This window comes from Muscardinus avellanarius, assembly GCF_963383645.1.
Source record: "Muscardinus avellanarius genome assembly, chromosome: 3".
Classification (NCBI taxonomy): Eukaryota; Metazoa; Chordata; class Mammalia; order Rodentia; family Gliridae; genus Muscardinus; species Muscardinus avellanarius.
In genome coordinates, this window is record NC_137788.1 from 118,776,610 (window position 1) to 118,914,834 (window position 138,225).

The 138,225-nt window shown below is 48.7% G+C and overlaps 14 protein-coding genes across 14 annotated transcripts; 9 read left to right on the forward strand and 5 right to left on the reverse strand.

The window, feature by feature from the left end:
- Positions 1 to 1,548: 1,548 nt before the first annotated feature.
- Positions 1,549 to 28,677, forward strand: OTUD7B (OTU deubiquitinase 7B; the record flags this gene model as incomplete). Its single annotated transcript, XM_080692906.1, has 11 exons — positions 1,549 to 1,697; positions 6,067 to 6,255; positions 9,586 to 9,813; positions 11,562 to 11,663; positions 12,618 to 12,745; positions 19,258 to 19,370; positions 23,725 to 23,852; positions 24,303 to 24,452; positions 24,979 to 25,093; positions 26,493 to 26,577; positions 27,469 to 28,677. Exons 1-11 carry the CDS (start codon positions 1,613 to 1,615, stop codon positions 28,675 to 28,677), a joined length of 2,532 nt encoding a protein of 843 aa, XP_080549032.1. The 5' UTR covers positions 1,549 to 1,612.
- Positions 28,678 to 36,095: 7,418 nt separating this feature from the next.
- MTMR11 (myotubularin related protein 11) lies at positions 36,096 to 45,608 on the forward strand (the record flags this gene model as incomplete). The annotated part of the gene is made up of 17 exons (XM_080691012.1): positions 36,096 to 36,161; positions 36,507 to 36,582; positions 36,868 to 36,989; positions 37,200 to 37,260; positions 37,411 to 37,553; positions 38,414 to 38,492; positions 38,613 to 38,748; positions 38,933 to 39,020; positions 39,153 to 39,241; positions 39,321 to 39,445; positions 40,602 to 40,668; positions 40,850 to 40,920; positions 41,415 to 41,581; positions 42,876 to 43,049; positions 43,464 to 43,646; positions 44,043 to 44,336; positions 45,462 to 45,608. 17 exons carry the CDS (start codon positions 36,096 to 36,098, stop codon positions 45,606 to 45,608), a joined length of 2,088 nt encoding a protein of 695 aa, XP_080547138.1.
- Positions 45,609 to 47,520: 1,912 nt separating this feature from the next.
- On the forward strand, positions 47,521 to 51,828 carry SF3B4 (splicing factor 3b subunit 4; the record flags this gene model as incomplete). Its single annotated transcript, XM_080690722.1, has 6 exons — positions 47,521 to 47,554; positions 47,981 to 48,109; positions 48,867 to 49,409; positions 49,584 to 49,790; positions 51,322 to 51,495; positions 51,641 to 51,828. The coding sequence occupies 6 exons, from the start codon at positions 47,521 to 47,523 to the stop codon at positions 51,826 to 51,828; spliced, it is 1,275 nt and encodes a 424-aa protein (XP_080546848.1).
- Positions 51,829 to 66,841: 15,013 nt separating this feature from the next.
- SV2A (synaptic vesicle glycoprotein 2A) lies at positions 66,842 to 77,239 on the forward strand (the record flags this gene model as incomplete). The annotated part of the gene is made up of 12 exons (XM_080690562.1): positions 66,842 to 67,409; positions 69,028 to 69,208; positions 70,783 to 70,934; positions 71,017 to 71,150; positions 72,307 to 72,396; positions 72,589 to 72,699; positions 72,868 to 72,956; positions 73,776 to 73,940; positions 74,073 to 74,206; positions 75,314 to 75,520; positions 76,438 to 76,597; positions 77,056 to 77,239. 12 exons carry the CDS (start codon positions 66,842 to 66,844, stop codon positions 77,237 to 77,239), a joined length of 2,175 nt encoding a protein of 724 aa, XP_080546688.1.
- Positions 77,240 to 84,856: 7,617 nt separating this feature from the next.
- On the reverse strand, positions 84,857 to 86,487 carry BOLA1 (bolA family member 1; the record flags this gene model as incomplete). Its single annotated transcript, XM_080691613.1, has 3 exons — positions 84,857 to 85,301; positions 85,735 to 85,852; positions 86,469 to 86,487. 3 exons carry the CDS (start codon positions 86,485 to 86,487, stop codon positions 84,857 to 84,859), a joined length of 582 nt encoding a protein of 193 aa, XP_080547739.1.
- Positions 86,488 to 92,034: 5,547 nt separating this feature from the next.
- Positions 92,035 to 92,427, forward strand: LOC308259421 (histone H2A type 2-B; the record flags this gene model as incomplete). The annotated part of the gene is made up of 1 exon (XM_080690420.1): positions 92,035 to 92,427. The coding sequence occupies one exon, from the start codon at positions 92,035 to 92,037 to the stop codon at positions 92,425 to 92,427; it is 393 nt and encodes a 130-aa protein (XP_080546546.1).
- A 153-nt stretch (positions 92,428 to 92,580) lies between these two features.
- Positions 92,581 to 92,970, reverse strand: LOC308261082 (histone H2A type 2-C; the record flags this gene model as incomplete). The annotated part of the gene is made up of 1 exon (XM_080692783.1): positions 92,581 to 92,970. The coding sequence occupies one exon, from the start codon at positions 92,968 to 92,970 to the stop codon at positions 92,581 to 92,583; it is 390 nt and encodes a 129-aa protein (XP_080548909.1).
- A 335-nt stretch (positions 92,971 to 93,305) lies between these two features.
- Positions 93,306 to 93,686, forward strand: LOC308260858 (histone H2B type 2-E; the record flags this gene model as incomplete). The annotated part of the gene is made up of 1 exon (XM_080692444.1): positions 93,306 to 93,686. One exon carries the CDS (start codon positions 93,306 to 93,308, stop codon positions 93,684 to 93,686), a length of 381 nt encoding a protein of 126 aa, XP_080548570.1.
- Positions 93,687 to 106,577: 12,891 nt separating this feature from the next.
- On the reverse strand, positions 106,578 to 106,988 carry LOC308259746 (histone H3.2; the record flags this gene model as incomplete). The annotated part of the gene is made up of 1 exon (XM_080690988.1): positions 106,578 to 106,988. The coding sequence occupies one exon, from the start codon at positions 106,986 to 106,988 to the stop codon at positions 106,578 to 106,580; it is 411 nt and encodes a 136-aa protein (XP_080547114.1).
- A 1,081-nt stretch (positions 106,989 to 108,069) lies between these two features.
- Positions 108,070 to 108,462, reverse strand: LOC308260454 (histone H2A type 2-A; the record flags this gene model as incomplete). The annotated part of the gene is made up of 1 exon (XM_080691788.1): positions 108,070 to 108,462. The coding sequence occupies one exon, from the start codon at positions 108,460 to 108,462 to the stop codon at positions 108,070 to 108,072; it is 393 nt and encodes a 130-aa protein (XP_080547914.1).
- Positions 108,463 to 108,835: 373 nt separating this feature from the next.
- LOC308260934 (histone H2B type 2-E) lies at positions 108,836 to 109,216 on the forward strand (the record flags this gene model as incomplete). The annotated part of the gene is made up of 1 exon (XM_080692594.1): positions 108,836 to 109,216. The coding sequence occupies one exon, from the start codon at positions 108,836 to 108,838 to the stop codon at positions 109,214 to 109,216; it is 381 nt and encodes a 126-aa protein (XP_080548720.1).
- Positions 109,217 to 118,921: 9,705 nt separating this feature from the next.
- Positions 118,922 to 119,302, reverse strand: LOC308261078 (histone H2B type 2-E; the record flags this gene model as incomplete). The annotated part of the gene is made up of 1 exon (XM_080692775.1): positions 118,922 to 119,302. The coding sequence occupies one exon, from the start codon at positions 119,300 to 119,302 to the stop codon at positions 118,922 to 118,924; it is 381 nt and encodes a 126-aa protein (XP_080548901.1).
- Positions 119,303 to 119,675: 373 nt separating this feature from the next.
- LOC308260763 (histone H2A type 2-A) lies at positions 119,676 to 120,068 on the forward strand (the record flags this gene model as incomplete). The annotated part of the gene is made up of 1 exon (XM_080692278.1): positions 119,676 to 120,068. One exon carries the CDS (start codon positions 119,676 to 119,678, stop codon positions 120,066 to 120,068), a length of 393 nt encoding a protein of 130 aa, XP_080548404.1.
- Positions 120,069 to 121,149: 1,081 nt separating this feature from the next.
- On the forward strand, positions 121,150 to 121,560 carry LOC308259655 (histone H3.2; the record flags this gene model as incomplete). The annotated part of the gene is made up of 1 exon (XM_080690821.1): positions 121,150 to 121,560. One exon carries the CDS (start codon positions 121,150 to 121,152, stop codon positions 121,558 to 121,560), a length of 411 nt encoding a protein of 136 aa, XP_080546947.1.
- Positions 121,561 to 138,225: the final 16,665 nt, after the last annotated feature.

Here is a 138,225-nt window from a genome sequence, read left to right on the forward strand (position 1 = left end):
CATTCTACGCCTGAGCTACACCCCCAGCCCTTTCTTTTTTTCTTTTCTTTTTTTTTTTTTTTGTGGGTCTGGGGATGGAACCCAGGGGCATCAGCCTCCAAGCTACATCCCCTGCCCTATTTTTTATTCTTTATTTTGAAACAGGGTCTCACTGAGTTGCAGAGGGCCTCACTAAGTAGCTAAGGCTGTCCGCGAACCATGATCCTCTGGTCTCAGCCTCCTGAATGCTGGGATTACAAGTGTGTGCCACCATACCCTGCCCCAGCCCTATTATTATTATTATTATTATTTCTCCCCCCCTTCCTCCTCCTCCTCCTCTTCTTCCTCTTCTTCTCCTCCTCCTTCTCCTCTTCCTCCTCCTCCTCCTCTCTCTCCTCTTCCCCCTCCCCCTACCTTTTTATGTTTTGGAAACAGGGTCTCTTAAGCCAGCACAGCTGGCTTCAAACCTGCGCCATCCTCCTGTCTCCGCCTCCCAAGCACAGGGATTACAAGCATGCGCTACCACGCCCAGCCTTCTTCTTTGTCTTCTTCTTCTTCTTCTTTTTTTTTTTTTTACGATACTGGGGATGGAATTCAGGGGCATTCTACCTCCAAGCTATACCCCCAGCCCAGCCCTGTTTTTTATTCTTTATTTTGAAACAGGATCTCACTGAGTTGCAAAGGGCCTCACTAAGTAGCTGAGGCTGTCTTCGACCCTGGATCCTCCTGTCTCAGCCTCCCAAGTACTGGGATTACAAGCATGTGCCACCACTCCCGGCCAAGAAACTTCTGTTTTTAAAGAGAGGGCTAGGTGACAAGCACTTAAAATGAGTTCCAAGTATATCAAGTGCCAGGAAAGCAATGAAGAATTTTCCATGTTAGAGAACATTGCAGGGAGGGTTCTTTAGCATGGTAGCCTGCATCTTCCTTCCTTCTCTGAACTTGGATATGCAAACTCATGGAAGAAATGTAATACTCTAGAAAAGTAGAGGAAAAGTATTATTCAGATTGATTTGTGGTTAATGTAGGAGTTAAGGCATTAATGTTGTTGGGGGTGATGACTTTGCATCTCAGTGAGACACTTATTTCAAATTAAAGAATAAAAATAGGGCTAGGGGTATAGCTGAAAGGTAGAATGCCTCTGGTTCCATTCCCAGTGCTGCAAAAAAAAAAAAAAAAAAGACGTTAATGTTATCTTCTTTTTTTTTTTTTTTTTTTTGTGGCACTGGGGGTGGAACCAGGGGCTTTTCTGCCTCCAGGCTATATATACTCCCAGACCTATTTTTTATACTTTATTTGGAAACAGGGTCTCACTAAGTTGTTGAGAGCTCACTAAATAGCTGAGGCTGGCTTTGAACCTGTGTGATCCTCCTGTCTCCGCCTCCCAAATGCTGGGATTACAAGTGTGCGCCACCACGCCCAGCCTTCCTAATAATTTTAAACTGCATCTGGAATGAACGAGCTACGATAGTTATTTTCCCCATTTGGTTTAAGCAATTGCTGACATTGGACTGTGGTCATCCTGTTCCAGCATAATTTGAGCCTTATGTATTTATTTCCTTCTCAGGTGGAGACCTGAATTTTGATCTATGTCCTACCCACATCCAGCTGCCTGAAAGTACTTGATGATCACATGACCCTGGACATGGATGCTGTCCTGTCGGATTTTGTCCGTTCCACAGGAGCAGAGCCAGGGCTGGCCCGTGATCTCCTGGAAGGTAAGGATTCATGGTGTGGTAGTGTGAGTTAGGACAGGGGACAAAAAGTGAGGGAAAAAAATTAAAATGTGATGTTATTGTTAGGATAATTTGCAGTATTAAGGTGATCAGCTTTCATATTTTGTATATGGCAGGCTTCCCACTTAAGTTACTTCTAATGATCTACTTTGCATTTGACCCACCAAAATTTTAAAATTCAAAATTCCCTATTCACCTTGTACTTATTGGGACAACTTTGTCCACAGTCAGCTTATTATTTATTTATTTATTTATTTATTTTGTGATACTGGGGGTGGAACCCAGAGGCTTTCTACCTCTGGGCTATACTCTCAGATCTGTATTCTATTTTATTTGGAAACAGGGTCTCACTAAGTTGCTGAGAGCCTCACTAAGTAGCTGAGGCTGGCTTCGAACCCGTGCGATCCTCCTGTCTCAGCCTCCCAAGCGCGGGGATTACAAGCATGCACCACCATGCCCGGCTGTCCACAGTCAGTTTATATTCAGGTAATGCAAGTGAAATTTTATATTAGTCCTTTAGCCAGGTATGGTGGTGCATACTTGTAATCCTAAGGCTTGGGAGGCTGAGACAGGAAAATCGCAGATTCACAGCTAGCCTCAGTTACTTAGTGAGGCCCTCTGCAATTTAGTGAGACCTGTTTCAAAATAAAGAATAAGCCGGGCGTGGTGGCACACACTTGTAATCCCAGCATTTGGGAGGCTGAGACAGGAGGATCTTGGTTTGAGGACAGCCTCGGCTACTGAGTGAGATCCTTTGCAACTCAGTGAGACCCTGTTTTAAATAAAGAATAAAAAATAGGGCTAGAGGTGTAGCTCAGAGGTAGAATGGGTTCATCTCCAGTACCGCAAAAAATAAAGAAAATTTATATTCACTAAAAACATAATTCTAGATCTGTACGACTTCTTTATATATAAAGGACTGTTTGAATTTTTATATTTGTGTCATTCAGGGTTTTCTGTGTGTGTGTGTGTGTGGTTTTTTGGTTTTTTTTTTTTTTTAGTGTGTGTGTGTGTGGTACTGGGGAATGGCATTCAGGGACATGGAATTCAGGGGCATTCTACCTCTGAGCTATTATCCCAGCCCTATTTTTTATTCTTTATTTTGAAACAGGGTCTGAAACCTTAGTGAGTTGCAAAGGGCCTAAGTAGCTGAGGTTGGCTGCGAACCTGCAATTCTCCTATCTCAGCCTCCCAAATGCTAGGATTATAAGCATGTGCCACCATGCCTGGCTCAGGGTTTTCTTATTTGTTGTTGTTGTTGTTGTTGTTGTTGTTGTTGTTTGGTACTAGGGATTAAACCCAGGGCCATTCTATCTCTGAGCCATACCTCCAGCCCTATATTATTTTTTATTTTGAAGCAGGGTCTCACTAAGTTGCTGAGACTGGCTTTGAACCTGTGATCCTCCTGTCTCAGCCTCCCAAGTCTTATATGGGTAATTCTCTGTTGAGTGAATTACTGTTTTAATTTTGCTACTTTTGCTTATTTATATCTGTGTATGCTATAGGTTTGAATATTCTTGTTTTTGAGGCCCTGAAGGATTAGAATCCCATCCATAGGATTCTTGGTTTGGAGTCATAATTAATAGATGCTTTAGATGATGAGAGCATATAATGGCACCAGGAGGCGGGCCAGTGGACATGGGCGAGTTGTTAGCATGCACAGGTCATTTTTTAGATTGCCAGTCACTAGCAGGGTGTTACAGCCTGGAAGTATAGATCAGGGTTTACGTCCCAGCTTACTAAGTCAGTGCAGCTTTGCCTTTGCTTGCATTTTCAGTTCCTGCAACTTTCCCCACACTGCCTGCGCTCGGCCAGGCTTGACTTCCCACCTCTGCCCGAGCACAGTAGCCGTTTACTTTTTTTGTGTTGTGTGGTACTGGGGGTGGAACCTAGAGCCTTTCTACCTCCGGGCTGTACTCCCAGCCCTAATTTTTTTTATCCTTTATTTAGAAACAGGGTCTCACTAAGTTGCAGAGAGCCTCACTCAGTAGCTGAGGCTGGCTTGGAACCTGTGCGATCCCCCTGTCTCCGCCTCCCGAGCGCGGGGATTACAAGTGTGCGCCACCACGCCCGGCCAGCAGGCCGTTTCCTACATGTGTAGTATCCTTTCCTCCATTATTCTCGTCCTTTAAGATTCAGCTCAAAAGACTCAAAGTCATCCTTGACCATTCCCCACTCCTCCTGTAACACGTATCAGATACCTGTGAGTATTCAAGATGTGCAGAGTACTTGAGATATATTTTTTATCTTGTTAAACATCTTGTTATAACTTAACACTGAGGTTCAGCAAGGTTAAGTAGGATTTGAACCTGGGCAGTTTGGTGTCAGAGCTGACTCTTGAGAGTTAGGTTACAAATGATTGCTTGCACGTGACTGTGCGCACATAAGCACGCCTGAAGGAAACGTTGAGGGTGCTGTGAGCGTGGAGAGAGAAACCTGATTTAGCTTTAGCTCCAGACTGCAGGGGAGCCTTTGAGGAAGTGACATTTGTGCTGAGCCCTGAAGGACAAGTAGGTGTAGTAGACAGAAGGAGGTAGAGGAGGGTGCTTGTGCAGGATAAGTAGCTTACACAGGGGCCTAAGGTGAGAGAGAGTGTGCCATGGTGCAGACACTAGTGGTGAGCAGGGTGGGGAGAGTGGTGGGGAGAGCAGAGTAGGAAGCCGGCAAGGCGGGCTGGAAGCTGAGTGGGGCACCATGGCAGGGAACTTAAACCGTATTCATAAAGTTTTAATCAGAGGAGTGACACAGTTATTTGGGGGTACTTTTTGGAACTGGGATTGAACCCAGAGGCATTCTGCCTCAGAGCCATACCGCAGCCCTTTTTATTTTGAAACAGGGTTTCGCTAAGTTACTGCATGCTGGTTTCAAACTTGTGGTCTTCCTGTTTGAGAATTTGAGATTTTAATAGTGTATTGGTGGTAAGTATGGAATGGATTGGAAGTTGCCACTGATAAAACCAGTTAAGAATGTTGCTTCTCACCATTCAGGTGAGTAATGGTCCCATGCTGGTAGCAAGGGGTGGGAGGGGGAGGTAGATGTATTTGATATATAATTTAGAAGGAAAATCAAAGGATCTGATCTTCATTTTCTTTTTGTCTCTTTCCATCTGTTGCTTTTTCCTGTAAAAGTTTACTCTGAGCTGGGTGCAGTGGCGCATGCCTGTAATCCTAGTACTTGGGAGGCTGAGGCAGGAGTGTTGCAGGTTCAAGGACAATGTGTGTGACCCTGTTTTAAAATAAAAGATAAAATAGGCCTGGAGGTTTAGTTCCGAGTTAGAATACCCTTGAGTTCAGTCTCCAGTATCACCAAAACCAAACAAACAAAAAGTTGACTCTGAATTTAGTATAAAAAATCAAATCAGAAAGGGGAAAGATTAGGTGCAGAGGAACCCATTAGAGTTTCCATCTGGAAAGGGGAAAGATGTGGTGAAGATTATGAGGACCTCCATTGCATTGAGGACCTAAATTGCATCCGTGGCAGTAAACATGGACACATAGGAATGGATTTGAGAGTTCTTTGGGGGATACAAATACTCTGAGGACTGACTGGCCGGTGAAGGAAGAGAAAGTGGAATCTGTGGAATAGGTAGAGCTGAAAAAGCCCGAGGTTTGTGGGTCTGGAGGGATTGTGATGCTGTTACTGATTGGAGGAGGGGGTAGGGGTGCACGTCTGGGAAGGGGCGACGACAGACATTCTTGTGGACATGTTTAGTGTTGGAAGGTCCTGATTTGAAGACATTTTGTGGAGAGTTGGCCTACACATCTAGTGCTCAAGGCATGCCGTTCATTCACTAACTGATTCAGAGAAAGTTCTCCATTTTTTTCAACAAGTATTTATTGAGTGCCTACTACATGCCAGATACTGTTCTAGATGCATAAACTAAACTAAAGCCCTACCCTCATGTTATAATGGGAGAGACAGTCAATAAACCTGGCTCACTATGGGAAATGGTAACGGAGAGATGAGGCACATTTCTTAATTGGGCAGTCAGGCTAGGCCTTTTAAGAATGTGACCTTTGAAGTTGGCCATGGTGTTGCATGCTGGTACTTTTGGGAGGCTGAGGCAGGAGAATAGCAGGTTTGAGGCCAGCCTCAGCAATGTAGTTAGACTCTCAGCAACTTGGCAAGACCCTGTTTCAAAACAAAAAATAAAAAGGACTGGGGTGTAGTTTGGAAATAGAGTGGCTGGGTTCAACCCCCAGTACGCATATACACGCGCAGGGTAAGGAAAGAAAAATGATTTAAGTATGCAACTAGATTTACTAGTTTTGGTAGGATGTTTAGAGCAGTTTCTCTGGATCTTTCCCCAGTTTCTACTCTGAGAGTATAGTTCTGTTTTGTCTCCTGACAGGAAAGAATTGGGACGTGAGTGCTGCCCTCAGTGATTTTGAGCAGCTGCGTCAGGTCCATGCTGGGAACCTGCCCCCAGCCTTCAGCGAAGGGAGCAGTGGCTCCAAGACCCCCGAGAAGGGGTGTCCTGAGAGAGAGTCCACTGGCCCCCCGCGGCCCATCCTCCAGCGGCAGGATGACGTCGTTCAAGGTACTGGGCCGACCCGGGTGTGTGTCAGGAGCAGGTCAGAGTCTCGCGATCCTTCAGAGACCTTTCATTCCTTCCGCTTGCCCCAGCCAAACCCACATGGTGGTGGCAGCTGTCTGCCTAGGGCCAGCGCCCTGTACTGTCTAAAGGCCTTCTTCAGAGTCTGTGGAAAAGAGAGGAAGGAGGATAACAGTCACATGGCTCTGACAACACATTAAAAGGGAGAATTAAAAGAGTCTACCAGCCGGGCGTGGTGGTGCACGCTTGTAATCCCCTCGCTTGGGAGGCTGAGACAAGAGGATCGCACCGGTTCAAAGCCAGACTCAGTTACTTACTGAGGCTCTCAGTAACTTAGTGAGACCCTGTTTCCAAATAAAGTATAAAAAAATAGGTCTGGGCGTATAGCCTGGAGGTAGAAAAGCCCCGGGGTTCCACCCCCAGAACCACCAAAAAAAAAAAAAAAAAGGGTCCACTACCATCTACTTCTTTGTAGAGTAATTTGTTAATATATACTAATATCAGTCAAAACCTAAAAATGCACTTATACTTCTTAACTCAATTTCATTTCTAGAAATTGATCACATATGTATATATGTGTGTGAGAGTGTATGTATGTTTGTATATATCTCTGCATACCTCTAAATAAATAAATACATAAACACACATTAGCAGTGTGATTATTTTATTTAAAGCTTGGAAACTATATGTAATTGCCAGGTATGGTGGCACATGCCTGTAATCCCAGTACACGGGAGACTGAGACAGGAGGTTCACAGATTCGAGGCCCTCAGCAGCTCAGTGAGATCTAGTTAAAATAGAAAATAAATTGGGTATAGTGGCGTATGGTGGTAATCCCAGTACTTGGGAGGCTAAGACAGGAGAATCACAGATTTAAAGACAGCCTCAACAAATAGTGAGACTTTCATCAACCTAGTGAGACTTTATTTGAAAATAAAAATAAAATAAGGCTGAGGAGTAGCTTGTAGGTAGAATGTCCCTGGGTTCAGTCCCTATAGTGCCACCAAAAAAAAAAAAAAAGTAATTCGCCCCTGGGTTCAATTCTCAGCACAAAAACAAATAACAACAAAATTATATATATATATATATATATATATATATATATATATATATATGGAGAGAGAGAGAGAGAGAGAGAGAGAGAGAGAGAGAGTGTGTGTGTGTGTGTGTGTGTGTGTGTGTGTGTGTGTGTTAGTTACTAAAGATTGAACATAGGAGATTGAACATAGGGGCATTCTACCTCTGAGCTATACTCCCAGCTCTATTGTTTTTATTTTGAAACAGGGTTTTGCTAAGTTGATGAACGTCTCACTACTTGCTGAGGCTGCCCTCCAACATGCGATCCTCCTGTCTCAGCCTCCCAAGTACTGGGATTATAAGCATGTACCACCACGCCCAGTTAAAAACAGTGGTTAATGCCTGTTAGTAAAGAAAGCTTAAGTATACTGCAATCATTCATAGTGCAGAATATTCTGCAGTCATTAGAGAGAATTAAGTAGAACTTGCTGTGTTTTAGAGAAATCTCTAAAATCTATTTAGGAAGGTAACGTGGTATAATGTATGTAGCATGCTCCTATTTGTATTTTTAAAAGATGATTTTAAAAGCTACACAGCTTTTAAATGAGAATTTCTAGAGAGATAAGGTTGCCTTTTGGTGAAGGAACCAGGAATTTTGATTGTGAGGAAAACATCTTTGTAAAATAATTTTATACCCTTTAATAATATTTCAATTTCTTAACATAGGGAGGCACGTGGTGCTTTTAAAATATCTATAAAATGTTTTAAAATAACATCACTAGCTAGCCAGGTGTGGTGCATTCCTATAATAGTAGCACTTGGGAGTCAGACAGGAGGATCGCAGATAACGTCACTGTAAAGTACCTCAGAGCTGGTGTCTGTTTATTCCAGCTATTCGGGAGGCTGTTAGGAGGATCCCAAGTTCAAGGCCAGCCTTGGCAACTTAGGGAGACCCTGTGTCAGAATAAAAAAATAAAAAGGGTTAGGGATAAGGCTTAGTGGTAAAATGCCCCTGGGTGCCAGAAAAAGAGAACAAAGCAAACTTCAGATAACTCTTGATTTATTTTGTGCATCATCTCTGGCAAATATCGGATTGGGAATGTCTGCTCAACATAGAGCTCTTGTCCCCTTGAGATGATCATTACCTAACTCAAGCCGTGCAAATGAACCGTGATACCACACTGAGCAAGTTATGCTCACCGTGGCATCTGGGCCAGGGAACTGCAAATGTCTTGTGTTCAAAACAAGTGAAATGATTTAGGCCACTGTCTGCATTACTATTTCCTCTGTAGCATATTAGGACTTGACCATTGCTATAAGTTTCTGACAGATATGAACATTAAGAAAAGCTGTGGCTAGGTGTGGTGGCACATGCCTGTAATCCTAGTACTAGGGAGGCCGAGACAAGAGTTGCAGGTTCAAGGATAGCCTCAGCAAGTCGTGAGACTCAGCAACCTAGTGAGACCCTGTTTCAAAACAAAATATTAAAAAAATTGGTCAGCTGGGCGTGGTGGCGCACGCTTGTAATCCCCGCACTTGGGAGGCGGAGACAGAATCGCTCAGGTTCGAAGCCAGCAAGAGACCTTGTTTCCAAATTTAAAATAAATAAATAAATAAATAAGTAAATTATATATATGTAATAGGTCTGGTAGTACAGCCCGGAGGTAGAAGGGTTTCCAGGAACCCCAGTACCACCAAAAAAAAAAAAAAAAAAAAATTGGTCTGGAATGTGTAGCTTGAAGGTAGAATGCCCTGGGTTCAATCCCAAGTACCACACAAAAAAAGTTATAGTTAATAATATAAATAGATGTTATTGAGGGAAGGAAGAAACTTTCTGTATATTGTAAGATTTCCTGTTAACTTTCTTATCTAGAATGGAAATTCTTTCTACAGTTTTCAAGATCCTGAGAATCATCAGAAAGATTATTGGACTAAATCTAGCCTAATGAAGCCCATTTTTCTACTCCCTCTTACTCCCACCAAGCAGTGATCAGTTGCTCAGTGAATGGGCCCCTCACATGTTGGGAAATGGAAGTGGAAGCCCGAGTAATAAGAAGAGGAAGGTCAGGCAAAGTCCAAATAAGGGTAGAAAGAGGAGTGTATATTTGGCTGTAGTGCAAGTGCCCACAAAACACCTCTCTGTGTTTCTCCAGTTGCATTTGGCTTGAGATAAAGGGCCAGGAAGGTCAGTAGCTGGGTAGACTGGAAACCTGTTAAGAGGTAGCCCATCATCGCATCGGTGGCGAGTTCTATGAGCGGGTCCGGTATGTTCTAAGGTGATTCCCTTTCTCATTGCAGAAAAACGCCTGTCTAGGGGCATCTCCCACGCCAGCTCCAGCATTGTTTCCCTGGCCCGATCCCATGTCTCCTCCAATGGTGGGGGTGGGGGGAGCAGTGAGCACCCCCTGGAAATGCCCATCTGTGCCTTCCAGCTTCCAGATCTCACTGTGTACAGCGAAGACTTCCGCAGCTTCATAGAGAGAGACCTCATTGAACAGTCCATGCTGGTTGCTTTGGAACAGGCAGGTCAGTGAGCATGTCCTCTCCAGCGTTCTTCCCCGCCTGCACCTCTGCGCAGCCACGCGGAAGGGCGGCCTTGGTCAGGGCTGCCAGCCCAAGTGTGTGCTCTGATTGCAATCAGATGAGCATAAATAAACGTGTTGAGCTCGGTGCCTTTTGAAGTTAGAGAAAGGATACAGACTAGACACTTGCTCTGAAAATGTTCCATTTGATAGAAAGAAAACCAGATAGTCATATAAAAGCCCTAGGAATCAGTACCTGCAAATCAGCATGTGAAAGAGCGCAACAGATTACAGTTGGCTCTGGAGAATAGAGGGCCAGTGTGTAGATGGTACACCGAAAGTCACATCTATTCATGACCCCCCAGCTTATTTACCTTCACAGCTGTATTTGTCTTAAGTTAATAAAATTGTTAATATTAGAGATTGAGGCAGCTGGGAGTTCTGGGAAAAGGTTAGGTGTTAAGAAATTTCCATGGGAAAAAGACTGGAGGTGGTTAGGTGGGGGCACTAAAAGGAAACATTTATTTTTTATTTTGTAGCCATCTATATTAACCATATGCATCTTTTTTTTTTTTTTTTTTTTTTTTTTTTTTTTAGGTACTGGGGATTGAACTCCGGGGCATTCTACCTCAGAGCTGCATCCCCAGCCCTATTTTTTATTCTTTATTTTGAAACAGGATCTCACTAAGTTTCAGAGGGCCTCACAGTTGCTGAGGCTGGCTGTGAATCTGCAATCCTTCTGTCTCAGCCTCCCAAGTACTGGGATTACAAGTGTATACCACCACGCTTGGCTGCATCTATTATTTTTTTAATTAGTAAATTGTCTGGACTAGTGAAATTAGGGTCACTTTTTCTTTAGACTTTTTAGTAGTTGAAGAAAACTTCCAAATAAAGCTTATTAGTAAATGTTTATTTTTATTTATTTTTTTATTTTTTGGTGGTACTGGGGTTCCTGGAAGCCCTTCTTCCTCCGGGCTACGCTCCCAGACCTATTTTATATTTTTGAAACAGGGTCTCTTACGCCAGCGCGGCTGGCTTCGAACCTGCGCGATCCTCCTGTCTACGCCTCCCAAGCGCGGGGATTACAAGCGTGCGCCACCACGCCCGGCAATGTTTATTTTTAAATATAAAATATTTTCCTCGTGTAAATACTGGGTAGGCAGTTGTTGGATGATTGACTATACAGAATTGGGACGCATTCTCTCGAGTGTTTTATATACTTTGGCTCGCTGCTTCTGTATTTAAAGTCACACCATGTACATGTCAGACAGTGACTTCTATACACAGACGACACAGCATCCGTGCCTTGGGTTGTTTTTGTTTTGCTGATGATGGGTTCATGCTAGGCCCCGTTGCTAGAGTATTAACCGGTCTCCTAACTGGAGTAAAGGCCAGATAGCCAGCATTGTCATCCTTGGCACTATTGACATTCTGGGCCAGGTAATTCTTCAATCCCAAGCTGCCTTGTGCATTGTATTTAGAAGCAACTCTGGCCTCTGCCCACTAGATGCTAGAGTGGCCCCACCAGCTGTGGCAAGCAGACACATCTCCAGACACTGCCTGTTGTCTCCTTGGGACAAAATTGCCCTGCTTCGGACTCACTGATCTCACCGGTGGTGCTCTCCACATTCCAGCTGATGAAATCTGCGTGTAGACAATGTGGAGTGAGAGCGTGAAGGTTTTGCTCTGGGCAGTCTTCCTAGGGGAGGCTCATCTGCTCTTCTCCTTTTCTTTCACGCCGTATTTCTGCAGGGCGTTTGAATTGGTGGGTCAGTGTGGACCCCACCTGCCAGAGGCTGCTTCCTTTGGCAACTACTGGAGATGGGAACTGCCTCCTGCACGCGGCCTCGCTTGGTGAGTCTTAGAAACAGCCCTCCATTCCCCTCTGCAGGGAAGAAACTGAATCACATCTCATGTATAGGACTCTATCCAGCCAACTTGGTCCTAGCCAGAAGTGATAATTCACCGAGAGAGAGAGGGTGTGTGTGTGTGTGTGTGTGTGTGTGTGTGTGTATACCCAAAGTCCTACTTAATAGTTATTTTGGTGTGTTAAAATATGTATTTTCAGGCCAGGCGTGGTGGTACACGCTTGTAATCCCCACGCTTGGGAGGCTGAGACAGGAGGATCGCACAGGTTCGAAGCCAGCCTCAGCTGGCTTCAGAGACCCTTGTTTCCAAATAAAATATAAAATAGATCTGGGAGTGTAGCCTGGAGGTAGAAGGCCCCTGGGTTCCATCTGCAGTACCACCAAAAAAAAAAAAAAAAAAGAAAGAAAGAAAGAAAATATTTTCAGCATTTTTTTTGTGACATTTAACTTTAAATTATTAAGTGTATTTACTCAGTATATTATTAGCCCTTAGCTTTAAAAAAGGCCCCCATTTTCGAACCATACCTCAGGCTTTAATGTCAGATGCTGTGTGCCAGACAAGTGTTATCTGCTGCTACTCTGTGTTTAGTTTGTAAGATTTGCTTAGGAGTGAGGGCTTCCATGAGGAGTTTGGGGGATGTATTACTTCCTTCAGTTTCAAGTTCTCAAAATCTCTGAACTTCCAGAATAAGTATTTACATATTTTCCTGGTTGAGTACTTCTTTCCTAAATCCCAGCCAGAGTTTTGTTAAGCCTCAGCTTCAGCCTGACTTTCTTCATGCAGGATTTATTGTGGTAAGCGAGGAGTTGAGGGTGTGTGGCTCCTGGTGGAGCACGTACCCAGCTTGTGTAACTCCCCGCCAACCAAACGAAACAGCCACAACCGATAGATGGAGTTGAATCGAGGCAGGGTTTCTGACACCGTGCTTTTTTGCCACAGGGATGTGGGGTTTCCATGATCGGGACTTGATGCTGAGGAAATCCTTGTATGCGCTAATGGAGAAGGGAGTTGAGAAGGAAGCGTTGAAAAGGCGCTGGAGGTGGCAGCAGACACAGCAGAACAAAGAGGTAGGAGAGCTCGGATGGCAATGCGTGTTCCCCAAAGTTACTCAGTGCTGACCAGCAGAGAGTCTCTCCAGGTGCTTAAAGATCAGGGCGATTTCCCTTAAGATCCTGCAACTTAGAGGAAACGCAGATGGTGTCATAGTGACAGTAAGTGCCTTCTGACACACTCAGAGAACTGCCGTGGGGAAGCTGAGCCCTAAAGAGAGGGTTTTGTTTGTTTGTTTGTTTTTGTTTTTGCGGGTCTGGATGGAAGCATTTGCCCTCCGAGCTACACCCCCTGCCCAATTTTTTTTATTATTTATTTTGAAACAGGGTCTCACTGAGTTGCAGAGGCCTCACTAAGTAGCTGAGGCTGTCTACGAACCGCGATCCTCTGGTCTCAGCCTCCCAAATGCTGGGATTACAAGCGTGCGCCACCACGCCCGGCTAAGAGAGATTTCTAACATTGCACTTTTCACCTGATAGGCCCCCAGCAGCCTTTCCTGGCAGCATTTTGCAAAATGAGAAATGGTAATTTCTTTTTTCTTTTTTTTTTTTTTTTTTTTTTGGTGGTGGTACTGGGGTTCCTGGAAGCCCTTCTACCTCCGGGCTACACTCCCAGACCTATTTTTACATTTTTATTTGGAAACAGGGTCTCCTAAGCCAGCACGCGTGGCTGGCTTCGAACCTGCGCGATCCTCCTGTCTCTGCCTCCCAAGCGCGGGGATTACAAGCGTGCGCCACCACGTCCGGCGAGAAATGGTAATTTCATAGGAGTTTTTTTTCTTTTTCCTTTTTCTCTTTTTTGGCAGTACTAGAAATGGAACCCAGGGGCACTGTACCTCTGAGTTACACCCCCAGCCCTATTTTTTTAGTCTTTTTACATTTATTTATTTATTTATTTATTTATTTATTTATTTATTGCGGGTCTGGGGATGGAACCTCCGAACTATACTCCCTGCCGTATTTTTTATTCTTTATTTTGAAACAGGGTCTCACTAAGTTGTAGAGGGTCTCACTAAGTAGCTGAGGCTGTCTGCGAACCGCGATCCTCAGGTCTCAGTCTCCCGAATGCTGGGATTACAAGTGTGCACCACCGTGCCCGGCTTTTTTCTTGTAATAAGGTTATGTTAATTTTAAGGACTGATGTTTTCAGTACTAATAGAAATAAAATGGTTAAATTTTTCTGGATGTATATAACAGCTGATTTTCGCATACCCAGTTTTGGATTGGTGAGGTATTTTAGAAGCACAGTTGTTCAATCGAGTTCATTATTACTGCCCAGTGATTTGGAACATGTGGGGGCTACTCTTATATGGGAGAGTAGTCAGGGATGATTTGTACATTTCATCCTCACGACAAGGGCTTGGAGAGCTGTTTTTGTAAAAAAAAAAAAAAAAAAAAAAAAAAGTTATTGAAACACAGCCCTGCCATTTGCCTGTTTACCAATGTAAATGCTTTCTTCTTCCAACAGCAGAGTAGGGACATGGCCTGCAGAGTCTAAAATATTTATTATCTGGCTCTTTACAAAAATATTGGCTAATTCCTTTCCTTTAATAATAAAATACATTCACATAAAATAATAGGCCTCCCCCTTGCCCCTGGTTCTCTTTAAAAAAATTTTTTTTTTCTATAGTACTGGGGATGGAACCCAGGGGCATTCTACCTCTGAGCTACACCCCCTACCCTGTTTTTATTCTTTACTTTGAAACAGTGTCTCACTAAGTTGTGGAGGGCCTCACTAAGTAGCTGAGGCTGGCCTCAGACCTGAGATCCTCCTGTTTCAGCCTCCTAAATCCTGGGATTACAAGCGTGCGCCACCATACCTGGCCCCCTGCTTCTCTTTGTCTTTTATGTTTATATCCCCTGCTCTTCATGTACATCTATTTTTGGCCTTTTTTGTTGTTGTTGTTTGTTTGTTTTCGTGGTACCTGGATTGAACTCAGGGGTGCTTTACGCTGCCATGTTTTAACTGGGTTGAATATGGGAATATTAACAATATTTCTGGGGTTGAATATGGGAATATCATGTCAGAAGCTTTCCTTTTTCTTCATCTGTCTTCTTTTCTCCTGTTATTGTTCTATTGTAATGCAACAGTATAGAACTAAGAGTTTTCTTAGTTATTTAGAATGTTACATCCTAATGATTTAACATACATAAGAATGTATTATGCATCTTTCTCAAAAACAGAGCATCCAGTTGTTAAAAGTAGGGCGATGCTGAGATCAGAATCCTGTTCTTGATCAGCCAATTTGCCCTAGAGACAAATCCATAGGAGCGAGGCCACATGAGTGACATACTTTATTACTGCCAAAACCCGGGCTGGATCTTGCGGAAAGCTGTCTTTCCCTGAACTCGAGCCAGCCCAGAATTTAGAATTCAAAACTTTAGATTTGACTGCACCTGGGACAAGAAGAAGGTTAAACCAGAGCGTGCCAGGTAGAAAGTGGGAATGAGAGCCAGAGTCAGGTAGATGTGCTTGCTCACAGTTACTGTTTTAAAGGATTCTGTTACGTTGGTATTTAACCAGGAGGCCCAGAAATACCCAAGTTCTACCCTAGGTCTGCCACCTCCCCTCAGCAGAAATATATATATAGAGAGAGGTGGCTAGTAAGGGAGCGGTTCTTTTACTTTTTGTCTCAGCACAGGGCAAGATGTGTGGCCTCTACTACTGCCTTAGCTTAGACTCGCATGGCTGGGAGGTGGGGATGGGAAAGGGGCGTGGGTGATAAACCGAGGAGCTTCTTTTAGCTTCCTAGCACCAAAAAACAAATTAAATTAGTTTTGATTTGCCAGGCCACCTTGTTTTGTGTTAAAATTGGTGGTATAAAAGCTGGGCGTGGTGGCGCATGCTTGTAATCCCAGTACTTAGGAGGCAGAGACAAGAGGATAGCAGGTTCAAAGCCAGTCAGACCCTGTTTCCAAATAAGAAATAAAAGTTATGCTGGGAGTATATCTTGGAGGTAGAATGCCTCTGGGTATTCAATCTCTAGTACCCCCAAAAATTGATGGTAAAGCTTAATGTTTTCTTAAGTGATTAGGCTAGATATGTGTGCCACCTAGTGGTTGTGTATTTAAACAAGAATCAGAAATAGATTCAAATCATTCCTCCTAAGTATGTGTATCAGTTAGGCCCTCCTGCTCCTATGTGTTACTTGTGCGCTTTTTTTTTTTTTTTTTTTTTTTTTGTGGTACTGGGGTTCCTGGAAGCCCTTCTACCTCCAGGCTACACTCCCAGACCTATTTTTACATTTTTATTTGGAAACAGGGTCTCCTAAGCCAGTGCACGTGGCTGCCTTCGAACCTGCGCGATCCTCCTGTCTCTGCCTCCCAAGTGCGGGGATTATAAGCATGCGCCACCATGCCCGGCTTACTTGTGTGCTTTTTAAAGTTATTACTACTATTATTTTTTGGTACTGGGTATTGAAAATTTATTTTTTATTTTTTATTTTTTATTTATTATTATTAATTTTTTTGCGGGTCTGAGGATTGAACCCAGGAGCATTCGACCTCTGAGCTACACCCCTGCCCTATTTTTTATTCTTTATTTTAAAATGGGTCTCATTAAGTTGCAGAGGGCCTCACTCAGTAGCTGAGACTGTCCGCAAACCACGATCCTCCTGTCTCAGCCTCCTGGATACTGGGATTACAAGCGTGCATCACCACGCCCGGCTTATTTTTTATGTCTTATTTTATTTTTTATTTTGAAACAGGGTCTTGCTAAGTTTCTGAGGGCCTCACTAAGTTGCTGAGTCAGACATCAAACTTTTAATCTTCCTGTCTCAGCCTCCCAATAAACCATGCCCGGCTCTATTTTTTAATTCAAATGAAATTAGTGGCAGCATTTTAAAAATTGAAAATAGTGTTGTCTCAGCCAGGCGTGGTGGCGCACGCTTGTAATCCCCGTGCTTAGGAGGTGGAGACAGGAGGATCATGTAGGTTCAAAGCCAGCCTCGCTGGCTTAAGAGACCCTGTTTCCAAATAAAATATAAAATAGGTCTGGGAGTGTAACCTGGAGATAGAAGGGTTTCCAGGAACCCCAGTACCACCAAAAAAAAAAAAAAAAAAAATAGTGTTGTCTCTTTTTAATTATTAAAATATGTTAGTCATAGTTCTTTAATTTCCATTAAATTTGTCCCTGGTGCTCCTCATATTTCCAGTGTGATTCTCTCTACACTGTCAGTGTAGAGTGCCACCATGCCTGACTATAAATTCATTTCAATACTAATGTAAGCCAAATAAAATTAATAAGGTAAGCCGGGCGTGGTGGCGCATGCTTGTAATCCCTGCACTTGGGAGGCAGAGACAGGAGGATCGCGCAGGTTCGAAGCCAGCCGCGCGCGCTGGCTTAGGAGACCCTGTTTCCAAATAAAAATGTAAAAATAGGTCTGGGAGTGTAGCCCGGAGGTAGAAGGGCTTCCAGGAACCCCAGTACCAAAAAAATTAATAAGGTAGATTTGTCTCTTAAATCATCATATGCCGGGCGTGGTGGCACAGCCTTGTAATCCCAGCATTTGGGAGCCTGAGATAGGAGGATAGCACAGGTTCAAAGCCAGCCTCAGCTACTTAGGCTCTCAGCAACTTAGTGAGACCCTGTTTCCAAAGTATAAAATAGGTCTGGGAGTATAGCCCGGGGGTAGAAAAGCCCCTGGGTTCCACCCCCAGTACCACCAAAATAAAATAAATCATATACATCCTAAAGCCAATATGATATCTTAAAATTTTTTGTACCACTCAACACTCTACTTTAGTAAAAATTGTAATTTCAGCTGGGCATATGGCACACACCTGTAAATCAATACCTGATAGGTTAAGATAGGAGTACCACAGATTTGAGACCAGCTCCAGCAACCTCTTGAGACATTTTTTTTTTTTTTTTGTGGTATTGGGGACAGAACCCAGGGACATTGTACCTCCAAGCTACACCCCCAGCCCTATTTTTGACTCTTTCATTTCTGAAACAGGGTCTTACTGAGTTGCGAAGGGCCTGCTGAGGTTGTTCACGAACAGCAACCCTCCTGTCTCCGCCTCCTGAATGCTGGGATTACAAGTGTGCAACACTATACCCTACTTGAGACATTCTTTCAAAGCAAATAATAAAAGGGTTGGAGATGTAGCTCATAGGTAGAATGCCCCTGGGTCCAATTCCTAGAACATACATTTATATATATATATTTTTTTTTGAAATGATATGTATATAATTTCACTTAGCATGTTTTATTGATTACTTATCACATAATAGGCATTGGTCATAAGCATGGTCCTGGCTTCAAGAACAATAGTAGGAGATGTACCTGTAAATACATGTCTTTTGTGTGTGTGCGTGTGAGATACAGGGATTGAACCCAGAAGAATTCTACCTTTGAGCTACACCCCCAGTCTTGTTTTTTTATTCCTTATTTTGAAACGCCTCACTAAGTTGTGGAGGGCCTCACAAGTTGCTGAGCTGGCCATGAACCTGCGATCCTCCTGTCTCAGCCTTCCATGTACTGGGATTACAAGTGTGCGCTACCACACTCAGCTTGAAAATACACAATTGTAATAAAATCTGACACAAGTATGACTTCTGTGGTGGAATTTTTTATAGCAGTTGGTGAAGGAGAGCACGAAGGAAGGAGTGTTTAATCTACAGGGGATCTAGGAGAGACTTCACTGAGGAATGATACTTGAGTTTGGTCCTGAAAGGAGATGTCACAAGGTGGATCGGGAGTGGGTTGCTCCAGATAGAAGGTACAATGAAGACGAGTTCAGAGGTGTAGAACAATATGGTGCACGTCAGGAACCACTGCGCACTCAGGGACCGATGAGACCAGAGAAGTGGGCAGGGGCCAGGAGGCGGGCTTTCTGTGGAGTCTGAGTTATGTCTAAAAGGCAGTGTAACCTTTTTGTTGGTTGGTTGTTTTGGTACTGGGGATTGAACCCAAGGACGTTCTTCCTCCAAGCTACACCCCTGGCCCAATTTTATTATTTTTTTTGAAAAAGGGTCTTACTAGGTTGCTAAGGATCTTGCTAAATTGCTGAGGCTGTCCTCTAACCTGCAGTTCTCTTGTGTTGAACATTGAGATGCAGAAGGCTGGGCCAGGGAGGGGGAGTTTAGAGTCAGAGCATGGATGGTAGTGGTGAGATCATGACCGTCACAGAGATCGTCCAGAGGGAAGCGAGCCTCGATCTTGGGGGAAGTAGAGAGAGTTCAGAGAATGAGGAGAAAGTAGTGGTGTGACAGCCAGAGGAGAATGTTCAAAGGGAAAGATAACCACATGACAGCTAGAAGACCAGAACCTGAGGCCACTGGATTGGCACTTGAAGGTCATTGCTGTCCTTTGCAGAATCAAGTGAAGTGGGATGCAGAACAGAAGCAGCCAGATTGCGTGGAGTTAACAAAAAGATAAAATGTGAGAAAGACATGTATGGGTCTTGACTATGAAAGGGAGCAGAGATTTGATTTGCAGTATATTATCAGAACAGCGTGAGGCAGGGGTGAGTGAGTTGCATGAGTGTCGCCTCTGATCGCTCTGTCCCCTGCATGTCTTTCGCAGTCAGGGCTGGTGTACACCGAGGACGAGTGGCAGAAGGAGTGGAACGAGCTGATCAAGCTCGCCTCCAGCGAACCCCGAATGCACCTGGGAGCCAACGGAGCCAACGGTGGTGGGTGAGTGCGGCTTCGAGGGAGCAGGAATAATCTTTCTGGAGTCCACACTGTGGCATCTCCCTCAGCCCATTGTCTAGAGAGCTCTGGGCCAAGAGGATGTTAGAAGGAAAGAGGGGCCATGGCAAGGCGTAGGAGTTTGTAACGGCACAGTGCTTCCTAGGAACACTGGTCACGACAGGACGTGTGGGTAAGATGCTAGGTGAGGCTGGGCGATCCACCCTTTTGTACCATCTTATGGAAGTAGAGCTGTAGCCCATCTAGACTTTGGAAACTGCAGGACAGATGACTCGTTATGTTCACTAAACCACAAGGAGAATATAAAGGGACAGGGAACCTATAGGTTAAAAGACACTTAAGAAACATCAACCAGTCTGAATGTGTGGACATCTGTAAGATGTGGGAAATGGGAACAGTGTCTACATGTTTGGTTACTGTTGAGTGTGTGTGTGAGAGAGAGAGGAGAGACAGAGAGAGACAGACAGAGAGGGAGAGAGAGATTGGGATTGAACCCAGGGATATTCTATCTCCGAACTATATCCCAGCCCTTTTTATTTTTTAAACAGGGTCTCATTTAGGTTGCTGAGAATCTTGCTTGTTGCTGTAGTGGACCTCAAACCTGTGATCCTCCTATCTCAGCCTCCCAGGTACTGGGATTACAGGCTTGTACCCCCATGCCTAGCTTCTCAGCCCTATTTTTTTTTTTTTTTTTTTTTTTTTTTTTGGTGGTACTGGGGTTCCAGGAAGCCCTTCTACCTCCGGGCTACACTCCCAGACCTATTTTTACATTTTTATTTGGAAACAGGGTCTCATAAGCCAGCGTGATCCTCCTGTCTCTGCCTCCCAAGCGTGGGGATTACAAGCGTGCGCCACCACGCCCGGCCTCAGCCCTATTTTTTATTCTTTATTTTGAAACAAGGTCTCACTGAGTTGAAAAGGGCCTCACTAAGTAGCTGAGGCTGTCAACGAACTGCGATCCTCTTGTCTCAGCCTCCCGAATGCTGAGATTACAAGCATGTGCCACCGTGCCCACATGCTCAGCCCTATTTTTTTTTTTTTTTTTTTTTTTTTGTGTGTGTGTGTGTGTGTGTGTGTGTGTGTGTGTGTATTTGGGGATGGAACCCAGGGGCATTCGACCTCTGAGCTATACCCCCTGCCCCCCCCCCTTTTTTTTATTCTTTATTTTGAAACCGGGTCTCACTGAGTTGCAGAGGGCCTCACTAAGTAGCTGAGGCTGTCCACGAACTGCGATCCTCCAGTCTCAGCCTCCCAAATGCTGGGATTACAAGCGTGCGCCACCATGTCCGGCTCCTATTTTTCATTCTTTATTTTGAAACAGGGTCTCACTGAGTTGCAAAAGGCCTCACTAAGTAGCTGAGGCTAGCCACAAACTGCAATCCTCCTGTCTCAGCCTCCCAAATGCGGGGATTACAAGTGTGCACCACCACACGTGGCTACTGATAAACTTTTTAAGTGTGTTATTAATGTTATTGAGCTGGCCATGGTGGTGTATGGCTGTAGTCCCAGTGCTTGGGAGGCCTAAGACCAGAGGATCTCAGGTTCAAGTACTTGGGAGGCTAAGACAGGAGGATCTCAAGTTCAAGGCCAGCTTCAGCAATTTAAAAATGAAAAATTTTAGCCCAGTGTGCTGGTGCATGCTTGTAATCCCAGTACTTGGGAGGCTGAGACAGGAAGATCACAGGTTCATGGCCAGCCTTAGCTACTTAATGAGCCTCTCCATAACTTATTGAGATTCTGTTTCAAATTAAAGAATAAGCCATGCGTGGTGGCACACACTTGTAATCCCAGCACTTGGGAGGCTGAGACAGGAGGATTGCACAGGTTTGAAGCCAGGCTCAGCTACTGAGTGAAGCTCTCAGCAATTTAGTGAGATCTTGTTTCTAAATAAAGTATAAAATAGGTCTGGGAGTGTAGCCCAGAGGTAGAAGGCCCCTGTATTCTATCCTCAGTACCACAAACAAACAAAGAAACCAAAGAATAAAAAATAGGGCTGGAGGTATAGCTTGGAGGTGGAATGCCCCTGGGTTCAATCCCCAGTACCACAAAAATTAATTAATTAATTAATAATTAATTACTTATAAAAGGGCTGGAAATATAGTTTAAAGGTAGAATGCCACTGGATTCAATTTAAAAAAATGTTAATATTTAGAAATACAAACTGAAAGCCAGATATAGTGGTACACGTTTGTAATCCCAGTACTTGGGAGGCTGAGACAGGAGGATCACAGGTTTGTGGCCAGCCTAAGCTACTTAGTAAGGCCCTCCACAGCTTAATGATACCCTGTTTCAAAATAAAAAATAAAAAATTGGTAGCTGGGTGTGGTGGCACACGCTTGTAATCCCAGCATTCAGGAGGCAGAGACTGGAGAATCGTGGATTGTGGTCAGCCTCAGCTACTTAGTGAGGCCCTTTGCAACTCAGTGAGACCCTGTTTCGAAAAATAAAGAATAAAAAATAGGGCTGGGGGTGTAGCTTGGAAGTAGAATCCCCCTGGGTTCCATCATTCCAGTACCGCAAAAAAAAAAAAAAAAAAAAAAGTGGGGATGTATCTCGAAGGTAGAATGTCCCTCTGTTTAATCCCCAGTATCCCCCCGAAATAGAAACACACACACATGCTATATATATATATATATATATATATATATATATATTTGAAATAATGTCCATATATGTATATCTAGATATATGGTTGAGATAATGCCCAGTTTTGCTTTAAAATAATTTAGTAGAGTGGGAAGGGATAAGGAAATAGATTGATCTGTAGATAGATTGATCTGTGGATGGATTGGAATTAGCCATATGTTTATGATTTTTGAAGCTGCGTGATGGATACATGAGAGTTTAGTGTAATCCCCCACCCTTTGGTGTTGGGATTGATCCCAGGCCTCAAGCATGCTAAGTATGTGCTCTACCACTGAGCTGCACTAACCCCTGATATTCTCTCTGGTATTGAGTACGTTTAAATTTTTGAAAATTTTTATAATAGAAACTTAAAAATTATAATCTTTCCAAACCTTATTATCTATAAGAGTAATCTGGGAAAATTATTTAAAATGTAAATTTCTGTACCTCTACCCCAAGAAAGTTTACTTGGGTTGACATGATATGGTAAGGCCCCAAACTCAAGTTTGTAACAAGCACCCAGTTAAGAATAACATTGTTTTGGGTGGTGGGGTGATGGCTGGGGTAAATTTAAGTATGAGAATAACAAGATCAAATTTGTATGTTTGAACATGCTGATACCTGAGTGGATGGTGGAGGAGGAGTGAGACTGAGGAAAGTTGTACTAGCAATCCAGGCACGGGCCGCAGGTGTGAACGGGCGGACCAGAGGTGGGCCAGAGGCACAGGCACAGGAGACACGTAGGAGATGGAACTGATCAAGCCAGGCAATTAGGCGAAGCCGAGAGATAAAGAGCAGTAAAGATCTCACAGATTTGTGACTAAGCTGCTGGGTAGATGGTGAGACAGTTCTTTATGTACGAGGAACTTGGGGGTTTTCTTTTGTGAGACATGATGCATTAACATGTGGTGGGTAAGCCCACGGGGAAGCGATGCTGCTGGGAACTGGGCTACTGGATAAAGAGAATTGGGAGTCCAGGCTGGTGGCCACATGCCCATATAGCTCAGAGGCAGAATGCCCTGGGCTTCACTCCAAGGAAAGGACAGGACAGGAAAGGAAAGGGGGAGGAAGGAAGGAAGGGGAAGAAAGGGAGGGAGGGAGGAGGGAAAGGAGGGAGTGAGGAAGGAAGGAAGGAAGGGGAAGAAAGGAAGGAAGGAAGGGGAAGAAAGAAAGGAAAGAAGGGAAGGAGGGAGGGACAGAGAGAATTGGGGAGGTTGTTGAGCAGGGTGACTATTAAGAGGCAGAGATTAGCTCCAGATTCTTAACAACCTTAGAGACTTCATGTCCCTTTTCTCGGATTTCTCTATGATATGGAAGTAGAACTAGCCATGGTCACCGAGTATGGTGGTGCACACACCTCTAATCCCAGTACTTGGGAGGCTGAGACAGGAGGATCACAGGTTCGAGGACAGCTTCAGCAAGTAGTGAGACTCATCAACCTGGTGAGACCCAGTTTCAGAATAAAAGTAAAATAGGACTGAGGGTATAGCTCTGAGGTAGAATGCCTCTGGGTTCAATCCCCAGTATCCAAAAAATAATGTAAATAAATAGTATATGGCTAAAGGACCCATAGTAGCATAAACTAATCAGCCATATCATGGCAACTTTTAGGCTCAGCAAACAGGAAAGGCCACCCTTGTTTTTGCTCTCTTCAGACCTGGTCTTTTCAGGACTCTTCCGTTTGTCTCCCCCTCTCCCTGGCCCTCCCCTCCAGGGTGGAGAGCTCTGAGGAACCTGTGTATGAGAGTCTGGAGGAGCTCCATGTCTTTGTCCTTGCTCACGTGCTCAGGAGGCCCATAGTGGTCGTGGCAGACACCATGCTGCGGGACTCTGGAGGGGAAGGTGAGTCAGCCGCCAGCCCTCACTCTGCCCCGAGCACCCCGCTTTTGCAGAGCTTTGGGTGAGGGCCTGGGAGGAGGGCAGCAACGGGGCCATGGAGACTCTCAGAAGTCTCCAGAGCATTGCCAGGCGTGGTGGCCACGCTTGTAATCCCAGCATTCGGGAGGCGGAGAGCAGAGGATCGTGGTTTGAGGACAGCCTCAGCTACTTAGCAAGGCACTTCATGACTTAGTGAGACCCTGTTTCACAATTTAAAAGACTAAAAAATTAGGGCTGGGGGTGTAGCTCAGAGGTAGAATGCCTCTGGGTTCCATCCCAATACCTCAAAAAAAAAAAAAAAAAGTCTCCAGATAGTTTAGAATGAAGGACAGGGGTTTGGTTGGCAGAGTGGGCTGGAGACTGTTCACCAGGGGAGAACACGGCTTTAGTACTAATCTTCATGGTTTCTTGTAGCCTTTGCCCCTATTCCCTTCGGGGGCATCTATTTGCCCTTGGAGGTCCCCGTCAGCCAGTGTCACCGATCCCCTTTGGTGCTCGCCTACGACCAGGCCCACTTCTCTGCGCTTGTGTCCATGGAGCAGAAGGAGAATTCCAAGGATCAAGGTGCCGGCTGCAGTCTGTGTCTCTGGGGTCTTCTGGTCTGCGTTATCTGCACTTGAGAACGGGAAGTGGGAGCTAATGTAGGAGGGAAGAATGAAGAGACACGCGAGCCCAGACAGTGCACTTACACGATTACTGAGCCGCGTTATATACTAGAACTTTCAAATAAAGAAAGAAAGGGTGTGAGGTGGGGGTGTTATCTCTGGGGTGAGCGGCTTCTGTATCGAGGCCCTGGGGTGTTCTAAGTCACAGTACTGCCGTTGTTGTGTCTCAGTGACTTTGCATTCCCTTAATACCTGTTACTGGCAGAGCATCCTGACAGGTGCCTGGTGGGAGGTGGAGCTGGGCGGCCGAGTCGAATGCTGCATGGCAGGGGCCTGACCTATTTGTTTTTCATGCCTGTGGCCATTCCCGTGTCAGAGTTGAGAAGTGAGCACAGGGAGTCCTTGTGTGGTTTCAGTGCAGTCAGCTCGTGTTCGTGGCCTTCCTCTCCCCCGGCTCTGCTTGACAGCATGTGTTTCCTCCCCAGCCGTGATCCCGCTCACGGACTCAGAGCACAAGCTGCTGCCCTTGCACTTTGCTGTGGACCCGGGAAAGGGCTGGGAGTGGGGCAAGGATGACAGTGACGATGTCCGACTGGCCAGGTGAGGCGGGCCCAGCCTTTCCCTCTGCTTTGCAGCTGGGTCTCCCATTGCAGTGGCCATATCCTGGGGATTTCTTCTTAGCTGAAGGCCAGACAGTCACATCCCAGCTCCAGCTTCTCTGGGAAGATGGAAGGGTGGAAGGCGGTTGGGCACTGGGACTCTCGCATCATCTTGCAGCTGCTTTGTCTTTCTGTAAAGAGATGGAAGTCCTGGGATCTCAGCTTGTTCTTTTCCTACAGTAGGAGTTCCTGCACTGATACACCTCAGAACTCCCCAAATCAAGAGATTCCCAGCCAAAGTGAGAAGAGTCTTAATTGACCAAAATAGTTTGTTCCAGGTTTTTATCTTTCTGGAAGTTAGTCAGCAAGAAAAATTTCCTCTCACTGCCGAAACCCCAGCCTGTCTCCCCAGGCCTGTGTAGCTTCCCGGCCTCTCTGCAGTTCCCCTCTGAGAGGCGTGTGGCCGTGAGAGCACTTACCCAACGCGTCCTTCTTTGGGCCTCTGCAGCTTTGGGAACTGGTTGAGAGGGCTTGATTTTAAAATCCAATGTTTGTGGCGTGTGTGTGTGTGTGTGTATGTGTGTGTGTGTGTGTGTGTGTGTGTGGTTCTGGGGATGGAACCCCGGGGCATTCAACCTCCGAGCTACACCCCTTGCCCTATTTTTTTATTCTTTATTTTGAAACAGGGTCTCACTAGTTGCAGAGGGCCTCACTAAGTAGTTGAAGCTGTCTGCAAACCATGATCCTCCTGTCTCAGCCTCCCAAATGCTGGAATTACAAGCATGTGCCACCACGCCTGGCTTGTTTGTGACTTTTTAAAAATGAGTCTTCACCTAATTATTGAAATCCTCTAAATGATATTTACAACAATAATAATGACTTTTTAGTATTTCTTATTTTCTAGATACTCTGCTAAACCCTTTCCAAACACTATTTTAATGTCCACAATGAGAACATAGGACTCATTACAAGCTGGGCATGGTGGCACATACCTGTAATCCCAGTACTTAAGAGGCTGAGACAGGAGGATTGCAGGTCCGAGGCCAGCCTCAGCAATGTAGCAAGACTCTTAGCAACCTAGTGAGATCCTGTTTCATAACAAAAATTATAATAGGGCTGGGAGTGGAGCTCGGAGGTAGATGCCCCTGGGTTCAATTCCCAGTACCACACACATAAAACAGACAGACAAACACCGCAACCCCTGCTGAGCTTCGAGAAGGCAGGTGTGCTGAGGGTGATGCGAAGTGCCGAGGCGATTCCACTTAGTAGCTGGGGAGCTGTAGTTCAGCCCACACTGGAGTCCTGAGCCCTGCTTAGCCCTCGCCATCCCGCTTCACAACAGTACGACATCGCTTGGCTTTTAAGAGATGACAGTGAGCTTCTGACCCTTCTTTTCCCAGTGTGATTCTGTCCCTGGAGGTCAAGCTGCACCTGCTGCACAGCTACATGAATGTGAAGTGGATCCCGCTGCCCCCCGACACGCAGGTGAGGGTGCTCACCTGTGAATTTGCTCCGAGCCGTAGGTAGCTTGTGAGGGCGGGGCAGCAGCAACTGGAAGGCGGCAGATAAGTGCCAAAGAGCACTTCTTCCTGCCTTGAGATATTAGGTCCCCACCTCGGCCCCGTGCTGCTCTAGCCTGGCTCTCCAGGAAGCCTCTGCTTTCTCACACTAAAGCCCAGTCCTTTTTTTGGTACTGGAGGTTAAACTCAGAGGCATTCTACCCCTGAGCTTACACCCTCAGCCCTATTTATTTATTTTTTTGTTTTGAAATGGTCTCACTAGGTTGCTGAGAGTCTCACTAAGTTGCTGAAGCTGTCCTTGAACCTGCAGTCCTCCTGTCTCAGCCTCCCAAGTACTGGGAGAAGGCCATGCCTGGCTAAATTTGACAGAATTTGATAGAGAAATTTATAATGAAGGGCATTCTGGCATCTTTAAAATACTTTCCCTCCTTGCCCGGAGGCCTTGTGTTACGTGGTCACTCACTGCTCCAAAGAGCAGCCAGGCTTTGTTTTGCTGTTTCTCTATTATAGAAGGGAGTTGGCTCGGGCGGAGCTCTGTGGTAGAGTGCTTGCCTAACATGTGCAAGGCCTGGGTTCAATCCCCCAGTATCGTAAAAATAAAAATAAAAAATGTATGTTGTAGAAGGAAGTCAAATTGCAGTGGGGGAGATAGAAGCTAGCTATTCCATAATCTTGACTTGGCCCATGAGAGAGCTGACTGGAGCCAGAGGACAGTGTCCTGGCTGCCTTTCCCCACCATGACAGCAGCCCTCCGAGCAGTCACTGAGGATGGAGTTCAGGGGCACGTACCACCTTTGTCACTTGCTAAGGCCGTGGCCGGCGGGCTAACTGTCAGTGCCGTTCCTGTCTCTCCCAGGCTCCTCTGGCCCAGCCCGAGTCCCCCACAGCCTCCGCTGGAGATGAGCCCCGGTCCACTCCTGAGTCCGGGGAGTCAGACAAGGAGTCAGTTGGCAGCAGTTCTGCCAGCATGGAGGGCGGCAGGCGGAAGGAGAAGTCCAAGCGAGACCGGGAGAAGGACAAGAAGAGAGCGGACTCTGTGGCCAACAAACTGGGCAGCTTTGGCAAAACCTTGGGCAGCAAGCTCAAGAAGAACATGGGAGGCCTGATGCATAGCAAGGGCTCCAAGCCTGCGGGGGGCGTGCTGGGCTCGGGGGGAGGCGGTGGCACCGAGACACTGGAGAAGAAGAAGAAGAACTCGCTGAAGAGCTGGAAGGGCGGCAAGGACGAGGCAGCGGGGGACGGGCCCGTGTGTGAGAAGGCCGCGGCCGAGCCTGCTGGTAACGGAGGCAGCAAGTACAGCCAGGAGGTGATGCACAGTCTGAGCATCATGAGGACTGCCATGCAAGGGGAGGGCAGGTTCATTTTTGTTGGGACCCTCAAGATGGGGCACCGGCACCAGTATCAGGAGGAGATGATCCAGCGCTACCTTTCGGAAGCAGAGGAGAGATTCCTGGCAGAGCAGAAGCAGAAGGAGGCAGAGAGGAAGATCATGAATGGAGGGGTAGGGAGTGGTCCTCCTCCAGCCAAAAAGCCAGAGCCAGATGGTGGGGAGGAACAGCTGCCCGCCCCCCGAGCAGAGGCCAAGGTAATGGCCTTCTCCACTGGCTACCCTGGGGGCTTTACCATCCCTCGGCCTTCTGGGGGTGGAGTTCACTGCCAGGAGCCCCGGAGGCAGTTGGCAGGGGGCCCATGTGGGGGGAGCCTGCCACCGTATGCCACCTTCCCCAGACAGTGCCCTCCTGGGCGGCCCTACCCACACCAGGACAGCATCCCTTCTCTGGAGCCAGGCACTCACTCCAAGGACGGAGTTCACAGGGGCACATTGTTACCATCCCACTTCCGCGTGGCTGATTCCTATAGCAACGGCTACAGAGAGCCCCCCGAGCCAGATGGATGGGCTGGAGGCCCCCGGGGGCTCCCCACCACCCAGACCAAATGCAAACAACCGAACTGCAGCTTCTATGGACACCCTGAGACAAACAACTTCTGCTCTTGCTGTTACCGGGAAGAACTGAGGAGGAGGGAGCGGGAGCCGGGTGGGGAGCTGCTGGTGCACAGGTTCTGATGGTGGGACCCACGAGGGCGGGCAGGTGGGGGCTTGAACAAAGAAAGGCAAGCGCAGCTCATCGGCTCATCAGGACCCAGCCCCCGTGCTGATGGGGCAAGTGCAGAAATGTGTGTGGGCCTGGCTGGAACCTTGTAGTGTGCCACTGAAGTGCTGCCAGCTGGCAAGAGCAGGTCAGGGCTGGACAGAGCCTCGAGCTGTTCTGTCCCTTCGCAGAGCTTGGCTTGATGGGACTGAAGAGGTACGAGGAGGGGAAGATGGCAACTCTGCCCCCTCCCAGGACCCAAGGGAAAGTAGGAGGGGTAGGTGTGTGCGTGGGGGTGGGAGGTGGGCAGACACATCTCTGGGAAGAACAGGTACAGGAGATTTTCAGTCAGATAAAGAAAAAGTAGACCAAAGTTCTTTTAGGTTGGAAAAAAGCACATGGTGTTAGAGTTAAGAGTGTGGAGGGAAACAGGCGATGGGCAGGTTTACTCTTGATGTGGACTAAGGGGGAAATCACGATTGGATGAATTCCTTCTCCCAAGGGCTCTGGAAAGACGAGGCAGAAATATGTGCTCTCGGGTGCCTGTTAGGAAGAGAGGGCAGGTGGAATCCCTGTTTATGCAGATAGGAAAGGGAGGAACTTAAGGGGGGATTCTTGTTCCTCTTCTGTTTTATTTCCTTCCCAGCAGTCATCTGTCGTCTGTTCTGGTTTGAGAGGAGATTGCCAGTTGCCCACCATCTTTTTCTCATCCTTCTTTAGGGCTGAGCTTAGCTAGGTTGAGATTGAGAAGGTTGTGATCTTTTTCTTTTTGGTGGTACTGGGGATGGAACCCCCCAAGGGTATTCTACTTCTAAGCTACACCCCCAGCCCAATTTTATTATTTTATTTGGAAACAGGGTCTTATTAAGTTTTAGAGGGCCTCATTCACCACACTTGGCTTGTTTGTTTGTTTGTTTGTTTTTTTAAGAAATTTTAAGACATGGTGGTACACACTCGTAATCCTAGTACTTGGGAGGTTGAGACAGGAGGATCGCAGGTTCACAGCCAGCCTCAGCTACTTAGTGAAGCCTTGCAGAACTTAGTAAGACTCTGTTTCAAAAATAAAAAATAGGGCTGGGGGTGTAACTCGGAGGTAGAATGCCCCTTGTTCAATCCCCAGTACCATTAAAAAAAAAAAGAGATTTTAAGACTTTAATTTTATTTTTTTTAAAAAAAAGTTCCTTCTGGGAAAGAGAAGAGAGTGATGGAAAGAGCTGTGTGTTGGATTTTCTCCAGATGAATGGGTGCAGAGTGAGTTTGAAGTTCTTAGCAATAACCGGATGTGGGTTTGCTGCTCCCGAGGCGGGCGGGAGGACAGACATTTGGCCAGACTGTTGGAAACAAAACCAAAAACCTATGTAGAGCACTAACATCCTCTGCTGCTGTGTTTCTGTAGAAAGCAACTTATTTTATTGACTAATTTTTTTAGGGAAAAGAAACAAAAAGACCCCTACAAGTGAAAACACTTTAAAAAGTGATTATTTTTTTCCTATTTAAGTGATTCTTTCTCCTTCCTTTCTACTTCTGGAGAATGAACATAACATCCCGGCTTCTTTTGTCAAGCCATAGTTGACCTTAATCTGTGGTTAGTTTATTAAAGTAATAAAAAATTAATTTGTAAGAAGAGATATTTTTGATATCAGGACTGGTGTTGAGACATGGGTGGGGTTAGGGGCAATTTATAAAAAGGTAGCTAGAGAACTATATTTTAGTGAACTCTTACCACAGATCACAGATTACTCCCAGTGAGCTGACCTGTCTGGGATTTCTCCCTCCCCTGATCCGCCCCTGTTATCCATGGTGGGAGCGGGGTGCGGGTGCAGTGGGGGGTCCTTCCCACTTTGCACAAAGCACAAGTCTGCACAGCCTAGCCTCTGACCAGAGCCATTTCTAGGAGCTTTAAATCAGGACACCTATCCTGGGCCAATTTTTCTTTTTCTTTATATTTTTTTCCTCCAGAAAACTATGCAATTGAATATACTCCTGGGTGCATATGGAGAAGGGGAGTAAGTGTACTTAAGTGTCCAGAGCATTACCTGGGGCTATTTTTCTGTACTTGGATTTCTCCTTCGGGGTGTATACTCCTCACTCATCTCCTGTGGGGACGTAATAATCCCCACATCTCATCGAAAGCACACCTGGCTGCGTGCGTGCGTGCGTGTGTGTGTGTATCTGTGGGGGGACTCATAATTCACATATGTTGCTTTTGGTCAGTCATAAAAGTTTTTGTCCCGTTTCCCTTCCTCCCCCATCAAGCAACAAAGCCAACCAAGACTTACTCCTCATTGGAACTGCTCAGTTTGAAAAGGTTTCTTTATCCTCAACAAACTTGAAAGACACTTACTTTCCAAATCTACTAGTCTGTTGATTTAACAGTTTCCTGCTGCTATGAGTTCTTAGGCTTTATTTGACAGTAGATTGGTTTTAAAGGAGCCTCAAGGCTCTGGGGAAGGGGATGTGTCCTTATCTCGGCAGAGTGGAACCCAGACACACACCCCTCTGGTGCACTCAGGAACCAAGATAAATGTTTTGTTTTGTTTACAAATTCAGTGTTTAAAGAAATGAATGCCAACAGTCTGTTGAACAAATGATCAAACAGGACCAGGACTAGGGCGAGGGAAGTGAGGGTGAATTGAGCAGGTATGGGGATGCATCCTGCCTTTATTTGAATTTTCAATACATTGTTCATCATGAATTTTTAACATTAAATTTTGACTTTTAAAAATATTGCATCAGAAGCCAGGCGTGGTGGCGCACGCGTGTAATCCCAGCATTCGGGAGGCTGAGACAGGAGGATCGTGGTTCAAGGACAGCCTCAGCTACTTAGTGAGGCCTTCTGCAACTCAGTGAGACCCTGTTTCAAAATAATAATTTTTAAAAGTAGGGCTGGGGGTGTAGCTCGGAGATAGAAAGTCTCTGGGTTTCATCCCCAGTACTGTGGGGAAAAAAAAAATTGCATCCGAATAGTATTTGTCTTGGGTTCCGGGTTCTTAAGCACCCCTGTCCATTCTGTGCCCACCATGAGCGATTGTGAACCTCATCCTAGTCTTGTCCCTGTTTCTCGGGTCTGAGCAGCACTGGGGGGACCACTACTATGTGAGCTCCCTTGCCTGGAAAACATGGCCTGGACTTGCCCCGTGTGCCTCACCGTCTCTTAGGCCTCTGCATCCTAAGATGCTGGCCTGGACCGATGGGAATGGAAACAGACTGGGGTTTTATCCAGAGAATGAAGCCAAGGACACTGATTCTCCGCTAGACTGCTGTATTTTGATTTGATTTGTTATTAGATTCTAGTTAGCACTTTTGTTTTTTCAAAACTGAGGACAAATGAACAAAAGCAGAAACCTTGTATCATGTTTGTTTTTATTTATAAATCAACCAATCCCAATTCCTTTTCCCCTGTTTTCAGGGAAAAAAGGTTGGAAATTTGGGGGAGGGAAGAAAGTTCTAGGGCTGAAAATGGTAAAATAGGGATTTAGGTCCTGTAGCTTTTTATTAAAAAATAAATTATTTTCTGCTTGGAAAGAAATATTTACTAAGGCATTGAGAAACCTCTCCATTCTAAAGATGAGGGACCCTGAGACAATGGATTTTTTTTTTCAAGAGAGGATAGTGAAGTTTGTTTTGCTTCATTCTTTTGGGTAAGGGTTGGGTGGATGGGGTTGAGGAATAATGCCAAGGAAATGAACCAGACAAGGACTGGTTTGTGGTGGTTGAGGGACAGCACAGGCAGGCCCACGCACGCGCTGTGTTTGGGTGAATGAAGCAGGGCTGCGCGGTGTGCGCCAGGTGAGCAGGACCTCCTTGGCTGAGGCACGCGTGCGTGAAAGGGAGGTAGGCCCTGTGTCCCTGGATAAGGGGGCATCATCTCAGGCGTCAATTTAAGTGCACTTAGTTTCTTGGGTCCAGGGCATTTTAGATACCAACTGAAGTTTTTAACAGAGAGGAGAGATTTCCAGGTTCTTCTTTTTCCCCGTCTGGTTTAAGATAGTGCCATCCCTCCACCCGACATCCTCTGTCCTGTCCACAGTGGAACGAGTAGATAGGGCGGGCCTCTGGACCCTTCCCTTAACTGTGCTGGTTTAGGTGGGAGTTCTTGAGTTTCGCCCTTGTTAAGTACTGGGACTGGAGCCCATGGGCATTCTACCTCTGATCACCCTTCACCCTGTTTCATTTTTTATTTTGAAGCAAGGAGGGTCTCAGTAGTTTTCTGAGGCTGGCTTCAAACCTTTGCTGCTCCTGTTTTAGCCTTCCAAGTACTGGGATATAGGCATGTGCTACCGTGCCTAACTCTTATACTGGTTTTTATCAACAAATAAGTAGGTTATATCCTTAAAAAAAAAAAAAAAAAAGGCCAGGCGTGGTGGCACACGCTTGTAATCCCCGCGCTTGGGAGGCAGAGACAGGAGGATCGTACAGGTTCGAAGCCAGCCGTGCTAGCTTAAGAGACCCTGATTTCCAAATAAAAAAATATAAAATAGGTCTGGGAGTGTAACCCGAAGGTAGAAGGGTTTCCAGGAACCCAAGTACCACCAAAACAAAACAAAACAAAAAGGTCTTGTCATACTAGATGTTGGCTATTGTCTATGATAAGACACATCTTTTTAAAGATTCCTTTAAAGAAAATCTTTTTAAATCAGTAGGGTATGGTGTCATACTCAGCACTGTGCAGAGCCTTGGGATGGAAGTGCCTTCCCTCCTGTAGGCTCAGATCTTCCCAAAGCAAAACTAAAGCCCACAGACCAATAAAACAAAAGTTAGTCAGTACGAATGACTTCATAGTGTATATTTGGGAGCAGATACTGAGCCCTCAAGAATGGAGTTGGCCTCAGTAACTTAGAATCTAGCACTTACTTTGTGTGTGTGTGTTACTGGGGATTGCACACAGGGCAGCTCTATTTTGGGGCAGGGTCTCCCTTAATTGCCGAGGCTGGGCTCCAGCTTGTGATCCTGTCTCAGCCTCCCAAATGCTGGAATTACACGGGTGCACATCATCGCGCCCGGCCTGGCTGTTGCTGTTGTCACGTTTCTTTCCAGAATGAAGGAGCATTTTCAGAGATGATTGTCCCTGAGTCACTCAGGCATCTCTGGGCTCTGTGTCCTCTTCGTTCTGCAAGGAGGCGGTACCCCCCCTTCCCCCCCAACATACAGCCACTGGAGAGAAGACAGAATTAGAAGCCCCTTCCCTGCCTGGAGCCACCTGCACCCAGATTTTTCAAATTCCCTTCTTTCCCTCTGGGCTCTTCCACTGCAGGTCTTCCAGTGAGTCACACAGGCGTTTTTGTGTTTTGTACTTTGCAGATACCCAGTCTGCAAATCACAGGGTGCATTGCTCCCGGCACTTAAGTTGATTAACAAAATATTTATTATGACGTCCCCCTGTCGACGCTCCGCACCACCTCCCTTCCCTGGCCAGGGCGGGAGGGGCAGTAGGAAAGAACAAGAAGCTGCTGGGAGGAGTGGGGGTGGGAGGACCTTGGCCTCTTTCTGTGTATTACTGGCTCAGTGACTCATCTTGTGAGTCACTCCTCCACCGCCCTCCTCCTGCTGCCCCTCCCGGCAGCCTTCACTCCTGGCACAAACCTGAACCAGAGCAGGATCCTGAAAATGGAAAATTCTGATCCAGCCCCTTGCCTCTCTGCCCTTCCTTTGGTCCAGTAAACTGGTGCTGGGTTTGTGTTGGGGGGTGAGAGGTGGTCTTCCTGTCCTTCGCCCTCAGCTCTGCCCCCTTTGCACTCCATTTAGGTGCTGATCCAGATAACCCCGTTGACTTCTCCCTCGGCCCCCCTGCCCCCTGATGTTTGTTCTTTTTCTGAATTCCTCTACTGCTCCCTTACCTTGACGTATTAAAGAACAGAATGGGGCTCTTGAGAGTGGTGGGGAGAAGGAAAGTACTAATGGTGTTTGTATTCATGGTGCACGCCCCTTCCTCTGCTGTTTCCTTATTAAGACCGATGGGAGGGGCATTTCCTCCATGGGATGCAGAGCTGTGAGGCGGGGTGGTGCTCAGTGGCTTTTAGAATTAGGCCTCTGGGCCCCCTTCCTAGCAGGTGTATACCTCTTTGTTCCAAACTGACTCCCGTATCTTCACTATTTCCACAGTTGCAGCCAAGACAGGGAACTTTGGAAGGGTGTGTGTGCTGGGGGGAGGGCAGAGTTGAATGTCACTTTGGAAAACTGCCCCCCCCCCCGCAGAATTGCTGCCTCTGTACAGAGTAAAAGAAAAAAACCACCAAAACCAAAAACAATAAAACAGCAGCTCATTAACTCATATTTTGTGTTTTATTTCCTGTCTATTTTATATCTGAAGATGGGAGTTTTGCAGCTCAGCACTGCCCCAGCTCACCCTCAGAGCTGTATCTTACTTGCTTTCTAGACACCCCCCCCCCTTTCCCTTCTTGGGTTGCAACATGGAGGGGGGTGTGGGTTGTGATCTTGGAGCTGAAGAGTTTCCAGCCCTCAGCTTTGAAAGTCTTGAACATAAATCATTCATGTGGGGATCTGGTGTCTGGGCTGGAGAAGTGGAGTCATTACCTGGGGGCGGGGAGGGGGGTACCTGGCAGGCTTTGACGGGAAGATGAAGTGTGAGGTCTTTTCTGGCCTCCCAGCTCCACCCCCAAGACACAGAAGGATGCCAGGGCTGGGCCTGTGCCCTGACCCTCAACTACTTTTGTTCCTATTTGACTGCACTCTTCACGGTAAGTGTTTCAAGCTGTCTGGAGAAGGATGTCCCAAAACGCCCTGGCCAGCCTCCTCCCCAGCTCTCAAGCTCCCCTGACAGAATCTTCTGAGGCCCACTGCGCCATCACTTCTCAACACTAGTGTGGAGTTTGGCAGTAAGGAGACCCGGGCTGCTTTGCATTCTTATACCCATCCTCCCCTTTAAGGAAACACAAACTCCTGAATTTCCCAGGGAAGTCATCACTGAAGAGTCCAGAGAGGGGGCCCAAGAGATCCCAACTTCAAAATCAGTATTCCTCCCCCCTCGAAGAGTCTCTAATACTCATGAGCAGAAGGCAACAGGGATATGGGGTAGGGGCAAAGAAGGGGGTTGGGTATCTCCAAATTCCACATCTCCCCCATTTTTCACAGGCCCTTCCACTTCCTCTCTCCTTTCCCAAAATTGTGCGTCTTCTCCTTTAAGGGGCTGGGCATCTCTCCGCCCCACTGAAGTTTCCGAGGAGCTCACTGCGCTGGCTGGGCGGGACACACCTTTCAGAAGACCCCACACTGCTCTCTGCACCTCAGTCCCTCCTCTCCCTCTCATGCGCCCTGTCCTGCCCCACTTGCTGACCTCCCTTTTCTCAACTAAAAGATTCTACCTCTCCCCAGAGGAGCTGAGCATCCTTGAGTTTTCCCACCCTTAACTGCTGCTCCGGATGGAGCCAGAGAAATGTGGGGGGGGGGTCGGGGCCAGAGTTTCAACATTGCCCCCCAGAAGGAGGAGCCGGACATGGGGGTAAGCAGGAGGAATTTGGGGGGCTGCGGAGGGTGTGAGTGGGGATGTGGAAGGAGACACGGGAAGGGAAGCACTGGAGGAGGAGGATGAGTCTGTCCTATCAACTTTGGCTGCCGGAGCCCCGGGCTGCCTGTTCACCGTCTCGGGTTTGTGGTCTCATTATCCATTAACCAGCTCCTCCCTTTACTGTCTGCCAGCCTGACTTGAGCGCCCCAGACACTAGCTCAGTTTCCCCTGAAAGTCCAAGCACAGGCCTCCCAACACAGCTGCTGGGATAACCCCAGCCCCTAGAGCTGGGGCAGTGGAGGATTAAACCTACACCCTTCTCAGCTCACAGGACCAAAGTCTGTCGGGGGAAGCAGGATGCCTGAGCCCAGGAGCCGTCAGCTTGGCAGCAGCCTGGCCTCTAGATGCCTCCCAGGTAATAACCTGATCTCCCAAGGTCCTCCAAATTCCCCCTCAGCCTGGCTTCACACTTCACACTCACCAGACACACCTGGATTCCTCTCCAGGCTGTCTGGCTCTCCTCTACCCAGGGCGGCTGAGGGCTTGGACTTTGCTATTTTGTTTTCTTGATTCGTTTCTCCTTTTCTCCTTTGCTAATTCCCTCTTTAGGTTCTCTCTGGCTCACAAGAAAAGGTGTAGGTATAGAAGGGGGATCAGCTCTGGGGGGAGTCCCGACCTGGCCCCCTTTCTTCCCCGTCAGGCGAGCAGGTTCTAGCGTGGGCCCCAGGCCTGAGGAAAGGGCTGGAGCCCGAACTGCCCGGAACCCTGGTCTGCACCAACTTTCGGGTCACCTTCCAGCCCTGTGGATGGCAGCGGAGTCAGGTGCGATGGGTTGGGCAGGAAAAAGCTAGCTGGAGCTAAACGGGAGGTAAAGGATTTAGACAGCTATCCTGGGCGAAGGGCTAACTTTTGAACATATTAGTCAATGGGATTATTTCTAGGGGAGTTCTCCCCAGGGGAGGTGGGGCCACCAAGGAAGGAAAGTGAGGATTTTTTCAGACGCCTGCAGCCACCATCCTGTGCTTCCCCTAGGACACTCCCCTAAGCAGTGACTATGACTTTGCCCTGGCCAACATTGGCAGGGTGGAGGCAGGTGAGTCTGCGGGTTTGGTGGAAGGGGTGTTGGGATCCTCCTCATCCTCCCCCTATTCTCAAAAGACGGCCAGGGCTGGGTGGGGTGGCCGGAAGAGTTCCTCCCAGAGGGACCTCCCGGTCATGTTGCCCTCTAACCCTTGACCCCCAGTCAGTGGATTGTCCCGAGTTCAGCTCCTCCGCCCGGGGTCCCAGCTTAAATTTATCCCGGAGGAGATTCTGCTTCATGGCCGAGATTTCCGACTGCTCAGAGTTGCTTTTGAGGCTGGAGGACTAGAGCCTCAGGCCTTTCAGGTAAGAAGCCCCTGGCCCGAATATCTTCCTCCCCTTACAACTCTGAGGTCCTCTCCCTGGCAGCTGGTAGTCCTCCCCCAGCCTGCAGGGGCTCCTCATTCCTCCTGCTCCTGAGCCAGGCGAAAGAGCTGGGGTAAGCGATAGTCTCCGGGGAGTGAGGGGCCTGGCTCTGCCAGGTAGCAGCAGTGTGACTGGGCCAGTTCCTTCCTTGGGGGAGAGTTGCAGGATGGTATTCCTCCCAGATTTTTTTTTTTCAATATTAGGAATAGAACCCACAGACATTCTACCTCCGAGCTATACCCCCTGCCCTATTTTTTATTCTTTATTTTGAAACAGGGTCTCACTGAGTTGCAGAGGGCCTCACTAAGTAGCTGAGGCTGTCTGTGAACCGCGATCCTCCTGTCTCAGCCTCCCAAATGCTGGGATTACAAGTGTGCGCCACCACGCCCAGTTTATTCCTCCCAGATTTAGTGTGGCTCCGTGGTTCTAGACATGTTCTTTTTTTTTTTTTTTTTTTGGTGGTTCCTGGAAGCCCTTCTACCTCTGGGCTACACTCCCAGACCTATTTTTACATTTTTATTTGGAAACAGGGTCTCCTAAGCCAGCGCGCGCGGCTGGCTGCGAACCTGTGCGATCCTCCTGTCTCTGCCTCCCAAGAGAGGGGATTACAAGCGTGCGCCACCACGCCCGGCTCTAGACATGTTCTGAAGTGGAAGCCCGTCTCTGTGGCCTGTGCCTCGCTGTTGGTGATAAAGACATCGTAGCGACCACACCTGGGCTTCATTTCCTTCTGGGCTTCATTTCCTTCTTTCCGCTTCTTCAGTCTAAGACAAAAGGACAGGATGTACTTTCCCCCACAGGTGACCATGGCCATTGTCCAAGCCAGAGCTCAGAGCAGTCCAAGCCAGCAATATGTGGGGATAACCCTGAGCCGGGCTGGTGAGTGAAGGTGCTTCTGGGTAAGGAGTCTGGAAGAGCGGGGGCTGGCCAAAGGCGAAGGAGCTGTAAAGCTGTCACTGGACCCACTTCTTTCTCTTCTGTGCCTCGTTCCTGCCCCAGGCCAGGGTTCTGGCTCCAGAAAACCACCGGTTCCTCTCTTGGAGACACTGGAGGACTGGGAGGCTGAGCGGAAGCAGCAGGGGGCTAGAGGCTGGAGGGTCAGCACGGTCAATGAGAGGTTCGACGTCGCCACCAGGTGACCTCCCGCCCTCCCACAGCGCCCTGTTCCCCCGGAGCCAGGACTTCCCAAACGTCAGGCTCCCAGGGCACCCACAGCTATCCCTTGGCAGGGTCTCAGGAAATCAGCTACCTTGTAGTTTTAGCGTTCCCTTGTGATGAGGCCACCGGGCTGAGCTGTGACCTCGCTCTCCATTTTGCAGCCTCCCCCGTTATTTCTGGGTCCCTAACCGGGTTCTGGACAGCGAGGTCAGGAGAGCATTTGGCCACTTCCACCAGGGCCGTGGACCGGTCAGTGAGAGGCTGGGGTAATGCTCGGGAGGCAGGGGACATGTGGAGGGCGGGGTCCCTGCCAGGTCACCTTGAGGGCGAGGGTAGCTGGGGCTGGTTCCTCCCACACGGACCCTCCTTCCCCTTCCAAAGCGCCTGTCCTGGCATCACCCTGCGGGTAGCGACCTCCTCCGCTGTGGAGGCTTCTACACAGCCAGCGACCCTAGCAAGGAGGATATCAGGTGAGGGCGTGATGAGAAGACTCGAGGGCGAGGCCAGCGGGGTCGAGCCATCCTTGAATTCTGACTCCTGCCCCTCCAGAGCAGTGGAGTCCATGCTCCAGGCTGGGCATTCTGACGTCGTCCTGGTGGACACTGCGGATGAGCTGCCTAACCTTGCTGATGTCCAGGGTGCCCACCTGAAGCTGAGGGCCCTCTGCCTGCCTGGTGAGAATAACCTTTGACCATAGCCCCTATGTCTGCTGGCCCTAACCTGGTCCACCCTTTTGTCTGCTGCAGATGAGTAATAAACCCTTCATCCCATTGAGCCTTGGTTTTAGTTTTCTACTCCACTCCCATCTTCTACAGACTTACAGAATGCCCCTCTTCTTGGCCCCAACATAGTTATTTTTAAAATAGTTGTATAAAGCCAGGTGTGGTGGTGCAGGCCTATAATCCCAGAATTTGGGAGACAGGAGGATCACGGGTTCAAGAACAGCCTCAGCAAGTAGTGAGATTCTCAATTAACCTAGTGAGACCGTTTCAGAATAAAAATAAAATATGGCTCGAGGGTGTAGGTCAGAGGTAGAAAGCCCCTGGATTCAATTTCTAGCACCACAAATAAAATAGAGTAAAATAAGATAAAATGAATAGCTGTGTAGCCAGGCATGGTGTTGTACTCCTGTAATCCTAGTACTTAGGAGGCTGAGACAGGATCTCAAGTTCAAGGACAGCTTTTTTTGTGTGTGTGTGTGGTACTGGGGATAGAACCCAGGGGCCTTCTACCTCCAGGCTACACTCTCAGACCTATTTTTTATATTTGGAAAAAGGGTCTCTTAAACCAGCTGAGGCTGGCTTCGAACCTTCATGATCCTCCTGTCTCCGCCTCCCAAGCGCGGGGATTACAAGCGTGCGGCACCACGCCCGGCTCAAGCACAGCTTTAACAATTGAGAAGGACCCTCAGCAACCTAGCGAGACCCTGTTTCATAGCTTGGCATTAGAATGCCCCTGGGTGGTTCAATCCCCAATTAACCCTTCCTCCCAAAATAGCTGTATAAAATTCACCCTTCACCCATCTTAAGGGGAGAATTTGATGAATTTTCTTACATTTACATTGTACAACCATCAACACTCTGTGTGTGTGTGTGTGTGTGTTTGAAGACTGAACCAAGGCCTTGTGCAAGCCAGGCAACTGCTCTACCACTCACCCTAGTCCCATCAGCACAGTTTAATTTAGACCTTATGGCCATGCACAGCTCCTTCCCATTTCTACCCGATGGCATGCCCAGGCAGCCACCACCAGCGTATTCTTAACCCATCAGGGGGACCTGAATCCCGAGTCCTCCTGATCTTTCTGCCTTCATACCCTCTTCTCTCTACCAGACTCCTCGGTAGCTGAGGACAAGTGGCTCTCAGCCTTGGAAGGAACGCGATGGCTGGACTACGTCAGGTACTCCCCCAGCCGTGGCTTAGACCTCCAACTTCCCCATCCTACTGCTACCCTGACTCCTTGGTGGGTTTCCATGAATTCTCGGTTCCCAGGGGCCAGAAGGATTCTGGAGCTGCCCCCATTCCATCCCATCACCGTCCTCTCTTCCCTGGCTCATAGTTCTCCCCTCGCCCCCCTTCAGGTCTTGTCTTCGAAAGGCCAGTGATGTCTCGGTTTTGGTGACCTCTCGGGTGCGCTCGGTAGTACTTCAAGGTGAGTGCCGTGGGGCAGCCACTCCGCGGCCTTTTTCCTGGACCCACTAGCCTGGGTCTGTGCTGGGAGAGGATGCACGGCTTTTCTGCCCCTCCTCGTCTAGCGTCCTCCTCGCCTGGTACTAGGGACTACCCTGCATGCTCATCCTGCAGAGCTCCCAGTGGGGCGCGGCTCCCTAAGCCAGGATGCTCTCAGCCCCGATTCCCCTTTCCTTCCCCTGGCGGGTGGCACCTGGGGCTGGGAAGAGCACAGGGATGCCCCCAGGCTGGCCATTCCGCTGCCTCCTGGACACTGGGCACCTCCATCTGGGCGGAGCCCACGGCGTGAGTCATTCAAGCTCTGTGTCTTCTCTTTGCTCCTGTGTCCTCTCAACCCTGCCCACCGCCTCCCCTCTGCCCTACGTCCCTCCTCTCGCTACCTTTCCTCTTCTCCTTCTCTCCTGCCCTAGTTTCCTGGACCCCTTTCCTTGTCCCTTCCTCCTCCTCCTCACCCAGAGCGCGGTGACCGTGACCTCAGTGGCCTCCTCTCCTCACTCGTCCAGCTGCTGTCAGCCCCCGATGCCCGCACCCTGCTTGGCTTCCAGTCACTGGTGCAGCGAGAGTGGGTGGCAGCCGGACACCCCTTCCTGACCCGGCTGGGGGCGACTGGGACAGGCGAAGAGGTACGAACAACTTGGTTGGGGGGCTGGGGGATATTTCTAAAGAAATAGGGTTGAAGTTGGGCGTGGTGGCACACACTTGTAATCCCAGCACTTGGGAGGCTGAGACAGGAGGATCGCACAGGTTCGAAGCCAGCCTCAGCTACTTAGAGGCTCTCAGCAACTTAGTAAGAACCTGTTTCCCAATAAAGTATAAAATAGGTCTGGGAGTATAGCTGGAGGTAAAAAGCCCCTGGGTTCCACCCTCAGTACCACCAAAAAAAAAAAAAAGAAAAAAAAAAGAAAAAGAAAAAAAAAGGAATAAAGAAAAAAGAAAGAAAGAAAGAAAGAGGGTTGAGAAAGGCACAGAGGAACTCCACTGGGGGCGAGCCAGGCCCTGCAGCCCCACTGCTCCCGCTCAGTCTCCAGCCCCGACCTCAGCACCCTACAGTCTGCTGACTCCACCCTTGTCATTTTGTCATCCTCCTTTTCTTTTTGTGGTACTGCGATGGCACCCAGGGGCATTCTACCATTTTTTTTTCTTTTTTGGTGGTACTGGGGTCCCTGGAAGCCCTTCTACCTCTGGGCTACACTCCCAGACCTATTTTTACATTTTTATTTGGAAACAGGGTCTCCTAAGCCAGCGCGCGCGGCTGGCTTCGAACCTGCGCCATCCTCCTGTCTCTGCCCCCCCAAAGCGCATGGATTACAAGCGTGCGCCACCACGCCCGGCGGCATTCTACCTTTGAGCTACACCCCAGCCTTGTTTGAAACAGGGTCTCACTAGGTTGATGAGAATCTCACTACACTACTTGTTGAGGCTGGTCATGAACCCACGATCCTCTTGTCTCTGCCTCCCAAGTACTGGGATTACAAGTGTGGGCCACCATGCCCAGCTTTTATTCTTTATTTTCTTTCTTTCTTTCTTTATTTATTCATTCATTTATTTATTTTGTGGTATTGGGGGTGGAACTCAGGAGCTTTTCTACCTCCGGGCTTTACTCCCAGACCTATTTTATATTTTATTTAGAAATAGGGTCTCACTAAGTTGCTGAGAGCCTCACTCAGTAGCTGAGGCTGGCTTCAAACCTGTGCGATCCTCCTGTCTCAGCCTCCCAAGCGCGGGGATTACAAGTGTGCACCACCACGCCTGGTTTATCCTTTATTTTAAAACAGGGTCTCTTTAAGTTGTGGAGGGCCTCACTAAGTAGCTGAGGCTGGCCACGAACCTCTGATCCTCCTGTCTCAGCCTCCCAAGTACTGGGATTACAAGCGTGCGCCAGCATGCCCGACTCCCTCCAACCTCTTCTTTTCTCAGGCCCCGGTGTTTCTCCTCTTCCTTGATTGTGTCTGGCAGCTCCTGCAGCAGTTTCCAGCTGAGTTTGAATTCTCTGAGTTCTTCCTTCTTGCTCTTCATGACAGTGTCAGGGTTCCTGACACCCTGACCTTCCTGAGAGATTCTGCCTGGGAGCGTGGGAAGCAGAGTGGGCAGGTCAGCGCCTGTTCTATTTTATGGTGTGGCATTAGGGGCTGAACCAGGAGCATTCCAACCTCTGAGCTTCACCCCACCCCGATTTTATTTAGAAACCAGTCTCACTAGAGACCCTGTTTAACGAGGGTCTCACTACTTGCTGAGGCTGCCTTGGACTTGTGATCCTCCTGTCTCGGCCTCCCAGTACTGGGATTACAAGCATGCGCCACCATGCCTGGCTTGACTTATTCCCCTCCCCCAATTGAGTACTCTCTGACGTTTAGTCTGGATTTGTTTTATGAGAGAGAGGTTTGTGGGTGAGGAAGGGAAGCTGATGCCTGAAGCAGGAGGTGGGAGTTTCATAACTTGTCTCTGGACTTGGGGGGTTATATATTTTTGTTTAACCTTATCTTTTTTCTTGCTTCTTTTGTCCAGTCCAACTCCTACACACAAGTTTACACCGTAGGGTATGCCCAGCCTCCAGCTGGGGACCCCGTTCACCTGCAGCTGTCTGTCTGGGACTGGGACCTGCGCTACAGCAACGAGCAGATGCTACAGTTCCATAATCCCGGCTACAACCCGGAGCACTGCCCAGATTCCTGGTTCCCTCGGCAGCAGGTGAGACGCTTTCTAACCCCCCTTGGCTTTCTCACAGGCTCATGCTATGGGATTAGAAGTAGGAGGACAGTGTCTGAGGACGAGGAAGCTCCCACCTCCTCTGCAGCCATCACTTACAGTCCTTGATCCCCTCCAGGAAGATGGGGCTTGGGATGGCAGAGGGCAGCCCTTCTGTCCTCTTTCCACTTACAAGCCCTGCTACCCCTGCCCACCTTTACAAGTCTCTCTAAAGTCAGCTTTCATCAGGCCTGAGGCCTAGGTGGAGCCTGAGGAGGGTGTGGTTCTGGGGGCTGATGCAGCGAGTGGATGGCCAGTGGATACCCCTTCCTGACCCCGACTGGGGAAACGGGGGTTACTGGTTTCTCGGTTGCTGGCTGACTTCCTTTTCCTCTCTAGCCAAGCTTCATGGTGCCAGGGCCCCCCAGTTCTATGTGGCTCTTCTCTAGAGGGGCCCTGACCCCCCTGAACCAACTCTGTCCTTGGCGAGACAGTCCTTCCCTGCTGGCGGTCTCTTCTCGTTGGCTCCCTCGACCGGCAATCTCCTCCGAAAGCCTGGCTGACCAGGAGTGGGGGCTCCCCTCGCACTGGGGAGCCTGTCCCTTACCTCCAGGGCTGCTGCTGCCTGGGCACCTGGGGCCCCAGATCAGGCTCTGGAGACGCTGCTACCTGAGGGGAAGGCCTGAGGTCCAGGTGAGAAGGGGCGTGACTGCGGAAACCACTGCAGTCAGAAAGCGAGGGCCTGGGGGGTCGGAAAGAAAAGTATCATTCCTGTCGGTATCAAACTGGGTGAGGAAACTACTTGCGGTTTAGACTATGAATTTAGCCAGGTGTGGTGGTACACGCTTTTAATCCCAGTACTTGGGAGGCTGAGGCAGGAGGACTGCAGGTTTGAGGACAGCCTCAGCAGTTAATGAACCTCATCAACCTAGTGAGACCCTGTTTCAAAATAAAAATAAAAATAAGGCTTGGGCTATAGCCCAGAGGTAGAATGCCCCTGGGCTCAATCCCCAGTACAACCAAAATAAAATAAATTAATATTTTTCTTTTTTTTGTGGTACTGGGGCGTGGAACTCAGAAACATTTTACCTCCAAGCTACATTCCCAGCCCTATTTTTTATTCTTTATTTTGAAACAGGATCGCACTGAGTTGCAAAGGGCCTTGCTAAGTCTGAGGCTGTTCTCGAACCAAGATCCTCCTGTCTCAGCCTCCCAAATACTGGAATTATAAGCGTGTGCCACCATGCCCAACTAAAATAAATAAAAAGAATTTAGGCCTGCTCAAGGTGGCATTTGTCTGTAATCCCGGTACTTGGGAGGCTGAGACAGGAGGAGTGCAGGTTTGAGGACAGCCTCAGCAAGTAGTGAGACTCACATCCACCTAGCAAGACCTTGTTTCAAAATAAAAATTAAAAAAATAGGAGTAAGGGTGGTGACACACACTTGTAATCTCAGTAGTTGGGAGGCTGAGACAGGAGCATCGTAGGTTCGCGGCCAGCCTCAGATACTTAGGCCCTCCGCGACTTAGCAGGTGTTGTTTTAAAAAAAAAAGTAGGACTGGGGGTATAGCTTGGAGGTAGATGCCCCTGGATTCAATCCCTAGTACCACAAATAAATTTAAAAAGTAGGGCTGGGGGTATAGCTCAGAGGTAGAATGCCCCTGGGTTCAATTCTCAGTAACCTCCTCCCCCTACACACAAAAGAATTTAGGGCAGACTTGGGAGGAAAAAGAACATCAAGACACCAGAAGTAGATAGACCTTAGGAGCAGAAAGCCAGAACTTTAATCTTTTTCTGCCCTTCTTCATCCCCTCCTCAGACTGGCCTCTCAGCTCCCACAATTTCTGGCCTCCAGGATGAGCTAGCCTGTCTTCAGGAACTATTAAGAAAACGGACATCAAGGATATCTCCTGAGGATCACTCCAAGAAAAGAGATTCAAAGACCATTCTCCCCCAGTCCCACTGACATTGCTGGCATTCGCATTCTCAAAGGCAGGGCAGATGGAGATCTGGGATGAAGGGGTTTGAGCCAGGGGTGGTGATGCACACCTGTAATCACTGTGCTTAGGCTGAGACAGGAGGATCGAAGACTTGAGGACAGCCTCAGCAAACAGTGAGACTGGTATCAACCTAGCAAGACCCTGTTTCCAAATAATAAAATCGGGCTGGAGGTATAGCCCAAAGACAGAATGTCTCTGGGTTCAATCCTCAGGACCACTCAAAACAACAAAAACCCACCAAGCTTCCGTAATACAGCAAGACTCTCATCAACTTAGACGCTGTTTCAAAATAAAGAGTAAAAAAATAGGGCTAGGGAGCGTAGCTTGGAATGCCCCTGGGTTCAATCCCCAGTACCACAAAAAGTAAAACACAAAATAAACTAGGGCTGGGGGTGTGGCTCAAGGGCAGAACATCCTTGGGTTCAACTGCCAATACCACAAAAGAAACAAAAGAGTTTTTTCCTAATCCTTCAGTTTTTCATACTTGGCCTTGCTGCCTCAATTTACACATTCCAGTACTCTGTAATCAAGCTCACATAATACACTTGAGTTTCTGTAGCAGATAGTGGTGCTAAGCTTCAGCTTGTCTCCTGTTTGGTTCCCGAAGATATTTTGGTCTCGTGATTCGAAGAATTAAAAAACAATCCAGAATGTGACTGTCCCTTTCGGAGGGGGCAGTGCTGTTGCTGTTGAATAACAGCTGTTAAACTGAGGGAACCGAGATGCTGTTCGTCAGTCCGGAGGCCGCCCAGACTTCAGTCTCATCCCCTCTGGAAGCTGCTTTGATTCCAGTTTCTATTTCTACCCTTCTAGTTTTCTGTGGGAATGAGAAGGATTTGGGAGTCATCCTCTCCTCCCACTGTGTATTTTTGTGTAGTGGCGTTTCTATTTGAGGAGTTCATTAAAGCACAATTATTTCTACACATTGTGTCTTGTGTCTGAATAATGGATCCTAAGAAGCAAGGAGTAGTGGGATGGGGGGAATGACCCAAGAGAGAAAGGCACCCACCATATTATTACTAGGGAAATAAGGGGTTTGGGGTCAGGTGGGGCGTGGTGTGCATGCCAGCGATCCCAGTCATTGGGAGGCTGAGACAGGAGGGCAGGTTTGAGGTCCTGGCCTCAGCAATTTAGCGAGGCCCTCTGCAACTTAGTGAGACCCTGTTTCAAAATAAAAAATAAAATAGGGTTGGGGGTGTAGGTCAGAAGTAGCATGACCCTGGGTACAATCTCCAGTGCCATTAAAAAAAATTCACATACAATTTGGAAAAGGGTTCCCTGTGTCCATTTAGAAGCGGATGGGCAGGAGCATATTCAGCTGTGTTGCTGGGGCTGGAGTTCGTGCAGATTAAACCTCAGGGGTGTGAGCTTCGGTCCCCGCCCCCGCCCCCCCACTTTGGGCGCCCCATCTTGGAGCCCGAGTCCCTGGCCCGTCCGCTCCCTTGTGCAGCGAGGGCGCGTTCGTCAGGCGGGCCCGACGTCACCCCAGCTCAGCTGACATCCCGCCGCCTCTTCCCCGAGGGAGGGAAAAACACGCGCCGCGCGGCCGGGCCGGGGCCTTGGGGCGCACGGAGGCGGCGCAGCCGGGTGCTCGGTCGGGTGCCCGGCAGTCCCAAAGCACATGAAACCATTTCGTCCTTTGAGCTTGCGGACTGATATTCTTGGGGACGGCGTACTTCTGGACCTCCCAGCCCCGCTGTCCCCTCCGCCCGGCCCGTCGCGGGGCCGCGGGGGCCTGGCGGTGGCGCTCCGCCTCCTGAGCCGCGGATCCCAAGATGGCCGCGGCCACTTCCGGCCCCGCCGCCCCGGAAGCGGAAGCGGCCCGGGCTGAGGTCAGGGGGCGGCGCTCTGCCCGGGGACGGCGGGATTCTGTTCACCATGGCCGCCGGCCCGATCTCCGAACGGAACCAGGGTAACTGAAGGGGGCGAGCCGCGAGCGGGCTTGGAGAGCGGGCAGACGCCGCCAGGGCCCCCGGTGGTTGGGCCCAGAGTGGGCGAGGCCGGGCCCTCCCCTGAGGGCGAGGGGTGCCCTGGGCGCTGGGGGCGGGGGCCGGACGCAGGCCGCGGCCTTCGGGCTGATGCTTCTCGGCCCACCCCCAGCTTTTGCCCATTCAGAAAAGAGCCGCCGAGAGCGACAAAGCCCGAAGCGGAACACCAAGTTGGACCTTAGACGGTTCTCTCGGTCCTGGGAGGACAGAAGGGCTTAATCCTACTTGGGGTTTCTTTTTCTTTTTTGTCCCCGTCCCCCATCTCTCCTCTGCCCGGATTCCATCCTCCGGGTCCGTCACCACCTTTCCTGTTGTCCTCTGACCCCTAACCTCCCTCTCTCTCCCTCCAGATGCCACTGTGTACGTGGGGGGCCTCGATGAGAAGGTTAGTGAGCCGCTGCTGTGGGAGCTCTTTCTCCAGGCAGGGCCCGTGGTCAACACACACATGCCAAAGGACAGAGTCACCGGCCAGCACCAAGGTGAGTTCCTCGCAAGAGGTGAATTTACTCATATTGAGGAGACACGGACCCCCGAAGCGTTCCCAACACGATTCCCAACTGTTTTATTTATTTAATTAATTAATTTATTTATTTTTTGGTGGTACTGGGGGTGGATCCCAGAGGCTTTCCACCTCCAGGCTAGATTCCCAGACCTATTTTATATTTTGTTTGGAAACTGTATCTCACTAAGTTGCCGAGAGCCTCACTAAGTAGCTGAAGTTGGCTTTGAATCTGTGCGATCCCCCTGTCTCAGCCTCCCAGGCGTGGAGATTTGTACAAGAGTGTGCCACCATGCCCGGCCTCAACTATTTTAAAATGAGCAACCTAAAGAGTCCTTTGCTTTAAGCCAGTCATGGTGACACGCGCACGCCTGTAATCCCAGTACTCGGGAGGTCGAGACAGGAGGATTGCAGGTTGGAGCACAGTCCCAACAACTTAGTGAGACTCCTAGCAACCTAGCAAGACCCTGTCTCAAAACAGAAAGTAAATAAAGAAATAAACGAATCAATCAATAGGGTTGGGAGTGTAGCCTGTAGGTAGAATTCCCCCCGGGTTCAATCCCCAGTACAGAAATAAATGAAAAAAAACAAGAGTTCTCTGACTTCAGACTCAGTTCCCAGTTTCTAGAGGCATTCAGTTGGAGTGTGGCTGTTGCTTTGTGATTGGCGGGTGGGAAAGCTCCCCTCCATTTTGAGTCTCTTCGCTTGAGTTGTTGCCCTCTCCCCTGCTTTCTCAGGCTATGGCTTTGTTGAATTCCTGAGTGAGGAGGATGCCGACTATGCCATTAAGATCATGAACATGATCAAGCTCTACGGGAAGCCAATTCGAGTCAACAAGGCCTCGGCTCACAACAAAAACCTGGATGTGGGGGCCAACATCTTCATTGGGAACCTGGATCCCGAAATTGATGAGAAGCTGCTCTATGATACTTTCAGCGCCTTCGGGGTCATCCTACAAACCCCCAAGATTATGCGGGACCCTGACACAGGCAACTCCAAAGGTTATGCCTTTATTAATTTTGCTTCATTCGATGCTTCGGACGCAGCGATTGAGGCCATGAATGGGCAGTACCTCTGTAACCGCCCCATCACTGTGTCTTACGCCTTTAAGAAGGACTCTAAGGGCGAGCGCCACGGCTCAGCAGCAGAACGCCTCCTGGCAGCTCAGAACCCACTCTCCCAGGCTGACCGCCCTCACCAGCTGTTTGCAGATGCACCTCCTCCACCTTCTGCTCCCAATCCTGTGGTGTCGTCCCTGGGATCTGGGCTTCCTCCGCCAGGTAAAGCTTTTGATTCCAAATATGTTTGTCTCAAGGCTGGTGGTGGGAGGGCCAGGAGGAAGACAGAAGCTGAAGGATCGGGACTTTGGGTCTGTGGAGGAAGAGAAAGGGGCGGGAATGAACACATTCTCTCCTCCCTCCCACTGACTCCTCCTCCTCTCATTTCCTGTATAGGAATGCCACCTCCTGGCTCCTTCCCACCTCCGGTGCCACCTCCTGGAGCCCTCCCACCCGGGATCCCACCGGCCATGCCCCCACCACCTATGCCTCCTGGGGCTGGAGGACACGGCCCTCCATCAGCAGGAACCCCAGGGGCTGGGCATCCTGGTCATGGGCATTCCCATCCTCACCCATTCCCACCAGGCGGGATGCCCCATCCAGGTAGGTGCTTTCTGGGAAGGGAGCCGGGAGCTCGCTAGAGGGGCTTTCTCGCTGCTCGTACTGCTGCCCTTCTGCCTCAGCGAAGATGGTCCAGGGCTCGCCTCTCCTTACAGGATACTTTGAACACTTCTGCCCTGTCCCCATTTCTTTTGTTTTGTTTCTGTACTAGGGTTGGAACCCAGGGACATTCTACCTCTGAGCTACACCCCCAGCCCTTTTTAGTTTTTGTTTTGAATCAGGATCTCACTAGGTTGCTGAGTCTTGCTGCGTTGTTGGAGCTGTCCTTGAACCTGTGATCCTCCCGTCTCAGCCTCTCAAGTACTGGGATTATCGGTGTGTGTCGCCATGCCTGGCTCTGTCTCTCTTCCATTTTTTTTAATAGTCTATACCTGCTGTTTTTGTTTCCTTAATTTTTTTTCTTTTTCTGATTGCACTCGAGAGTAGTGACCTAGTTCCAAATCTAGGGGACACTTCTAATTCCTTGCCCAATTTAATCTTTGCTATACTTAAAACTAGCTGTGTCTTCTTGTTTAAAATTCTTGTCTTTGCCGGGCGTGGTGGCACACGCTTGTAATCCCAGCATTTGGGAGGCTGAAACAGGAGGATCACGGTTCACAGACAGCCTCAGCCACTTAGGCCCTTTGCAACTCAGTGAGACCCTGTTTCAAAATGAAGATTAAAATAGGGCTGGAGATGTTGCTTGGAGGTAGAATGCCCCTGGGTTCCATCCCCAGTAACGCCAAGAAAAATTTTTATTCTGTTGTTCTGGATTCTTTCTATCTATCCCCCCCCCCTCTCTTTCTGATTTGTCAGTCACAGCCACCTTGATTAACTTTTTCCTCTGCCTGGTTCTCTTTTCTGCATGTATCCATGGGTTATCTTTGATGCTGGGGCTCACCCAGGGGCATTCTCCCTCTATACCCTCAAGCCCTACTTTATTTTTTATTTGGAAATGGCTCACTAAGTTGCTGAGGCTGGCTTTGAACCTGTGGTCCTCTTGCTCCCTTTCACCTGTAAAGTCCAAACTCATGATAGCATTGAGGGCTTTACATGATCTCGCCCCTGCCTGTCACTCCCACAACTACATGTTGCTCCTGATTGCTGAGTTCCTGATATTTTCTAGAAAATCCTGTGTGTTTGGTATGCCTGTGATTTGTACGTGCCAACCTTTCTGCCTGGGTGGTGTATTCTGACTCCTCATCCTCCTGAAAAATTCTTCATCCTTTAGAGTTAGATTTGCTCAAGTAGTGTGTCTGCTTCCCTCCCAAGTCCTGACAGCAGAGTAATCGCTCTCGCTTACACACTTGAGTGGCTGTCAGTGCGGCCGATCCGCACCGCGCGAGCGGAGTGAGGAAGCAGGACACCTGTTGGAACGACCGCAGTCACGGGCAGCGGCACTTTTCACCAGCCTTATTCTCTACACCCTTCTCTTCCTTCTGTCACTTTTTGTCATCTGCTCTTCCTTTCTCCATCTTTGCCCTCTTCTCTCTTGCCTGTCTCCCTTCTCCTTGTGTCTCTCTTCTTTTCGCAGGGATGTCCCAGATGCAGCTGGCCCACCACGGCCCTCATGGCCTAGGACACCCCCACGCCGGGCCTCCAGGCTCGGGGGCACAGCCTCCGCCGCGGCCGCCGCCTGGGATGCCACACCCCGGGCCTCCTCCAATGGGCATGCCCCCCCGGGGGCCTCCCTTCGGATCTCCCATGGGTGAGTAAGCTCTAGCACCCTCCTCCTCACACACACTTCGGTATTTTCTTTGTCGTGTGGCTCTTGCTGTCTTCCGAGCCCCCTCCCCCGCAGGCCGGCTGCAGCTGTCTCAGTTACTCACTTTCCTTCCTTGGTCTTCCTGCAGGTCACCCAGGCCCCATGCCACCCCATGGCATGCGCGGCCCGCCGCCACTCATGCCGCCTCATGGCTACACCGGCCCGCCGCGGCCCCCACCCTACGGCTACCAGCGGGGTCCGCTCCCTCCGCCCAGACCCACGCCCCGGCCACCAGTTCCTCCTCGAGGTCCACTTCGGGGCCCTCTCCCTCAGTAAATTCTTGTTCTTCTTCCTGTTACATCTTCCCGGTATCTTTTCGATTCCTCGGACCAATCAGAGTTGCTGCAGCTCCTTGGGGTTAGGGCACCGATCCCTCTCAGCCCCCGCCCCCTTTAGCTTTTTTCCACCAGAGATTTTTCTCTTTTTTTATATTGGTCCTAAGTGTTTTGCAGATGCACAGAGAAAATAAAACTGTACTCCTTGTTTATTCTTCGTGGGTTTTCCTTGCAGTGACTTTCCTTGAGAGATGCTCGGGTGTTGTGAGGAATGGTAAGAGCGGAGGGTGTCTGCGTTTTAAAGGCTTATTCTTTGATCACTGTTGCAGTAGCTGGACGCTGCTGTGCACTGGAGTGATTGTTTTCTTATATAGAGCTTATCGTTTGGATTTTAACGTGGACATTATATTTAAGTGAAACGCGCCTAGCGATAAGTTAGCAGAAATAGGAAACAATGCCCACAACACCATTCACGAGTGCACTGTTGGAAATAAAGGATCAGAAACAACTCACACAGAGTGTTATGAAGGGACTGGTTAGTCAACTGGTAGGTCTGCACAGTAGAGAGAGCGCTACGCAGCTAAAAAAGAACGAGGAGGGAGTGGGGAGGACGGGGTGGAGCTCATGGTGCAGCGCCTGCATAGCATATGTGAGGGCCCTGGGCTCAACTCCCAGCGCCAAGAAACAAGATTCTCTACATACTATTGTGTGGAGAACTCTGAATTGTATTACATGAGTAAAACGATGTATAGTTTGTTACCTTATCTAAGGGGTAGCACATAAGTGTGTATTTGGTTTTACACTCACACACACATACACATAGGTATATTTTTTCAGACAGGGAATTGAACCCAGGGGTCCTCTACCACCAAGCTATCTCCCTAGTCCCCCCTTTTGTGTGTGTGTGTGTGGTACTGGGGATTGAACCCAGGGACATGTACTCACAGTGCTATTTTATTTTATTTTGGACCAGATCAGTTTGCAGAGGGCCTCACAAGGCTGCCATGGCTGTGAACCTGCTATCCTCCTGTCTCAGTCTCCAAGTACCATGATTATAGGTGCCACTGTACCCAGCTGCCATTTTTATTTTTTATCTTGAGACAGGGTTGCTCAGGTTGGCCTTGAACTGCAGTCCTTCTGACTTGGCCTCCCAAGTCACTGGAGGGAGGTTCACAGGCATGTGCCACCTCACCTGGCAGCTTGCATTAAAAAAAAAAAAAAAAAGGTAAACCAGAATTTAAAGGAAATTGAAACCACTGGAGGAAGAAAGATTTGTGAGGAACTTGATTTTTCTTGAGTATATAGTGTAAGTGTACCTTTCATTTGGAACCACATAAATCTGTGTGTGTGTGTGTGTGTGTGTGTGTGTGTGTGTGTGTGTGTTTTACTGGGGATGGAACCTAGGGGCATTCTACCTCCAAGTTATCCCCAGCCCTATTTCTTAATTAATTAATTAATTTATTTTTTTTTTTGCGGTACTGGGGCTGGAACCCAAGGGCATTCTAACTTCAAGTTATACCCCTGGCCTTATTTTTTTTTTTTTTTTTAATTCTTTATTTTGAAACAGGGTCTCACTGAGTTGCAAAGGGCATCAACTAAGTAGCTGAGGCTGGCTGCGAACCCAGAACCTTCTATCTCAGCCTCCCAAATGCTGGGATTACAAGCGTGTGTGCCACCAGGACTAGCTCCTATTTACTTTGAAACAGGGTTTCACTAAGTTGCAGAGGGCCTCACTTAGTAGATGAGGCTAGCTGCAAACCTGTAATCTTCTTATTGCAGCCTCCCAAGTTCTAGGATTACAAGTGTGCACCACCATACCTGGCTGCATAAATAACTGTGTGTGTGTGTGTGTGTGTGTGTGTGTGTGTTTTTTACTGGGGATTGAACCCAGCAGCATTCTACCTCTGAGCTTCATCCCCAGCCTATTTTATTTTTATTTTGAAACGATTTTGCTAGGTTGCATCTTAATACTTGCTGAGGACTGTCCTTGGACCTGTGATCCTGTCTCAGTACTAGGATTACACGCATGTGCCACCGCTCCTGGCTTCTTAACACAGTTTTCTTAACAGTTTAAATGTAAAAATTGGAACAGCAAATTTTATTTTATTTTAAATTTTTTTGCGGGTCTGGGGATATAACCCAGGGGCATTCGACCTCCAAGCTACAGCCCCTGCCCTATTTTTCTTTATTTTTTGAAACAGGTTCTTACTAAATTGCGGAGGGCCTCACTAAGTAGCTGAGGCTGTCCGTGAACTGCGATCCTCTGGTCAGCCTCCCAAATGCTGGGATTACAAGTGTGCGCCACCACGCCTGGCTGATAGTAAATTTTATTTTCAGTAAACTTCGAGTTTTTCCTTTTTAAGCGCATGTCTTGGGTGAGTTTGTATCTTACTCCTGTTTTTATTCTCACTTTGAGTTCTTTCAAATCTGGTTTCCATCACATTTAAATCTCTAGCCAGGAGCAGTGGAGCATTCCTGGAATCCCAGTACTAGTACTTGGGAGACTGAGACAGGAGGATCACAGGTTTGAGGCTAGTCTCACCAACTTAGTGAGACTTAGCAACTTAGTGAGACCCTGTTTCAAAATAAGAAATCAAGCCAGACATGATGGTGCACATTTGTGATACCAGTACTTGGGGGGTTGAGGCAGGAGGATTTCAGGTCTGAGGATATCCTCAGCAAGTAGTGAGACTCTCAACCTAGTGAGATACTGTTTCAAAGTAAAAATAAAATAAGGCTAGAAGTATAGTTCAGTCCCCAGTACCAAAAAGATAAAAGAATAAAGTAGAGCTTGGGGTATAGCTCAGAGGTAGAGTGTCCCTCAGTTCTGCCGGAGCCAGCTGGCAAAAGTACGGGTTCCGAAGAGGAGTGAGGATGAAAGAATTCAATTCTAAGAATTTAATTCAAAGAATTTTAATTCAAGCATGGAAGGATCGCCAGTCCATTCCCAGGTCGATATCTACTGGCCGATCCCGGGTTTATTTCTCTTGTATTTAAAAGGTTTCAGGTCAATCAGTCCCTCCTGCCATCACCACCTGAGCGCATACATCACGGGCAGGTCAGTCAGTACCCTTGTGCCATCACCACCTGATCTTCTCTCAGACCTTAATTACTTTGAACCTTCCATGACCCCAAACTTTGTTGACTCTGGGCAAAGGACAGTCAGGTGAAAGAAGGACAGAGTATTCTTTTAGTAAAGATAAGGGGAAACCTTAATGGCTCCCTGCACAGTTCCACCCCCAGTACCATAAAACAACAACAAAAAACCACCAAAAACAAAAAAATCAAAAGGGCTTAGAGTGTAGCTTGAAGATAATGCCTTGGGTTTAATTCCCAATTTTTTTTCTTTCTTGCGTTACTAAGAGTGGAACCCAGGGGAGGTCTACCTCTGATAGCCCCCCTCCCCCACAGCCTTATCTTTATTCTTTATTTTTATTTATTTATTTATTTATTTATTTATTTATTTATTTATTTATTTTTTGGTGGGATGGAACCCAGGGGCATTGGACCTCCGAGCTACACCCTCTGCCCTATTTTTTATTCTTTATTTTGAAACCAGGTCTCACTGATGTGCAGAGGGCCTCACTAAGTAGCTGAGGCTGTCCACGAACCGAGATCCTCCAGTTTCAGCCTCCTGAATGCTGGGATTACAAGCATGTGCCACCATGCCCAGCTTATTTTATTTTGAAACAGGGTCTCACTAAGTTGTAGATGGCATCACTAAGTAGCTGAGGCTGTCTGTGAACCGCAATCCTCCTGTCTCAGCCTCCCAAATGCTGGGATTACAGGCAGGTTTGAAGCCAGCCTCAGCTACTTAGTGAGGCTCTCAGCAACTTAGTGAGACCCTGTTTCCAAATAAAGTATAAAATAGGTCTGGGAGTATAGCCCAGAGGTGGAAGTAGTATAGCCCTGGGTTTAACCCCCACTACCACATACACACACAAAAATAAATAAATAAATAAATAAATAAATAAATAAATAAATAAAATAAATAAGATATATTTGAGAATATAAGAAAGACATCTAAAATTCAAGAAAACTTCCTGGGAAAAATCTAACGTCTAAACTTAGTCTTAAAGGAAGGGTAGCTGGGCGTGGTGGTGAATGCCCGTAATCCCAGTACTTGGGAAGCTGAGACAAGAGGATCACTGGTTCGAGGCCAGCCTCAGCAACTTAGCGAGGCCCTTAGCAATTTAAGAGAGACTCTTACTGCAAATAAGTAAAAAGGGCTGTTGGTGTAGCTTAGAGGCACAACATCCCCGGGTTGGATCCCCAGTACCACAAAAAAGCGAGCAAACCAACAAAAGCAACAAAGAAAGGTTAGGAGTTTCCTAGGCAAATGGAGGAGAAGCTCGTTCAGGTGGATGGGGTGTTTCTGAGTGTTGATACAGGGCACGGTGTGGAACTCTCCCGAGCTGTGCTGGAGGCAGGCTGAAGTCGGCCAGTAGAGAAGCTTCCGTAGACCCATCCTGGAAGCCCTTTCACATCTTGACACAGAAAGACCACAGAGGTGCCTTCGGCTGGGGAATCCTCGCTGCCCCAGTTCCATATACTTATTAGGTATCCACATGGCGCTGGTGAATTGGCAGAGGGGGATTTGGGTTTGGGGCTTGATGGCAAGGTCTATACTAGAGATATAAATAATCAGCATAGACAGGCTTTTTTTTTTTTTTTTTTGGTACTAAGAGTTGAATTTAGGAGCATTCCACCTCTAAGCTATACCCCCACAGCCTTATTTTATTTATTTATTTTATTTTATTTTATTTTATTTTTTTGGTGGTACTGGGAAGGGAACCCAGGAGCCTTCTACCTCTGGGCTACACTCCTAGACCTATTTTTTATATTTTTATTTGGAAACAGGGTCTCTTAAGCCAGTGAGGCTGGCTTCGAACCTGTGCGATCCTCCTGTCTCCGCCTCCCAAGCTCTGGGATTACAAGCATGCGGCATCACGCCCGGCACTTATTTTATTCTTTATTTGGTAACAGGGTTTCACTAAGTTTCTGAGAGCCTCTCTAAAGGACTGAGGTTGTCCTCAAACCTGTAATCCTCCTGACTCAGTCTCTCAAGTACTGGAATTACAGATGTGTGCCACCACACCTGGCTACCCCACCCTAGTCCTTTTTATTTGAAAGTCTTAAACCTGGCATGGTGGTGCATGTTTGTAAATCTAGTACTCGGGAGGCTGAGACAGGAGGCTTGCAGGTTCAAAGCTAGCCTTGTCAATTTATTGAGGCTCTTAGTAAGCTAATGAGACCCTATGTTCAAATAAAATTGCACTTGGAGTATATCTTGGAGGTAGAATGTCTTTGGGTGCAATCCCCAGTACCCCCCCCACAAGAAACTATTTATTTATTTATTTATTTATTTATTTATTTAATTTTGTGGGTTTGGGGATGGAACCCAGGGGCATTCTACCTCTGAGCTACACCCCCTACTCTATTTTTTAGTCTTTATTTTGAAACAGGTTCTCACTGAGTTGCAAAGGGCCTCACTAAGTAGCTGAGGCTGTCCAAGAACCACGATCCTCCTGTCTAGCCTCCAGAATGCTGGGATTATAAGTGTGTGCCACCACGCCAACTCACCTGTTGCTAAATTGCTGAGGCTGGCCTTGAATTTGCAAATCTCTTGTCTCAGCCTCCCATATATTGGGATTACAGGAATGCAGCACCACACCCAGCCAAGCATGAAGACTGTATTAAAGTTGTGTGGCTGCCTGAGGGAAGCCAGGAGAAGAAGTAGAGGGCTATCAGGGCTGAGCCCTAGGAACGCTGATGTTAATGATCCCAGCAAAGGGAACTGTGGAGTGGCTGGTGAGGTACATGAGGCTGGAAAGTAATTAAGTCTTTCCTATATTGAAAAAAAAAAAAAGAAAAGAGGGTGGGGCGTGGTGGCGCATGCTTGTCATCCCAGCATTCGGGAGGCTGAGACCGGAGGATCGGATCGAGATTTGCAGACACCCTCAGCTACTTAGTGAGGCCCTCTGCAACTCAGTGAGACTTTCAAAAATAAAGTATAAAAAATAGGGCAGAGGGTGTAGGTCGGAGGTCAAATGCCCCTGGGTTCCATCCCCAGACCTGCCAAAAAACAAAACAAAAAAAAGAATAAAAAATAGTGTACCAGTGTTGTGAACGGTTTAGGAAGATTTGAGAAAGCTCTGATTATTATATTTCAAAAATTGGTGAAAGGACTTGGTTTCTGCCCAAAAAAGCAGGCAACCATTCCAATGTAAATTAACCTAGCTAAAAGTAATTAGCAAGTTGATAGGAGAGGAGAACTAGGACTTTCTCTGTCTAAAGGCAGATCTACATAATAATCAGATAATCTAGCTAGGTTGGGAGGAGGGGGTCCGACCTGAAATGACCTTTGATCATGACCTTCGACCTGACCTTTGATCATGACCTTCGTGAAAAGAGACCCAAGCTGAAAGGACACCTGGGTTTCACTTTGGCGGGGAAATAAGGGAAGGTACCTTATAGGGTTTTTACTACGTCAGAATTACATGAACAAGATGGAGGGTGTCGTATATAAAAAGTCCGGTCTGCGTGTTATATCTTTGGTGAATTCATTTGAATCCCCCCCCCTCCGTGCCATTTCTGAATGGCATGGGGCTTTAACTGTCTTCTGTATTTCTCTGTATTTCTATCTTTTTAATAAACTTCTTTAAATCTTCAGCAAGAGTCCAGGCTAATGTGTATTTATCCTTAGCTCAGGAAAAGAACCCGCAGTTTTTCTGGTTTTGGGTTTTTTTTTGTGTTTTGAGGGAAATTGTGTTCGGAACCCTAACAGGGGTCCTCGGGGACAGTTTCCCCAAAACCATATCATCTCACTCCATAACAAATAGGGCTGGGGTGTAGCTTGCAGATAGAGTGCCCCTGGCTTCGTTCAGTACTGCAGAAAAAAAATATATCTGTGACATGCACTATAATACATATATATTTCTATGAATGTAATGTTTCAGTTTTAGCAAGTAATGTATCAGTGGGGAATATTGCAAGTCACCTTATAGAGAAGTGGCCTTCTGCCAGCAGGACTTGGCTTTAACCTAATTGTAAATATTAGCATATTTAAATAAAAGATGTATGGACCCGAAGAGAGGCGAGGATGAACGCCTAGGGAAGGTAGAGTCCAGAAGTCCCCGTGGCGGAGCTGGCGGAGCCTGAGAGCCGTGGAGGTGGGTGGAGAACTGCTGCCAAGAAGAGCTCTCTGGACCCGTTGGCGGGAGTCCTTACTGGGCATGGCCTGATGCCATCAGAGATACACATCCTCTTGTTGAGTGATGTCGCTGTGCCTTTATTCCTTGACATTATGATTCTGGTTTGGTTTTAGAAAGAAAATACATGTCACATGAGTTTTCAGTCTTGAGGTAAATTTTTATAGAAAGTTAATATGGCTTAAGGTTGTGTGTGTGTGTGTGTGTGTGTGTGTGTGTGTGGTACTGGGAATTAAACCCAGGAGCTTTCTACCTCTAGGCTATACTCCCAGACCTATTTTATATTTTATTTGGAAACAGGGTCTCAACAAGTTGCTGAGAGCTTCACTCAGTAGCTGAGGCTGGCTTCAAACCTGTGTGATCCTCCTGTCTCAGCCTCCCAAGCCCTGGGATTACAATCATGCACCACCACACCTGGCTATTAGTATTTTTTTGAAACAGTGTCTCACAAGATTATTGAGAGTCTCACTACCCTGCTGAGGCTGTCCTCTAACCTGTGGTTCTCCTGGCTCAGCCCCCCAAGTACTGGGATATAGACATGTGCCACCATGCCTGGCTGATTTTTAAAAATTTTAAAACAGGGTCTCTAGCTGGGCGTGGTGGCGCACACTTGTAATCCTAGCATTTGGGAGGCTGAGACAGGAGGATCGTGTTTTGTAGACAGCCTCAGCTACTTAGTGGGGCCCTTTGCAATTCAGTGAGACCCTGTTTCAAAATAAAGGATAAAAAATAGGGCTGGGGGTATAGCTCAGAGGCAGACAGTCCCTGGGTTCCATCCACAGTACCGCAAAAACAAACACATAATAAACAAACAAATAAATAAAAATAAAACAGGGTCTCACTACATTGCTAAGGGTCAGTGCTGAGGCTAACCTTGAACTTGCAATCCTCCTGTCTCAGTGCCCCCACCCCAAGTACTGCTATAACAAGCATGTGCCACCATGCCCAGCTTTTATTTAATTTAATTAATTAATTTATTTGTTTATTTGTTTGTTTATTTATTTTTGTGGTACTGGGGATGGAACCCAGGGGCATTCTACTTCTGAGGTATACCCCCAGCCCTATTTTTTTTTTTTTTTTTTTTTTTGGTGGTACTAGAAGTGGAACCCAGAGGCTTTCTACCAGGCTCTACTCCCAGACCTATTTTATATTTTATTTGGAAATAAAATATAAAATAGGTTGGAAATAAAATATAAAATAGAAGTAGCTGAAGCTGGCTTCGAACTTGTGAGATCCTCCTGTCTCAGCCTCCTAAATGCTGGGATTACAAGCATGCGCCACCACGCCTGGCTCATGACCAGCTTTCAAACAAACATTTTCAGCTTTGGAGTCTACAAAACTCAAGGTTCACATCTCTACCAGTGGTCAGTTCAGCATCAGACATGAGTCACCTGTGAGATCTCGGGCCATGGGCCGCCAGCCTTCTGTTATAATATATTGCATTCTGGAAATTTCCTTCTAGTAAGGCACAAGCATATACTCTTGGATCTGGAAAGAGCCTGCTGCTACCTCCAGTCAAGGTAAACCATTTTCCAGACAAGAAACTTGAGGTTCACCCAGACAGGGAACTTGGCCAAGAGCCAGCAGTGTGCTAGCAGTGAGAACCTGGCCAGGGCTCTGGCCAGAGTATCCTGAAAGGCCTAACCTGGAACCCACTCATTGAGAATGTATGGTCCTTAAAGCATCAGCCTCTCACCATGAGCAGGCATGGTCACCAAGCCTTGTGTCTTGGCTCTCTGAGTGTGTGCGCATGTGCGTGCGTGTGTGTGTGTGTGTGTGTGTGTGTGTGTGTGTGTGTGTGTGTGTGCGCGCGCGCGCGCACGCAGCCACGCTACAAGAAAGTGGTCAAGGGGATTGAGGGATGCTTATTTGAGGCATGGGAGCAAATGAATGGAAGGGGAGGTGTGCAGCTGGTCAGATCTGTAAACAACCCCTCAGCGTCTCCAGTTCTCCCCTCTGCCGCCACCCACTAATGGAGGAGACCAGGTCTGAGTTGTAGGCAGCTGGCCTGGACTGCTTTTAGAGGACGGCGATGGCAGGGGGCCAGGAGTCCCTGCCTCTGGCAGCTCCAGGAGAAACCACACCTTGGTGTGTCTACTGTCACTGAAATAGCCAGGTAGCCTGGAGACCACACTCCGGGTTTGGGGAGGGCTGGGGAAAGGCCTGGCAGCAGCGGAGAGGGGCAGGGAGGCATGCTGCGAGCCCTGGGTCCTGAGGAAGGGGCTACCCCTTGCGGCCCCCCTTTCTGCCTTCCCACTCGGCCTCCTTGCGCCGCGGGTTCTCTTTCCTTCGGTCTCTTTCCCCCTCTCTAGGAAGGGGCTGGGAAGGGCCGCGTGTTATTTCCAGCGGTCCCCGTGACACCCCCTCCAGCCCTTTCATCATTTCTCCCGGCTCCCGCGTCCCCTCCCCATCCTCTGGTCTCTGGTCCCCCCCACAATGGTCTCTCCCGCGCTGGGTGGCGGGGGGCGGGGCGGAGGCGGGGCGGAGCAGGGGGGAGGTCTGCAGTGCCTTCCCCGGTACCGGAGCCGTCGCCGCTGTCGCCTCGGGCCGCGGCCGGACCCCCGCCCTCGCCCCGGACCCCGGCCGGGGGGGAGCCCAGCCCAGGTGAGACCCCTCTCCACCTCTCACCTCCCCCCGCCGCTGGCTGAAGCATCCTCGCCTTGCAGCCAGCCATCTTATCCTTCGAGGTTCTGCTTTGGGGGAGGATGACCGACCCCCATTCTGGGGGTGAGGGGGTTGGTGATGGTTCGGGGAATGGACACCGATTTTACTGTGGATGTGTGGGTATCTCTATATATGTGCAGGGGGTCTATCCAGATAGCCATCTATCTATAGATGGAGGAGAGACGGTTCCCCTCCCTTAGCAAGTCTCCACTACCCTCTTCGGAGAATAGCCTGGTGGGGGGCTTTTAGGTAGAACAGGCTTCCCTCAAGCTCCATACCCCCCTCACTTTGACGTGCCCCCCCAGGATGAATGATAAATGACCTTGGCTGGGGCGGGAGGATGTATGTAGCCTCGTTGGTCGGTGCCCGGCTAGGGTGGGTGGGGGGTGGAGGAAGGGCAGGTGAAGGGTGGGGGTGGAGAGCGGGGCGGGGGGGGGGCGGCTGGTCAGGGCCGGCGTTAGGGCACAGGTGGGGGGCTGGGGGCATTTGCTGCGGGAGGGGGCAGGGTTGCCCGGTGATGGGGGCACTTATCGGGACCCCGACCAGGGGAGGTGGCTGCTCCGAGATTTGGTCAATCCCAGGGTCGAGGTGGGCAGGGGTGGCCACCCATGCGGGCAGGGGCGTCTCCACGCCGGTGACTCCGGGCCACCGCCGCCTCTCCGGGTGCGTTCTCAGCTGACACCTTCATTTTATTTTATTTTATTTTCTCCCAGAACTGTGGACTCTTCCATCTTGCTCTCCCAGGCAGGGCAGCATTGATGTGGGGAGGGGAGGCCCGTGCTGTTGGTCCTGGGGGGGGCCCAGGTTCCATCATCCAGCCTTATTGGGGTGTTTCTAGCGCCTCCCACATCCTGCCCCTCCCGCCCCAGATGTTTTGATGAATGGCTGCTTCTTAATGACCTTGTCACCTGGGCAGGGGTTGCCTGGAGAGCTGAGTGGCCCTCAAATTCAGGGGGCTTGGGGTGGGCACAGGTCCCCAAAGGGAGCGTTTGCCCAGGAGATGTCCCCATCCGCCCTTCACACCCTCTGCAGAAAATCTGGGCACATTTTTCTGGTCAGATGAATCCAGCCAGCCTTAAAGGACCCAGAAGACCTGAAGCCTGCCTCCTTTAACCTCCACCTCTCTCAAGTGCTGTCTCTTCTACAGGATCAGCTGCCCTGTGCTGCTTTGGGGGCCTAAAAATAGCACCACTTCCTCCTCAGCTGAAATAATTTGTCTTCCTTCTCTCCCTCCTGGGCTTGTCCGCCCTGGGGAGCCCTCGTCCTGTGGTGGCTGTGGGTGCCTTCTCCACCCCACATGCACCTCCCAGGGGTAAAGAGTGTCAATAAACAGAGAATATGGCACCTGCTGGAGATCCGGGCTGGGAAAGCAGGGAAAGGAGTGCGGACTGCCTCTCACTGAGGAGATTCCATAGTTCCCTCCCTGCCAGGATGGTTGGGCCCTGAACCCCGAAGACAAGAAGACAAGAAGGTGACGTAGGGGTCACTGCTTCTGGTCACTGAAGTTCACTGCTTCCATCTGCCCCGAGGGGTGAGGCTGTGATCGCCAGCACTTCCCTCTGACTCACACCTCACCACTTACCCTCTTGTACTAGGACTAGATTGTGTGAGAGTGTGTGTGTGTGTGATTTAATGATGCCCCGAATGGGTGGGAGCAGGAGGCAGGATATTTTTAAAGGGTGAACCCTGTGTCGAGGCCTCTGTTTCTGTGAAGGAGTGGAGTTACCCTGAGCCTTTCTTTGGAGGATGTCTTTTTTTTTTCTTCTTTTTTTTTGGGGGGGGGACCCAAGGCCCCTTTCATTCTCCAGCCGCCTACGCAATGCGGTATTTGTGGACTCCTTTTTTCCTTGACTCCTGGAGGAGAAGCAGAAAGGATTAAGGGGGATTAGGAAGGGAGGCTCTGGAGGAAGGCGGTGCAGCGGTGGACCTCAGACCCTCTTGCTGGACGTAGGAGCGGATCATTCATCTGGCGTCCCACCCCACCAGTGAAAGGGGACCCTGAATGACGCCCCCGAGGAAGGTGGCCACAGCCAGTCAGCACTTCTTTCTTAGCTTTTGATGATCCCTCTTGTCCATTCTATGCTGCTTCCAAATCACCCTTTTCTGGGAGTCTTCCCTTGTTTGTCTGGAGGGAGATACTGGGGGCCCAGCTGTTGGGATTGAAGGCAGGCAAAAGAGGGTCCTGGGGAGGAGGCGGGCAACAGCATCTAAGTATGATCCCCGCTTATCCCTTTTCAACATACTAGGAAGGAAACTAATATTTATCCATTATCTTCTGTGTGATTAAATTCTCACACTGACTCTGAGAAATAGAGATCCTATTCATTTAATTATCCTCCATTTAAATATAAGGATCCCGAAGCTAGGGTTAAGTAACCTGCTTCAGGAGCATCTGGGAGGTGGCGGGGCTGGGGTTCACCTCAGGTGATCTAACCTCATGCCTTGCACTGCCCAGCGCTCCCCTTGGTGCTGTCCTTCCTGCTGCTCACCCTCAAAGTGTACAGAGATGTCTCTTGCTTTGGGACCTCGAGAGGGCGCCTAGGGCCTCACAGTATATTACTCTCACCACAACAGTAAGGGCTACTATTTATTCATTTTTTTATGTGCCAGGTACCGTGGTTAGGAGTTTATATACATTATGTCTTTTAATCCCTATGTTGCCATTTTTATTCCTCCTCCTCCTCCTCCTCCTCCTCCTCCTCCTCCTCCTCCTTTTCCCCCTCCATTTCTTCATGTGGTACTAGAGATTGAACTCAAGCACATTCTACCTCTGGGATACACCCCTGGCCCTACTGAAACACGGTCTAAGTTGTTGAGGCTGGCCATGAACTTGTGATCCTCTGGTCTCAGCCTTCCAAGTGCTGGGATTACAGGCATGCCCCACCAAACCCAGCTTTCTCTCTTTTAAACAGGAAGAAATTGAGTCTTGAGTGTTCAGAAACATATCTGAGTTCACTTAGCTAGTAAGCACTAGAGCAGTAAGTCAAACCCAAGTTTATTGGGAGGCTGAGACAGGAGGATCATAGGTTCAAGGTTATCCTCAGTAACTTAGTGAGACCCTATTTTTTTTTTTTTTTTTGGTGTGTGTGTGGGTATTGGGAATTGAACCCAGGGGGAATTCTACCTCGAAGCTATATAGCCCAATTTTTAAAAAATTTATTTATTTATTTATTATTTTTTGCAGGGTCTGGGGATGGAACCCAGGGGCATTCAACCTCAAAGTTACACCCACTGCCCTATTTTTTTTTAAATTATTCTTTAGTTTGAAACCAGGTCTCACTGAGTTGCAAAGGGCCTAAGTAGCTGAGGCTGTCCGTGAACCATGATCCACTTGTCTCATCCTCCCAAATGCTGAGATTACAAGCATGTGCCACCATGCCTGGCTATATTTTATTTTTTGAAACAGGGTCTCACTAAGTTGTGGAGAGCCTCACTAAGTTGCTGAGGCTAGCTGCAAATCTGTAATCCTCCTGTCTCAGCTTCTCAAGTACTGGGATTACAAACGTGCATCACCATGCGTGGTTGTGAGGCTCTGATTAAAATAAAAGATAGCCAGGCTTGGAGGCACATAATTATAACCCCCCCCCCCCTACGCTTGGGAGGCGGAGACAGGAGGATTGTGTAGGTTCGAAACCAGCTGTGCTGGCTTAAGAGACCCTGTTTCCAGCCGGGAGTGGTGGCAAATGTTTGTTTGTAATCCTCGTGCTTGGGAGGCTGAGACAGGAGGATCACGCAGGTTCGAAGCCAGCCGCGCTGGTTTAAGAGTCCTGTTTCCAAATAAAGTATAAAATAGGTCTGGGAGTGTAGCCCAGAGGTAGAAGGCTCCTGGGTTCCATTCCCAGTACCACCAAAAAAAAAAAAAAAAAAAAAGACCCTGTTTCCAAATTAAAAAAACATATATATGGTCTGGGAATGTAGCCTGGAGGTAGAAGGGTTTCCAGGAACCCCAGTACCACCAAAGTAAATAAATAAATAAATAAATAAATAAATAAATAGGGCTGGAGTGTAGCTTGGAGGTTCAATGCTCAGTACCCTCTCCAAAAACAGCTTATCTGACTCTGAATCTGAGCTTTTACCCAATGGGCTACGTTGGTAGAGAATCCTCTGTGGGAGGCCTATGAACACGGAGCCCTGGGGAAGAACTGTGAGCACCCGGCCTCCGGATGCCATCATTGGGACAGAAGGCAGCAGGTTGGAGGGCTTGTCTCCCTCCCCAACTCTGCCCCCCAGTAAGAATCCCAGACCAGACAGGAGTGGAACTCTGGCTCCTCCTAGTCCCTGTATTTTCTTTGAAGGTTGAGGATGAAGCAAGGGGTCTGGACTTGATGTGGGGCAGGGGTTATAAGAAGGGTTCTGGGCTGGGCGCGGTGGTGCTCGCTTGTAATCTCAGTAATTGGGAGGTTGAGACCGGAGGATCGCAGGTTCGTGGCCAGTCTGGGCAACTTATTTTATTTTTTTGCGGGTCTGTGGATGGAACCCAAGGGCATTTGACCTCCGAGCTACACCCTTTGACTTATTTTTTATTCTTTATTTTGAAACCGGGTCTCACTGAGTTGCAGAGGGCCTCACTAAGTAGCTGATGCTGTCCGCGAACCGTGATCCTCCGGTCTCAGCCTTCTGAATGCTGGGATTACAAGCGTGATGCCCGACCAGTCTGGGCAATTTAGTAGTGAGGTCCTCTGCAACTTAGTAAGATGCTGTTTCCAAAGGACGAAAAAAAAAAAAAAAAAAGGCCTGGAGATGTAGCTGGGAGGTAGTATGTCCCTTCCTGAGTTCCATCATCAGTAGCAAAGAAATTAATAATAATAATAATAATAATAATAATAATAATAATGATGATGATGCCGGCTCTGGGTAAGCGAAGGTGGTGCAATCAAGTCTTTTGGGCCTGGCCTCTAGGTCCAGGACCTGCACCCTAGCGGCCCACCCAGGGGTGAGGCCGGCTGAAGCGAGGAGCCAGCCGTCCTAGGACGCCCGTTTCTCGTCCTCCAGGTCCGCAGAGGACGAGAAGCGGCAGCTTCGGAGTGGCCGGCCCTCGGTAGCCCCAGCAGCCTGGCGCCGCCCGCCTCCCCCGGCCCCCAGCCCCCTCTGCCTCCCCGGCCGAGCGCCCCCCGGCGGGGGCCCCGCAGCTGAGCCGCCATGGAGGAGGGCTTCCGCGACCGCACGGCCTTCATCCGCGGCGCCAAGGACATCGCCAAGGAGGTCAAGAAGCAGGCGGCCAAGAAGGTGGGCAAGGGGCTGGACCGCGTGCAGGACGAGTACTCGCGGCGCTCGTACGCGCGCTTCGAGGAGGAGGACGACGACCTCCCGGCGCCCGCCGACGGCTACTACCGCGGCGAGCCCGCGCCCGACGACGACGAGGCGGGCGCATCCAGCGACGCCACCGAGGGCCACGACGAGGACGACGAGATCTACGAGGGCGAGTACCAGGGCATCCCGCGCGCCGACGCCGACGCGGCCAAGGGCGGCCGGCCCGACGGCGCGCCCCCCGGCGGCCAGGCGCAGCGCCGCAAGGAGCGCGAGGAGCTGGCGCAGCAGTACGAGGCCATCCTGCGCGAGTGCGGCCACGGCCGCTTCCAGTGGACGCTCTACTTCGTGCTCGGCCTGGCGCTCATGGCCGACGGGGTCGAGATCTTCGTGGTGGGCTTCGTACTGCCCAGCGCGGAGAAGGACATGTGCCTGTCTGACTCCAACAAGGGCATGCTGGGTAAGGGCCGGGACCCTGGGGGGGCGGAGCCGCGCGTGAGGGGCGGGGCTGGGGCGGGGTCTGGCCTGGCGGCCGGCTCGCAGGTGGCCCGTGTGCCATGGGCCACGGCGTCCGCCCCCCCCCCCCCGAGCCTCCCTCGTCGCCTGTTCGCTTCCCTGATGGGAAGTCAAATTCAGACTCCCAGGTGTAAGTGAGGAGAGGCAGTGTGGGGTGGTGGGCGATGGGGTCGGGACCCCCAAGTCTCTCACTCAGACCCCGAGTGTCCGGCACCAGGGAGTGGCCTCGCATGGCTTCTCCCTCATGGTCTCGGATAGGGCCCTGAAGAGAGGGGCCCTCTTGCCTCACTGAGGAAGGATGTAGGTCTTGCCAGGCCTTGGCCAGGTCTCTTCTCCCTGGGGCTTGGTTCGGTCATGGGTAAAATGCAAAGTTGGAGTAGACGATTTCTTTCTTTTTGGTGGTACTGGGGACTGGGGTTCTTGGAAACACTTCTACCTCCGGGTTACACTCCCAGACCCATTTTATATTTTTTATTTGGAAACAGGGTCTCTTAAGCCAGTGAGGCTGGCTTCGAACCAGCGCGATCCTCCTGTCTCCGCCTCCCAAGCGTGGAGATTACAAGCGTGCGCCACCACGCCCAGCCGGAGTAGATGATTTTTTAACATCAATAACAAAGCCGGGCGTGGTGGCGTACACTTGTAATCCCAGCATTCAGGAGGCTGGGACAGGAGGATCGCGTTTGGCGGACAGCCTCAGCTACTTAGTGAGGCCCTCTGTAACTCAGTGAGACCCTGTTTCAAAATAAAGAATAAAAAATAGGGCAGAGGGTTTAGCTCAGAGGTCAAATGCCTCTGGGTTCCATCCCCAGACCCGCAAAACAAAACAAAACAAAACAAAAAAACAGTAACAAGCTGGGCATGGTGGTACACACCTGTATTACCAGTACTTGGGAGGTTGAGACAGGAAGACTGCAGGTTTGAGGTCAGCCTCAGTAATTGAGGAAGACTATGTTTCAAAATAAAAAATAAAAAGGTCTGGGAATTTAGCTTGGAGGCAGAATGCCCCTGGGTCCAATCCCAGTACCAATGAATAAATAAATAAATACATACATGATAACAACAGGTCTGATTTTACAAAGGTAAGAAACAATCCTGAGAGTTTTAGGGCCAGAAGAATTGGGGCTGGAAGGACTTAAGGATGGGCTTTGTGGGAGAATTTTTCTGGGAAGATAAAAGGAATTGGAGTCCCTTTCCCAAGGAACAACAGAGAGCCCCCTCTGCTACTTCATCCTCAGAGTAGGGAGGGTAGAGAGGAGGCCTCAGGATGTGGGCGTCTAGGCCGATCCGTCTAGGTGAGCAGGGGTGGAGGTGGTGTGCGCATGCGCGCAGGAGGTTGCGGCATCCCGGGGTCTCCCCATCTCTGCATTCCTGCCTGTGAACCCCTGGCCTGCAGAGATGGCCTCCACCTTCGCTCATACAAGCCATCTCTAGTCGCTTGCTCTTATGTCTGGGAGACTTGCCTTCTGGACGTCCACCAGCTCCTTGACCGCTGGCGCTCAGCTGAGGGAGGGAGGGCTGAGCCGCGCCTGCCTAAGCTGTCCCCACCTCTGTCCCTCCTCCAGGCCTCATCGTCTACCTGGGCATGATGGTGGGAGCCTTCCTCTGGGGGGGCCTGGCCGACCGCCTCGGGCGCCGGCAGTGTCTGCTCATCTCGCTCTCCGTCAACAGCGTCTTCGCCTTCTTCTCGTCTTTCGTCCAGGGCTACGGCACTTTCCTCTTTTGCCGCCTCCTTTCCGGGGTCGGGTGAGTGTCCACATCCTAAGCCCTTTAAAGACAGGACTGTGAGCCGGGCATGGTGGCACACGCTTGTCATCCCGGCATTCGGGAGGCTGAGACAGGAGGATGGCAGGTTCGCGGACAGCCTCAGCTACTTAGTGAGGCCCTCTGCAACTCAGTGAGACCCTGTTTCAAAATAAAGAATAAAAAATAGGGCTGGGGGTGTAGCTCAGAGGCAGAATGCTCCTGGGTTCCATCCTCAGTACCACAAAAAAGAAAGAAAGAAAGAAAACAAAACAAAAGAAAAAATAAAAGCCAGGCCTCTGCTTGGTCACGGTTACAGCTTCAGGGCACATCAGATGCACCTCGCTTGTGTGCGAGCTGGGTGAGCTCCCTGTCTTCTTCAGCCTGGCTTCCCTCTGCCCAGGGCCCGTGTGTTGCCATTCTATGAGCACTCCGTTCCTGGGTCCTCCACCCACCTCTCCTTCTGTCTCCACAAGAGGCCTCAGCCTCATCCCCGGGCTCCCAGGGGCACTGTAGTCACCTGTATTTGCTGGGCCTGAAGCCTGGCCCAGCCTGCTCCTGTACTTCCCCCAGGGGACTCTTGTCCCCAAGCGCTTTTTGGTCACATGCCCATAGCATCTGCCCTCGCTCTCCTCTTTGCCTGTCTTTCTCTCTGCAAGTTTTCCCTTTTCCATAATTCTCATTCAGCCTTCCTAACTCTGTAATCAGCTTTAAGATTTTTTTTTTCAGTACTGGGGATGGAACCCAGGGGCATTCTATCTCCGAGCTGCACCCCCAGTCCTATTTTTAGTCTTTATTTTGAAAAAGCGTCTCACTGAGTTGCAAAGGCCACATTAAGTAGGTAAGGCTGTCCGCGAACCATAATCCTCTGGTCTCAGCCTCCTGAATGCTGGGATTGCAAGTGTGTGCCACCACGCCCAGCTCCTTTAAGATTTAATATTTGTTTCTTCCCACAACCGGAGACTTACCTGTCTGTTTTCCACTATCCCAAGGATGGGTGCTTGCTGATCGGTGGCGAGAGGAGAGTGTAGGGCATTACGTGTGAAATGGAATCTCCTGAAAAGGTCTGGAAGCCGGGCCTGGTGGTGAACCCCTCGAATCCCAGTACTTGGGAGGCTGAGACAGGAGGATCTTAGGTTTGATGACAGCCTGGGCAACTTCACAAGACCCTGTTTCAAAATAAAAAATAAAAGCGGAGCATGGTGGCACATGCCTGTAATCCCAGTACTTGGGAGGCTGAGATGGGAGGATTGCAGGTTTGAGGATGTCCTCAGCAACATAATGAGACTTTCGGCACGCTATTGATGACCCTGTTTCAAAACAAATAATAATAATTTAAAAAAGGGCTGGGGATGTAGTTGAGATAGAATACTTCCCAGTTCAATCCCTGGTATAAAAAGGGGGGGGGGCTGAGGTGTTAGCTTGGAAGTATGATGCCCCTGAGTTCAATCTCCAGCATTGTAGACAAAAACTACCATGGTCTGATAGACAAAGGAGCTTGGGGACCCGGCCTGGGCAGGGGGTCAGCGACGGGGCCATTTTCTCCCGCTCACGCTGAATTCTTGAATGCCCACCAGGATTGGAGGGTCCATCCCCATTGTCTTCTCCTATTTCTCGGAGTTCCTGGCCCAGGAGAAGCGCGGGGAGCACCTGAGCTGGCTCTGCATGTTCTGGATGATCGGCGGCGTGTACGCAGCGGCGATGGCGTGGGCCATCATCCCCCACTACGGTGAGCAGCCCCCTCCCGCTCGCCCCCTCCGAGGCGGGAGCCCGGCCTCCGCCCTCTCTGCTGACGCTGTGCCTGTCCGCAGGGTGGAGTTTTCAGATGGGTTCTGCCTACCAGTTCCACAGCTGGAGGGTCTTCGTCCTGGTCTGCGCCTTCCCGTCTGTGTTTGCCATTGGGGCTCTGACCACGCAGCCCGAGAGCCCCCGCTTCTTCCTGGAGGTGAACAGGGCGGGCTGGAGGCTGGGGAGGGCAGCAGGGGCCCTGGTGTTGAAAGGTGCACTGGGGGGGCTGCCTTCCCTCCTCAAGGGCCCGTGCTCTGGGGGACTTTATCTGCTTCCTTTGTTTCAGGATGTATCCCCAGAGTGCTTCTGTGAGTGGAGAAACCAGGGACCTTGTTTCAGCCATGGGCCCCTTAAGGTTGTGCAGAGCCTGGGCAGTGGCACGCACCTCTAATCCCAGTATTTGGGAGGCTGAGGCAGGAGGTTCTCAGGTTTGAGACCAGCCTCAGCAATTTAGTGAACCCTTAGCAACTTTGTGAGACCCTGTTTAAAAAACAAAACAAAACAAAAACAAAAACAAGAGCCAGGGGTGTGGCTTGGAGGCAGAATGGTCCTGAGTTCAATCCTCCAGTACCAAAAAATAAAGAAATAAAATTTGCAGGCAAAAATGTTGGCTTTTAAAAATGTTTATTTTATTTATTTGTTTGTTTATTTATTATTTATTATTTATTTATTTATTGCAGTACTGGGGAGGAAACCCAGAGGCATTCTACCACCGAGCTACACCCCCAGCCTTGTTTTTTATTCTTTATTTTGAAACAGGGTCTCCCCGAGTTGCAAAGGACCTCACTAAGTAGCTGAGGCTGTCCGCGAACCTGCGATCCTCCTGTCTCAGCCTCCCGAATGCTGGGGTTACAAGTGTGCGCCACCACGCCTGGCAGCTCTTGTTTTACCTCATTTTATATTAATTTTCCACAGTAGTGGGGGTTGAATCTAGGGCCTTGAGCCTGCGAGGCAAGTGCTCTACCGATGAGCTAATCCCCTGCCCTGGCCCTGGGTTTATAGCTCAAGGAAAGTTCCGACGGCTCACATCACCCCTCTAACTACATCTGCATCTGGGCCCAGCTGGGTTAGGATGCTGCCCCTTCTCTGACCACATGCCTGCCCGTCATTTCTCTGGCCTGCGGTTTTCTCTTTCCATCGTCCTGGGGACTCCTTAGGACTTATGGTCTCCCCTGGACACGCCCTGCCTCTGGCCCAAAGTTGATAACGCCAGCTTGGGGATGTGCGCCGGGGGCCGGGGGCTTCTGTGTCCTGGGACTCTGACAGGAGGCTGGAAGAGGGCTCTGTAACTGGAATTCCATCTGCGGCTCTAGAACGGGAAGCACGACGAGGCCTGGATGGTGCTGAAGCAGGTTCACGACACCAACATGCGAGCGAAGGGGCACCCTGAGCGCGTGTTCTCCGTAAGCCCTGGCCCTCCCCACCCTGCCCCTCCCAGTGCCCCCGCTTCCCCAGACACCTCCCACTGCATTCCACCTCTTGGAATTCTTGGGGCACCAGAGCTGCTCCCTGTCTCCCATCTTGTAGGGAAACTGAGGCACTCTGCGGGGGTTTGGAAATACAGTGTGACGACTCGTCCTTTCTCTTGGCCCCAGGTCACCCACATCAAGACCATTCATCAGGAGGATGAGTTGATCGAGATCCAGTCAGACACGGGGACCTGGTACCAGCGCTGGGGGGTCCGGGCCTTGAGCCTGGGGGGGCAGGTAATGGGGGATGGGGTGGCGGAGAGAGAGGAGGGAGAGGGAGAGAGAGGAAGGCAGGGCCTGAGCCCGGTGAGGGGCGAGGGTGAACTGCAGCGAGGTGGCGGGGCAGAAGAGTGGGGTCTGTGGTGTTAGTACAGCCCCCTTCTGCCTTTGCTTGGTGCCCTGTAGGTTTGGGGGAATTTCCTGTCCTGTTTCAGTCCAGAATACCGACGTATCACCCTGATGATGATGGGCGTGTGGTTCACCATGTCATTCAGGTGAGGGGTGGCGTGTGTGGGTCAAGAGGGAAGCGGAGAAGCTAGAAGTGAGGGGGACAAATGCTGAGGGATCCGCCTGCGCGGCTGCATCCGGCTCTTCTACTTCATTCATTCATTCACTCATTCATTCAACAAACCTCTATCCCAAGCTGACCAGCATTGATTTGCGCAAGTGCCGAGCTGGGATGGAGTCGCTGTGCCCAGCCCTCACGGACTTTACAATTTGGTCAGCGCTTGATAAACCTAGCTCTAAAGCAGCAGGTGGTTGCTGGGCAGAAGGACAGAGTGCTGTCAGGGCATTAGCGCCTTGTGGGGCCGGGGGTCTCCACCCCGAAGGATGCCTGGGAGTTGGACAGGCTGAGGGCCAGGGGTTGGGGAACGTGCTTTAGGGAGAGGTAAGAGCCAGCGCCTGGTCTGCTGGGGTGGCGCGCGCCTGTGATCTCAGTACTTGAGAGGCTGAGACAGGAGGATGGCAAGTTTGGGGCCAGCTTTAGCAACTTGGTGACATCCTCATCAACTTAGCAAGACCCTGTTTCAGAATAAAAAAAGGAAAAGGGATGGGGGTGTAGCTCAGAGGTATTATGCCGCTGGGTTCAATCCTTAGTACCCCCCCCCAAAAAAAAAACCAAACCAAACAAGTGCCTGGGAAGTAAGAAAGGGGGCAGTGGGTGGCCCAGGAGACCCTAGCGACCCCAGAACCCCCCAGATGGGCAGGGAGATGCATGAGATGAAGCTGGAGGAGAGCGAGGCCTGGACGCAGGCTATCTGTCCCCTCCAGGTTCTTACGTCTGTCTGTCCTCATTCCGTTACCCTTGACAGCTACTACGGCCTGACGGTCTGGTTTCCTGACATGATCCGCCATCTCCAGGCTGTGGACTATGCGTCCCGCACCAAAGTGTTCCCCGGGGAGCGCGTGGAACATGTGACTTTTAACTTCACGCTGGAGAACCAGATCCACCGGGGGGGGCAGTACTTCAATGACAAGTATGTGGGGACCTTCGCGCCGCTGTCCCGCCCGCTCCGCTCCTCTCCGCCCTTGTCTCTTTGATGCTGGGAGTTCCTGACAGGGGACGCGGGCCCATCCCGAGGCGGCTGCTCAGGGTCCTGGTCTTGCAGGTTCATCGGGCTGCGGCTCAAGTCGGTGTCCTTTGAAGACTCTCTGTTCGAGGAGTGTTATTTTGAGGACGTCACGTCCAGCAACACGTTCTTCCGCAACTGCACGTTCATCAACACTGTGTTCTACAACACCGGTAAGCGGGGGACCGGTGAGGCTGAGGTTACCCTCCTCATCACCAGCCTGGGGTTTTCAAGCCGAGAATCCTCTGGAGCTCTGGGGCCAGGTGGCTTGGGAGCCCCGTGGCTTTCAAATGATCAATAATTTGGAAATTCCAATGGCATGGGGTAATTTTCCTGTGATCAAATATCTGACAGACACATCAAGCTTCTTTGCCTTCAGCTGGACTTCTAACTCGACGCAGAGATATTAATGCACTGTGTGTGTGTGTGTGTGTGTGTGTGTGTGTTGCTGAGGATTGAACCCAGGGTCATTCTACCTCTCAGCTCCACCCCCAGCCCTATTTTAATTTTCATTTTGAAATAGGGCCTTGCTAAGTTGCTGAGGGCCTAAGTAAATTGCTGAGGCTGGCTGCAAACCTGAGATCCTCCTGTCTCAGCCTCCCAAGTACTGAGATTACAGGTGTGTGCCACCACACCCAGCTAATATTAATGCATTTGGAGAAGGCACCTTTATTTATTTATTTATTTATTTATTGTGAGTCTGGGGATGGGACCCAGGGGCATTTGACCTCCGAGTTACACCCCCTGCCCTATTTTTTATTCTTTGGTTTGAAACCGGGTCTCACTGAGTTGCAAAGGGCCTCACTAAGTAGCTGAGGCTGTCTGCGAACCGCAAGCCTCCTGTCTCAGCCTCCTGAATGCTGGGATTACAAGCATGCAACACCACGCCCGGCTTGGGAAGGCACCTCTAAATGGAGGACTGGGCAAACTTTTCCCACCTTTCGGTGGTGGTGGTGGTGATGGTGGGGACAGTTGGCTAGGACTTAGTGTTTTTTTAATTTTTCTCAGAAAAATTTTGTAGACCCGTGGCTCTGCTACTGCTTATAGCCAGTTCAAATGGACGAGAAGCCAAGGCTGTTAACAGGAACCCTTGGGAACAGTCGCTGATTATGGTCCTTTTCTGCTCTAAAGAGCCCTGGTTCCCAGGGTGATATTCGTCCAAGTTTTGCAATGAGCGCCTGGAGTGATTCTGAGAGCCCCCCGCTGAGCCTGGGCGTGGGCACTCACAGCGCCCCGCGCCCTTGCGCTGACTGCCCGCGTGTCTTGGCCTTCACCCCCAGACCTGTTCGAGTACAAGTTTGTGAACAGCCGCCTGGTGAACAGCACGTTCCTGCACAGCAAGGAGGGCTGCCCGCTGGACGTGTCGGGGACGGGCGAAGGGGCCTACATGGTGTACTTTGTCAGCTTCCTGGGGACGCTGGCTGTGCTTCCTGGGAATATCGTGTCTGCCCTGCTCATGGACAAGATTGGCCGGCTCCGGATGCTCGGTGAGGGGCGGAGGCTGGTGGAGGCCGTCGTTTGCCTTCTCACTCTGGGCTGTGGAAGGGACTGGCCAGAGGGCTTCTCTCTTTCTTATTTATTTGTTTGTTTGTTTTTGTGTGGCTCTGGGGATTGAACCCAGGGATACTCTGCCACTGAGTTATACCCCTAGCCCTTTTTTTTTTCTTTTCGGTACTGGGGATGGAACCCAGGGGCATACTACCTCTGAGCTACACCCCCAGCCCTATTGTTTTATTCTTTATTTTGAAACAGGGTCTCACTGAGTTGCAGAGGGCCTCACTAAGTAGCTGAGGTGTCCGTGAACCGCGATCCTCCCGTCTCAGCCTCCCGAATGCTGGGATGACAAGCGTGCGCCACCACGCCCATTTTAACTTCTTTACATTTTGAAACAAGGTCTTGCCAAGTCGCTGAGGGTCTTGCTAAGCAGCTAAGGCTGGCCTCAAACCTGCGATTCTCCTATCTCAGCCTCCCAAGCACTGGGATTACAGGAGTGCGCCACCAGGCTCGGCTCCTGTTTTCTCTTTAGAGGCTGCCGTGGGATGGGGTGGGCCTGGCCTAGAAGCTTCTTTAGGGAATAAAGGAGATGTCTGCCTAGAGTAGCAAGTGGGTAGGGCACAGGCTTTGAGGTTACAGGTCTGAAACTCAGCTCTGCCACCTACCTAGGGCGTTACCTCCACAAGCTCTGACATCAGCTACAATTAGGGAGAGATCACTGTACCTGCCTCATGGGTAGATGCATTAGATCCATACTTGTAAAGCAAGTGTTGGCCCCTAGCTGGCATTGAATCAATGGTTGTTAGCGATACTTCTAATAACCGATGGTGGCAAAGGACTTCCTTTTGGCCCTCTTGGGACAGAGTCCCGTGCTGGGCCGGCTCACTCTGCTCTCCTCTCCTGGCTCCAGCTGGCTCCAGCGTCATGTCTTGTATCTCCTGCTTCTTCCTGTCTTTTGGAAACAGCGAGTCCGCCATGATTGCTCTGCTCTGCCTTTTTGGGGGGGTCAGCATTGCATCCTGGAACGCCCTGGACGTGTTGACTGTTGAACTCTATCCTTCGGACAAGAGGTAGTTGGGGGGTGTGGCAGAGGGTTTGGGGCCTCGAGGGTAGGGGGTGTAGTTTTGCTTGCAGAAGCTGGTAGCTTTCGCACCCGCTCCTGGCAGTCATAACTAATTTTTTTTGGTTTTTTTTGGTGGTACTGGGGATGGAACCCAGGGGCATTCTACCTCCAAGCTCCCCCTCCAGCCCTGTTTTTTATTCTTTAATTTTGAAACAGGGTCTCACTGAGTTGCAAAGGGCTGAGGCTGTCTGCCAACTGCGATCCTCTTCTCTCAGCCTCCCAGATGCTGGGATTACAAGCGAATCTTAACTATTAACCTTATTTTTTGGTTTCCTTTCCCTGTGTCTCCCGATCTGTTCTCCGATGTCCGCCCTCTCCTCTCTGGCCTTTCCACTCTTGCCTCTCTTTTGCCGCCTGCCGTCTTCCCTGGCTGTCTTCCCTGTGGCCCCTGGGGCTCCTGAGCAGGACCACGGCCTTCGGTTTCCTGAACGCCCTGTGCAAGCTGGCCGCCGTGCTGGGGATCAGCATCTTCACGTCCTTTGTGGGGATCACCAAGGCCGCCCCCATCCTCTTCGCCTCGGCTGCCCTCGCCCTCGGCAGCTCTCTGGCCCTGAAGCTGCCCGAGACGCGGGGGCAGGTGCTGCAGTGAGGAGGTCCTGGGTTGGGGGTGGCAGGCGCACTGTGAGGCCAGCGCCCCCTCCCCGCCATCCTGGCCCCCGGGGCCCTCGCTCCTATGCCCGTTTGGTGTCTTAGCTGTGCGTGTGTGCGCGTGTGCATGTATGTGACCCTCGTGGGCCGGGACTACAGGGAAGGTTCCCTCATCCCCACCTCCGTCCACCCTCGACTTTGCACAAGAGAAGGCTGAGCCTGCCCTCTTCTCCCCCAGTGCTCGTGAGGGGCCCTTGCTTCCCTGCCCTGGGGGGTCTAGAAAAGGCTGCCTGCCTTCCCCCATCCCTCTGCCTGAGCCCCCGGGAAACCAGGGGCCACGTGGTTACATTGGAGGCCGGGGCTTGGGTGTGGTTCATGGACCAAAAGAACTTCTTAGAGTGGGAAGGGCCTTGGTGCCCTCTCGCCCCTCTGGTTGGTCGGATGCGGGGGCAGTAGCAATAAACCTCAGCCCCCTCCTCACTTTCCCCTCGATCTGGGCGATACGTACAAAGCCTGAACTTTATGAAATTAACTTTCTGGTTCTTATTTATTTGTATATTATGTTCTGAGGCAGCTCAGCGGGACTGTGTGTGAATGTGTGTACACTCATGTACGCGTGTATGTGCCATGGGGTGGGGGTGTCTCTCTACTGTTCTAAAATATAAGCCAAGGGTCATTTCAAGGGATACACACAGCCTGCCTCCCGGCACAGCGGCGCTGGGCACGGCAGGGAGGAGCCTGGGTCCCGCAGAGATGGGTCCTGCGGTCTGGAGGCCTGATGGCCCCTGACGAGGCCGAGTCTCCTTGGGAGTGAGGGGCTCCACCTACTGCGGCAGGGGCTGGACGAGCACCGGGGGCCCCTCACAGGCTGGGGGTAGGGGTGCGGGAGCCAGGTAATGGGGTCCACCCAGCAGATCTAAAGCACAAGGGGCTGGGGTGGGGCAGGAAGAAGGGTCCCTCCTGGCAACGCTGCTGAAAGTGGGGAGAGGCTCAGCGGTAAGCGAGGGACCCCCGCACAAGGGCCGGGAGCCTCAGTTTCCCCATTGCACCCTCCCACAAATAGCCTCTGTAGGTTAAGCTGCCCTGTCCCACCTACTCTGTGCGGCCGCTTTCTTTGGTGCCCTCCCCCACCCCCACCGTAGCTGTGATGTGTTGTAGTTTTTAGCTGTTTGTAAAATGTTAAAGAGAAAAAAACAAGTTAAAAGGAAAACAACAAAAAAAGTGAAAATAACAAGAAAAGATCCAAACTCCACTCCCTCCTGCTGCTGCGTCTGGTGCCTCGCCCAGTGGTCGCCCTGCCATTTGGTAACACTGAACCAGGTGGTGACTGTTTAACCCCTCGATGTCTGCTGCTCAGAGGACTGCCTTCTTCTCCAGTGCCCGTCTGTGTGTGCCCCCTCCCACCCTACACTCGCTGGACGTAGCCCCCTCCCCTGCACCCTCCGGGAGACCCACCCATCTTCCTCGCTCTCCTGGGGAACCCCAAACTCTCCGTTAACGTGAAAAATGAAAAATATTGATGAAAAAGAAAAAGAAATAAATCCTTAAAACCCCAAATGGCTGTGTTTGCTTCCTTACCTCGTACCCTGTAATTCTCACTCCATCCTGGCAGTCTTGGGAGGGGAAAAATGGATGTGGAGAACAAGTCCCCCTCCAGTTTGGAGGGGTCGAACCCAGGGCTTTCTACCTTCGGCTACCGCCGGCCCATTTTATTTTGGAACAGATTCTTGCTAAATTGCTGAAGCTGTCCTGGAACCTAAGATCCTCCTGCCTCAGCCTCCCAAATTCTGGGATTAAAGGCTTGTGTCAACATGCCTGGCTTTCACAGTTGCTTGTTAAATTGGCCTCCACCCTGCGCTTTCCACTTTATCAGTTGGAGGGGAGGGCCCTTTAGGGAGGTCTCCCAGATTGGAAAATACTTTTTTTTTTTTTTTTAATTTTTTGCAGTACTGGGGATGGAACCCAGGGGCATTCTACCTCTGAGCTACACCCCTATATTTTATTCATTCATTCATTCTTTCTTTCTTTCTTTCCTTCCTTCCTTTCTTTTTTTTTTTGTGGTACTGGGGGTGGAACCCAGAGGCTTTCTACCTCCGGGCTATATACCCCAGACCTATTTTATATTTTTTATTTGGAAACAGGGTCTCACTAAGTTGCTGAGAGCCTCACTAAGTACCTGAGGCTGGCTTCGAACCTGCTCAATCCTCCTGCCTCAGCCTCCCAAGCGCGGGGATTACAAGTGTGTGCCACCACGCCCGGCTTCTTCTTTATTTTGAAACAGGGCCTCACTGAGTTGCAAGGGCCTCACTAAGTAGCTGAGGCTGGCGCAAACCCAGATCCTCCTCCTGTTTCAGCCTCCCAAATACCGGGATTACAAGCGTGCGCCACCATGTACAGTTCCTGAAAATACATTTCTTTAGAACCAACTTTCTTCCAAATCTTCTCCTGTGTCTTTAGAAATGAATAGGTTCTAGACTCTATTCTTGTGGAATCACTCTATTATTTGGAGGCTTTAAATCTATATATTTTGGGGAGTATTGGGATTGAACCCAGGGACATTCTACCTCTAAGCTACACTCCCAGCAGACTTTATTTATTTAGAAACAAGGTCTCGGTAGGTTGCTGAGTACCTTGTTAAGCTGCCAAGGCTAGCTTTGAACCTGCGATCTTCTTGTGTAGCCTCCCAAGTACTAGGATTACAAGTGTGTGCCACCAGATCTGGTTTGGATCTGCATTTGTGTGTGTGTGTGTGCTGGGGGTTAAACCCAGGGACATTCTACCTCCCAGCCTTATTTTTTATTCTTTATTTTTTGTGGTACTGGGGATGGAACCCAGGGGCATTCTACCTTCAAGCTACACCCCTAGCCCTATTCTTTCTTTTTTTCTTCCTTCCTTTTTTTTTTTTTTTTTTTGTGGTACTGGGGGTGGAACCCAGAGGCTTTCTACCTCCGGGCTATACTCCCAAACCCATTTTATATTCTATTTGGAAACAGGGTCTCACTAAGTTGCTGAGAGCCTCACTAAGTAGCTGAGGCTGGCTTGGAACTTGAGCGATCCTCCTGTCTCAGCCTCCCAAGCGCGGGGATTACAAGCGTGCATCACAACACCCGGCAACCCGGAGGTGGGCATTCTACCTTCAAGCTACACCCCCAGCCCTATTTTTTAAAATTCTTTATTTTGAAATAGGGTCTGAGAAGCAGCTAAGGCTGTCTGCGAACCGCAATACTCTTGTCTCAGCCTCCCAAATGCTGGGATTACAAGTATATGCCACCTTGCCTGGCTAGTCTTTATTTCTGGAACAGGGTCTCACTAAGTTGCTAAGGCTGACTTCAAACCTGGAGTCCTCCTGTCTCAGCCTCCCAAGTATGGAATTACAGGCATGGCCACCACACCTGGGTTGGATTTATTTATTTATTTATTTATTTATTTATTTATTTGTGGTACTGGGGATTGAACCCAGGGGGATTCTACCTCTGAGCTACACCCCTAGCCCTATTTCTTTTTAAAATTCTTTTTCTTGAAACGGGGCCTCACTAAGTAGCAGAGGCTGGCCATGAACACAGATCCTCCTGTCTCAGCCTCCCAAATGCTGGGATTACAAGCATGCCCGGCTAGGATCTATATTTTAAAAAAAGCTTCTTAGCCAGGAGTGGTGGCACACACCTATGATTTCAGTATTTGGGAGGCTGAGATGGAAGGATCACAGGTTAGAGGACAGCCTCGGCAATTGTGAGACTCTTGTTAACCTAGTGAGACTGTTTCTAAATAAAAGTAAAATAGGGGTGGGGGTTTAGCTCAGAGGTAGAATGCCCCTGGGTCAATCCTCAGTACCACACACACACACAAAAGTTGAGTTAAACAAGCTTCCTCGGGAATTCTTCCCCATGAAGAAACTAGAAAACAATTGCTTCAAAGCCGGGCGTGGTGGCGCCCGCTTGTAATCCCCGCACTTGGGAGGCTGAGACAGGAGGATCGCTCAGGTTCGAAGCCAGCCTCAGCTACTTAGTGAGGCTCTCAGCAACTTAGTGAGACCCTGTTTTCAAGTAAAATATAAAAAAGGTCTGGGAGTATAGCCTGGAGGTAGAAAGCCTCTGGGTTCCTCCCCCAGTATCACCAAAACAAAAACAAAAACAAAAACCTATTGCTTCAGCTTACCCACAATTCCCCTCTTGGCCACGCTGTTCTAACCACTACTTTCCGTGTTTGTGTGTGTGTGTGTGTGTGCGTGCGCGCGCGCGCGTGTGCATGTGTTTGTGGTATTAGGGGTTGTATCCAGGAGTGTTCTATCTTCAAGCTATACCCCCAGCCCTATTTAATTAGAGCAGTACTGGGGTTAGGATCCAGGGGAGTTCTACCTCTGATCTATACCCCCAGCACTACTTTTTTTATTTTGAAAAAGGGTCTAAATTTCTGAAGCTACCCTTGAATCTCTAATCCTCCTGTGTCAGGCTCCCTAGTACTGGAATTACAGCTGTGAGCCACCATGTCTGGCTTTATCATGACTTTTTTTTTTGTGTGTGTGTGGTACTGGGAATTGAGCCTAGAGATGTTCTACCTCCAAGTTACACCTCACCCCTATTTTACTTTTTATTTGGAAAAAGGGTCGTACTAAGTTGTGGAGGGCCTAAGTTGCTGAGGCTGGCCTTGAACCTTTGATCCTCCTGTTTCAGACTTTAATCATGATTTTTTTTTTTTTTTTGGTGGTACTGGGGTTCCTGGAAACCCTTCTACCTCTGGGCTACACTCCAAGACCTATTTTATATTTTTGAAACAGGGTCTCTTACGCCAGCGTGGCTGGCTTCGAACCTGCGCGATCCTCCTGTCTCCGCCTCCCAAGCGTGGGGATTACAGGCGTGTGCCACCACGCCTGGCTAATCATTTTTTATAGTAGCTCACAGATCAACTACTTTCTTCCCACTCTCAAGGCTGGCCTCTAAGGCCAGGTTCTCTACCTTCGCTTTTTTGGTACTGGACACTGGACTCATGGTCATTCTACCACTGAGCTGCATTCCCAGGTCCTTTTATTCTGAGACAGGATCTCTGCTAAATTATCCAGGCTGGCCTTGAACTTGCAATCACCTGGCATCAGTCTCTGGAGAAGCTGGTGTTACAAGCATTCGCACCGTGCCTGGTTTCAACCTTCACTTTTTTTGGGGGTGGTGGTGGTAGTGGGGATTGAAACCAGGGGCATTCTATCTCCAAGCTACACCCCAACCCTATTTTTAATTCTTTATTTTGAAACAGGGTCTAAGTTGCAGAGGGTTTCACAAAGCAGCTGAGGCTGGCTGCAAACCTGCATAATCCTTCTGCCTCAGTCTCCTAAGTATTGGGATTACAAGATTGTGCCACCACGCCCGCTCACCTTCATCTTTTTTTTTTTTTTTTTTTTTTTTTCGGTACTGGGGATGGAACCCAGGGGCATTCAACCAGCTACACTCCCAGCCCTATTTTTTTATTCCTTATTTTGAAACAGGGCCTCACTAAGTAGCTGAGACTGATGGCAAACCAGGATCCTCCTGTCTCAGCCTCCCAAATGCTGGGATTACAAGTGTGTGCCACCATGCCCGGCTTTCACCTTCACTCTTGATTGATACTGGTGCCTCCAATCCCTGATGCCAATACACTTACGTATCACTGCTCCATCAATGTGTCCCCAGGTGCTCTCTGGCATGCCCTTATTGAAAAATTCTTCAATGATTCCCTAGTGGCCAATCGGATGTGGTCTCCACTCTTTGGCCAGACAATCAGGATATATGTAATTTATTTATCCGTTTATTTATTTTTGCGGTACTGGGGATGGAACGCAGGGGCATTCTACCTCAGAGGTACACCCCAGCCCTATTTTTTATTCTTTATTTTGAAACAGGGTCTTGCTGATTTGCAGAGGGCCTCACTAAGTAGCTGAGGCTGTCCTTTAATTGTGATCTCCTGTCTTAGCCTTCCAAATGCTGGGATTACAAGCATGTGCCATCACGCCCGGCTCAAGATATATGTTAATCAAACTTTTTTTTCTAATAATATCTACATTGAGATTAGAAAGTTGTATATGTAGACATTACTTGGGCTCTCCTTTTATTTCTCCTCAGAAATATACCATAATACTTGAAAGACTCATAAGTAAAAGGGCTAACGTTTTCTCCATTTTCTGTAATTATTCTCTAGGTTCTTACCTTTTCATTGTTTTAGTGGTTAAAAAGATTTTTCAACAAGGCCAGCCTCAGCTACTTAGGGAGGCCCTCTGCAACTTAGTGAGACCCTGTTTCAAAATCGGGCCGGGGTATGGCTCGGAGGTAGAATGTGGCTTGGAAAATGCTCCGGGGTTCAACTCCCAGTACAAAAAAACCCAAACATTTCCCCTAAAATGAAATCCAATACCTCATGGCCCAGTCCAACCTGCCACTTGTTCAGGTTCTTTCCCTGCCCCCAAACACCCCGCCTCACCTTTCTGGTTTAATTCTGTTTTCCTTTAGAGACCCAACTAGTTCACTTCCTCCATGAACCTCTTCCTGCCTACCCTACCTACAGTCATTTTTAATTTAAAAAAAAAATATTTTTGTGGTACTGGGGATTGAACCCAGGGGCATTCAACCTCTGACCTAAACCCCAGCCCTATTTTTTTTTTTTTTTTTTTAAATTTTGAAACAGGGTCTTGCTAGGTTGATGAGAGTCTCACTGTCTCAGCCTCCTAAATACTGGGATTACAGGCCCATAGTCTCATCATCTGGTTTGTTTATATTATTATTATTATTATTAATTATTATTATTATTATTATTACTATTATTATTATTATTATTTTGGTGGTACTGGGGTTCCTGGAAGCCCTTCTACCTCCGGACTACACTCCCAGACCTATTTTTATATTTTTTTAATTTTGAAACAGGGTCTCTTAAGCCAGCGCAGCTGGCTTCGAACCTGCACAATCCTCCTGTCTCGGCCTCCCAAGCGCAGGGATTACAAGCGTGCGACACCACGCCCGGCCTTGGTTTGTTTATTTTTTTTAAGAACACCTGGGCATATAGGAGGCTAAGACAGAAGGATTTCGGTTCTGGGACAGCCTCACCTGCTTAGTGAGGACCTTTGTAACTTAGTGAGACCTTGCTTCAAAATAGAGAATTAAAGCTGGGCGTGGTGGCCCACGTTTGTAATCCCTGCGCTTGGGAGGCGGAGACAGGAGGATTGAGCAGTTTCGAAGCCAGTGGTGCTGGCTTAAGAGACCCTGTTTCCAAATAAAAATATAAAATAGGTCTGGGAAAGGGCCTCACTAAATAGTAGCTGAGGTTGTCCGCGAACCCTGACCCTCTGGTCTCAGCCTCCCGAATTACAAGCGTGCACCACCACGCCCAGCTTAATTTCTCTTTTAATATACAGGACCTTTCTGCACATCAGTAACGATGCAATTCCTTAGCCACAATGTAACGTGGGCCTACTGAAGGACCCAGGCCGGAGCGGAGGAGTCTCCTTTCCTGGGGCCCTCTGACCTGAAGTCACTATCTCTGGAGAGTGCATGTGCCAGCTGGGCCCGGGGGTCCTCGCCCTTAAAAACCACGCCTGGAGGCGGTCGTTGACTAGTTTATTCTCATCCACCGGTTCGCAGCCTCAGTCTCCCTCCCTCTGGGGTCAGGGGGCCCCGCGGGTCTTCTTGCTCCCACCCAGGCAGGGGGGGCTGGTGTCCAGCTGAGGGCTCTCCCTCCACTGGGCAGGGGTCCGGGCCTGGATGGCCAGCGCGTGGACCGGCCCTGCCAGCTCCTCGGCGAGCGCCGCGTGGACCAGCCGGTGCCGCTGCAGGGCGCTCAGGCCCTCGAAGCGGGCGCTCACCACGGCCACGCGGAAGTGCGTCTCGCGGCCGGGGGGGCCCGCGTGGCCGCCGCTCTCGTTGCGCAGCTCCAGGACCTCGGGGCTCAGGGCCCGCTCCAGCTTCGCGCGGATGGCCGCCTCCACCGGACCCGCGGCCCGGGTGGCCATGGAGAGGGGGCGCCGCACCAGCCGCGCACTCAGCATCCAGAGGAGAGCGCGGGAGAGCCGACGGCCTCGGGTGGTGGTGGAGGGCAGGGCGAGCTCGAGTCTACGGGAAGGCGAGGCTGCAGGAACGGGGTGTGCACGCCATGCGCCCGGCTGAGCCGGCGCCCCGCGACCCCAGCCCCACGGTGGCCCCCTACCTGAAGCTCAGCCCCCACCTGAAGCCCGGCCCCCCACCTGAGGCTCAGCTCCCCTAGCTGAAGCTCAGGCCCCCCACCTGAGGCTCAGCCCCCCCCTAGCTGGAGCTCAGCCCCCCCACCTGAGGCTCAGCTTCCCTAGCTGAAGCTCAGGCCCCCCACCTGAGGCTCAGCCCCCCCTAGCTGAAGCTTAGCCCCCCCACCCGAGGCTCAACCCCCCCTAGCTGGAGCTCAGCCCCCACTAGCTGAAGTTCGGCCCCCCCACCTGAGGCTCAGCCCCCCTAGCTGGAGCTCAGCACCCCCACCTGAGGCTCAACCCCCCAGCTGAAGCTCAGCCCCTACCTGAAGCCGGTTCCGCTCGCCGCGTCCGCCGTAGGTCCCGCCTGCGCGGGCGGACGCTGCGCGCGGCCCCGAGGGCTCCCGGGAACTGTAGTTTTCGGTTCTTCCAACACGCCAGGTTCTGAGCCAGAGCCAGGCAGGGAGGAGGATTTTCTGCGCCTCGGGGCTTGGGTTTATTGGCTCTATTTTATCCTCCCTAGAGCTTGTAGTTCATCTAACCTCTTTTATTTTATGTATAAGAAAATAGAGGAAAGCCGGGCATGGCGGTGCACGCCTGTAATCCCAGTTCTTGGGAGGCTGAGACAAGGAGGATCCAGGTTCATGGCCAGCCCCAGCTACTTAGTGAGGCCTCCGCAACTCAGGGAGACCTGTTTCAAAACAATAAAAAAATAGGGCTGGAGGTGTAGCTTGGAGGTAGAATGCTCCTGGGTTCCATCCCCAGGACTAAATAAATAAAAAATAAAACAGAAGAATAATAAATGCATAAATATTTTGTACCGGACTAGTGCTGGAGATTGGGGGATAAAGACAGGTCCCCAGTTTCTAATTAAAACAGTTTCGAATTAAAACACTGGAGCAGACAAGGAAAGAAGCGAAATACCATGTGCTGTGCTATGAGACTAAGCATCGTTTGTCAAGGAGGTGTGCGACCCAGACTGGGGGTCGGAGGAAATTTCCAAGAGCAGGGAAGGGGCCCAGAAGAGACCGCACGACAATTTGTTTCTTGTTCTCTGTACTCAGGAGTGGCAGCCCCATGTGCAAAGGCCAGGAGAGAGAATTTGGGGAGTGGCTCCTTCTGGAGTACTTAGGGTATAACTATGTATGTACATCTGAAGTTATAAAAATACAAATAATTTCTGTGTATCCTTCACACAATAGCAAGATTACCCAGACATTAACATTTTGTCATGTTTGTTTTAATTTTATGTGTTTACCTACACACACACACACACACACACACACACACACACACACACACACTTCCTGAACCATTTGAGAGTGAATTTTAGAGACAAAGCCCATTTTCATCTAACTACCTGTGATGGTTGATTTTTGGGGAGTACTAGGGCTTAACTTGGGGACATTCTGTCTGTAAGCTATACCCCAGCTCTTAAAATTTTTTTTAAAATTGATTTTATTGTGGTACTGGGAATTAAACCCCAAGACATTCGATGCAGCCCTATTTTTAATTTTTATTTATTTTTTTGTGGTACTGGGGGTAGAATCCAGGGGATTTTCTACCTCCGAGCTATACTCCCAGTCCTATTTTATACTTTTTTTGAGACAGGGTCTCACTAAGTTGCTGAGAGCCTCACTAAGTAGCTGAGGCTGGCTGTGAACCTGTGTGATCCTCCTGTCTCAGCCTCCCAAGCTCTGGGATTTCAAGTGAACGCCACTATGCCCAGTTTATTTTTTGTTTTGAAACATCATCTCACTAAATTGCCAAGAGCCTTGCTTATTTTTTTAATTTTCTTTCTTTCCTTTCTTTCTTTCTTTCTTTCTTGCTTTCTTTCTTGCTTTCTTTCTTGCTTTCTTTCTTGCTTTCTTTCTTGCTTTCTTTCTTGCTTTCTTGCTTTCTTTTTTGGTGGTACTGGGGTTCCTGGAAACCCTTCTACCTCTGGGCTACACTCCCAGACCTATTTTTATACTTTTTTATTTGGAAACAGGGTCTCTTAAGCCAGCACGGCTGGCTTCGAACCTGCGCGATCCTCCTGTCTCCGCCTCCCAAGCGCGGGGATTACAAGTGTGCGCCACCACACCCAGCTATTTTTAAGTTTTCAAACCGGCTGGCCTTAAACCTGTGATCCCCTGTCTCAGCCTCCCAGGTCTGGGATTATAGGCATGTATCACCTAAGTTCTTTAAATTTATTCTAAGAACGGTCTTAAAGTAGGACATTGCTTAACATGAAATGTCCCCCATTTCATAAGCAAGGTCCCCATGCAGCATGGTCAGAGGTGAGGTGTGGATGGAGGGGGTTAGGTCACTGGAGGCGTGGCCTTGGGGACTATATATGACACTGGTCACCTCCTCTCACTCTGCTTTGGGCTGTCATGAGCTGAGGGAGGGAGGCTTTTCCTCGGCCTGGAATCCTGCAGCCAAGCTGTTTTCCAACTGCCAGCCGGCTGCCCTCTGAGACCTCTGAGATGTCTAAGTTGTGAACCCTAAATAAATCTTTCTTCCTCTAAGTTGCTCCTGTCAGGTATTTTGGCTATGGCAATGGAAAAGCTGGCTGGCTACAATAGGTCGTTTTTATTTAAGTGATGAGTTTCTATAATATCATCCCCTGTTCTGTCTTCCACAGTCTATTGATGGTTAACACTGGAAAGTGGTTGTTGATTAAATGTAGACAGGAGGATCGCAGTTTGTGGCCAGCCTCAGCTACTTAGTGAAGCCCTCTGCAACTTAGTGAGACCTTGTTTCAAAATACAGAAAAAAATAGGGCTGGAAGCCTGATGTGGTGGTGCAGGCTTGTATTCCCAGCATTCGGGAGGCTGAGACTGGAGGACTGCAGTTCACGGACAGCCTCAGCTACTTAGTGAGGCCCTCTGCAACGTAGCGAGACCCTGTTTCAAAAAATAAATAAAAATAGGACAGGGGTGTAGCTTGGAGGTAGAATGCCCCCTGTGTTAAATGGTTAAATCCCCAGCAGAGAGAGAGAGAGAGAGAGAGAGAGAGAGAGAGAGAGAGAGAGAGAGAGGTGTGTGTGTGAGGGTGTAAGCCAGGCAATGGCAGAGATCAAGAAATCAGTGTGGAGGTGCAGAGGCCGGGCTTCTCTTGCCCAGGGGGTGCAGGGCAGGAAGCAGGGCTCTGGTGGGGCTAGGTGGAGGGAAAGGGGAAGGGAAAGGACTACAGTTAGGTGGTGGAATGAAGCCAGGATGCAAAATAATTTTTTTTTTTTTTTTTTTTTTTTGCGGGTTTGGACCTCTGAGCTATACCCCCTGCCCTATTTTTTTGTTTGTTTTCTTTTTTGAGGGTTTGGGGATGGAACCCAGGGGCATTTGACCTCTGAGCTACACCCCTGCCCTATTTTTTCTTTATTTTGAAACAGGGTCTCACTAAGTTGCAGAGGGCCTCACTAAGTAGCCGAGGCTGTCTGGGAACCGCGATCCTCCAGTGTCAGCCTCCCGAATGCTGGGATTGCAAGTGTGCGCCACCACGCCTGGCTCAAAATAAATGTTTGCTTAATTCAATTGTCTGTGCAGGAACTCGGTCACTTTTGGCGAACAATCCCAGTTGTATACTTTTACAAATGGCTTGCTCTATTTTCTTCTGTCATAGCTCTGGGAAGAATGCTGGGACAGGAGCTCTGGGGACCAATAGATAGTAATTGAGCCTGGCATAATTTGTAGGATATTGGCCTTTCTAGACTTCTCTAAAATGGCATTAAATCTAATTATCGCTCTCTTTTGTTTTTGAGGGGAAGAAAGCAAGGCCTGCGAAGTGACTTCATTAAGCTCAACATTTAGTGAGTGAAAGAATATGAACCGAAGCAGCGAGTGGCATATTCTTTGAGTTGGGCAGGTCTGGGTTAAGTGGCGAGGCGACCCTTGGCAATCAGTCCTTGAACTCCTCTGAGCCTGTTTCTTCTCCTGTGAATGGAGAAGAAACTTTTGGCTTTGTAGGTAGTCACTAGCAGAGGGCTTATGACATAATACAGGTTCGATATAATCTCTTTCCTTCATCATTCTTCATAATGTAGCACACAGAGAGAGAAGTAGAAAAGAGACCAGAGGCCGGGCGTGGTGGCGCACGCTTGTAATCCCCGCGCTTGGGAGGCGGAGACAAGGAGGATCGCACAGGTTCGAAGCCAGCCTCTGTGTGCTGGCTTAGGAGACCCTGTTTCTAAAAAAAAAAAAAAAAAAAAAAAAAAAAAAAAAATATATATATATATATATATATATATATATATATATATATATATATATATATATATATATCATAGGTCTGGGAGTGTAGCCCGGAGGTAGAAGGGCTTCCAGTACCACCAAAAAAAAAAAAAAAAAAAAAAAAGACCAGAGGTCAAAGAGAAGGAGGGTTCGGCTGGCTCTTCATGGAGGGCCTTGCAGGGTGCCAGGGTTGTAAGGGGTCCTTGTTATTTAGGTTTAGTTCTCAGACAGACCTGTTGGAAGGAAAACGATCAAAACGTAATTGGCTTCTTGGGGAGGGGCCCGGGCTAATAAAAGACACAAGCAGAGCTGGGCGTGATGGCGCACGCTTGTAATCCCAGTACTTGGGTGGCTGAGACAGGAGGATTGCAGGTTCGAAGACAGTCTCAGTCTTATCAGCCTCGTGAGACCATGTTTCCAAATAAAAAATTAAAAAATAAAAATAAAATAGGTCTGGGCGTGTAGCTTAGAGATAGAATGCCCCTGGGTTCAATCCCCAGTGCTACACACACACACACACGACACAAGGAATTGTAACTAGAATGCAAATTCATTAATTCTAGTGATGGATGTATCTTCCTATAACTGGCTTTCTCCATTTCTCAGTTTCTGATTTTTATCTTGCAATGGAATAATCAGAGTTGTTACCATAGACCTTGAGGGAAGAGAGTTAAATAGCCTGCAGATGGATTTCATCAAACTGTGAGATGAGGCCTATGCTCCCATAACCAAGGACCAGGCCTTTGAGTCTCATATGTTTGTGTATGTGTCTTATGTATATGTGCATGTACACACACACACACACACACAGTCTTGAAGAAACACAGTGTACACACACACACACACACACACACACACACACACACACACACACACAGAGTATTGAAGGAACACAATATATTCCCACCATGAATTATACTTCTTTGGATGCTGGGGACCAGACTTTTCTGTTAATATATTCATCTTCTCAAATGCTGTAATCAATTGGGTTAGAATTATCTTCTGTTATATTCTGCTACTGAGGAATCAACCCGGTCACTTTTGATTGGATTTGGGAGTTTCTCAAACCTATTCCAGCATTCTTACTGGGAATGATCAATTTGTAGAAATTGCTGATATGATCTTATTTAACTCTTAAAGCTCACCAAACTTCCTCCGGTTTTCTAGATGTTTTTGTACTATTTCTCAGTTATCTGCATACCCATAGCCAAGTATCCATTGAAAAAATGTGTAATAAAAAAAGAAAGCATTAGAAAAAGAATAGAATTTAAGTCAGTTCTTTTTTTTTTTTTTTTTTTTTCTGTACTGAGGATGGAACGGCTGTCCCTGTAATCTAAGGGAGGTAGATAGGGGGAGCAGAGAGAAAAAGGCTATAGAGATGTTAAGGATGTAACTGTCTGGATATGCTGTTGGGCTAAGAGAAGGAGCAGGGCAGATTCTGGCTTAGGTACCCGAGAGTTTATTGGTGCAATTCAAGGAATGGGGACAGAACGGGTGGGAGCTGCTTGGGTTTGCGTTCGGATGATCTTGATATTTGCGGGGACTAACGGGTTGAAGGACCCAGATTCTGAAACGAATTTGGGTGATAGCTTAAAACATAGAAGTGGGTGAGTCTCCTTGGGAAGAGTGAAGAACTGGGGCTGGGAAGATAGAATCGAGGAGGATTCTCGGATCTAGAGCTGGACGGAGGAGTAGGAGGAGCAGGATAAGGAAAGTCGGGGAGGTTAAGAAAAAGGCAGGCGACATTTTGAAAGGCAAGGGATTAAGTTCAAGGCGGCAACAGACGCCTCCTGGAGGCAAAGAGGGGGACGACAATTCATTTGGGGCCAACTCAATTGCTGGAAGCGCAGGGGGCTGGTGGTGGGTGTGGGTAGGCAAATCCAGAGAAACAGCGCCGAGAGAAGGGAGCCTCGATGTAAGGGGACTGGCTGTGACGAGACAGGGCGAGACTTGAAGGGTAATTGAGGGTTTAAGGGATTAATCGACTGCAGAATCCTGCACTCCTGAAGGGGAGTAACTGTGTCCCCCGCTGGAGACCCCGGGCACTCTTGTTCTCTGCTCTAACCTGGGTAAAAAAAAAAAAAAAAAAGACAAAACAGCCCGATAAACTACCGCTCTAAAATGGAAACTATTTATCTGCACCCCGCTCTCTTTAAAAATCCTGGCATGCAAATAAGGGGCTTTAATGTGGCTCTCAGCGATTGGTAGGAACTTCCGTCACTTCCTTGTAGCGCAGGATGCAAAGCAGGAGCCTGCTTTCTGCTCTCCTATTGGCTGGCTGGACCAGCTCCGCTTCTAGCCAATCAAACTACTTCCCTTTCCCCCTCCCGGTAGCTCTTATAAATCACATCAAATTGGGTATCCTTTGCACATCTTTCTCCTTGAAAAAGAAGCGGTAGCCGCACTTTAGCCGTGATGTCGGGCCGCGGCAAGCAGGGCGGCAAGGCCCGGGCGAAGGCCAAGTCGCGCTCGTCCCGCGCCGGCCTGCAGTTCCCGGTGGGGCGTGTGCACCGCCTGCTGCGCAAGGGCAACTACGCCGAGCGGGTGGGCGCCGGCGCGCCGGTCTACATGGCGGCCGTGCTGGAGTACCTGACGGCCGAGATCCTGGAGCTGGCGGGCAACGCGGCCCGCGACAACAAGAAGACGCGCATCATCCCCCGCCACCTGCAGCTGGCCGTGAGGAACGACGAGGAGCTCAACAAGTTACTCGGAGGGGTCACCATCGCGCAGGGCGGCGTCCTGCCCAACATCCAGGCCGTCTTGTTACCTAAGAAAACGGAGAGTCACAAGCCCGGCAAGAACAAATAACTAGACGATGGCCATCCCCTCAACCCAAAGGCTCTTTTAAGAGCCACCAAGGTGTCAAACGAAGGGCTGATCACAGCAGCGCATGAGCTCTTTTTTTGAAAACTTGGGTGGCTCTAAAAAGAGCCTTTGGTCTTTGGTTCCGCGGGTCAGGACTTATTTGCTCTTGGCTTTGTGGCTTTCGGTTTTCTTGGGCAGCAGCACGGCCTGGATGTTGGGCAGGACGCCGCCCTGCGCGATGGTCACCTTGCCCAGCAGCTTGTTGAGCTCCTCGTCGTTGCGGATGGCCAGCTGCAGGTGGCGGGGGATGATGCGCGTCTTCTTGTTGTCGCGGGCCGCGTTGCCCGCCAGCTCCAGGATCTCGGCCGTCAGGTACTCCAGCACCGCCGCCATGTAGACCGGCGCGCCGGCGCCCACCCGCTCGGCGTAGTTGCCCTTGCGCAGCAGGCGGTGCACACGCCCCACCGGGAACTGCAGGCCGGCGCGGGACGAGCGCGACTTGGCCTTCGCCCGGGCCTTGCCGCCCTGCTTGCCGCGGCCCGACATGACAGAAAGGAAGGTCTAAAAGGGATAAAGCACGGAGTTTCGCAACAAAACAAGATTGAAAGTGTACGCAGAAGAAACCCTTTATAAGCTTTCCTAGGGGTGGGGCCAGAGGCGAGCTTTTGATTGGTCCTAATGTGGCTCCAGAAACAGCCAATAGAATCAAGAGTCCTGGTTGTGACGTAGCTTTTGCCGAAAACGCAAGTCCCTACATGGACCAATAGAAACCAGAGACTTTTGGAGCCCTAATTTGCATAAAGTGGTTATAAAAGGATCCGGCCCGCCCATTCCTCACATCTTCTTTCTCTGCTTAAGCGTTGTTGCTGTAGCTTTTTACCATGCCCGAGCCGGCCAAGTCCGCCCCGGCTCCCAAGAAGGGCTCCAAGAAGGCTGTCACCAAGGCCCAGAAGAAGGACGGCAAGAAGCGCAAGCGCAGCCGCAAGGAGAGCTACTCCATCTACGTGTACAAGGTGCTGAAGCAGGTGCACCCCGACACGGGCATCTCGTCCAAGGCCATGGGCATCATGAACTCGTTCGTGAACGACATCTTCGAGCGCATCGCGGGCGAGGCGTCGCGCCTGGCGCACTACAACAAGCGCTCGACCATCACGTCGCGGGAGATCCAGACGGCCGTGCGCCTGCTGCTGCCCGGCGAGCTGGCCAAGCACGCCGTGTCCGAGGGCACCAAGGCCGTCACCAAGTACACCAGCTCCAAGTGAGCCGCCGGCCTGCGCGGGCCTCTCCGGATGCTCCTCCTCAAAGGCTCTTTTCAGAGCCACCCACCCCATCACCAGAAAAGAGCTTTGTTCACTTCTATCCCTCTTTTACTTCCTTCTCACGGAGTAAGTCCCGGGGATTGCACACGTAGTATTTTAAACATTTGCAGCTGGAGGTCCCCGTGCGCGGCTGGGTGTGATTTTGAGTCGCGAGCGCTTCTTCGCCTTCTTAGGTGTCAGTCCTGTCAACCAGGATGCTGGGGTCTCTCCCTTTCTGCCCCTCCCCGCCCAGGCTGCAGAGCCCAGGTCTGCTTTGTTTGGTAGGATCCTAAGGAGCGATCGGTTCGGCCACAGCTTACGATGACCCAGGACACAACCAAGTCCAGGACACAAGTCCAGCGGACGCCGACAGCTCCGCCGGGCTGAAGCGGGGCAGCGGCCTGGGTGCTCTGTCACCAGCGGTGCCCGCGCTGGGTCGAGTGTATTCCAGCGGTCCTAAGTACTTAGCTCTGGGTCTCAGTCTGTTTCTGATTGGGCGACACAAATATTTAAAATTCGCCGCCGCTGCGGAATTTTTAGACTTTGCTTATCGTTACCCCTTTGAGGCTTTGAAATCCCCATTTCTGTGTTTGTGGGTCCTTTTGCATTTAAAGCTCTCTGCTTGGAAAGCTGCGGCCCCGGGCCATTGCAAGGGACTGGTTATTATTTATTTATTTATTTATTTATTTATTTATTTATTTATTTTTTCGGTACTGGGGATGGAACACGGGCTTTCTACCTCCGAGCTACACCCCCAACCCTATTTTTTTTTTTTTCTTTATTTTGAAACAGGATCTCACTTGAGCTGCAAAACGCCTCACTAAGTAGTATCCGAGGCTGTCTTGGAACCGCGATCCTCCGCTCTCATCCCAAAAGCTGGGAGTACAAGGGTGGGCCACCACGCCCGGCCGGCACCGGTCTTTTAGACAGGGGCTCAAAGTCACTTCGAAGATTCCCGGGTCTTTTTCCCCCGTCTGTCTTCCTCCAAGCAGAGGTCTGTAATTGGCTCGTTTGCTCCCTGGAGGTCTTTTTCCTCAAGCTTTTGACAGACTGCTGGTCTGGTTTTCTACCATATCTTCAGCGGTATCGTGCTTGGTATATACTGGACGCCTACATTTACGCATCACTTTCTACCCTACTCCGATTTATCTTTTTTTGTGGTGCTAAGGTTAAAACCCAGGGGCGTTCTACCTCTGAGTTACACTCCCATTCCTATTTTATTTATTTGGAAAACAGGCTTTGCTAAATCGCTGAGGCTGGCCTCAAACCAGCAATCCACCTGCTTCAGCCTCCAGAGTACTAGGATTTACAGACATTTCTCTCGCTCTCGCTCTATTTATCTATGTAAATAATGGAAATTGAACTCAGGGAGATTCTACCTTTGAGTTATACCCCCAGCCCTATTTTATTTTATTTTTAATTTATTTTGAAGCAAGGACTCAGTTGCAGAGGGTTGCTGAGACTGGCCTTGAACCTCTGATCCTCCTGTCTCAGCTTCCTATGTATATATATTTTTATATACATAGACACACACACACACACACACACACACACACATATACACACACATTTATATACATATATATTTTTGCGAGTCTGGGGATGGAATCCAGGGGCATTCAACCTCCGAGCTACACCCCCTGCCCTATTTTTTATTTTACTTATTTATTTATTTATTTATTTATTTATTTATTTATTTATTTATTTATTGTACTGGGGTTTCTGGAAGCCCTTCTACCTCCGGGCTACACTCTCAGACCTCTTTAATTTTGGAAACAGTGTCTCTTAAACCAGCCTGGCTGGCTTCGAACCTGCGAGATCTCCAATCTCCACCTCCCAAGCTTGGGGATTACAAGCATGTGCCACCACACCCGGCTTTATTCTTTATTTTGAAGCCGGGTCTCATTGAGTTGCGGAGGGCCTCACTAAGTAGCAGAGGCTGTCCTCGAACCACGATCCTCCAGGTTTCAGCCTCCCGAATGCTGGGATTGCAAGCTTGCGACACCACGCCCGGTTTAGCCTTTATGTTTTTTGAAACAGGGTTTCACTGAGTTGCAAATGGGCTTGCTATGTAGCTGAGGTTGTCCATGAACCGCTATCCTCTGGTCTCTGCCTCCCGAATGCTGGGGTTACAAGTGTGCACCACCACGCCCGGCTTGAATAAATTACCGATTAAAGAGCTTTGCTGGATTATTTTGTCTGCAATATATTTTCCTGACAAATAAAATGAACAGATACTACCACCTGCGGCTAGGCGTGCGGGAATTCTGGGTAGCCTGTGACCCAGAAGCACATTGGGCCTGAAATCGCCTGTCACAAAGTCACTCTTACTGCGTAGTGATTGAGAAATACATGACTATCAGTAAAATGACAGAAATAAAGTCCTTAATAGAGCTTAGCTAACCCCCGCCGAATGTGTGCAGCGTCCCCAGGTGGTGTTCTAGGCCCTTCATACATATTGGTTTGTTTAATCCTCAGAAAGAATCTCAGGAAGTAAGCGCCACCATTAGATCCCACTTTCTAAATAAGAAAATTGAAGCCAGGCGTGGTGGCACAGGCTTGTAATCCCAGTACTTGGGAGGCTGAGACCGGAGGGTCCAGGTTTGCAGCCAGCCTCAACTACTTAGGCCCTCTGCAACTGAGTGAGACCCTGTTTCAAAATAAAGAATAAAAAATTGGGCTGAGGGTATAGCTTGGAGATAGAATGCCCCTGGGTTCAATCTCTAGCAACACACACACACACACACACACACACACACACACACACACCCCGAAAAAAAAAAAAGAAAGAAAGAAAGAAAGAAAAATGGAGGCCTAGAGAGGTCTTTCCTAAAACTCTTCAGAGAATAAATTTCCAGTTTAGTGCTTAAGGGACTTGAAGAAGTAGGGTTACTCTGGAAAAAATGTGGACTCTTCCCTGGATGTGTGTGTGTGTGTGTGTGTGTGTGTGTGTGTGTGTGTGTGTGTGAAATCTAGGCTTTAAAATAAAAAGAAGCATTGGGAGGCTGAGACAGGAGGATTGCAGGTTCAAAGATAGCCTCAGCACTTTAGCAATACCCTGTTTCAAAATAAAAAATAAAAAGAGAGCCGGGTGTGGTGGCGCATGCTTGTAATGCCAGTTCTTGGGAGGCTGAGAAGAGGATTGCAGGTTAGAGGCTAGTCTCAGCTAGTTAGTGAGGCCTTCTGCAACTTAGTGAGACCCTGTTTCAAGATAATGAATACAAAATAGGGCTGGGGGTGTAGCTTGGAGGTAGAGGGCCTCTGAGTTTCGTCCCCGGAAGGCAGGCTGGCAGGACGAAAGCGCATTTGCTCTCTTCTTCTTGGAATGTATCCTGCATAGAAATCCGGGTGGTGGTGGCTGACTTGGAGAGCAGAAACCAGGGATTGAGACTCCACCCGAGGCCTCAGCTCATCGCAGTTCCGCTCCTCCCCACAGGGGGCGCTCACCAGCCGGGCTCCCTGCACTTGTAGGCATAGCCTTGGTTGCTGGTTTGGGTCTCCTGGGCGTGAGGGTCAGTATAGCTCAGGGAGGGAAGAAGTGGTGATCGAACTTGTATTTTAATTCTGGAGGGGAAGTGTTCAATAATTGTGAGATTAATCCTCCTAAGATACCTCTTTAAACATTTCCTTCTGCTCAGACATCTTTAAATATTTGCTTATGCAGGGTTAATGACAATAATGGCGGTAATAGTAGTTGATTCTATTTAGTGAGCACTTAACCATTTACCTGGTCCTCTGCCAAGTGGCTGACCTCATTTAATCTTCACAGCTGCCTACGGAGACGGGTTCTATCACCACCATCACCATCACCATCACCATCATCATCATTATTTTACAGATAGCAGAAACTGAGCCTCAGAAAGTTTAAGGTAAAGTTACTTGTCCAGGATCATTTAACCATGGTAGAGCTGCAAGCCAGTGCATGCTGTGTGTGTGTGTGTGTGTGTGTGTGTGTGTGTGTGTGTTTTACTAGGAATTGAACCCAAGGTCATTCTACCTCCAAGCTACACCCCCAGCCTCCCTTCCCCTTTTGGTTTGAAACAGGGTCTAAGTTGCTGAGGCTGGTCTCGAACCTGTGATTGTTCTGTCTCAGCCTCCCAACTACTGAAATTATGGTGTAAGCCACTACACCTGGCTCAAAAATAATAGCTACTTTTAGAAGAATTTGGTTGTGCCCAAGGGAGACTTTCCCTTTTTCTTTCCTGTCTGTCAGTACTCTGTCTGATCAAATGTGTACTTGAAATCCTCAACAGCGCCCTTAGGGTTAGGCTCCTGTACTTCCAGGCTTGGTCCCCAGTAAGGGCATCCAGAGGTGGGGCTTTTAGGAAATGGCTGGATCAGGAGAGCGCTGACCTGTCAGTAGATTCATCCGTTTGATGGCTTCATGATTTGGAGGGACTGCTGGCTGGGGAAAGTACTGGGTAGGTGGGGCGTGGTTGGAGGAAATAGGTCACTGGTGTGGGGCAGGGGCATATTCTGGGGACTGTTTCTTTTCTTTTTTCTTTTTCTTTCTTTCTTTTTTTTTTTTTTTCGGGTCTGGGGATGGAACCCAGGGGCATTCGACCTCCGAGCTACACCCTCTGCCCTATTTTTTTTTTTTTTTTTTTTTAATTTGAAACCAAGTCTCACTGAGTTGCAGAGGGCCTCACTGAGTAGCTGAGGCTGTTCGCGAACCGCGATCCTCTGGTCTCAGCCTCCCAAATGCTAGGATTACAAGCGTGCGCCACCACACCCGGCTTGGGGACTGTTTCTTGTCCCTGGTGCCCAGCTGAATGTTTTCTAAAGGCCAGCACAGACATCTTTGTGGTCTGTCTTTCTTCCTCTCTCCTCTCTCTCTCTCTCTCTCTCTCTCTCTCTCTCTCTCTCTCTCTCTCTCCCCCTTCCTTCCTTCCTTCCTTCCTTTCTCTTTCCTTCTTTCCAGGTTTGGGGATGGAACCCAGGGGCATTTGACCTCTGAGCTACACCCCCTGCCCTATTTTTTTCTTTATTTTGAAACAGGGTCTCACTGAGTTGCGGAGGGCCTAAGTAGCTGAGGCTGTGTGCGAACCGCGATCCTCCAGTCTCAGCCTCCTGAATGCTGGGATTACAAGCATGTGCCACCACGCTCTTCTTTCCCTTTCTTTCTTCCTTCCTTCCTTCCTTTCTTTCTTTCTTTCTTTCTTTCTTTCTTTCTTTCTTTCTTTCTTTCTTTCTTTCTTTCTCTTTCGCGGGTCTGGGGATGGAACCCAGGGTCATTCGACCTTCAAGCTACACCCCCTGCCCTATTCTTTATTCTTTATTTTTTATTATTTTGGTGATACTGAGGATGGAACCCTTTTACCTCCGGACTACACTCCCAGACCTATTTTTATATTTTTTATTTGGAAACAGGGTCTCTTAAGCCAGCGTGGCTGGCTTGGAACCAGCGTGATCCTCCTGTCTCCGCCTCCCAAGCACAGGGATTACAAGTGTGTGCCACCACGCCCGGTTTGTCTAATCCAGAGAGGGCCCTGGACCCTTTAAAAAGGCCCCTGGTTAAGTCAGGCTGTCCCTTTTGGTTAATTCGAAGTGCACTAATTAAGGGTCTTAATTACATATGCAAAAAATCCCTTCACCTTTGTTATATTTTCTTGATTAGACGTGAATCACAGTCTACCTCTACTCAAAAGGAAGAAATAAAACGACCACCATGCTAGTCATCAGGAATGCTGCCTACCACAGGAACATAAAGGGATTATTTGGGGTGGGAGTCAGATATGTCTGCGATTTAAATTAACTTTAAAATAAAAAAGTAAAAAAAAAAAAAAACAAAACTGGGTCCTGAAAGCCTTTAATGTGCCAAGTGCTATAAAAACATCCCCCTATCTTAGCCTCTCAAATACTGGGATTACAAGCATGTTCCACTATGCCCAGCTCCATTTTATTTTTTATTTTGGAAATAGGAAATAGGACCTTGCTAATTTGCTGAGTTTTGCTACAACTAGGCTCAACTACTTGATGAGGCCCTCGGCAACTTAGTGAGACCTTGTTTCAAAATAAAGAATAAAAATTAGGGCTGAGGGTGTATCCTGGAGGTAAAATGCCCCTGGGTTTTATCCCCAGTGCTGCAAGAAACAAACAAACAACAAAACAAAACAAAAAAACTGGTGGTGAAATTGAAATTGGGTTCCGCAGGCACTTCCTGACCATCTACTGTGTCCCAGACACTGAAGGCTGATGTAACCACAAAGCTAAATACTTATGTTGCAAAAATTCTCTGAAATGATTGACCCAAAGCCATTTAGGGTGGAAAGAGGAAGCTTATTGCACTGGTGGGCTGAGGTTAGAATAGTTCCTGAAAGACCTTGGGCCTCCAGCTCAATGTGAGCTCTCTCTTTTTTTTTTTTTTTTTTTTTTTTTTTTTTGGTGGTACTGGGGGTGGAACCCAGAGGCTTTCTACCTCTGGGCTATACTCCCAGACCTATTTTTTTATATTTTATTTGGAAACAGGGTCTCACTAAGTTGCTGAGAGCCTCACTAAGTAGCTGAGGCTGGCTTGGAACCTGTACAATCCTCCTGTCTCAGTCCCCCAAGCGCTGGGATCACAAGCGTGCGCCACCACGCCCAACAGTGAGCTCTCATTCTATAGATTTTCGGAAGTAGGCAGGCGGGCTTGCAGGGGTTGCAGTGCGACAGTGATCGAAGTTGGGTCTGGGGAGGAACAAGAGGGGAAATTTCTGCTCCCTCCTCCAGTCCAGACAGCTGAGGCTGAGCAGATAAAAGAGAATGCCTTGCAAGTCACCGGGTCAGCCTCTCCCCTAGGCAACCTGGAGGTAGTGCCAGTGGAGAGGCCCTTTCTAGTGTAAACAGAGCATCAGCCTGATGAGGGGGACAAGTTAATTTAAATACTTCTCTGGTTTTTATAATACAGGCCCTCAGGGCCTAGTGCAGGTTTGTAATCCCCGGGCTTGGGAGGCTGAGACAGGAGGATCCAACGGGTTCGAAGCCAGCCTCAGCTACTTAGTGAGGCTCTCAGCAACTTAGTGAGACCCTGTTTCCAAATAAAATAGAAAATAGGACTGAGCCGGGCGTGGTGGCGCATGCTTGTAATCCCCACGCTTGGGAGGCGGAGACAGGAGGATGGCGCTGGTTCGGAGCCAGCCTCTCTGGCTTAAGAGACCCTGTTTCCACATAAAAAAGGTAAAAAATAGGTCTGGGAGTGTAGCCCGTGGGAGTGTATCCTGGAGGTAGAAGGGCTTCCAGGAACCCCAGTACCACCAAAAATATATATATAAATAAATAAATAAATAAAATAATAAATAAAATAAAATAGGACTGAGAGTATAGCCTAGAGGTAGAAAAACCCCTGGGTTCCACCCCCAATACCACCAAAAAAAAAAAAAAAAAAAAAAAAAAAGAAGAAGAAGAAAGAAAAAAATACAGGCCAGCTAGGTGTAATCCCCTTTTATTCCTCTCTGAGTTGCCTGGCCAAATGGTGTAAGGTTACAATGTCTCTGCTTAGGGCTGGAGAGCCAGAACTAACTGCCTGGACGTTGAAGAGAGACCCACTCTTCTGCTTTTCAGCATCTAGAATTTTCTTTGTCTCTGAAATTTGGCTTTGGGGAACTCTTCTCAAGGAAGGGGGAAATTTCAACATTTTATTTGAATAATTGTGAGGGTCTACTATACCTACGCTGAAACATCTCAGAATGGAGCATGGAGGAAAATTAATCCTGGAGAGACTGCTAAAGCAGGGAGGTTGTGGGGTGGGGAGGCTGGCCTTTGGCCTGAGGCATGGTGGCGGAGGTGGGCGCCGCTCATGAGCCAAGCTGCGAGGACTGAACCCTGAAGACAAGACCATGGGCCTCCGAAGGAGAGGGAGAGGTCTGGACAGAAAAAGAAAGAAAATAATTTCCTTTTCTTTTTTGGTGCTGGGGATTGAATTTAGGGTGTTCTAACTCCTACCCACTCCCCTCAACTCTGTTTTTATTTCTTTTATTTTTTATTGTTTTTGGTGGAACCCAGGGGCTTTCTACCTCCAGGCTATACTCCCAGACCTTTTTTATATTTTATTTGGAAACAGGGAGGGCCTCACTAAGTAGCTGAGGCTGGCTTGGAACCTGTGTGATCCTCCTGTCTCAGCCTCCCAAGTGCGGGGATTACAAGCGTGCACCACCATGCCCGGCTTTATTTCTTTTTTATTTTGAAACAAGGTTTTTTCTAAGTTGCTAAATAAGGTCTTGCTAAGTTACTGAGGCTGGCCTCCAATTTGTGACCTTCCTGTCTCAGTCCCCCAAGTATTGGCATTACAGGCGTAGGTCTCAAAACGCCCTGTACAGAGAAAATAATTTTACCAACTCATGGGCATAGCCAGGAATTGCAGGTATCCGGCTAGAACAAGCTTGCACAGCTAGGGGAAGGAAGAGCTCAGGAACACCTAATCAAAAGCCAGGGAAGGCTGCCGGCCTCAGCTACTTAGTGAGGCCCTGTTTCAAAATAAAGAATAAAAAATAGGGCTCGGGGTGTAGCTCAGAGGTAGAATGCCCCTGGATTCCACTCCCAGTATCCCATAGAAACAAAAAACAAAAAACACGTAGGCATACTGGTGTACTTGGGTAGGAGGCTGAGACATCAGGATCACAGGTTTAAGGACAGCCTCAGCAAGTAGTGAGACTCTCATCAACCTAGTGAGACCCTGTTTTTCAAAATAAGAATAAAATAGGGCTGAGGGTATAGCTTGGAGGCACAATGCCCCTGGGCACTTATTGTCTAGAACCACAAACTGAATGAAAAAATAAAAATAGGGCTGGGGGTGTGAAGATGTAGCTCAGAGGTAGAATGAACGTCCCTGGGTACTATCTCCAGTATGAGAGAGAGAGGAAGAGGGAGAAGAAAGAAGAGGAAGAGGAAGAGAGGAAGAGAGAGAGAGAAAGCATAGTCAGCAGCCGAGCCTAATGAGCAGAAGCTAATGAACAGTTGCTCTTTCTGAACTTCAGCACAGCTTAGCCTCGCTGATACCTTGGCCTCTTCTTGGTGGTCCTCTTCTCTTTCCCACTAGCCTTTCCGTTTCTTGGCATTCTTCTTGTCTACCAATTCCCGGCCTGCTGAATCTTTATCTGTTGAGGGCTTCCCCACAAGTATTTTCAGCTGGGCCGCCTTTTTTAATAGATTAATATTCCTAACTCCTGATGGGTGATTCTCTTACATAACAGGAATCTCAATGTCAGGACGGCCTTTAGGCCTTTGTGAACAACAATAATAAAACCTAGCCAGGCGTGGTGGCGCACGCTTGTAATCCCAACATTTGGGAGGCTGAGACCTGAGGATCGCAGTTCGCGGACAGCCTAGCTACTTAGTGAGGCCCTCGGCAACTCAGTGAGACCCTGTTTCAAAATAAAGAATAAAAAATTGGGCAGGGGGTGTAGCTCAGAGGTCAAATGCCTCTGGGTTCCAGACCCGCAAACAACAACAAAAAACAATAAAACTTGTTTTCCTTCAATTCCCCAACTTGGTAACTTTGGGGCTGAACATTTGAAAGTAAATTTCAATGGGTTAGATACTGGGTGCGAGGATGTCCCTACACAGTCATTGTTGCTTTTGCTTATAATTGAGTATAGACACCCCCCCAAGGACCCCATCATCCACGATGAGTCTGAGCAGGGAATGAGGCAGAGAGACCAGGGGGTCCTCTGTTCGGGTTAAATGTTAGTCCATTTTCTGTTGCTCTAACAAAATACCTGAGGTTGGGAACTTTATAAAGATGTTAATTGGCCCATGATTATGGTGTCTGGATTGCCCAAGGAGCGTGGGGCCAGCTGGCCTCATGGCCAGGGGCTCCTGGTAATGTTATAATACAGTGAAGAAACAGAAAAGGAACCAGCAGAAGGGACCAAGCATGTGGGGTGGTCCCATTTTTATGATAACCAACTCTTGCTAGAACTAATTCCACAAGATTAACACCAATCCCTTCAGAGGATGTCCCTGTGACCTAATATCTCCCATCAGGCCCCACCTATTAAAGGCTTCAGCACCTCTCAACATGGCCACCGGGGACCACATGAAACTTCAGGGGATACAACTTCCATCACAAAAAGCTTTGAGGGACACATCTCAAACCCTATCACGCTACCATCAGACAATACCAGATTGGATGGCTTAAACAACAGGAATTCATTTTCTTGAGATTCTGGAGACTGGAAGACCAAGATCAAATTGTTGGCAGGTTTGGTTTCTTTTCAGCCACTCTCCTTGGCCTGCAGATGACCACCTTCTCTCTCTGTCTTCCCTGTGTACGCTCTCCTTATTAAAGATACCGGTCTGTATTAGGCTCACCCTGATGATCTCTTTTTGTTGTTAATCTGGGTATTGAACCCAGGGACATCTACCTCCAAGCTATGCCCCAAACCCTTTTTATTCTGAATGGGATCTTGTTATGTTGTGTGGCTAGCCTTGAACCTGTTATTATTTTTTGGTGGTACTGGGGATGGAACCCAGGGACATTCTACCTCCGAGCCCTACCTCGACCCTATTTTTTATTCTTTATTTTGAAACAGGGTCTCATTAAATTGCAGAGGGCCTCACTAAGTAGCTGAGGCTAGCTGCGAACCTGCAATCCTCTTGTCTCAGCTTCCCAAGCACTGGGATTACAAGCGTGTGCCACCATGCCAGGCTCTAAGCCCTATTTTTTATTCATTATTTTGAAACGGTCTCACTGAGTTGTAAAGGACCGAAGTAGTAGCTGAGGCTGTTGGCAAACCAAGATCCTCCTGTCTCAGCCTCCCAAATGCTGAGATTACAAGCATGTGTCAAAATGCCTGGATTGAGCCTGTAATTTTTCTATCACAACCTCTCAGATATTAGGGTTATAGGCATATACCACCATGCTTGCCTAATGATTTTAACTTAAAATCACCTTTCTGTCTCCAGATAGTCACATTCAGAGGTAATGGGGCTGGGGTGATGGTGGTGGTGGGTTACATTAATTCAGCTCATAACTGCCTTTTCTGAAAAATTCCTGTGAGACCAAGGGTTTAAGACTGAGGGTTCTCCTGTTAGGAGTGACCACAATCCTCACTGTTCTTTTTGAAGTGAAAAAAAAAAAAATGTTTTCAAAAGTATTTTTTTTTTTTTTTGAGGTATGGGGGATGGAACCCAGGGGCTTTCTACTTCTGAGCTACACTCATAGCCCTGTTTTTTATTCTTTATTTAGAAACAGCTCTCACTGAGTTGCAAAGGGCATCTCTAGGTAGTAGCTGGGCCTGTCCGCAAACCGCGATCCTCGAACCTGTGTCTCAGCCTCCCAAATGCTGGGATTATAAGCATTGCGCCACCACACCCAACTCAGAAGTGTTTTTGTTTCCGTTCGGATCCTCATCAGCCTTCTACTTTTACCCATGAAATGTGTTGAGACAAGATATAAACCGCCAGCCAGGCATGGTGGCGCACACTTGTAATCCCAGCATTCAGGAGGCTGAGACCAGAGGAACGTGGTTCATGGGGTTTGTGGCCAGCCTCAGCTACTTAGTGAGGCTCTTTGCAACTCAGGGAGACTGTTTCAAAGTAAAGAATAAAAAAAAAAAATAGGGCTTGGAGCCAGGCATGGTGGCACACACTTATAATCCCAGCATTCAGGAGGCTGAGACTGGAGGATCGCAGTTCTCAGACAGCCTCAGCTTAGTGAGGCCCTCCCCAACTTAGTGAAACCCTGTTTCCAAATAAAGAATAAAAAATAGGGCAGGGGGTATAGCTCGGAGGTCAAATGCCTCTGGGTTCCATCCCCAGACCATCAAACAAAACAAAAAAACCTGTGGCCTTAATGATAAGTGAGAATTGAACAGGACCATTCCTTGACTTCCTCTCACCTGGTGCCAGAATTCTTCCCTGAGCCAACCTCACCTCGGGTCTTCACAGCTCCTGGTGTGCCCAGATGCAGGCAGGGGAGGGGCTCATTGCCACCCAGTAACTTGAACTGAGCCCTGAGCTGTTTAGCCCCTCAAAGGTCTACAGAGAGCTCGCCTCTTCTCTGGATGTCTTCCAGAAACAACAGATAGCTCCAGACCCAGCTACCAGAGTGGCCTGGGTTATCGCAACCTTGGAGCCCGAGTCAGCCACCCATCTGCCACCCCAAAACGGAGCTCAGGATAAGGAAACAGGAATACGGTGTTAGATTGCAGAATGCTAAGACTGGAGACATTAGATTCCTTAGACCTCTGACCCATTACTACTTGGTAAGCTGAGCCCTGTTTGGCCCAGCTGGGTTGGCATTTTAAGGAGTTACCAGGTGGTGGACAAACTGCCAAACCCACGTCAAACCTCCCAGGGGTGTGGAAGGGCATTAAGATGTGGCCCGAGAAAGGTAACCAGTGGCAGACAATGCTGGTGGACTGCCCTGTTAAAAGCACAAGCATCCTCAGCATTAGACTGAGTGCGGTGGTCCTAGTCTCCAATGCCAGCACGTGCAGCTTAAAATTAAAGGTTCAAGGATAGCTTCTACACTTTAAACGGATTCTTCGTGGAAAAAAACAGTACAGGGCAGAAAGGGCTGGAAGGGAATCTGTAGTCCAAGATGTTAGGGCGTGGAGGTCACCCTCTTGCCGCAACCCAAGTTTGACCGTGAAGCCTGAAAAGACCCCGGGGCAGGAGCAGGGTGACTTCCCCAGGACCATCTAGCAACACTCGGACTCAGCTCTACCCGTCCACCCTGAGCCGGCTGGGCACCTCTCACCACCAAGCAGTAAGGCGGCAGGCCCCCCAAAAGCCCAACACAGCAGACCTCTCACCCCCACCCACCACGGGGAGAGCCCGGGCCCAGCGCTGCAGCTCCTTCCGGGCCGCGGTGGTGGCTCTGAAAAGAGCCTTTGCGTGCGATTCGGTGGAACCTCGAGCGCAGCGCGCACTTCAGGCCCGCTCCCCGCGGATGCGGCGCGCCAGCTGGATGTCCTTGGGCATGATGGTGACGCGCTTGGCGTGGATGGCGCACAGGTTGGTGTCCTCGAACAGCCCCACCAGGTAGGCCTCGCTCGCCTCCTGCAGCGCCATCACGGCCGAGCTCTGGAAGCGCAGGTCCGTCTTGAAGTCCTGCGCGATCTCGCGCACCAGCCGCTGGAACGGCAGCTTGCGGATCAGCAGCTCCGTGGACTTCTGGTAGCGCCGGATCTCGCGCAGCGCCACGGTGCCCGGCCGGTAGCGGTGCGGCTTCTTGACGCCGCCCGTGGCCGGCGCGCTCTTGCGGGCCGCCTTGGTGGCCAGCTGCTTGCGCGGGGCCTTGCCGCCCGTCGACTTGCGCGCCGTCTGCTTCGTGCGGGCCATGGCAGGCACAGGCGAGACCTCAGAGGACAGCACAAGCCACGCTCAACGACCAGCCGCCCGCCGCCCGCACCGGCCTTTATAGGCGCCGTCTTTCCCCGATTGGGCCGGAAAGGAAAATCGAAAGTCCCGCGCTGGCCGACCATTGGCTCTTACGTCACGCCACCCGCCTCCCTCATTGGCTCCGACACAACCCGCCCCGCCCCGCCCCCGTCTGGCTCTCCACGGGCCGGCACTTACTTCTCCCTCCCGGGTTTCTCCCCTGGGCTCCCTCGGGGTGAAAGTCCTCTCGAGTCCCCGCCCCGTCCCAGCCTCCTCCCAGGCCGGCGCCCTCGCTCCCTGGGGACAGCCCGCCACGCCCCTCCCCGGGCCGACTCGGCCTCCACTCGCCGGAGACCTGGTTTCCTTGCTCCCCGCCGCCCCCTGTCCGGGGCCGGCCCCTGGCCTGGCGCGTGCACCTGTTGGTTGGTTCTCGCGGGCGAGAGCGAGGGCCCGGGGCGCGAGGTCCCGCCTCCCAAAGCCCGCGGGGATCCGGGCTCCGCCAAGAAGGCGCCTTAAAGAGAAAGACATCCAGGCCCGGGGGCCGACACCCCTCCCGATGGGGCGACCCCTCGCTGCCCTGTGCCAGGCCGCAGCCGCGAGAGGCGGGACGTGGCATGGCGGCGCACGCCGGGACCCCAGCGCTCGGGCGGCGGAGCCAGGCTCGCAGGCCAGCCTCAACTTTGCGAGCGTTTCGAGCTCGGGCAAAGACAACGGGCCGGTGTGTAGTCAGGAGGTAAAGGCCGACCTGAAACTGGCAGCGACTGGGACACGCTGGGGCGCTGGGCGGGAGGATGGAGGCTAGAGGGCAGCCCCAAACTTGGCGAGATGGCTTCGAAGGCGAAAAGGGCTGGGGCGCGGGCGCGGGGTTCAGGCTGTCCTCCAGGACATGTCGGGGCGGGGGTCGGGGGTCGGGGCCGGGGGAACGGCGCGCCCCGCCCCGGCCAGGCGCCGTTAGTGGACAACTCTTTATTTGAAACGGTAGGTGGCTCTGAAAAGAGCCTTTGAATTTCGCGGGCGCGGGCGCGCGGCTCCCGGAGCCGCCTCACTTGCCCTTCGCCTTGTGGTGGCTCTCCGTCTTCTTGGGCAGCAGCACGGCCTGGATGTTGGGCAGGACGCCGCCCTGCGCGATGGTCACCTTGCCCAGCAGCTTGTTGAGCTCCTCGTCGTTGCGGATGGCCAGCTGCAGGTGGCGGGGGATGATGCGCGTCTTCTTGTTGTCGCGGGCCGCGTTGCCCGCCAGCTCCAGGATCTCGGCCGTCAGGTACTCCAGCACGGCCGCCATGTAGACCGGCGCGCCGGCGCCCACCCGCTCGGCGTAGTTGCCCTTGCGCAGCAGGCGGTGCACACGCCCCACCGGGAACTGCAGGCCGGCGCGGGACGAGCGCGACTTGGCCTTCGCCCGGGCCTTGCCGCCCTGCTTGCCGCGACCCGACATCTCAGCAACAACAACACCGCCAACAGACAAACTCCGAACGGCTCCCGCCCAACCGCTGGGAAAGTCGCCCGAAACCGCCCCGGTTCTCCCTTTTATAGCCGGAACGCGGATTGTCCGCCGACCACTCTCATTGGCTGAGCCGTAGGTTCGCCTCCACGACCAATAGCAGAGCTCGCCCGGAATCCCCTCATTTGCATAATTCGCCTAGGCGCCGCTGGGAACTCGCGAATCAGGGCGCGGCGGCCCCAGGAGCCTACTTTGCATACGGCCTCTATAAGTACCGGGCCGTTTCCGGCGCGCCCGCGTTCTCTCGCGCCGCCTGGCTGCCCCCTGGCCTGGGCCGCCTGTCGCTCTCGCCTCGCCTCGCCTCGCCATGCCCGAGCCGGCCAAGTCCGCCCCGGCTCCCAAGAAGGGCTCCAAGAAGGCTGTCACCAAGGCCCAGAAGAAGGACGGCAAGAAGCGCAAGCGCAGCCGCAAGGAGAGCTACTCCATCTACGTGTACAAGGTGCTGAAGCAGGTGCACCCCGACACGGGCATCTCGTCCAAGGCCATGGGCATCATGAACTCGTTCGTGAACGACATCTTCGAGCGCATCGCGGGCGAGGCGTCGCGCCTGGCGCACTACAACAAGCGCTCGACCATCACGTCGCGGGAGATCCAGACGGCCGTGCGCCTGCTGCTGCCCGGCGAGCTGGCCAAGCACGCCGTGTCCGAGGGCACCAAGGCCGTCACCAAGTACACCAGCTCCAAGTGAGCCGCCGGCCTGCGCGGGCCTCTCCGGATGCTCCTCCTCAAAGGCTCTTTTCAGGGCCACCCACCTTCTCGGTGAAAGATGCTGGCTTCCCCTCCACGCCCAGATTTTTTTTCTGTTACTTCTCTCCCATATCCCCTGCCTCTTCCTATTTAATAACTTGTCCTCCAGTACTGGGTGTCGTGAGAATAATAATTGGGACATTATTTATCGTAGAACTATCGGTGTACTGGGTTCATATGCAGAACATGTCTCTTCCATCACAATGTCTGTAAATCTAGGTAAGAGTTTAGAGTAAACATTAAGCCATGCTTTGAAGCAATTAGGTTATGTTTTACAGTACTGTGAAATAGCATTTTCTTTTTAGGAAGTGGAAACTGCCGTTAATGTGTAATGGAATAGTTTTAGTTCATATCCTAGCCTTTATGAACTTCTGGGTAACAAGTTTTGTGGTTGAAAACATTTCACATAATACTTGTGCCTTTGATGGAACAACTTTTTCTCTACCAAATAGTAAAGACAGTAAAGCTTACATGTAAGGAAAAGGCCCTTGTCATTTTTGAGACGGAAACCTTGAAAAGTACTTAAAGCATTACAAAGGCCACTGAGTGCTGGAATTTTATTTATTTATTTATTTATTTATTTATTTATTGTGTGGGGGTCTGGAGATGTAATCCAGAGGCATTCGGCCTCCAAGCTACACCCTGTGCCCATTTTTTATTCTTTATTTTGAAACAGGGTCTAAATTGGGTAAGGGCCTGAGCTGGGTATGGTGGTGCATGTTTGCAACCCCAGCATTTGGGAGGCTGAGACAGGAGGATCGCGGTTTGTGGATAGCCTCAGCTAGTTAGTGAGGCCCTCTGCAACTTAGTGTGACTCTGTTTCAGAATAGAATAAATACAGGGTAGGGGGTGTGACTCGGAGCCAACCGGAAAATAAAAGAAATTGGGGAGGGTCTCACTAAGTATCTGAGGCTGTCCACGAATCCTGATCCTCTGGTCTCAGCCTCCGGAATGCTTGGATTAGGATTAGGAGTGTTGCTACTCCACCATGCCCGCTTTCTGGATTACTTGAGACACAAAATACACTTGTCCTTTAACTCCTCAGTTCTATTTGACACCACTAGGGGTGAGGCAGAGATAACTATAGACCAATATCTGATTTGCATATTACATCAAACATTCTTATGTAGTGTCCTATTTCTTGGTGAGAAGCTATTCATTGTCAACACCCATTTTTTTTAGTCGCCCTAGAATTGTTTATAATGCCAAGTACAAAACTGGCTTTATCTAATCCCTTATTAACTCAGGCCAAGTAATAAAATACTGAACTTCATACTTTTATTTGGACTTAAAATTATCTTTCTTTTTCTGGCGTGGGGGGTACTGCTGGTGGAACCCAGGGGCCTTTCTACCTCCCGCTATACTCCCAATCCTCTTATATTTTATTTGGAAACAGGGTCTCACTGAGTTAGTGAGAGCCTCACTAAGGCTGGCTTCGGACCTGTGCGATCCTCCTATCTCAGCCTCCCAAGCGCTAGGATTACAAGCATGCGCCACCATACCAGTCTCCCCCCCCCCTTCTTCTTCTTCTTTTCTCTCTCTCTCTCTCTCTCTCTCTCTCTCTCTCTCTTAATTCTGGGGATTGAATTGAAGGCTTTCTTCTTCTGAGCTACACTCCCAGCCTTCCTCCCCACTCCCACCACCCCTTTTGTCTGTGTGTGTGTGTGTGTGTGTGTGTGTGTGTGTGTGTGTGTGTTACTGGGGGTGGAACCCAGGGGCTTTTCTACCTCCAGGCCATACTCCCAGACCTATTTTATACTTTATTTGGAAACAGGGTCTCACTTAAGTTGCTTAGAGCCTACTCAGTAGCTGAGGCTGGCTTCGAACCTGTCTACTTCTGTCTCAGCCTTCTAAGTGCTGGGATTACAGGCATGTCTTTTTAACTAGGATCTAAGTTGTTGAGGGCCCAAGTTGCTAACATGACAAGACTGGGGCCTTGAACCTGTGATCCTCCTGTCTCAGTCTCACAAATGCTGGGATTATAGGCATACTCCACTATGCCAGACTTCAAAATAAATGTTTAAAAGAAAAGTGAGAACATAAGATGGGGTACTGAAAAAAAGGCATAAAACAGAATTCAGCAGTGGCCAAGCTTCATCCCTTTTGCTTTTGCTCACTTTTTCTTCCTATGCATCTACATAAAATCCCAAATGTTGCCTTCCAGCAGGACACACTCCCTGTTCTCCCAACCCAATTAAAAACAGATCACTTGCCGGGTGTGTTGGCACAGGCTGGTAATCCCCGCACTTGGGAGGCTGAGACAGGAGGATCTCACAAGTTCGAAGCCAGCCTCAGCTACTTAGTGAGGCTCTCGGCAACTTAGTGAGACCCTGTTTCCAAATAGATTATAAAAATAGGGCTGGGAGTGTGGCCTGGAGGTAGAAAAGCCTCTGGATTCCACCCTCCATGTACCACACACACAAAACCCCAGATAATATATTCTAGTTATTTTTGCAAAACCCATCTTATTTCACTAGCGGAAATAAAAGCATTCCAATTTACTGTCCCCAGGTAACACTTCCTGCTTTTGCGGATGCCTTTTTTTTTTTCTTTTCCTTTTTCGAGTACTAGTGTCATGGGAAAGCATGACAGTTCTATAGAGTTCCTGGCTTATATGGCAGAAAAGAATGTCAGCAGGAGACAGAAAGTTTTGTTTAGGAGCTGGTCGTGGTGGCACACACTTGTAATCCCAGCATTCAGGAGGCTGAGACAGGAGAATCCGGGTTCCTGGCCAACCTCAGCTACTGAGTGAGGCCCTTTGCAGCTCAGTGAGAACTTGTTTCAAAATAAAAAAATAAGGTTAGGGTTGTATCTACGAGGTAGAATGCCCCTGGGTGCCATCTCCAGTACCGCCAAAAAAAAAAAAAAAAAAAGGTGTTTAGGAAAATGAGGGACTTGAGGGAGAACGGAGGCCATCTCAAGAGGGAAGAGCATCGTCAGTCTTTATGGCTTTTTCAGGTCTTTTTTAGAAGCCTTATTGTATATATGGTTGTGATGGTGCTGTGGCCTCTTCTCTATTCAGCTAGAATTTGTTGAATAGGGAAATTAAAACTAATAGCTTGGTACAGCTTCAACAAGTCTTTATTACAAAATCAGTAGGAAATAGAAAGGAAAGAGAAGAAACAGCAGCGTGCCTGGCTGCCACGCTGGAGAGCCAGAAACAATGTATTTGTCTTTCTTGTCTGCCCCTCAGCTGTGGGTGCTTTTTTTTTTTACAGCCAGTGTAGCTGTGGGTAATCGCTAAGAGAAATGCATAAGTTTTTGGCTATCTTTATGGCTCTAAAATGTACCAGTTACTATGACCTTGGGGTTTTTATCTCTGTGTATTTTTAAGGCTAATGGCTTTACTATGGGTAAACTTTAGGCCAAAGGGCACAGAGAAAGGGGAGCTCTGCAGCCCTTTGTCCTGACCCAGACTCTGACTGCTTTTTACATTTTGAAAATTAATACCAGAGCAATTTTCCAATACAGGCACACCCATGAGGGGAGTGGGCAGGGTCGCATAGTGGAGGTCTAGACTGTCTCTTAATCCTTAGATGGGTGAGAGGCCATTGTGATGATTAAGGGTGGGGGCTCACTGAGGCTTTGGCCTAAAACTGAACACACCCTATATGTTAGAATGACACACCAAAACTGTAATGGGGCCCCTGTTGGGCACCAAAACTGTAACCGTGAGATGGAGCCGGGGGTTCTTGTTCTTAGCTACCTTAGAAAAGCATAGAATTCTACTGCTGTAAGCTTAAACGATTTTTATTATTACAAAGGCAGAAAGAAGGGACAGAGATGACAAAGCGCTATGTCAGAGAAAGACTGACATAGTGGAGTGACTTGAAATTAAGACACTGAGGTTTTGAATATAGAACAGTGTTTATAAAGATTCATTATCCTTCATCTTGCCCAACCAATAATCTTCTAGGTGTGAGCCCGCCCATTAACTCCCTGCAGGCCTCTTTTTATGATTATGGGGATTATGATTATGGGGATTTTTTTGCTCGACCAAAAGCCTTCTTCCTGCCTTGATGCAGGTGTAGGCCCAGGTGTTGGTTAAGACCTGAATGTGTGACTTGCTTAACAAAGTCAGGGGGTCACGTGGTAGCTCGGAGACCTGTACCATCCTCCCACATCCTTGGGGAATTTTAGCCTATCTGCTAAAAGTTATTATGTAAACCTGGGTCCCAACTCTTCTGTGTACTTGCTAACCACTTTAAATTTTTTTTTTTTTTTTGGTGATACTGGGGTTCCTGGAAACCCTTCTACTTCCAGGCTACACTCCCAGACCTATTTATATATTTTTTTATTTAGAAACAGTCGCTTAAGCCAGCACGGCTGGCTTTGAACCTGTGCGATCCTCCTGTCTTCACCTCCCAAGCTCAGGGATTACAAGTGTGTGCCACCACACCCAAAAGTTGCTAAGAACTTTTGATGAGGGAGCTCTGCATTATAACAAACTGCCTGAGTGCAGCAAGCAGGCCCTGAGTCATTTTGAAATTAATTTCCAATAGCCGGGTGTGGTGGCGCACGCTTGTAATCCCTGAGCTTGGGAGGCTGAGACAGGGGGATCGCACAGGTTCGAAGCCAGCCTCAGCTACTGAGTGAGGCTCTCAGCAACTTAGTGAGACCCTGTTTCCAAATAAAATATAAAAAAAGGTCTGGGAGTATAGCCTGGAGGTAGAAAGCCTCTGAGTTCCACCCCCAGTACCACAAAAAAATAATAATAATAATTTCCAATACATTAATACAAAAGTCATTTCCCAATACATTTTGAAGCCATTTCCCAATACCAGCACACTACAGGGCGTAGTTAGAGATTATGAACTTTCCAGGTTTCTCTTTCTTTCTTTCTTTCTTTCTTTCTTTCTTTCTTTCTTTCTTTCTTTCTTTCTTTCTTTCTTTCTTTCTTTCTACGTGTGATGCTGGGGATGGAACTCAGGAGCCTTCTACTTCGGATCTATACTCCAAGGCCTATTTTATATTATTATTATTTTTTAAATTTGGAAACAGGGTCTCACTAAGTTGCTGAGAACTTCACTAAGTAGCAGAGGCTGGCTTTGAAACTGCGATCCTCCTTTCTCAGACTCCCAAGTACGGTGATTAGAAGCGTGCTCCACCACGCCTGTCTGTGACCTTTCCAGATTTTAAAACTATATTTTCCTTTCCTTCCCAATTTGTCTCCTTTGTGCCTAATATTTTTTCTTCTACCTCACCCATGACCACCAAGCTACATCCCTGGTTCTTTTTTATGCCTTATGTGGCTCTCAATGAGGCAGATTACTGAAAATTTCAGTAAAATAAAATTTTTAGATTACTGAAAATTTCAGTAAAATCACAGGCATGGAAGTGAGGAGGAAAGACAATAAGAAAATAGTGTGAGTTCATAGGTTAGGAATATAAATTCATTTTAGGAGGGACCCTTCAAATTTGGAGATAGAAATCTAATTATCGGAAGAAATAGAGGTCAGTGTTTGATTCTGGGGAAAGAAAATATGAGTAGGTAGTATTGTCATGGGAAAACATAATTCCGTAGGGTTTTTGGCTTATGTGGCATAAAATATTTTCAGCATGCCCCGGTCAGAGAAAAAGACAAGAGGTTTTATGTAGAAAAATGAGGGATTGGAGAGGGGAGGCAGCCATCACAAAAAGGGGAGGGAATGACTGTCCACACAAGTGTTGTGGCTTTTTCAGTTGTTTTATAGAAGCCCCATGAGGGGCTGAGTGGGGTCCAACAGTGGAGTTCTGGACTTCCTTCTAATCTTTAGGTTTCCTGCCAGTCATGAGTGATGGGTGGCTGGTGTCTGAACTTTGTCCTTCCCACAGACCCTTTATTTACTAAGTAAATCAGGAATCTCAGGTGGGAAGAGGGGCCCTGTGATTAAGAGTGGGCTCTTAGCCGGGCGTGGTGGCTTAGACGGGAGGATCATGCAGGTTTGAAGCCAGCCGCGCTAGCTTAGGAGACCCTGTTTCCAAATAAAAATGTAAAAATAAAAATAGGTCTGGTAGTGTAGCCCGGAGGTAGAAGGGCTTCCAGGAACCCCAGTACCACCAAAAAAAAAAAAAAAAAAAAAAAAAAAAAGAGTGGGCTCTTTGAAGCTTTTGCCTAAGAACACACACTATAGGGTGGAGTTAGAGATTGTGAACTTCCCAGATTTTAAAACTGTATTTTCCTTTTCCTCCCAGCTTGTGTTCTTTCTGCCTAATATTTTATTTCTTCTACCCAACCTCAGGATTAAAAAAAAGATAAACTTAAAAAGTGGAAATTGTAAAGCCGGGCGTGGTGGCGCACACTTGTAATCCCAGCATTCGGGAGGCTGAGACAGGAAGAGCACAGTTCGCGGACAGCCTCAGCTACTTAGGCCCTCTGCAACTCAGTGAGACCCTGTTTCAAAATAAAGAACAAAAAATACAGCAGGGGGTGTAGCTCAGAGGTCAAATGCCCCTGGGTTCCATCCCGAGACCTGCAAAAAAAAAAAAAAAAAAAAGATGGAAATTGTAATTCAGTATGATTATGTTCCCCATCAATCCCCATTTTCTCTCACAAAAATCCATATTTTGGTGTGAAAGAAAAACGGACAGGGCTCCAATATGAATGTGTGTGTGCATCAATTTCCATAATGAAGCAAAAAAAAAAGTTTGCTCACTGACATAAAACATGTTAGGAATGCAGCAATAAATAGGAAAAGTTCCTGCCCATAGAGGTACATTCTAGTTGATAGAAACAAAGAAATGGATAATTTTCAAGGATAATACACACTATTAAGTAAAAGAGAGTATGTGTTGGAGTAGTAATGGCAGGTCTGATCAGTTTTTTATATTTTGGTGGTGCTGGAGGTGGAACCCAGGGGCTTTCTACCTCCGGGCTACACTCCCACACCTGTTTTGTACTTTATTTGGAAACAGGGTCTCACTAGGTTGCTGAGAGCCTCACTCAGTAGCTGAAGCTGGATTTGAACCCGTGCGATCCTCCTGTCTCAGCCTCCCAAGCGCTGGGATTACAGGCATGCGCCACCATGCCCGGCTAGCCAAGATATATTTTAAGTGAAATTGGTAAATTGAGTATATGTTATGACAGAAAGCAAGGAACCAAAGATTAATTGCAGGTTTGGACTAAGTACTTAGAAAAAACTATTTAGCCGGGCGTGGTTTTGTAACCCCAGCATTCGGGAGGCTGAGACCGGAGGATCGTGGGTTCATGGACAGTCTCAGGTACTTAGTGAAGCCCTCCGCAACTTAGTGAGACCCTGTTTCAAAATAAAGAATAAAAAATATGGCAGGGGGTGTAGCTTGTAGGTAGAAAGGCCCTGGGTTCCATCCCCAGACCTGCAAAAAAGAAAAGAAAAAGCTACTATTTATTGATATGAGTGAGGAACAGGTTTAGAGAGAGAAAACCAAGGCTATTTTTTGGACGCATATTTTCGGTCCCTGGTAGGTAGGTCCGATTGGTGACTCTGGCAGAAGCTGCTTGTCCTGTGGTCCCACCACACAGAGTTGCTGCTTCGTGGACTTCCCTAATTGTTCTGTGGTTTCTGCCTCAGGAGGTTGCTGCTCCTTGCAGATTCCTGAAAATTATTCCATGGTTCCTCCCAGGGAAGGTCGCTGCTGTTAGCAGCTCCCTGACAAGTCTTTATAGAACGACAATGACATGAAATCTGATTTAAAAATAAATTTTAGAGAATTTAATAATTGGGGGGTCAGGGAGGAGCTAGATGACAATTTTCCCAGCCTTCTGTAGCTAGGGCCTTATAGAAACTTTAGACAAGGCATCATAAAAGTTAATCAAAGCTGGGTGTCATGACACATGCTTGTAATCCTGGCACTTTGGAGGCTGAGACAGGAGGATCGCACGGGTTTGAAGCCAGCCTCAGGTACTTAGTGAGGCTCTCAGCAACTTAGAGAGACCCTGTTTCCAAATAAAGTATAAAATAGGTCTGGGAATATAGCCTGGAGGTAGAAAAGTCCCTGGGTTCCAGTACCACCACCAAAAAAAAAAAAAGTTAATCAAACACAGAAGCTAAGAATCATAACAGGTTACAATAAAGAAGGTCGGTATGGCAGGCATGTGACCAGCTTGGAGGAAGGAGGGATTAGACATTACTGAGTGGAGAGGACACCAAAGACCCCACCAGGCCTTGAAATTTGTCCCACCCATCCAAGTACCATGTATTCAAACTCAGCTGGGCCAAGATAATAATCTCAGTGTGCATTCTAAGATGGCCCTCAACAGGTCCCCAAGTGGAAATATCAAGTATTTTATGCACATACACACACATAACACACATGAACCTTGAACTATTTGAAAGTAACTTGCAAAACATGTTGATACTTCTTAGATATTGTGGCATGTCTTTCTGAAAAAGGACATTCTCCTATATAACTACAATAACATAATTTTATACCCAACAGATTTAATATTGATTTTATAATAGTACACAATCCATACTCAAATTTCTCCGAGTACTGGTTTTTCATTGCTGGGAATCAAACCTTGCCCACTGAAGGCAAGCACTCTACCACTGAGCTAGATCCCCAACACTCTACAATGGGGGTGGGGGAAAAGAAGGAATTATTAGCTGCTATACTCGTTTCCTGTGACTGCTGTAACAAATTGCTACAAACTTAGTGGCTTTACCCACATTTATTCTCTTACAGCTTTTTAAGTCAGATATAAAAGCAGTTTCACTAAGTAGAAATCTCTCCAGAAAAGACCAGATTTCCATGCCTTTTCAAACTTCTCAAGGGGCATTTCTGGTTTATGCCATCTTCAAAGCTAGTGTCCTACCATCTTCAGACCTCTGCTTCTTTTACCTCCTTCCTCCCTCGAACTTCATGCCTAAGGACTCTTATGATTATACTCAGAGCGCACCCAGATACCACAGAATAACCTCAATTTTATAATAACGTTGTAAAATCCCTTTGGTCCTATCAGACAATATTCACATTCACCTCTTGGTAAAGAGAATATAGACATCTAGGGGGTATATTTAACCCACCAGATCTATTGATTGCTATTATATATAGGGTGAACTGCTGCTTCCCCCTCCAAAAAAAAAAAAAAAAAAAAAAAACTCACAGTGCTTAGAATTTTATTTGAAAATAAGGTCTTGGCAGGTGTAATCAAGTTATAGTGAGATCTTTAGGGTCATAATCAATCCAATTTAAATATAGACTATCCTTAAAACATAACATAAACACAGACTGATTAGAGTTATGCTGCCACAAACCAAGGACCCATTACTACCCCACAAGGAGATAAGAATCCTCCAGAGTAGCTTTTAAGGAATAGTCCTGACACCTTAACTCAAACTTTAAACCTGCAGAATCAGGACAAAACAATTTTCCACCCTTATGCAACCTAATTAGTGGTACTTTGCTATGGCTGCAGATAAACTAAAATATTTCCCTCCTCACTCCTATGTCCTTTACCAGAATTCTCTACAATCCACATCATTGCTCAGGAAAAACATATAAGGGAAGGGATAAATGTGGGGCTGCATCTCTACGGTAGAACAAACGCTAAGTGGTTTGCGAGAAGGGGTAGCAGAAAAAAATCTGGGCATGGAGAAGATGCCAGCATCTTTCACCGAGAAGGTGGGTGGCCCTGAAAAGAGCCTTTGAGGAGGAGCATCCGGAGAGGCCCGCGCAGGCCGGCGGCTCACTTGGAGCTGGTGTACTTGGTGACGGCCTTGGTGCCCTCGGACACGGCGTGCTTGGCCAGCTCGCCGGGCAGCAGCAGGCGCACGGCCGTCTGGATCTCCCGCGACGTGATGGTCGAGCGCTTGTTGTAGTGCGCCAGGCGCGACGCCTCGCCCGCGATGCGCTCGAAGATGTCGTTCACGAACGAGTTCATGATGCCCATGGCCTTGGACGAGATGCCCGTGTCGGGGTGCACCTGCTTCAGCACCTTGTACACGTAGATGGAGTAGCTCTCCTTGCGGCTGCGCTTGCGCTTCTTGCCGTCCTTCTTCTGGGCCTTGGTGACAGCCTTCTTGGAGCCCTTCTTGGGAGCCGGGGCGGACTTGGCCGGCTCGGGCATGGCGAGGCGAGGCGAGGCGAGAGCGACAGGCGGCCCAGGCCAGGGGGCAGCCAGGCGGCGCGAGAGAACGCGGGCGCGCCGGAAACGGCCCGGTACTTATAGAGGCCGTATGCAAAGTAGGCTCCTGGGGCCGCCGCGCCCTGATTCGCGAGTTCCCAGCGGCGCCTAGGCGAATTATGCAAATGAGGGGATTCCGGGCGAGCTCTGCTATTGGTCGTGGAGGCGAACCTACGGCTCAGCCAATGAGAGTGGTCGGCGGACAATCCGCGTTCCGGCTATAAAAGGGAGAACCGGGGCGGTTTCGGGCGACTTTCCCAGCGGTTGGGCGGGAGCCGTTCGGAGTTTGTCTGTTGGCGGTGTTGTTGTTGCTGAGATGTCGGGTCGCGGCAAGCAGGGCGGCAAGGCCCGGGCGAAGGCCAAGTCGCGCTCGTCCCGCGCCGGCCTGCAGTTCCCGGTGGGGCGTGTGCACCGCCTGCTGCGCAAGGGCAACTACGCCGAGCGGGTGGGCGCCGGCGCGCCGGTCTACATGGCGGCCGTGCTGGAGTACCTGACGGCCGAGATCCTGGAGCTGGCGGGCAACGCGGCCCGCGACAACAAGAAGACGCGCATCATCCCCCGCCACCTGCAGCTGGCCATCCGCAACGACGAGGAGCTCAACAAGCTGCTGGGCAAGGTGACCATCGCGCAGGGCGGCGTCCTGCCCAACATCCAGGCCGTGCTGCTGCCCAAGAAGACGGAGAGCCACCACAAGGCGAAGGGCAAGTGAGGCGGCTCCGGGAGCCGCGCGCCCGCGCCCGCGAAATTCAAAGGCTCTTTTCAGAGCCACCTACCGTTTCAAATAAAGAGTTGTCCACTAACGGCGCCTGGCCGGGGCGGGGCGCGCCGTTCCCCCGGCCCCGACCCCCGACCCCCGCCCCGACATGTCCTGGAGGACAGCCTGAACCCCGCGCCCGCGCCCCAGCCCTTTTCGCCTTCGAAGCCATCTCGCCAAGTTTGGGGCTGCCCTCTAGCCTCCATCCTCCCGCCCAGCGCCCCAGCGTGTCCCAGTCGCTGCCAGTTTCAGGTCGGCCTTTACCTCCTGACTACACACCGGCCCGTTGTCTTTGCCCGAGCTCGAAACGCTCGCAAAGTTGAGGCTGGCCTGCGAGCCTGGCTCCGCCGCCCGAGCGCTGGGGTCCCGGCGTGCGCCGCCATGCCACGTCCCGCCTCTCGCGGCTGCGGCCTGGCACAGGGCAGCGAGGGGTCGCCCCATCGGGAGGGGTGTCGGCCCCCGGGCCTGGATGTCTTTCTCTTTAAGGCGCCTTCTTGGCGGAGCCCGGATCCCCGCGGGCTTTGGGAGGCGGGACCTCGCGCCCCGGGCCCTCGCTCTCGCCCGCGAGAACCAACCAACAGGTGCACGCGCCAGGCCAGGGGCCGGCCCCGGACAGGGGGCGGCGGGGAGCAAGGAAACCAGGTCTCCGGCGAGTGGAGGCCGAGTCGGCCCGGGGAGGGGCGTGGCGGGCTGTCCCCAGGGAGCGAGGGCGCCGGCCTGGGAGGAGGCTGGGACGGGGCGGGGACTCGAGAGGACTTTCACCCCGAGGGAGCCCAGGGGAGAAACCCGGGAGGGAGAAGTAAGTGCCGGCCCGTGGAGAGCCAGACGGGGGCGGGGCGGGGCGGGTTGTGTCGGAGCCAATGAGGGAGGCGGGTGGCGTGACGTAAGAGCCAATGGTCGGCCAGCGCGGGACTTTCGATTTTCCTTTCCGGCCCAATCGGGGAAAGACGGCGCCTATAAAGGCCGGTGCGGGCGGCGGGCGGCTGGTCGTTGAGCGTGGCTTGTGCTGTCCTCTGAGGTCTCGCCTGTGCCTGCCATGGCCCGCACGAAGCAGACGGCGCGCAAGTCGACGGGCGGCAAGGCCCCGCGCAAGCAGCTGGCCACCAAGGCGGCCCGCAAGAGCGCGCCGGCCACGGGCGGCGTCAAGAAGCCGCACCGCTACCGGCCGGGCACCGTGGCGCTGCGCGAGATCCGGCGCTACCAGAAGTCCACGGAGCTGCTGATCCGCAAGCTGCCGTTCCAGCGGCTGGTGCGCGAGATCGCGCAGGACTTCAAGACGGACCTGCGCTTCCAGAGCTCGGCCGTGATGGCGCTGCAGGAGGCGAGCGAGGCCTACCTGGTGGGGCTGTTCGAGGACACCAACCTGTGCGCCATCCACGCCAAGCGCGTCACCATCATGCCCAAGGACATCCAGCTGGCGCGCCGCATCCGCGGGGAGCGGGCCTGAAGTGCGCGCTGCGCTCGAGGTTCCACCGAATCGCACGCAAAGGCTCTTTTCAGAGCCACCACCGCGGCCCGGAAGGAGCTGCAGCGCTGGGCCCGGGCTCTCCGGGGTGGGGGTGAGAGGTCTGCTGTGTTGGCTTTTGGAGGCTGGCCGCCTTTCCACCGCTCCGTCCTGGTCCAGTGGCCTCTTCTGTTCCTGTCTAGTACTGAGAGGTGGCCAACGATCAGGTTGACCTGAGTCCGGGCGTCGCTAGATGGTCCTGGTTTGTTACCTAGCTCCTGCCCCGATGCCTTTCCTGGCTTCTCGGTAAAGCGTGGGCTGCGGCAGGAGGTTGCTGGGCATGGAGCCCAGCGTCTTTGACTACAGATTCGCTTCCAGCCCTTCCCATCCCCAAAGATTTTGCAAACGGTTAAAGTGTAGAACCTGTCCTCAAATCTAGTCCTTGGAGACTAGCACCACCACACAGATTAATGTTGACGATTAAACTGCCGAGGCGAGAGATGGGCATTGGTTCCAAAATATCCTAAAAGGCAGGGTTCTTGACTCAGTCTGTGCACGGAAGTCGACCTGGCAGTTTTTCCTGCCTCCTCCCTCAAACCCGGCCTGCGTCGGGACGGTACTGCGTAAGTAGGGAACCCGCGGTCTTTGTCTCAAAGTCTTACTTCCAGTCCTCCCAGAAGCCTGCTTTCCCTTTTTCTTTTCATGCCTCTGGGTCTATGCCCAAGACCCTCACCCACTGCTTATGCCTCCAATGCAGGGTTTGTGCTCTGAATTCAAAGCAGTGGTGATCTTCAGAGCTGGCCTGGGCACACCTTTGCACCCTGTATGGCAGGCCTAGGAGTGGCTGAGGTGACATGGGAACCTAGGGTATTGGTGCTAGTCTTGTGTTCTCTGCTTGTCCCCAGGATAGTGATAAGGGAAAGACCAGTCAGAGCCCTAGAAATATTAGTACATAGAAATCTAGACGTAGGCTGGGGAAAATTAGAGGAACCCTGGCTCCCTCCCCTATCCATTGGCAAGCTGACAGTACTGACAAACAGCTGTGTAGGGAAAGGGAAATCTGAGTGTTTGCAAGTCAATGGGACTACTCCCACCCTATTACATACAGGGCAGGGGTGGTCTCTAAACCAAACTGGGCAGCATCAGCCCAGCCCAAGTAGATCTGCTGGATGAGAGAAATAAGATTCCAAGTAACAAGCACGCCCTGCTTCTGTATTCTGCTTCTGTTAGGTGTAATAAATTTCATGTCTCCCCTTCCTTCCGAAGTAAGGTGATCAACTGTATAAGAAAGTTATGATGCCTTTGTTCGGGGGCCAGAGTACAGGAAATTGCTGGTTTGGGCCATCAGCTGCTGCTGATGGACTTGCATATACTACTTGCATATAAAGGACTTGCATATACAACTTCTGGCCTCCAGTCTTACTTTGTATCTGAGATCAGGCTGGGGGAAGCACTTTCCTACAACAATAGCAGTATTTATTTATTTATTTTTGTGGTACTGATATGGAACTCAGGGGCTTTTCTACCTCCGGGTTATACTCCCAGACCTATTTTATACTTTATTTGGAAACAGGGTCTCACCTCACTAAGTTGCTGAGAGCCTCACTAAATAGCTGAGGCCGGCTTCGAACCTGTGTGATCCTCCTGTCTCAGCCTCCCAAGTGTTGGGATTACAAGTGTACACCACCAAGCCCGGCACAATAGCAGTTTTTAAACTCACCAATCTGGGCACCTTGGACTCTAGGAAGTCTCCCTGACTGAATCTCAGAAAACTGGAACGGAACCCAGGGTCATCTATGTCTAAGCTATATCCCTAGACCTTTTGATTTATTTATTTATTTATTATTTATTTATTTATTTATTGGTGGTACTGGGGTTCCTGGAGACCCTTCTACCTCCGGGCTACACTCCCAGACCTATTCTATATTTTAATTTGGAAACAGGGCCTCTTAAACCAGCAAGGCTTGCTTTGAACCAGCGTGATCCTCCTGTCTCTGCCTCCCAAGCACAGGGATTACAAGTGTGCACCATGACGCCTGGCTGATTTATGTTTTAAATCTTGAAACGGGGTTTAAGTTGTTGAGAGTCATACTAAGTTGCTGAGGTTGCTGCGATCCTCCTGTCTCAGCTTTCCAAGTACTAGGATTAGAGACATGTGCCACCATGCCTGGCAATGTAGGGTTTTTAAGAAGTGAAAAATGCTGGGCACCTAGAATCCCAGTACTAGAGAGGCTGAGGCAGGAGAATCTCAGGTTTGAGACTAGCCTCAGCAACTTAGTGAGATCCCTCTGTTTCAAAATAAAAAGGGTTGGGGGTATAGCTGGGAGGTAGAATGACCTTGGGTTCAATCTCTAGTACAGAAGAAAAAAAAGTGAAACTTAAACACTTAAACTGTTCAAACTTAATTCTGCTTTAGAATAGTGGGAGAAAGAGGTGGTGTGTGTGTGTGTGTGTGTGTGTGTGTGTAAAGGGAAATCATGTCTTGCTATGTTTGTTCAGCATCCCAAAGAGCAACTGTACTAACAACATCTGTGCAACATGCAACTTCCTACAGATAACACGAAGTTGCCCTATCATACACTAGAGAAAGCCAACGTCCCTCAAGATAATATATATCTGGACATTCCAGCCCATTCTTGCTCTTCCACTCCCTTAACTTGGCTAGGTTCTTGGAAACAGCAAGGGGACACTCAGGACCGAGATATCTTACCAGCCCCCTTTTCTTTAAGGATGATACAGGGCTGGTCAAGAAGAGTGAGCGGAGTATATGTAGAGAGGCAAGGAGGAGAGGGAAGGATGGATGGCAGAGAAGAGAAGGGATGGGAAACAGGCTGGAGATGGCACTGCTCTGTGGACTGGGATCTGAGGTCGCTGGGGAAACAGGGCGAGGCTTCTAACCCTTAACTAGAGAAAGCTTCCAGAGAAAAGTCATGGATTCCAGCTTCCTCGTCGTACAACAGAAAAACAGTTGTACCCACACAGACTTGCTTTGAGGATGAAAAGAGATTATTACCAGAGTGTAGCTCAGAGGTGGAATGCCCCTGGGTTCCATCCCCAGACCCGCAAACAAACAAACAAAACCTACCAAAAAAAATCATCGAGAAAAAACAAAAACAAAACAAAAACATCAAGAGAAAAAACAATAGGGGGTGGTCCCTAGAGTGGGTGGATCATAATGAGAGCTGTGAGTGCAAAAGGTTAATCTGTGAGGGGCCCAAAAGGAATCAGAAGCAGCAGCCCCTGAGGCCCAGGCTTCAGGGCTGAGCAGATGAGAGTGCAGAGGGTGAGGGCCAGGGAGGCCACCCAGCAGAGCACAGGAGGGGGAACTGTTGACTCCGCTGTATGTTGAAGCTTGCCTGAACCGGGGCAAGGAAAGGGCAAAGGGTGGTCGAGCACACCTGTGATCCCAATACTTGGGAGGCTGAGATGGAAGGGTTGCTTGTTCCAGGACAGCCTCAGCAATTTAGCCACACTCTCCCTCTTCCAAGATAAAAAAATTTAAAAGGGCTCAGAGGTAGAATGTCCCTGGGTTCAATTCCCCAGGACCCAAACAAATGAATAAAGGGCTGTGACGGCAAAAAGTCAACATAGAAGACTGGTTCTTCTGAGCGCCTGGAGGAAGATGTCACTTTTGCTGGGACAGGGAGTCTGGGAGCAGGAGCTGCCAGAGAATTCACTTCAGAGCAGAGCTGTCAACTGGCCCCAAGGACAGGCCTCTGCACCAGGTAGGGATCTGATGGGAACAGGAAGGTAGGAAAGAGCTGTCTTGAAACCAGAGGAAAAGTATGACGAGAAAAACGGACCAGAGGATTCCTTAGATCCTCTTCTGCACAGTGTTCTATGGTTCCGTTAACTACATATCACAAGCATATTAACAGGTCCTCACATTATTTTTGATTCACAAATCTTAGACAAATATTGTAGTAAACATCGGCAGCAGCAGGTGTATGAGACAGTGTCGAGTTATTTAACCTGAACGAACATCCGTCTCTTCCTTTGTCAAAAGGGGGTAATATTTACTTTTTGGTGTTCTGAGGATTTGTGAATATTCATGAACAATCCAATTAATACATGGTAACAGTCAAGTCTGCTGGAGGGTCTGTTTAATCCTTTATAAGGACTTGACTTTTTCCTGGTCTAGCTCTGAAAGTCTAATCATACTCATTTTTCATACCCCATCTTTACCCACTATCTCTTTTGCTCTAAATTTGACTCTACCCTCCACCACTGATGATAGAATATGTAACAATTCGACTGAGTGAAATGGGCAATGCATACATTCCCTTTGGTTTTCACCACCTCATACCTCAGTGTTGTTGTTGTTTTTTCCCCACATAAATCTTTTCATTGAAACCTTAAAATATTCTTATGGGAAAGACAGGGATTCTGAGTAATATTAAAGATGAGAAAAATTGAACTTTAGCAAAAATGGAATTTGCTATGGCTGATATAATCCAGATCGCCTATCATTTTATTATTTGGAGCAAAGATTATATTCATGCTATTTTTTTTTTTTTTTTTGTAGTACTGAGGATGGAACCCAGGGGCTTTCTTCTTCTTCCAGGCTACACCCCTAGACCTATATTTTATTTGGAAACAGGGTCTCACTAAATTGCTGAGAGCCTCACTAAGTAGCTGAGGCTGGCTTCCAAACTGTCTCAGCCTCCCAAGTACTGGGATTACAATCATGCGCCACCACGCCCAGCTCATATTCATGCTTATTTTAAGAAGTCCAATTCAGAAAGGCTCGATGAGGACAGCAATGACCACACCTATAAATCATTCTTAAATTTTGTGAACATTCTTCCTCTATAACCCGTACATATTTATATATACTAATAACATTCTGTATAAATGCCAGTTTAGTTCTTTGGCTCCAGTTGAAGAACCACACAAACACCAATAGCTAGAAGATAAGAAAGAGTGAGAGGTTTCAAAGAATGTAAAATATGACTTGGTACCTAGTTTGGGTGCCTGGGAGGACACTAGTCAGGAGACAGCCCTGAAAGAAAAACACTTCACACTGGTACAGAGTGAAGTCTGATTGGTTATTGGAACAATCAGTGCCTGTGTCCACTGTACAGGAAATAGCCCCATAGGGCGGCCTCTAAAATCATCTTTGCTTATGCACTCTACTGGAAGTCCTGAATTCACCTAGGAAGGGAAAGAGAGCAGGCAGGGGCAGGATAATCCACTTTTTTTCTGCCTTACCAAAATTAAGTCACACTTTCTATATTGATGGTGGCTGTTCCTGCAGAGTCACATTCTAAGGTAAAACAGGCTCTAACAGTGAAGTCACATGCCTGAATTATTTTAGGCTTTCTACTTCCGGGCTATACTCCCAGACCCCATTTTATATTATATTTGGAAACAGGGTCTCACTAAGTTGCTGAGAGCCTCACTAAGTAGCTGAGGCTGGCTTCGAACCTGCGTGATCCTCCTGTCTCAGCCTCCCAAGAGTGGGGATTACAAGCATGCGCCACCATACCTGGCACTCAGCCTCCTTTTTATTGAACACAGGAAGCAAAGAATACATTTCTTGGACTGGGGAGGTAACTCACCAGGACTTTTTTTTTCTTGTGGTGCTGGCATCTCCAGACCTATTTTATTCTATATTTTGAAAGAGGCTCACAACTTTAGGTTGCAGAGAACTTCAGTAAATGTCTGAGGCTGGTCTCGAACTTGCGATCCCCCTGTCCCAGTACTGGGCGTACACATACATGCCACCACGAAACATTTAAGAACTCCTAGTGAGCCCACCTCTAACCTACCCTTTTGTTTGGCTCCAAACCTACAGCCAGACCCAGGTGTTACTTTCCAGTTGTGTACCCGTCCAGATGAAGATTCTGCTGCACAAATTAACCAAGAAATCGGTACCAGGGCCTGGAAATCCTATTACCAGAAATTGAGACAGACCTTGTCGCACCATTAATCATTGGTGAGACATTTTTGGCATTGCTACTTCCCTTAAACACAGATCCCAGCCGGGCATGATGGCAAATGCGTGTGCCCCAATATCTAGAGAGCCCAGAGAAAGTTGATTCAAGGAAAAAACAGGATGTACTTCGGGGGCAGGTGCCCCTGGGTTCCACAGTAACTTTAAAGGAAAACCACCCTGAGTGTTCATCTCCAGCACAAACCCATCTTCCAACCTGGCCCCCTCCCTCCGGGTGAAGCGCCGCCTCTCGGATGGGGACGCGGGTGCCCGCGGGTGCCGGGATCAGTCCCCGAGGCCACAGAGGGCGCGGCCCTGGGGCTTGAGCGCGCACGGCACGTCCATGGCCGCGACCGCCTAGCGCCTGGCGCTCTCCTCCAGGGACCCCCCAGCGCGCCGCGGTCTCCTAGACGAGGCCCGAGATCCTCTTGACCGGTTTGGTGATGCCCTGGATGTTATCCCTCAGCACCTTAAGGTGGCGCTGGGCCCTGGCCTCCCCGACACTGCCGCGCAGTCGGGGATCTCTGCGCCCGCGCGGGAGGCCGGCGGCTGATATACAAGAGGATCGGACCGGATTGAAAACCGAAAGCGCGCCGGCTGAGGCTTCCGAATGGTCCCAGTTGTCTCGACACGTCGTCACCCCGGGTTCCCTCTTCTCTGCCCTCTACTGGTCCTTCCGACTCATAGATCCTCTGTTTTCCTCAATGGATTTGCGCGCCGGAGTTCCCGGGAGAATTCAGATCCCCGCGCACCGCGGCCCGGTTCCGTAGTCCTCCTCTCTCCGTCGATGGGTTTCTGGAAAGCATTGCAGCTAAGAGAGAAGGTCTAGTGGTGGGAGACCACAGGATGAGTGCAGAGCTGGGAAGGCGAGGGCATCAGCCCTGGATCAAATTCTTAGCGGTGGTTCCGAACCCTCTGGTGACACGAAACTGCAGCAAAGGCGGTTCGGATCCCTGGGCCGACGCGGCCGGAGCGAAGCCCGTGGGGTGGGCAGGGCAGGCAGACGGTCGCCGTGGTTTCCAGTCGAAGCTCTGTCCGTACTGGGCACAATAATTCAGTTCAGCCCGCAGCCAGATCCTGGGAACGTAGGGATACTGCCGCGTCTTCTGGAGGTCGGTGAATTTCAGCGCGCTGTCACCCAAGCTCTGCCCAGTGCAGGGCGTATCCAGGAGCCGCGGATATTCCGTGTGCGCACGTCTACAAATTCTCTCAAAACAGCCCTTGTGTTTAGCCAGGATTCAGGTGTCACATCGTATTCACACCCCACCCCATGGAGCTAGCAAAAAAGAAAATTTTGCTGCATTGGGTTTTGCAGAACAGTTCTGTCCTACCAAGAGTGGATACTGGAAACTGCCCTGTGAAATCCACTGGGGTCCTTACTGTTAGCACTTCCATACTTTCCTAGGGCCCTTTGTAGGAGAACCAGGAGAAAATGTTCTGGTGTCTGCACCAGATCTTTTTTTTTCCCCCCTAAAAAAAGTTTACTTATTTGGCGGAGGCGGCTCCATTCCTGCTGTATGACGAGGTCGCAGCTGGGAAGAGAATTCCACAGGGCTGGAAGACTCTGGCAAAACTGAAGCCATCATCCCTCTTGATTTTAGTTAAAATAATGATAATATTAATGAAATTTGAATATTGCTTTGATTGAGGATTGATGTTTTATAATAATCTGAAAATTGATGTGAAAATGATTGGAAAATGCCTTAAGATTTGTGCTGGGAATAGCATTAAGAAGAATATGACTATGAGAAAACTTTCAAAAAGCTACATAGGAAAGAACTCTTTGCTCCTCTGCTTACAACATCTGATTCATTTAAGGTTTTAGTTATGAAAGGAAAAAGTTAACTTAGGCAAATCATACCTACTGTGCAAGGCCCTCCATATGACTGCTTAGAAGTTAGGGGGTCGACTATAGCATCCCCCTCAAGGGGCTAGCGCTAATCAGAATACTTTTCCACCTCCAACCATCCTCCACTTTCCTGTAAGGAGTGATGATCAATGGAAAACACAGAGTTAATATTACTGGGAAATGGCTTGATGTCAGGACTCTGCCGTTCCTACAGAGGGCTGGGCAGGCGGGGACCTCCTTGGTGCCTGCTCACTAAAGCACACAAGAGTTCTCTTGGTAAACAACTTAATAGGTATTATAGGAAATTAGATGTAGGCATTGTATGTTAAAAAAAAAATAAGTTTAGTATAAATTTGGTGGTTGGGTCAAAATAAGTTATAGAATACCTAGTAGTCAAAAATAAGAGATAAAATTAGCAGCTAATTTTAGAAGTAAAAATAGTAAGCTTAGCATTCAGTAGTTAAGGATAAGTTTAGTTAAAGTTTATTATGTGTGATGAAGAAATCGGCTGGGCAAAGCCCCCCCCCCTTCTAGTGTTTTTAGTCAAAGATCATAAAAATTTAAGAAAATAAATTGTATACTTAGTATTTTAAAATATAAAATATAAAAGTAAAATGTTTTGTGCCCCTTAAAGATGTTTTAAAATCTTTGTGTTCCTTTTAATGGAGAAGCCCCTTGTTTTCTCTACTTTTGGTTTAGCTTTAGGTTTGAACGCGCTTTGCAGAGCTCCATTGTTAGGTTAATAATTATAATAAAATTGATGTTTGTGGCTAGGTAACCAGAATGATTTGTATGACGTTAATTTGGATAATTTCGGGTACTGGAATATGAGCTCATTGAGGCAGGTTGAATTGTTCCAAATAAAGTGCAAACTGTACCTAGATATGTTAAAAACATGTATTGCTAAAAGTTGTTTTTACCCAGGTGTATTAAGGACATGTTTTGCCAAAAGTTGTTAATACCAAGTATTTCCATGTAAAAGCATACAAAAAGCAAAAAACAGGAAAAACAGGTGGCTTCGAGGTGTGCCTGCTACATGGAATTCAGGTTAATGAAAAACTATATGAAAAACAATGTATGTGTAATGTGGTTTTAAAAAACTAAATGAAAAACAAAATATGTATGATGTGGCTTGCTGTAATTTGTCAGATTCATGTATAAATAAAGTATATTCTAGGGCTCAGGCAGAGATGCCTTCCCCCTGCTACTAAGCACGGCGTCTCTCATTCTTCAATTTCACCTACCCCACGCATCCTTCAAGACCCCTGGACTGGCCGAGGCTGGACCCCGGCACTTATTACAAAAATCTTAGGTGGTCTGTTTCATTTTGGCACAAACTACTTTCATTTGTGTGTAGGGAGGTGTGGGGGGTGAACTCTGAAATTCTACCTCTGAGCCACACTCCCAACCCTATTTATTTATTTGTTTGTTTGTTTTTGCTTTCAAACAGGGTCTCACTAAGTTGCTGAGGCTGGCAGAGAACTCCTGTCCCAGCCTATGGAAGTAATGGGATTACAGGCCCGTAATCCCTCCCCCCCCTCCAGGCCTGGCTGGCGCTAACTACTTTGTACATGCTGATGAATTCCAGATCTTTATCTGTCCACATGAATGGGCTCCAGACCGGTAGTTCCTTCTAATGGTTGTTCTGTCATTTTACACTGAAAGTTCAAAATCCCTATAAATCAAACTTGTAATCCCAGCATTCCGGAGGCTGAGACTAGAGGATCACTGTTCGTGGACAGCCTCAGCTACTAAGTGAGGCCCTCTGCAATTTATTGAGACCATGTTTCAAAATAAAGAATAAAGAATAGTGCAGGAGGTCAAATGCCCCTGGGTTCCATCCTCAGCCCCCGCCCCAATCGCCATAAATCAAAAAGTGTAAACTTAAGATCCTCAAGGTAGCTTGGGGGGAGTCTCCCTTTTCATCTCTCACACTTCCCATGGCTGTGGTCCTCTTGTCTGTCCATTGAATGGTCGCACCCCAGCCTCCCCATGCTACCTGCCTGCCCAGCACCCCAGGATGCACCACATCTCTCCCTCACCCTGGGATGCTTCTAGGCAGAGAACCCCACTTGATCTTTTCTCAACCTTTCGCAATTCCTGCAGAATATCATACTGTCTATCTCTTTGTAGCTTATGGGCTCCCTTTCTTGACGCGTGTTGCTTCCTGGCAGTGATTTTTCTTTAAAACGGACACACAGTTCTTTGTCCTCTCTAGCACAAACACCACTTACAGAATAAACAGTTCCTGATTATTGTTTAAAAGTAGCTTTATTTATTTATTTATTTATTTATTTTGCGGTACTGGGGGAAAAACCCAGGGGTATTCTACCTCAGAGCTACAGCCCCAGCCCTATTTTTTATTCTTTATTTTGAAATAGGGTCTCACTGAGCTGCAAAGGGCCCCACTAAGTAGTGGAGACTGTCCTCGAACCTCGATCCTCCTGTCTCAGCCTCCCAAATGCTGGGATTACAAGCGTGCACCACCACGCCCAGCTCTATTGGTGGCTTTTAAACACTAGTAAAAGGACAACAAAATTTCCACATGATAAAACAATCGCAAGCCCTGGCTAACAAAAATGCTGGTTTTGGTGTCAAAGGGGACAGGGCCCGAGGCAAAATCAGAGAGTGCCTATGTACTTCCCTTTTTAAAGGAGACCAGGGCATGCCACCCCCAAACATACCACTTTGGCATAAAAATCATTTTGAGGTGAAATCTCTTTATTTCTCTAAATGCAGAACCTCCCAGAACTCCTTGTCTAAATTCAGATGTTATAAATCTCCGTGGGCAACTCTAATTTTTCTCTTCTCAGATAATGAGAATTGATACCATGCTCAAAAAGACTGTCGCACGGCTATCATATCCTGCTCCTATTCTCCTAAGGACTATTTTTCCAAAACATTGTTTGTTTTTTCCCATGAGTCCTTTTTCCCTTCTCTCTTTCCCCTACTAAGCTAGCTATTTAGACCCCCCAAATTCTAACCACCTCTTTGAGTCACCCATCATGGGAGGGCTCCCATGCTCCCAGGTACATGCTAATACGCCTATCTTTTTTTTTTTTTTTTTTGGTGGTACTGGGGTTCCTGGAAGCCCTTCTAACTCCGGGTTACACTCCCAGACCTATTTGATATTTTTATTTGGAAACAGGGTCTCTTAAGCCAGCCCGTGACCCTCCTATCTCTGCCTCCCAAGTGCGGGGATTTCAAGCCTGTGCCACCGTGCCCGGTAATGTGCATATCTTAAAAGTTTGTTTTGTTTTTCTCTTGTTGATCTGTCTTTTGTTACAAGGTAACTTCTAACTAAAACCCTATAGGGGTTGAAGAGAAATATTATTCTCCCCCCAAAATTCATACAAAAATAGAGACCTTAAAATATATAGCCCTTAAGCCAAGAGTGGTTGTCCACACCCGTAATCCTCATACTTGGGAGGCTGAGACAGGAGGCTTATGGGTTCTGGGCCAGCCTCAAGCAATGTAGGGAGACTTTCAGCTACCCAGGGTACAACACACACACACACACACACACACACACACACACACACACACGAAATATGTAGCTTAAATCTCATGAGATGGTTACTGAACTAAAAACTCTTTACATGTGAACAAGTTTGAAATATTGTAGATAATATATTATTTGCTTCTAGTAGGTTCCAGTGGGATATGTGATGTAATAAAGCTAGAAGTTGTATAAATTCTAAGTGATACAGTATTTGTTAAATGGAAAATTCCAGAAATGAACAAGCCATAAGTTGTCCATTGCATGGCTGTCCTGAATGTTGTGATGAACTTTCATTCTGTCCTTCCCAGGACATGAATCTTCCCCTTGTCCCTCAGATCCACACTGTATCTTTACATCCATTCCCCCTCGGTTGTCAGATCCACTGTCAGAGCTGTCACCGTGCTTACGTTCACGTAACCTTTATTTTGCTTAATAACAGCACCAAAGTGCAAATTTTATCACTGTATATAGCTGTAATTGTTCTGTCATATTATTAGTTACTATTTTTCAATGCAATTTTTCATTTTTAATAGTTCCCAGCCTTAGGTGATAGCAGAGATCAAAACTTAAGAGGAAGAGAAATTACTGCATAGAACTTGAGAAATTATTTCTGATATTAGCCGGGTGTGGTGGCGCACGCTTGTAATCCCAGCATTCTGGAGGCTGATAAGGGAAGATCAGAGTTCGCAGACAGCCTCAGCTACTTAGTGAGGCCCTTTGCAACTCAGTGAGACCCTGTTTCAAAATAAAGAATAAAAAATAGGGTTGAGGGTGTAGCTTGGAGGCAGAATGCCTCTGAGTTCCATCCTCAGTACTGCAAAAAAAAAAAAAAAAAAAAAAGAAAAGAAAAATTAAGAAAGAAAGAAAAGAAAGCAAGCAAGAAAGAAAAGAGTGCATATATCATGAAGAAAAATGCAAAGAAATATGGCACTTGGGTGGTCTTTCAATCATATGTCCAATGGGGTAGTTTCTTCTTCTGATGGGAAAGTTCAGTGGAGAAGTTTGATAAAAACACTGGTTTTAATTGCATGATGAGAAGAGGCTCTGTACTTCGGATATACATAACAAGCCTAATGAAATAGGAGATTCATCATTAGAATTTCATTCCTTTGCTTTAGATATTATGTAGGCTTTTTTTTTGGGGGGGGGTTAATTATCCAGGACACCGTGCGTGGTTGTATATGCTGTAATCCCAGTACTTGGGAGGCTGAGACAGGAGGATCGCACAGGTTTGAAGCCAGCCTCAGCTACTTAGTGAGGCTCTCGGCAACTTAGCAAAACCCTGTTTCATGCCAGGGCCCAGGCTCGGCCAGTCCAGGGGTCTTGAAGGATGCGTAGGGTCGGCGAAATTGAAGAATGAGAGACGCCATGCTTAGTAGCAGAGGGAAGGCATCTCTGCCTACGCCCTAGCATATACTTTATTTACACATGAATTTGGTAAATTACAGCAAGCCACATCATATGTATTTTGTTTTTTATTTAGTTTTTCAAAACCACATCACGCCAGGCGTGGTGGCGCACGCTTGTAATCCCTGCGCTTGGGAGGCAGAGACAGGAGGATCATGTAGGTTTGAAGCCAGCCATGTGCGCTGGCTTAGGAGACCCTGTTTCCAAATAAAAATGTAAAAATAAGTCTAGGAGTGTAGCCCGAAGGTAGAAGGGCTTCCAGGAACCCCAGTACTACCAAAAAAAAAAAAAAAAAAAAACCCACAAAACCACATTACACATACATTGTTTTTCATCTAGTTTTTTATTAACCTGAATTCCGTGTAGCAGGCACACCTCAAAGCCACCTGTTTTTCCCGTTTTTTATTAATTTGTAATGAATTGACCTACAAAACTTATTACTAACTCTACATCACACAAAATAAAATTTAACTGAACTTATCCTATCCTTTATCTTAGCTACTAAATATTAGACTTATTGTATCTACTTCTAAAATTAACTGCTAATTTAATCTCCTATTTTGGCCACTAGGTATTATATTAACTTATTTTGACCCAACCACCAATCCCCCACTAAACTTATTCTATTTCTCTAGCATACAGTACCTACATCTAATTTTCTATAATACCTATTAAGTTGTTTACCAAGAGAACTCTTGTGTGCTTTAGTGGGCAGGCACCAAGGAGGTCCCTGCCTGCCCAGCCCTCTGTAGGAACAGCAGAATACTGACATCAAGCCATTTTCCAGTAATATTAACTCTGTGCTTTCCAATCATCATACACTCCTGTATAGGAAAGTGAAGGATGGTTGGAGGTGGAAAAGTATTCTGATTAGCGCTAGGCCCCCCAGGAGGATACCACAGTCGACCCCCTAACTTATAAGCATATGGAAGGCCTTGCACAGTAGGTATAATTTACCTAAAGTTAACTTTCCTTTCATGGCTAAAACCTTAAGTGAGTAGGTGCTGTAAGCAGAGGAGCAGAGAGGGCTTTTCTATGTAGCTTCTTTTTTTTTTTTCTGTGAAGTTCATCTTTTTTAATTTATTTTTTATTGGTGCAATGTATTCATACATCATAATGGTATAAAGAAAATACTTTTGTAGACATACATGCACACATCGCCCAGTTAGCCCCTACCCGATCCCCACCCCGTTCCCTCCCCATCCCTCCTTCCCATGCTTGGCTTAGTGGTTGACATCTAGTTTTGTAGCAATTTATCCAATATTAATGATGATAATCTCACATAACAGTTTCATTTGTCTGATACCAAGCTTTTGATGACTTAAAGATAACATTTCAATATTTCTTTTTGCTTTCTTTCTTACCAGAGAATATTTTTTTAGGTGAAACTATCATACATTTATTTATTTATTTTTCAGAAAAAAATCTATCCTGATATGGAATATGGACTCTAGATACCCAAAACAATCTTAAAGAAGAACAAAGCTAGAAGATGTATATTTTCTGATTTCAAACCATATAAAGCTACAATAATTGAAACAGTGTAGTACTGTTCTAAAGGCAGATATATAAACCATTGGAGTTAAATAAAAGCCTAGAGATAAATTCTTCCATATATTGACAAGTTATTTTTGACAAGGTTTCCACGAACATTTGGTGGAGGAAATACTAATCTTTTAACTAAATACTGTTAAAAATAATAATTACATGAAAAAGAATAAAATTGGGCCCTTATCTAACACATATACAAATATTAACTCAAAACAGATAAAAGACCTAAATGTAAATCTTAAGACTATAAACTTTTAGAAGAAAATCTGGGTCATAAAACCTCACAACATTGAAATTGGCAGTGATTTCTTGGATATGATTTCAATGGCACAGGCAACAAAAGGGTAAATAAACTCCCTAAAAAATAAAAAAAATTGTATATCCAAAGACAATGTAAACAGAGTTAAAAGTTACTGATAGAATGGGATAAAATATTTCCAAATGCTATATCTGAAGGTATATTAATATTCCAACTAGAAATCCTAAAAATTAGCAACAATAAAAGCAAACAATACAATTTAGAGATAGGTAAAAGACTAACATAAATAATGAATCTCCACAGATAACCAATCTTAGTTGTCTGTTGGATGGAAAATCTTATTTTTCTCTGGTTCTGGTGTGTGTTACCTATTTCTTCTTTGTAGTTAATCTCTTTGAGTATTTTCTCTAGCGCTGGTTTTGAAGACATAAATTCCTTCAGTTTCTGTTTGTCACGGAAGCTTCTTATTTCCCCATCTAATTTGATAGATAGTTTTGCTGGGTAGGAAATTTTTGGCTGGAAGTTGTTTTCTTTCAGAGTTTGGAATATGTTACTCCAAGCCCTTCTGGCTCTCTCTATGTAGCTTCTTGAAAGTTCTCCCATAGTCCTATTCTTCTGAGTGCTATTCCCAGCACAAATCTTAGGGCATTTTCCAGTCATAATCTCATCAGTTTTCAGATTATTACACAACAGCAATCCTCATTCTAAGACATTTTCAAATTTCATTAATATTACCATTACTATAACTAAAATCAAGAGGGATAAGAGCTTCAGTTTTGTCAGTCTTCCAGCCCTGAGGAATTCTCTTTCCATCTTCCCAGCTGCGACCCTGTCATACAGCAGGAATGGCACCGTCTCCGCCAGTTTCAAAATAAAACATAAAATAGGTCTGGGAGTATATCCCAGAGGTAGAAAGCCCTGGGTTCTACCCCAGTACCACAAAAAAAAAAAAAAGAAAGAAAGAAAGAAAGAAAGAAAGAAAAGAAAAAAATTACCCAAGACAAACCATAATTTCTTTGAGAAATGTTCTGTTGAGAAATTTTCTTATTTTTAACATTTTAATTTTAAATAGTTCTTATTTTTAAATTATTTCCTTATTTGTAAATTGAGGAAAGTAGCGTTTATTTCAGAATTGGGATTAAATGATACAGGTAGGCAGGGATTTTTGTTTTGTTTTGCGGGTCTGGGGATGGAAACCAGGGGCATTCAACTTCTGAGCTACACCCCCTGCCCTATTTTTTATTCTTTATTTTGAAACAGGCTCTCACTAAGTTGCAGAGAGCCTCACTAAGTAGCTGAGACTGTCTGCAAACCCCGATCCTCTGATCTCAACCTCCTCAATGCTGAGATTACAAGTGCGCGCGACCACACCCGGCCTCGGTAGGAGTTTGAAACACTGAGTAGTGTTCTATGTGGTGCATCATTCCAGAAGCCCTAAAGGAAGGGCCAACGTTTGTTCACCTCAGTTACACTTTTATCATTTTAGATCCGGAGGCCGATTCTGCCTATGAGTGATTCTGGAAGATGATGAGTTTTTACATTGTGTTTAGCGTTTTGGAAAACCCCTTAAAAATCACCTTTATTTTACTTTGTTATCAGTAAGAAGGAGAGGCGATTCATATTGATGGTAAGTTTTAAGCCTCTTGGGCCTGCTTTTGTTCCTAGGTTTGAGTTTGGCAAGGTTTGTATATAATGTTCTTTCAATAATACAATACAGGCATGTAATTAAAAACTATATTACCTAGTACATTTTCCCATTATCAGCAGTCATCTTTACATAACCATCTTATTATGAAAAGCAATTCAACCTTCACTGTTCTTGTGAAGAACCAAGAAAATATTAAACTTTTAAGGACTGAAAACAATTTGTCATAGAAGAAAATGTCAGCAACTCAGTCACTGAATAATTTATTTCCTTTCAAACGAACATCATCTGGCTGATAAGGACCTGCCTATTTAGAAAGTACTCCCTGTGGGAGGTGATTATTTCTGGCCTTATCTTTCTTTGATAAGAGGCATTTCCCCTGCTGGGCCTGTGGGCCTTTGATGTGGGGCGAGGGGTGATCCCTGGAGAGTGGAGTGCCGGCTAAAGGAAGGCAGAGGATCTAATATCAAGTTTCCCTGCACACTGCAGATAAAATGGCGCTTTGGTCGGCTCAGAAGTC